This window comes from Platalea leucorodia (genome assembly GCF_965183815.1).
Source record: "Platalea leucorodia genome assembly, chromosome: W".
Lineage (NCBI taxonomy): Eukaryota > Metazoa > Chordata > Aves > Pelecaniformes > Threskiornithidae > Platalea > Platalea leucorodia.
Window position 1 is genome coordinate 12,549,027 of NC_138859.1, and position 122,044 is coordinate 12,671,070.

General features: G+C 40.8%; 4 pseudogenes across 4 annotated transcripts; 1 reads left to right on the top strand and 3 right to left on the bottom strand.

The window, feature by feature from the left end:
* Positions 1–13,591: 13,591 nt before the first annotated feature.
* LOC309601745 (betaine--homocysteine S-methyltransferase 1-like) lies at positions 13,592–26,494 on the bottom strand (annotated as a pseudogene). The gene is made up of 7 exons: positions 26,467–26,494; positions 22,433–22,551; positions 20,229–20,420; positions 19,484–19,630; positions 17,842–18,024; positions 14,079–14,307; positions 13,592–13,798 (listed from the first exon to the last, which is right to left on the bottom strand). The product of its transcript is annotated as a betaine--homocysteine S-methyltransferase 1-like (transcript).
* Positions 26,495–32,877: 6,383 nt separating this feature from the next.
* LOC309601746 (betaine--homocysteine S-methyltransferase 1-like) lies at positions 32,878–50,818 on the bottom strand (annotated as a pseudogene). The gene is made up of 8 exons: positions 50,780–50,818; positions 46,608–46,740; positions 41,696–41,814; positions 39,509–39,700; positions 38,764–38,910; positions 37,121–37,303; positions 33,360–33,588; positions 32,878–33,079 (listed from the first exon to the last, which is right to left on the bottom strand). The product of its transcript is annotated as a betaine--homocysteine S-methyltransferase 1-like (transcript).
* A 16,516-nt stretch (positions 50,819–67,334) lies between these two features.
* On the top strand, positions 67,335–85,275 carry LOC309601747 (betaine--homocysteine S-methyltransferase 1-like; annotated as a pseudogene). Its single transcript has 8 exons — positions 67,335–67,373; positions 71,412–71,544; positions 76,338–76,456; positions 78,451–78,642; positions 79,241–79,387; positions 80,848–81,030; positions 84,562–84,790; positions 85,071–85,275. The product of its transcript is annotated as a betaine--homocysteine S-methyltransferase 1-like (transcript).
* Positions 85,276–100,730: 15,455 nt separating this feature from the next.
* LOC309601748 (betaine--homocysteine S-methyltransferase 1-like) lies at positions 100,731–118,675 on the bottom strand (annotated as a pseudogene). The gene is made up of 8 exons: positions 118,637–118,675; positions 114,465–114,597; positions 109,553–109,671; positions 107,366–107,557; positions 106,621–106,767; positions 104,978–105,160; positions 101,218–101,446; positions 100,731–100,937 (listed from the first exon to the last, which is right to left on the bottom strand). The product of its transcript is annotated as a betaine--homocysteine S-methyltransferase 1-like (transcript).
* Positions 118,676–122,044: the final 3,369 nt, after the last annotated feature.

Here is a 122,044-nt window from a genome sequence, read left to right on the forward strand (position 1 = left end):
AAAGAAACATGGGGGCTTGAGTTCCTGTGTAGAAGCCCAGCCAGACCAACTGCTTTGAACACCAGGGAACAAAGAAAGGTAGAGAGGTCATTTGGTCCTAACAGAGACACAGCAAAATAAACATGAAATAAACTTTCATTAAATGCTTTACTATGAAGGTGGTGAGGCACTGGAACAGGTTGCCCAGAGAAGCTGTGGATGCCCCATCCCTGGAAGTGTTCAAGGCCAGGTTGGATGGGGCTTTGAGCAAGCTGGTCTAGTGAAAGATGCCGCTGCCCATGGCAGGGGGTTGGAACTAGATGACCTTTAAAGGTCCCTTCCAACTCAAACCATTCCGTGATTCTCTGATTCTGTGATTTTCTTATGAAATGAGGTTTTCTTCCCAAGGCAAGGAAGAAAATGCTTAATGAGGGCTAGTTGATGTTTATCCTGTATCCATTCCAGCTCAAATAAAAGTGTAAAAGTTCTTTAAAGAAAACACAGTCAGTAGCACAGTCAATCATGGTAGTTGAAGTTATGCATGGCTCTCAAACTCTAATAGGAACAGCAGCTCAGATTGTCTGATTATCTGATATTCAAAGGCACGTGCCCTGAGAGAAGCTCAGACAGGGAAAAGACAGCCAGGAACTATCAGTGTTTGAGCAGAGGTAGCAGGCTGTAAAACAGTATTGTCTATAAAAGTCAGAAAAGATTAAAGCTAGAAAGGTCTCCAGGTACCCGTCCAAGGACCATGAAATGATTGTGTGGCAAATATAGATCCACTGTGACCCCTCTGGGTCTCCTTTCCTCAGTCCTAAGAAACACCCTGACAAGAGCAGTGCCGAGAGCTTCAGCAAAGGCAGCTGCTGGAAGACAACTTGCATTCCTGCTGTCACACCTTTTCACTTGTGCCCCTTTTCTTCCCCAATGTGTATCTTCTTCTATCTGCTCCTCTTCCTATGCATTTAGCTTATGTCTTAGCTGGCCAGCTCACTCTTTTTGGCAGCATCGATGCAAGTCTAAAACAGGGAGGCAGAGGAAAGCAATGCCTTAAAACAGCTCAATGCTCGCAAAAGCCAAACCTTGGCGTCACCATGCGCTATGCTCAGTCTCCTCTAGCAACAATGTTGTAAATTAAAGTCAGGAGCAAAAAACAGAAGGTGCATTTTCTAACTTGTGGGTTTTTTTCCTTTCCCGTTTTGTGTGCGCTTGTCTTAATTTATCATTGAGGAGGCAAATTCAGGCTTTTCCCACATCAGTAATAACAGCAGTTCTGGCTCATCATCTTAACTTGTTCTTCATCCAAAAAGAGCAGTTATTACCATCTTTAATAGCACCTAAAAGGCTGCAAAATACAACAGTTTCCCTTATGATAAGAAACAAAACAGACAACCGCTACTGCAGCTATGGGAAAGGAAATAAGAGAAGTGGTTAAAATCTCACTTAACCGCTTTCCCTGCTTTTTTCTTTTCTTTGTGGCTAATAAAGGTTTAAACTTCTGCTAATTTTTTTTAAGAGGTGGGTGTTTGTTGAAGTACGTTTGGCTGTCTCTGAATGGTCAGACTTTAACTATTCAGTATTGAACAGTGGGTCATATAAATAAATACCTTTGACCCTCCTGACTCATTTGTTCCAGTAAAACAGGCTTAAAGCTTCTAATACAGGATGTCACTATCCCCCACAGATGACTCTATAAACACTGTGCCGTTTTTTCTTCATTATTTTCTTCTTCCCAGTGCTTTTCCTCTCACTGCTTAGCTGCCCCATCCCTACTAACTTAGGAGCCCCAGCCACCCCTGCTCTCCTCAGCAATGAGCTGTTCTTACCCTGATATCTTTTACTGAACTGAAAGGCAGTCCTTTATGCTGAAACCCAGAGTCTTTACTTACTCTTGGATACATAAACCTGAGAAAACACAATATTTCTGATGATGACGAGGTGAGGCCTGAGTGCCTTTTTATAGTTAAGATCATTCATATAGTTGCCTTCAAGATTCTGGCCTACAATTGCAGTATAATTTGTTCCCCCATTGCAGCTCACCCCTCCCTTCTGGCCTCAGCAGCCACTGCAGCATCTCCGTTTCTTCCCATAGCATCACTCTGCACTGTCTTCTGTATAGCCACTTTCCTTGGAAAGACTCTAAGCATGCCAGGCTTCCAGGCATCCATCCTCTCCCAATTTATTATTCCCTGCTAATATCACGGATTCTAGCCAATATAAAGCCAAAGGACTTCACCCAGAATCGAAACTCCGGAAGGTAAAGAAGTTAGACACAAGGAAACACCTTCCCATCACAAACTAGGCGGTGTAATAGTGCACCTAACAAGACTGAGGCATCTCTGTTGTTGGCCATTTCAGAAAAGAGATGGCAGGGACATCTGGCAGGAACAGGTTACCTGCAGTGGATTACGTTCTGGGAGAATGGGATGTCCTGCCTGATCTGTTGAGGTCCTTCCCAGACATAGGTCCTGATTGTGTAATAAAAGTATGGGAAAAGGCAGGTATAAAAAGGGCAAGCTGCAATGGGACAATAGGTGGTGGCAACATATTTCTTTTGTTAAACAATTACCAAGAGACTGGCTTCAGTGTAATTTGACCACAGTGTTTAAGTGGCCACTTGAACAGAACTCAGGGTAGGCTTATCTGGCTTAGGTGGAGTCAGATATTACTACTTTTTTTACACAATCAGGACCTATGTCTGGGAAGGACCTCAACAGATCAGGCATTCTCCCAGAATGATGAAGAACAAGTTAAGATGAAGAGCCAGAACTGCTGTTATTACTGATGTGGGAAAAGCCTGAATTTGCCTCCTCAATGATAAATTAAGACAAGCGCACACAAAACGGGAAAGGAAAAAAACCCACAAGTTAGAAAATGCACCTTCTGTTTTTTGCTCCTGACTTTAATTTACAACATTGTTGCTAGAGGAGACTGAGCATAGCGCATGGTGACGCCAAGGTTTGGCTTTTGCGAGCATTGAGCTGTTTTAAGGCATTGCTTTCCTCTGCCTCCCTGTTTTAGACTTGCATCGATGCTGCCAAAAAGAGTGAGCTGGCCAGCTAAGACATAAGCTAAATGCATAGGAAGAGGAGCAGATAGAAGAAGATACACATTGGGGAAGAAAAGGGGCACAAGTGAAAAGGTGTGACAGCAGGAATGCAAGTTGTCTTCCAGCAGCTGCCTTTGCTGAAGCTCTCGGCACTGCTCTTGTCAGGGTGTTTCTTAGGACTGAGGAAAGGAGACCCAGAGGGGTCACAGTGGATCTATATTTGCCACACAATCATTTCATGGTTCTTGGACGGGTACCTGGAGACCTTTCTAGCTTTAATCTTTTCTGACTTTTATAGACAATACTGTTTTACAGCCTGCTACCTCTGCTTAAACACTGATAGTTCCTGGCTGTCTTTTCCCTGTCTGAGCTTCTCTCAGGGCACGTGCCTTTGAATATCAGATAATCAGACAATCTGAGCTGCTGTTCCTATTACAGTTTGAGAGCCATGCATAACTTCAACTACCAAATGCATTTTTATGATGATGCATCTCTACACTTGTGAAACACTGAGATCCTTGGGGAGGACACGGTGAGCGTGAAAGACAAGTGAAACAGAAAACCTTTCAGAGCACTGCAGCAAGAGGTAAGCAGTTTGTTTCACTCTTTCCTCCTGTTCGACTTTCCCTGCTTTTGTTTTCTTCCTAATTTGGTTATTGTTTTCCTCTTTCCTCGCTAATTCCATCACTTGTATTCGTGTTGCTTGGCCACCTTTGGGTGCACCAGTTAAAAATCTAGCTACACTTTTGGATTAAAAAAAGGGATTTTTTTCTCTACTACATTTTCCTTAGAAAATGTAATTTGACTTAAAATGTCTTTGGCTTGTGACAAAAATGAACTGAAATTTTGACCCTAAAATATTTTCTAAAATTTCCAAATTGTTTTCTCCCTTGCTCATGAGTATATACATTATAAAGATATTTTATTTTCTTATCTTCTTCCCTCAAAAATCATTAAAATTTAAGTCAAAGCAATAATCTTTGTGCATTTATCGTTGACCAGCTCTTCTCTGCATACTTTTTACTTCCATTTTCTTTCATTTTGCAGTCCGCACTTCCAATTGCAAGGTTATTTGTGATTTCTAGCTACAACTCCCAGTTCCTGTGAGACCTTTTGATTCCGATGTGGAGGCATCTCTGAAAGGGGCATCATTTACAACCTCTTGTAAACTCTTGCAATAACAATAGGGAGAAAAATAATATTCTGAGTATATTCCAGTGTTCAGCAAGTACATAGCTTTGTACCTCAACCAAAGCAGTGTCTGGAGCAGCACAGATGATACCCTGAAATACAATATAATATATGGGTCTGGTTGAATCACTGCATTGTTTCTTCTTTTTAACTTTTTGTTGTTGTTGTTAAAGGAAACAGAGCAAATTGTGTAATTAATTTGTAATATATATGTGGTTATGTGGTATATTTTCTTTTCCAATACAGTGATTTCGTTCAGTAACAACTCGTATTGTTCTCACTAACGCTGTCGGTATGTGCATTCTGTTTGCTTCCTGATAGACAGGCAAGACGAGGAAGGCGCAGGTGAGACTAAGACGTCAGTCTGCATTCTGGAGGTAGCAGTTAGGTTGCTAGAGAGGGCACTAAGGAGGTCTGTTGCCATCAAAACTAAATTCCAACCCAGGTTTTTCTTAGTCAACAGTTTTATATAGACATAAAGTACAGACATGGCATTGTGCAACTTTCATAAATCAAGTAGTTGAAGGCGTTCCTTATTTCAGTTTCAAAAGCATACACCCAAAACACAGAAATTAAACTGGTTGCAGAGACGTTCCAGATAGTCTTCTGATTTCAGATTTTAGTTCCAATTCCTGTACGGCTTCCCAAATTTTCTACCTTAATATTGTTTCTCCGTTTCAGCATGAGTAATGAATCCGTTTGGGAGGAATCTCAGGGGCTATTTCCAGTAAAAGAAGAAACGGAAGATGTAGCTAGGTATTTTTTTAATGCAATCCAGTGCTTTTAGAGAGGCTGTGTATTTCTTTTAGTATATTTGAACTCAAGTAACAGGATCAAGTTTCTCTGTTCTCAGTTCCAAGCCTTTTTCAGCACAGACAGCTCAAAAGCTGCTTTCGTTTTGTTCATGGTAGTGGTCCTGCTGCTGTTTCTCTGGTCACGTCTTGCTTTTTTTTGCTGACTTGTTTGTCTGCATCTGCACAGTTTCTCTTCACTGCACTGTTTGTTAAAAACATGTATACTTATGCATGCCTATACATACACATAATGTTCTGCATTCAAATCAATCCCATACATCTGTGCTACTTCCCATACTCGAGGAGAACCCATGGGACCCTACAGCTCAGCTGTTGCCCCACCCTCAGCGTGGCTTAGTCTCTGTGGGACTGATTTGCTGCAATTTTCGCCATCGCTAAACAAAGGGGTCCCTCTAAATTGTTTCCTCAAATAGGCTGAGTGGAAGATAATTAGCATGCCAGCAACTTCAGCAAAGTGCTGCAATTGCCCACAGATCATAGACTCATTCACTGGGAACTTAGCTGATGGAGAACTACATGATATTTTTATGGCTTTATTGTAGGAAACTGAGTAAACCACAAGGCTTTAGTTCTACTTCTGGTACTGCTCTTCAGTGAGCACTGGATTGTCTGAACGCCACATATTTTAATGCACTAGAAAAGTCGAGCTGAAATTTTTCCTAAAAAATGTCATTAATTTCAAAATTTCAGCTCGACTTTTCTAGTTTTTCTTTTCCCATTGAGTGTCTAGTGAATTTGATCAATATTTTCATTATTTAAGTCTCAAGTTTTTTGTTGAAGGGCAGGCAGATAGTGCCTAAAGATAGAATTTAGGGCCCAGACTGCCAGTGTGTTATTAGTTTCCAGACATATATGGATGGTTATGGTGTGTTGAGACTGAAGTGCATTATCTTGAGATTTGCTACAGGGAGTCCTGCTTTGGCAGACTCTTCCCTTTGCTTAAAGTTTCAAGAGTCCAAAATACCTTTGTTAATTTTTTTCTATTTTGTTCTCTGCTGCAGTTTTAAATTTAGAAGGGACATCTTGTAGGTTCTTTTCTGCTGGATCCCACATTTGCCAGCCTTTATTTGTGACACACATTTGACATGTATATAGGGCGTTTTCCTTCCCTGGCACAGAACAATCCTCACAGCTGGGTTTACCTTTTTCTCTGTGTCCTGGTTTCGGCTAGGATAGAGTTAATTTTTTTTTCCTAGTAGCTGGCATAGTGCTGTGTTTTGGATTTAGTATGAGAATAATGTTGATGAAAACACACTGATGTTTTAGTTGCTGCTAAGTAGTGTTTATACTAGTCAAGGACTTTTCAGCTTCCCATGCTCTGCCAGCAAGAAGCTGGGAGGGGGCATAGCCAGGACAGCTGACCCACACTGGCCAGAGGGCTATTCCGTACCATATGACGTGATGCTCAGTATATAAGCTGGGGGGATTTGGCTGGGGGGGCAGCAATCACTGCTCGGGGACTGGCTGGGCATCAGTCAGCAGATGGTGAGCAATTGCATTGTGCATCACTTGTTTTGTATATTCTTTTATCATTAATGTTATTATTTGCCCTTCCATTTCTGTCCTATTAAACTGTCTTTATCTCAACCCACGAATTTTCCTTTTTTTTTTCTTTTTTTTTTCCAATTCTCTCCCCCATCCCACTGGGGAGAGGGGGGAGTGAGCGAACGGCTGTGTGATGTTTAGCTGCCTGCCGGGTAAAACCACAACACTCCTTTTTGGTGCCCAACGTGGGGTGTGAAGGGTTTGAGATAGCGACAGATCTGACCAGAGCATGTTAAAACAAATTTGTGATAAGCATTCATTATATTAGTTTAGTAATCGCTGGTCACAATGTTGAATTCATTTTCTCTCAGAGTTGCGCTTGTTCTCAGAGTTGTGTTATGTAACATCTTACTTGCTGTATGCACTCCCTGTGGTGCTGTTTATCACCTCTGTGCGTTGGATTACAGTTATCGCTTTGCTGTGCTGCTCTGCTTTGCTCTACTTCTCTGCTGTACTGGCTTATGGTATGATAACATTCTTGGTCCTGAGATTGTACTCAGCATTGCCGTCACCTTCGTACTTCGGGAGCCATCTCTTGGAAACTATTAGTAATTACACTTTTTACCTCTTCTCGGAGAACTAATCTATGGGGGAGACGGGAGGGGGGAACAAACACACACACTTTCCTCTGCTCCTTCACTTTTCCTTTCTCCTTCAGGCTAGTTAAAACAGCTCTTGAGAATTTCGAATATCCTTGGGATGTTCAAACAGGCATGTTCCTATTGCTATGTCTCATGAATGTGGTTAAGGTCTTGTTTATGGTTAAACAACTATTTGAGAATACCACCCATAGATCTTCCCCAGCGATGGGCACTGCATCTACTCCAACACCCACGACAGGCACTGTGGCTACTCAAACCTTGGCAACAGGCACTGTGGCTACTCAAACCCTGGTGACAGGCACTGAAGCCGACCCAGAGAACCAACCCGTGCCGGTATCAGTCGCCCCCTATACACAAGAAGAAATATTGGATGAAAAAGTCAGTTTGTTTAGTAAGCGATGAAGATGAACCAGGGCCATCAAGAGAACAGGAGGAGGAAGAGGCAGAACCCACAAATGAGAGGGTAACCACCTGATCCCTATCCCTGAGTGAGCTGCAAGATATGCAAAAAAGATTTCGGCCATCATCCAGGCGAGCACATCATCACCTGGCTGCTCTGATGCTGGGATAATGGGGCCAGTAGCCTGGAATTAGAGGGTAGGGAAGCCAAGCAGCTGGGATCCCTTTCTAGGGAAGGGGGCTTTGACAAAGCAATTGGAAAAGGGGCACAAGCCCTCAGCCTCTGGAGGTGACTCCTGTCAGGCGTGAAGGAAAGGTATCCCTTCAAGGCAGATGTTCTATGTCACCCAGGCAAGTGGACCACCATGGAGAGAGGTATCCAGTACCTGAGGGAATTGGCCATGCTGGAGGTGATTTATGGTGACTTGGACAACGAGCAGTTATCCAAAGATCCAAACCTACCATTTACTATTTAGCATTTAATAATAACACACAGTGTCTCTTTGCCTCTGTATTACTGTATAGAATGAGCACACAAGTACACAGATTTAAGGATGTCTGGCTAAAATTCTTAACTACTAAGAATTAAACTTTGGAAATTCAGCATTCTAATAATGTCGGGACTTCAGAGTAGTGATAGAGGGGAGGCAAGGAGAAGGTAGTGTTTAGAAATTTTTTCTTTTTTAAAGTCAAGTTTTACATTTGTTAACTACCTTCTAACATAATCTTTTCTCCACTGTCCTTTTTCTTATAAATTAAAATGTCTACATCGTATGCCATATTACATGCTCTAACTTTTTAAAATAAGAGCTGATCTAGCCATATTCAAAGAAAAACTTCAGTCCAGCCCTTTTATTCCGGCAGTAAAATAAGAATGAAATGTTGCACAACTGGAGACGTAATTAGCTTTGACAGTGCTTATAAAGAAAAAACTTCCTTGTTAAGTAACAAATACAGGTGTAATTAAGTCTGTTCTGAAATTAAATAGAAATTAATTGCTCTTCTGATTTCTGTCTGTGTATACAAATTTGAGAAGCCATTTGAGAGTCCACCTTCCTCCATCGTGTAGCCATACAAAGAGTCGCCAGGAGGCAGTATTTGCACAGATTGCTACAAGCCTCTGTATTTAAAGTACAATTTGATGACATTTCTTCCTATAGAAAGTCTGAGCAGAAATTATATGGTGAGAAACAAGATTTTTAAAAAGCTTTTGCCTTAAGAGGACACATCTTTGATTTTTTCTTGACGCTGTAGTACTGTGATACTACTAAGAAATGCCTTTTTACAGAAAGGTTTGTAGGAAGAGCCAGGAGGATCTTCCAGCAGGCCAACTGACATAATTGAAAAGAACGTGCAAGCTTTCTTGCATACAAGCCTTTCCCTTTACAGGAAAAGACTTCCCTTCCTTCCCAATGTGGCAGAAGAACACTGCTGCTTGACCCAAAGAATAGTACGGTGTTTTTATTTTTTTTTTTTCCTTGGGTGGAACTGCCCTACTTTTTTTGTTTGACTAGAAATAAAAATCAAGGGATTTTGCATAGCACCTGCTATAAAGCTTGCTACTCTGTCTGCCAAAAGGCAAAGACCAGCCTACTGGGCTGAACAGGTTCGGTCTCTTTATAGCACTCTCTTGATTTGCAAGCAGGTAAATCGCAAAGCAGGGCTTATTTGCTTTTGACCACTTCCCTCCCGTGTTTTAGTTGCCAGTTGGTCTCTTTCTTCAACGGCACTGAAATAATGACATGCAAATGAATGCTACAAAATGCCCATGCTCTTGAACCACCCATCGATAACTGGTAATGCTTGTAAAGCATCCTTTGATCGATGCGTTTGCTGTTGCTTTGTTAGTCATGAGATGATAGAATCGTGCTTCGTCTCCCTATTCCAAACATACATTTCTTGAATCTGCTTTGAAATCCATTTCTTTGCAACTGTCCTTCACTCTGATTGCATCAAGTCCTGTTACCCAAATTTGCTTTTCTTTTCAGATTTACACCTTTACCGGACACAGAAGCTCTGAGGTGAAGTTGACTAAAATATATGGAAATTCCATCTTCAGATTCCTAAATTTGGGATTTAATTGATTACTGTGTGTCTCAGGAGCTGTGTGTATACAGATGTATACACTGTTGACCAAATTTAGTATCATAATTCCATGTAATTGTATGTAGTGGAGGTTGATAGCTCATATAAAACTTGTCAGATAACATCTCTGTCAATAAAGTGGAACATAAAGAAAAAGTAATACAGAAGAATTTTTGTAGTAAAGCAAGATGCTGAAATAATATACTTTATGATAATATTCTGCCCATCCTATTTCAATGGTATCTATACTTAAAATAATTTAACGCATTGCAGGATGAAATGAGATTAGTTTGTTAGATATTTTTATAAAGTCAATGGCGTAGAACAAGACAGCTATATGAATCCACTTCTTGTAATGTTTAGGTTAAAAATTGTCGCTGAACCTACCACTGCATTCGTGTTGAAAAAGAAGCCTTGCGCTACCAACTGCTTTAGGAAGAAATTTGTGGTACATGGAGATTTCAGATTCGGCAGGACTCCTAGAAAACTCTCTTCTCAAAAGAACAGTGTGATGGGTTGACCTTGGCTGGACACCAGGTGCCCACCAAGCTGCTCTATCACTCCCCCTCCTCAACTGGATGGGGGAGAAAAAAAAAAAAAAAATATGATGAAAGGCTCATGGGTCGAGATAAGGACACTCACTAATTACCATCACAGGCAAACCAGACTCGACTTGGGGAAATTAATTTAATTTATTGCCAATCAACTCAGAGTAGGATAATGAGAAATAAAACCAAATCTTAAACCACCTTTCCCCAACCCCTCCCTTCTTCCCGGGCTTAACTTTACTCCCGATTTCTCTACCTCCTACCCCCAAGCAGCACAGGTGGACTGGGAATGGAGGTTGTGGTCAGTTCATTACACATTGTCTCTGCCGCTCCTTCCTCCTCACTCTCTTGTCCTTACATTCAGCCTTGTGAGTAAAGGTTTATTCTTTAGCTATCAAAGACTTTGGATTTTCTCTTCCGGATCTGAACTTCCAAGGTTCAGATCACTTCACTTTTGCTTCCAGGTTAAAAAAAAAAAAAAAAACAAAAAAACCCAAAAAACTAACACCACCAACAAAAAAAACCCCACAAACATAGAGCTAGGAAGCCCCGAGAAAAGATCTGATGGAGGTGATCTCTGGGTTTATGATGATTCACAGACTCGGAGGACACAGGGAAAGAATGAATGAACAGGGTCTGTTCAATTGAGAGAGAGAAAAACAAGGAATGTATGCAAATCTTCAAATACATAAAAGACTTCAGCAAAGACAAAGGGAATAAATTCTTCGTGTCTGTAATGAGCTGAAAAGAAATAATGGATTTAAATCCCATCAAGGAATAGTCAAATTAGGAAAACTTTGTTAAGAAGAGTGACGTTACCACAGTGCCTGAGGTTGGCACAGAAGCTCCATCATTAGGTGCATAGCCACACAGGTTAAACAAATATCTCCTATGAGTAGCTGATCCTGCCTTAGGGTACTAAATATAGGAGGTGAACTTCTAAAAACCCTTTCACTTCCACTTATCTAAGTTTTCAGGCAAGCTTTGTTAAGGAAACAAATTTCCTAGGATTGCGCTGCCAGCCTGTGTCTTATTTCCTTCACAAGTCATGTAATAAGCCATTAGAAAGCTTTAACAAATCTAACAGTTCCTTTACCCTTCTCCAAAATGTTACACAGAAAGAAATGGGAAATAAAGCTTTGTTGACTTTGCTTCTCAGTCTTGCGTGCTTTGCCTTTTTTTGGTTGCTTTGTGGTTTTTTGTTTTTTTTTTTCCCCAGAGAGTTTGGGGCTTCTGTAGTGATCAATAAAGCACCCTGTCAACTTATTTTCATCCCATTGTCAATTTCTTTCTAAGCCCAGCCTGTGATATGAATCAAATAGGGCTTGTATAGCTCCCCCCTTGTGTCAGCTCTTAGTTTGAATGACTTCAAAACTCCTTTTCAGTGTTTCTCATCATGATTAGTGTCTGTTAAAATTTGGCCCTTTTTAAACTGAGTATCTAAAATTAAGTGCTTAAAATCATATTTTATCATCTTCTTAAATACCATAGTTCTTAAATAGTCTGTTGTGAACTCATTCACTTCAATAGGAATTTTTATATGCTTGGACTGTTTTAAAAAAAAAAAATCAGTCCAGCTGCTTACATATAGTATGATGGTCAAGCTGCATCCTTTGCCACAGGAAGTCTCTAAACTGGTAATGATCGTTCAAAACACTTATGTAGCAATTGTAGCTTGTATTTTAAGCCTCTTTATCATGCATATGTCTTTTGCATGCATGCATTTTGGTGGCGATCAAAGATCTGCCCCTTTTGTTTTGCAGATTTTGCGTTATTCTGCTTTACGCAGGGAGAACTTCCGGAAGGGTTTAGGAAGAAGTTTAATGTAGTGCATATATACTTACATGGATGCTTTCCAAATAATCTACATTTTAAAATATCCACTTTCTTGATTTGTCTACTTTTGGCTTTCAGGCAAAAATTCCAGCTAGTAACTATTTCAATTTGTTATAAGCATGATGAAGGCAGATGGCTTTCTCTAAAAATCTGTCTGCCAATAACAGTCTGAAAAGGATATTTGAAGTTTCCCACTAAAGTGTTGCATGTTTATAAGTTTCCTGAACTGCAGCATATCAACACGGATAGAAATAATGAAATAAGCTTATACATAAAAAGTAGCCCAACAAAAGCTTTCAACACTCTAACTTCAAGAATCATATTTTTCATAAAAGTAGTGGCTTTAATGTAGAATGGGTGGGAATGGGATTCTAGAGAGAAATCTGAAAGTTGTGTGGTAATTCACAAAAATTAACTATGGAAACGTGTCCTTTATGGTTTCCAAGTGTAGTGATATCCTTTGTAAAAAACCGCTTCTCAACAAATTCAGCGTACAGATGTCCTTGGGTTTTCTTAACTTAGGTGGATTAATCTATTTCCTAACAGGGTTTTTCATCTCTTCTTATAGCTAATTTTCTCTAGACTGAATCAATCAGCTTAAACAGAATCATGGAATGTTTTACTACGCTTATATACGGGAGTTATATTTTAGGAAGCTTCAGTTTTAAATGCTATTTTGAGATAACCAAGTGTTTCAAGTGAGATATCCAGAAATCAGCTGGATCATTTGAAAATTACAGTGGTTTACTGGAGATACGTTATTCTGTTTGAGCTCTCATGATTTAAGGTGTGAAGATAATACAATACTATTCCATCATATTACTTTTAATTTATTTGACTTTTCAAAATTTCAGAATAATCTCTTAACCGTTTTAGTCTCCAGAGAAGTAAATCTTGTGTACGTGGTACCCTGAGACAAAAACAGTGAGTTATTTACCTGTCATTTTTCTTTCCTAAAAGTTCTCTGAACCTTTCTCCTGCATGTAAGAAATTCCTGCAAGAGCTCATTCTCATTTTCCTTATCTTTTGATTCCATTTATAAGATGCATTTTTCTAGTTTACTTTTATTCTCTTGAAGTCAAGAAAGTGGCTACAGATAACTGTGTGTCTGAAGCAGCTTGTGTGTCCCTGAAGTAGCCTTCAACAAATCCTGAGGAAATTCCTACATAATCCCAAACTGAAAACAGACTCAGGAGTGGAAGTCCATGGATACTGTATTTATAGATGGCTTTTTCTCTTTTCACAGGTGAGTTGAGTCAATTATTACTTTCCACGTATTTCTGTGTCTACCCAGTTGATGGCACCTAGCTAACAAGAAGCTCAGTTGTTATGAGAATCCAAAACTCCTTCTGACTGTGTCTTCTCTAAACTATTCGTCCAGAGAAAGATTTTATTATCAGTTTGACATATTAATCTGTAATCACATTATTTTTGCATTTTGTCTCTTTCATTAGATGTTAACTGATAAATCAACGGGGCACTCATCTTCACAGATTTTTCTTGTGAAGCATGAGATGGTCTGTAGATAAATCATTCTAACATTTAGACAACTGCAGTGGATTGGAACAACTGTTTCCGAAAGAGCTCTTTCAGCTGTTGTTCACTTGTTGCTTCTTTCTGTTGCATCAGCTCTCTGGTTCCTTTGGTTACCCACCCCCCCCCCCCCCCCAGCCATCTGGCTTTGAGACTGAAGGACAATATGGCCTGCCTGAAGCAGGCCTCAGATTCTCCCAGTATTCTCTTCTTGCCCTAAAGAAAGAAAAGGAAATATTACAAAACTTTCATTACTTTCACATTAATTCAGACCAAATGTTCATTTTGAAGAGGGATGAGAATTTTTGTAGCTCTCCTACTGCCCCTTTGCCCCTTTTACTGCTCCCAGATCAAATTTAATTCTTCAAAATTATTAACACAGAATGTTTACGGTTATATTTAGACCTCCATATTGGTTAAGCTAGTCTGCTGCATGGACCAATGTAAGCCTTTATAAGGAGGGTGCTGGTGTGCTTTCCAGTTCAGATATACATACCTTGCTCTGACCCAGGGTTTGGTATGCATGCTCAGGTTATTGCCCCAGCTGCCATGTTTCTCAGAAGCTTCTCGCAAAAATCCTCTTTCAGGAGCCAGCTCCTCAGCTATTGCTCGGATGTGATATGGCTCAAATCCACAGCAGCCTCCAATGAAATGAATTCCTAAATCATAGGCCTTTCTTGCATATTTTTGAACATCCCATCTAGTTACAATTCTTGGCTCCAGACCTGCAAAGACATTCATATCTTAAATTTTCACCATGCTCCAGTTCACCGCATTTTTTTGTAAGAAATCACATTATTGAGACACTTGCACACTATTTGCAAAACTGGTTGTAGATGTAGATGTTTGAGCTGTCTGAGCTAGAATTAATAATGCAAACTTTCAGGAGTCTAGCTTTTAGATTCTGTTATGCTTTGCTGAGCTATGCTTGTTGTAAGCTGCTTTGGCTTTGAAAAACAGCACCTAATATCTTCTGAGACTGATCAAGCCCTAAGTCACATGCTTGCCATTCTGCCAGAGTTCTTAGCTGAAGTACTGGAGCACTTTCAATGTTATGCCCACAAGTCCAAAGAGTTCTTAATGAACAATCAATATCTGGGAAATCTGATTACAGTACTCTAATCTGTGAAAGGAGAAGGTATCATCAGCCTACCTGCAACAGGAATAAGCCTGCTTGTTATTCCTCAGGAATGCTTACTACACTTTTTTCCATGACCAGCTAATGGCAGGCAGTTGTTTCGCTGACAGCTGGGATCTGTAGCTATTTCTTAGCCCATCCCTTACTTAGTTATAAGCCCATCCATAAGCAGCTTGCTGCCTCAAGCCACTTCCTTGTGGAAAGTTCTGTGTGTAGATGACTTAGGATGGCTAAGATGCAGCCTTTCTTTTGAACCCCTCTTCGTGTTGCAGGTTGTGGTAAGCAGAGCGGAGGGACGCCAGAGCTGAGAGGAAAGACGTGTGGAAGGAAAGGAACAGAAAGTGAGAAGAACAAGGAAAAGCACACCTGAAAGGGAAGGAGGCACAGGAGTTGCAGAACTGGAAAGAAAAGACCAGGGACTGGAGAAGAAACTTGAAGGAATAAAAACACAGGAATAAAGGAATAAAAATCCTCCCACTTCTTTATGCACATCTGCAGGAGATGAATCAGCTTGGTTATGAGGAGAGTGCAGCATGATGTCTGGGCACTGAACATTCCTCTAGGCAAAGAAGCCGTGGTGAGGTAGTAAGGTTCCAGCACCACAGCAGAAGTAGGATTCTTCTTCCTACATCCTGTCCCAGAAATGCCTAATATGCAAGAAGGTGATGCAAAGCAGATCTGCTCAAAGTCCAGTGAGTAGTTAAAGAGACAGATTCAGAAAATAAAAAACAGAAGGGAAAAAAATGAAATGGTCTTAAACAGAAAATTATTGGTCTCAGAGGGAAAGACTGGACAACGGAAAAATAGATGGTCTAATATCAGAAGGAAAACCAGATTAAGCTATCTTAGAAAGCTGTTTAAATAAAAGTTTGTGTACAGTCCTGCAGATGTGAGAGAAAGCATCAGAAGCATCAATTCATGATTTCCTTGTCTCTCATATATCATTAAAAAGCTAATGCAAAATTGATACAAAACGATCAACAGTAAGAATGCAGCATCTTGCACTCAATTTATACCCGTATAAGCAACTAAACTCCAGGAGAACAGTATAGGGTGTTTCCCTGTCTTCTCCGTCACCCACCCTGTCACAATCAGTCCTTGTGTTTCAGGAGCATAAGGACAGCACCAACCTAACAGCTCTGAAGAAACATGGATAGACTCCGCCATAAGAACTGGCCACACATGGTGAAACATGGTGATTGAAAACAAGCAGTATGCTACGAAAAGAAGTTGCCACATAGATCACGTTTTGTGGGGTTTTCTTCCCCCCTCCCAAAAATGACTAACATTCTATTTTCCGTGCCTGTCAATGTACAGTATTTTTCTTGGCTTTATTCAGAATTAAATATCTCTAGCTTAACAGTTTATGTTATCATTTACAGTAAAAAGATATTGAAATTTTCATCAACTTCTGATGAGAAGATTGTAATGTGCGCCTAGATTTAGCCCCTCTGTACGTCTACTCTTGAGATAACTGGGTATGCTTTGACTGACCAGGACTTTTCTGTCTAAAACATTGTCCTTGCTTAACTGGTGACATTTGAGAGCAATTGCAGTAACACAGAAGGGAAAAACACAGAAAACTGGAAAAAGTTCTAAAGATAAATAAATACTGCTGGTATCTAGATGCTGGAGTTTGCCAATACAACATAGCCAATGCTTTTCTAGAAACTGAGATCTTGTTGGCCTGTACAGAGGTTATGTACGCTTCAAATACCTAAATGCCTCTTTGTGCATATTGCCTTCCACAAAAAGCAGAGTCAACTGGGTCAGTTTAACAATGATTTACCAAACTACTTCTCTGCCATCAAGTGATCAGTTGCTCCTTCTGGGTAGTGCAAACATTCACAGAACCAGGCTTCTCCAATTGACTCATGAAATTTCTGAAAACTGACATCTCATACAGTTTGCTTATAACATACAAACCAAGAACCATAACAAACCAAAGAGTGAATCCTTCAATTAACTTGATTACTTACTGCATCTGTTCTATCATTTTTGCTTGCAATCAGAGGAGTTATACGAAGGAATGAATAGGATAAATGAGTTCCTGACACTTTTAAACATCCCAGAGTATTTTCAGAACCCAGACATGTTGTTATTATCTAATGAATGCCTCAGGCTCATGCTTTATTCTTTTTCCTTCATTTACGTAGAGAGGACTTTTAAAATAAAATATCTTCCTGAAAATCACATCCATATCTTTTTTTTTCCTAAAAATTCAAGTTTCAGTTGTTTTAATACCTTATTTTATAGGCTGATCTTGAAAAGAAGAATGTATGATATCTGAAAATGAAGGCATTTTTCTAATCAATTTTAAAATGTTTAGGCTGCTTTTTTCCTCTTATCTTAAGAGGATGTGACCTTCTACATCCCAGGTGGGAATAAGCCCTAAATACACAAGCCTTATATACACATAAAGTGGCTGAATCTTTCGGTCTTTTGGGTAGAATTTCTGCTGAGCATAAGAGTCATGAATCCATCTCCAAACTGCTAATCCATTTGTAAGCAACATCAAAGAACATATTCCCTCTTCTGCTTTCTCTCTAATCTCACTTATCTTAGACAGTTACACTTGCAAGACTGAACCATTATGAGTGCAAGAATCATGCACCTATACTAATGATCCAGCTCCGCATATGCATTATACATTAAATCCCTATGCAGGTAAACATTATAGGGCTCATGGGCTAGACGTCACAACCGAGAATGCTGGGGAGCTCCAGTCCAAAGGCATTTAAAGTCTGGGTTGTTTTTAGTGTATTTGCTCTTGTTAATTTCTTTGGACTATTTTACAGCTGTCCTGAACAAGGTTCTATAGCACAAGAAAAAAAAAACAACATTTTTTTTAATTGATTTAGGTTGTGGCACTTTAACTGTTTTCATCATAATTTCACTTTCAGTCACATGCTGTGATACATGCTGTGATACTGCTGAAATACTCTCATTATCTGGATGATCTTTAACCCAATCCATCTATGCAGAATGCCAGACAGGATAATTGAGACTGATCCTATTGTACAGTAGGATGCCTTGCAGTTTCAGCTTTGCTAAAAGCTAGGGGAAAAAAAGGAACAGACAGTAAATAAATTAAAAAAAAAAAAAGATACCCTTGTCTTACCAAAGGGAAATTCTGGAAGGTCAATAAATCCTTGCTTCCCACAATCAGGTGTATGGAAAGCAAGTGGTTGGGACATCAGGTGAGCTTTCAGTTTAGCAGCGTGCAAGCCCTCTTTCATCAGTCTCACAGTTTCCAGGGAGGTATCTGGGTCAAAATGGCAGTTGACTCCAACAATAGAAGCACCTAGGAGGAGGAAAATAAATAAGTTCAAGTCACATCTCCCTAGGAAGTGGGAGGTGAAAGTTCTTAGCCACAGCACTCCATAAGCAGAGCAGTCCATCTGTACACCAGCACTATGAACACAAGCGTCCTGGTTTCAGCTGGGATAGAGCTAATTTCCTTCCTAGTAGCTGGCATAGTGCTGTGTTTTGGATTTAGGATGAGAATAATGTTGATAACACACTGATGTTTTAGTTGCTGCTAAGTAGTGCTTACACTAGTCAAGGACTTTTCAGCTTCCCATGCTCTGCCAGGTGCACAAGAAGCTGGGAAGGGGCACAGCCAGGACAGCTGACCCACACTGGCCAAAGGGCTATTCCGTACCATATGACGTCATGCTCAGTATATAAGCTGGGGGAGTTGGCCGGGGGGCAGGGATCGCTGCTCGGGGACAGGCTGGGCATTGGTCAGCAGGTGGTGAGCAATTGCATTGTGCATCACTTGTTTTGTATATTCTTTTATGATGATGATGATGATGATTTTCTCTTCCTGCTGTCCTATTAAACTGTCTTTATCTCAACCCACAGGTTTTACTTTTTTTTTCAGTTCTCTCCCCCATCCCACCAGGAAGGGGAGGAGGGTGAGCGAGTGACTGTGTGGTGCTTAGTTGCCGACTGAGGTTAAACCACGACAACAAGGTAGTTGGATTAGAGCCAGCCTCAACTCTCCTGAGGCTGATCATTCCATTTACATCTCAGTTGCACTCCTTACCTTCCTGATGAGGAATCACATCTCCCACCCTCATGCAGTTGCTTTTCTCATCAGTGCTCAATCAGTGAAGACTGATTATGTACAGCCACATATACAAATAGCTAACAGGTTCCTAACACAGGTTCTGCCTTTGGATTTCAACTCTTAACTCCAAAGGAAAAGAGTAGTTCAGAACAGATATAATAAAACCCCTGTATGGTCGGTCCATCATGCCCCTGATTAATTCCTTCTGCCCTTCCCTTTGTCCTGCAGAAAACACAGCATTTGATAGGCAATAAGATTAATTTTTTCATTCTCTTATTCTCTCATCCTGGATTTGAACTGTGCTCCACACATTTCTAAAAACATGAGCAGAGAATCAAAGGCGGCTTTGGATTCTGCTTATGTTTCATAATCCTGAGCCCAGAATTTGGGGCTGGGTCTGTAATCAACTTTGAATAGTTTTAGGATTTTGTTCTACTCAGTATCAGCTGCCTGTGGCTATTGCTCCCAATACCATCCTGGTTAATAAGGATTTTATAGCTGCATTTTCATACTTTTTTTTACAAGACTGCTCTAGTAAAGTACACATAGAAACTCTTCCACAGGCTCAAAACTTTCATCAAGTATAATTGGGAAGCTATCTACTTGAGATACACATCCATTTATCTCAATGATTAAGGACTTAACTTTGTTCCATACTTTTAAAGTGCAGATTAAAACAGATTCTTACCAGCCTTTACCAGTCGGACAGCACATTGTCCGGGGGGCACGCCATGCATGTCTCCTTCTGGACAATGCACATTGTAGCTGCAACTGGCTTCCTAGATTCTTTTAGGACTTCAACAGCCCAGACAGCTTCATCAACATGTTCAAAATACTGAAAGAAATTAAAAGTGGACTACTTTCGTTTCTTGGAGATGAAACATAAACACATTAATCCAGACCCCAAATTCACCAGCAATACAATGACTTGATTCTTTTCTGATTTACACTAACAGAATTCAGTTGAGTTCACTGACCACACAGTTAAAAAAGGATTTTAAAAAGTCAGAAGGAAAACTAAATCCAAAATAAAAAGATACTCATGTTTCAGAATAAGAATGCCCATACAGGGGGTTAATCAGGGATTTATCCCTTAAGAACTATTTTCATCTAGAAAAGTCACCATAGGTTGGTTACTTACGGAGTACAGGAGGAAACAGGAACTAATCAAGATCACATTAATCTATCCTCTTTGTACTGGTACAGAATTTGACTTGACTGAGATGATAGAAATTTAGGGTTCAAGGTCCTATTCTAGGACGCTTGCAGATACTGCTGTGCATTTAGAAAACATCTGATTCTACTGGAATAAAAGTATAACAGAAAATTTTAAAGAAGGAAGCAATATATACTTGTATTCCCTAAAGTAGACTAGACATCTTAAAGTTAACACACTGTGCCAGCTGAAGGCATGTACTTTTTTACAGATTTACCTCTGCAATTAGGAAGTCAACATTCTTCTTCATAAAGCCATCTAGTTGCTTTCGAAAGGCTGCTTTAACCTCTGCTTTATCCTTGCAGCTTAAGTATGATGGTGTTTGACTGAGTCCTCCAGCCACTAAAGCATCACCTTCATTAGCCACTTCTCTTGCAATGTCACAAGCAGCTTCATTCACTTTCTGGCACTATATGAATATAGATTACATCATTTTTACCTGGTCAGAGATATGCATGTAATTTCAGAGCACAAAAAGGACAAAAGAGTCAAAAGCCATAATGACTTCTTCATATTCATTTATAATTTAAATGTATTTTTCTATAATATTGATTAGGAAGATCAGCATTTTTCAAAAAAATAACAAACATTAAGAAACAGATTTCTTGCAACTTATAAGTTATCATATTATCAAACACTAATACAAAAACATATTACCTTTAATACATCTTACACAAATAGTCTATAAAAAAGCAAATATTTGGTGTGAAGCAGAATTTTTTTTTCCTCTTAGAAAATAAGTTAGTTAGTTACACTTAAGTGTCTGCTTCTATTCTGAGATTTTGTGGATGGAAAAAAAAAGTAGTAATTTCAATTGATTTTTCATTCTGTTTCTTAATGTATTATTTTAGTATTTTGATAATTTTCAAAATTTAAGCTATGATATGATATAGAGTCATTTAAGGCACTTTTAAAAGGATGTCATTAATTACCTGATGTTAAAGTTACCAATTTAAGAATAGCAAAGGGAAACTTATCACTATATATGATTAATTAATCACCTAGACTGAAAGACACATTCCCTGTATACCCAAACCAGGATGACTAGAACAGCTTGTGAAAGAGGTTAAGCTGGGAAAAAAAGATTTTTGGAAAAGAATCATTATTTGGGATAGATAACAAGGACTGATTAGAGCAGGTTTCTTTGTGGCCCATGGGCTACTTAGAATCTACATAGGTTTCTCTCAGCTGAAGTTTTCCATGGCTGCCTCAAAACATCCAGATGATTTTTAAGGCTATTGCTGACAGAGTGTCTTCCACTTGCACTTCTGCTCAGGTACGTGTTTGGGAACACCAGGAGCTGGAGCCATAAACCAGTTAGAGCCTGGAGGAAACTGCTTCTAGAACTGGCAGCAAATCAAGCTTGAAAGTTTTGCTGCAATGCATTCCAGTTTCCAGTTGCTTTCCCAACCCCTCTTATCATTTTTCGTTGCAGCATGGCTAGTTCCAGAGGCACTATGTTTCTGGGATATCACTTCAGACATTTCGATGTTGCATCTATTGAATGTAAAGGTACAGCATTTCAGATAAATTTGGTCATATGACATTTTAATGTCTTAACCTCTTAATTAAGCCTCAAGTGTTTCCCTAGTGTCCAGATTGTTCTAGTTTCTGACTTGGGATATCTTCACATAAATATATTCCTTCCTCTCTGCGCCCTGGAGAATCTTCTCTATTTTCCAGAGGCTGAAATAATAGACAATAGGACCAAAGGGGAAAAGATCAGAGAAAACACCCAACGACAAATCTTCTAGTCTCAAAGGAACTATCTAGAAATGTTTGTGCCAGAAGTCCCAGTGGAGATGGGGCCTGCATCTAGTGAAGGCACCCAACATCCTACAACTCCTCTGTGTAGGGGGTAAGAAAACACCAACACAGTACTTCTGTTACTGTACCAGATTACCCTTACACATGAGAAGGGGAATACTGACCACAGTGTATTCCTTGGATTTTTTAGTTGATATTTTATTGAAGACATGGTCCTAAAAAAACATTCAGTTCTTATTAGCAAGTCATTATTCTCCAGGATTCTTCACCATTTTTGCAGTTGATTTGTTTCTCTGGATGCTAAAGCATTTCTTTTTTTACAATTGATTTTGCTCTCTGTGCATTTAGTCCTCCCTATACTTTGTATGAAAACTCCAGTAAACTATCTCCTCAGATGGGAAAAATAAGATGTGGGCATCCTTTTTCCTCTCTTCATCTTTGCCCCATTTTGTTATTTTTTTTTTTTTCTTTCCCCTTTAACCTTGTCTTTCTTACTATTCCAAATTCTGAAATTGCACCATCTCATTCTTTGGTCCTCAAATATAACCAAAACTGTTATGACAAACTGTGAAAATACTTGATAATTCTTTCTATTAAACCTTTTGAAATGAATACACTTATTTCATATCTCCATCAAAATAGTATTTTACTCACACTTATTTCCTCAGCTACATAATTGCCCCTGTTCTCTAGTTTGTCCTCACTGGCATAAAATGTGAATGCCTGCAGAACATTGGGTCCAGCTCTGAGGAATTCCCGGTGAAGCTGACAAACTGCAAAGAATTAAAAGAGACAAAGAAGAGATGTTTGGTACAGTTATTACTATTATTATCCCAAAACTAAATGTTTATTGAATTAATGTTACTGTAAAAGAAGTGATACTGTGTTTACTAGAAGAGCCATTATGAGGGAGTAGAAGCAGTACCCCAGTCTGTGTAGAATTCCTTTCTTCCCACTCTTAGAACATTAGGTAGAAAACTTCCTTCTTAGTTATTCTCTGCTAAGAATGACTGAAGATTTCTATATTTAGTTCATCAGTAGATTCAGATGCTCACGTACCCAAGAGTCGGGCCACTGAAGAACATCAAAACAACCAGCAGGTGGATCGGGCTGCTAAGACTGAAGTGGCTCAGGTGGATCTGGACTGGCAACATGAGGGTGGATTGTTTATAGCTCGGTGGGCCCATGACACCTCAGGCCATCAAGGAAGAGATGCAACAGACAAATGGGCTCGCGATCGAGGGCTGGACCTGACCATGGACGCTATTGCACAGGTTATCCATGAATGCGAAACATGCACTGCAATGTGTACCTCAAGGGGATTTGATTTTGGGTGAAAATAGCCAATGAACAGAATGGTATGATGTTAATTGCTATATAATACTGTATGTCATCACTTCTATGGTGACCTGGTTAGTCAACGGTAGGGGATCTGCCAATCGAGCTGGCCCTGCCCAACCAAGACTTTTACGTACTGTAGAGGGGGATAAAGTCCCTGTAGCGCACCTAAAAAATATGCTGGGGAAGACAGTCTGGGTTACTCCTGCCTCAGGCAGAGGTAAACCCATTCGTGGGCTTGCTTTTGCTCAAGGACCTGGGTGCACTTGGTGGGTGATGCGGGACGATGGGGAAGTCCGATGTGTGCCTCAAGGGGATTTGATTTTGGGTGAGAATAGCCAATGAACTGAATTGTATAATGTTAGTTGCTATATGATACTGGATGTCATCACTTCTATGGTGGCTATATGCTATATCAACAGAATCACAGTAAGAATCACCCAAATTAGTGAAGAATGAACTTTGAGGAAATCGAGCAAAGTGCAGCGGTGACGGAACCAGAACTGGCTTCAGCATGCAACAACCCAACACCACACACCATCTCTCCTGCCCTATAGGACAAATTGAAATAGTTACTAGCTGGAATTTTTGCCTGAAAGCCAAAAGTAGACAAATCAAGAAAGTGGATATTTTAAAATGTAGATTATTTGGAAAGCATTCATGTAAGTATATATGCACTACATTAAACTTCTTCCTAAGCCCTTCCGGAAGTTCTCCCTGCGTAAAGCAGAATAACGCAAAATCTGCAAAACAAAAGGGGCAGATCTTTGATCGCCACCAAAATGCATGCATGCAAAAGACATATGCATGATAAAGAGGCTTAAAATACAAGCTACAATTGCTACATAAGTGTTTTGAACGATCATTACCAGTTTAGAGACTTCCTGTGGCAAAGGATGCAGCTTGACCATCATACTATATGTAAGCAGCTGGACTGATTTTTTTTTTTTTTAAAACAGTCCAAGCATATAAAAATTCCTATTGAAGTGAATGAGTTCACAACAGACTATTTAAGAACTATGGTATTTAAGAAGATGATAAAATATGATTTTAAGCACTTAATTTTAGATACTCAGTTTAAAAAGGGCCAAATTTTAACAGACACTAATCATGATGAGAAACACTGAAAAGGAGTTTTGAAGTCATTCAAACTAAGAGCTGACACAAGGGGGGAGCTATACAAGCCCTATTTGATTCATATCACAGGCTGGGCTTAGAAAGAAATTGACAATGGGATGAAAATAAGTTGACAGGGTGCTTTATTGATCACTACAGAAGCCCCAAACTCTCTGGGGGAAAAAAAAACAAAAAAACCACAAAGCAACCAAAAAAAGCCAAAGCACGCAAGACTGAGAAGCAAAGTCAACAAAGCTTTATTTCCCATTTCTTTCTGTGTAACATTTTGGAGAAGGGTAAAGGAACTGTTAGATTTGTTAAAGCTTTCTAATGGCTTATTACATGACTTGTGAAGGAAATAAGACACGGGCTGGCAGCGCAATCCTAGGAAATTTGTTTCCTTAACAAAGCTTGCCTGAAAACTTAGATAAGTGGAAGTGAAAGGGTTTTTAGAAGTTCACCTCCTATATTTAGTACCCTAAGGCAGGATCAGCTACTCATAGGAGATATTTGTTTAACCTGTGTGGCTATGCACCTAATGATGGAGCTTCTGTGCCAACCTCAGGCACTGTGGTAACGTCACTCTTCTTAACAAAGTTTTCCTAATTTGACTATTCCTTGATGGGATTTAAATCCATTATTTCTTTTCAGCTCATTACAGACACGAAGAATTTATTCCCTTTGTCTTTGCTGAAGTCTTTTATGTATTTGAAGATTTGCATACATTCCTTGTTTCTCTCTCTCAATTGAACAGACCCTGTTCATTTGTTCTTTCCCTGTGGCCTCCGAGTCTGTGAATCATCATAAACCCAGAGATCACCTCCATCAGATCTTTTCTCGGCGCTTCCTAGCTCTATGTTTGTGGGGTTTTTTTGTTGGTGGTGTTGGTTTTTTGGGTTTTTTTTGGTTTTTTTTTTTTTTTTTAACCTGGAAGCAAAAGTGAAGTGATCTGAACCTTGGAAGTTCAGATCCGGAAGAGAAAATCCAAAGTCTTTGATATCTAAAGAATAAACCTTTACTCACAAGGCTGAATGTAAGGACAAGAGAGTGAGGAGGAAGGAGCGGCAGAGACAATGTGTAATGAACTGACCACAACCTCCATTCCCAGTCCACCTGTGCTGCTTGGGGGTAGGAGGTAGAGAAATCGGGAGTAAAGTTAAGCCCGGGAAGAAGGGAGGGGTTGGGGGAAGGTGGTTTAAGATTTGGTTTTATTTCTCATTATCCTACTCTGAGTTGATTGGCAATAAATTAAATTAATTTCCCCAAGTCGAGTCTGGTTTGCCTGTGATGGTAATTAGTGAGTGTCCTTATCTCGACCCATGAGCCTTTCATCATATTTTTTTTTTTTTTTCTCCCCCATCCAGTTGAGGAGGGGGAGTGATAGAGCAGCTTGGTGGGCACCTGGTGTCCAGCCAAGGTCAACCCGTCACACTGTTCTTTTGAGAAGAGAGTTTTCTAGGAGTCCTGCCGAATCTGAAATCTCCATGTACCACAAATTTCTTCCTAAAGCAGTTGGTAGCGCAAGGCTTCTTTTTCAACTCTATACACGAATGCAGTGGTAGGTTCAGCGACAATTTTTAACCTAAACATTACAAGAAGTGGATTCATATAGCTGTCTTGTTCTACGCCATTGACTTTATAAAAATATCTAACAAACTAATCTCATTTCATCCTGCAATGCGTTAAATTATTTTAAGTATAGATACCATTGAAATAGGATGGGCAGAATATTATCATAAAGTATATTATTTCAGCATCTTGCTTTACTACAAAAATTCTTCTGTATTACTTTTTCTTTATGTTCCACTTTATTGACAGAGATGTTATCTGACAAGTTTTATATGAGCTATCAACCTCCACTACATACAATTACATGGAATTATGATACTAAATTTGGTCAACAGTGTATACATCTGTATACACACAGCTCCTGAGACACACAGTAATCAATTAAATCCCAAATTTAGGAATCTGAAGATGGAATTTCCATATATTTTAGTCAACTTCACCTCAGAGCTTCTGTGTCCGGTAAAGGTGTAAATCTGAAAAGAAAAGCAAATTTGGGTAACAGGACTTGATGCAATCAGAGTGAAGGACAGTTGCAAAGAAATGGATTTCAAAGCAGATTCAAGAAATGTATGTTTGGAATAGGGAGACGAAGCACGATTCTATCATCTCATGACTAACAAAGCAACAGCAAACGCATCGATCAAAGGATGCTTTACAAGCATTACCAGTTATCGATGGGTGGTTCAAGAGCATGGGCGTTTTGTAGCATTCATTTGCAAACATTTGCATGTCATTATTTCAGTGCCGTTGAAGAAAGAGACCAACTGGCAACTAAAACACGGGAGGGAAATGGTCAAAAGCAAATAAGCCCTGCTTTGCGATTTACGTGCTTGCAAATCAAGAGAGTGCTATAAAGAGACCGAACCTGTTCAGCCCAGTAGGCTGGTCTTTGCCTTTTGGCAGAGAGAGTAGCAAGCTTTGTAGCAGGTGCTATGCAAAATCCCTTGATTTTTATTTCTAATCAAACAAAAAAGTAGGGCAGTTCCACCCAAGAAAAAAAAAGAATAAAAAGACCGTACTATTCTTTGGGTCAAGCAGCAGTGTTCTTCTGCCACATTGGGAAGGAAGGGAAGTCTTTTCCTGTAAAGGGAAAGGCTTGTATGCAAGAAAGCTTGCACATTTTTTTCAATTATGTCAGTTGGCCTGCTGGAAGATCCTCCTGGCTCTTCCTACAAACCTTTCTGTAAAAAGGCATTTCTTAGTAGTATCACAAAACAAAATCTTTAATTTTTTAAAAAAATCTTGTTTCTCACCATATAATTTCTGCTCAGACTTTCTATAGGAAGAAATGTCATCAAATTGTACTTTAAATACAGAGGCTTGTAGCAATCTGTGCAAATACTGCCTCCTGGCGACTCTTTGTATGGCTACACGATGGAGGAAGGTGGACTCTCAAATGGCTTCTCAAATTTGTATACACAGACAGAAATCAGAAGAGCAATTAATTTCTATTTAATTTCAGAACAGACTTAATTACACCTGTATTTGTTACTTAACAAGGAAGTTTTTTTCTTTATAAGCACTGTCAAAGCTAATTACGTCTCCAGTTGTGCAACATTTCATTCTTATTTTACTGCCGGAATAAAAGGGCTGGACTGAAGTTTTTCTTTGAATATGGCTAGATCAGCTCTTTATTTTAAAAATACCTCTCTCCATGGTGGTCCACTTGCCTGGGTGACATAGAACATCTGCCTTGAAGGGATACCTTTCCTTCATCCTGACAGGAGTCGCCTCCAGAGGCTGAGGGCTTGTGCCCCTTTTCCAATCGCTTTGTCAATGCCCCCTTCCCTAGAAAGGGATCCCAGCTGCTTGGCTTCCCTAGCCTCTAATTCCTAGAGATGGGGGAGAGAATTGAAAAAAAAGGGGAAAAAAAAGGAAAATTCGTGGGTTGAGATAAAGACAGTTTAATAGGACAGAAATGGAAGGGAAAATAATAACATTAATGATAAAAGAATATACAAAACAAGTGATGCACAATGCAATTGCTCACCATCTGCTGACTGATGCCCAGCCAGTCCCCGAGCAGCGATCCCTGCCCCCCGGCCAACTCCCCCCAGCTTATATACTGAGCATGACGTCATATGGTATGGAATAGCCCTTTGGCCAGTCTGGGTCAGCTGTCCTGGCTGGGCCCCTTCCCAGCTTCTTGTGCACCTGGCAGAGCATGGGAAGCTGAAAAGTCCTTGACTAGTGTAAGCACTACTTAGCAGCAACTAAAACATCAGTGTGTTATCATCAACATTATTCTCATCCTAAATCCAAAACACAGCACTATGCCAGCTACTAGGAAAAAAAAATTAACTCTATCCTAGCCGAAACCAGGACACAGAGAAAAAGGTAAACCCAGCTGTGAGGATTGTTCTGTGCCAGGGAAGGAAAACACCCTGTATACATGTCAAATGTGTGTCACAAATAAAGGCTGGCAAATGTGGGATCCAGCAGAAAAGAACCTACAAGATGTCCCTTCTAAATTTAAAACTGCAGCAGAGAACAAAATAGAAAAAAATTAACAAAGGTATTTTGGACTCTTGAAACTTTAAGCAAAGGGAAGAGTCTGCCAAAGCAGGACTCCCTGTAGCAAACCTCAAGATAATGCACTTCAGTCTCAACACACCATAACCATCCATATATGTCTGGAAACTAATAACACACTGGCAGTCTGGGCCCTAAATTCTATCTTTAGGCACTATCTGCCTGCCCTTCAACAAAAAACTTGAGACTTAAATAATGAAAATATTGATCAAATTCACTAGACACTCAATGGGAAAAGAAAAACTAGAAAAGTCGAGCTGAAATTTTGAAATTAATGACATTTTTTTAGGAAAAATTTCAGCTCGACTTTTCTAGTGCATTAAAATATGTGGCGTTCAGACAATCCAGTGCTCACTGAAGAGCAGTACCAGAAGTAGAACTAAAGCCTTGTGGTTTACTCAGTTTCCTACAATAAAGCCATAAAAATATCATGTAGTTCTCCATCAGCTAAGTTCCCAGTGAATGAGTCTATGATCTGTGGGCAATTGCAGCACTTTGCTGAAGTTGCTGGCATGCTAATTATCTTCCACTCAGCCTATTTGAGGAAACAATTTAGAGGGACCCCTTTGTTTAGCGATGGCGAAAATTGCAGCAAATCAGTCCCACAGAGACTAAGCCACGCTGAGGGTGGGGCAACAGCTGAGCTGTAGGGTCCCATGGGTTCTCCTCGAGTATGGGAAGTAGCACAGATGTATGGGATTGATTTGAATGCAGAACATTATGTGTATGTATAGGCATGCATAAGTATACATGTTTTTAACAAACAGTGCAGTGAAGAGAAACTGTGCAGATGCAGACAAACAAGTCAGCAAAAAAAAAAGCAAGACGTGACCAGAGAAACAGCAGCAGGACCACTACCATGAACAAAACGAAAGCAGCTTTTGAGCTGTCTGTGCTGAAAAAGGCTTGGAACTGAGAACAGAGAAACTTGCTCTTGTTACTTGAGTTCAAATATACTAAAAGAAATACACAGCCTCTCTAAAAGCACTGGATTGCATTAAAAAATACCTAGCTACATCTTCCGTTTCTTCTTTTACTGGAAATAGCCCCTGAGATTCCTCCCAAACGGATTCATTATTCATGCTGAAACGGAGAAACAATATTAAGGTAGAAAATTTGGGAAGCCGTACAGGAATTGGAACTAAAATCTGAAATCAGAAGACTATCTGGAACGTCTCTGCAACCAGTTTAATTTCTGTGTTTTGGGTGTATGCTTTTGAAACTGAAAAAAGGAACGCCTTCAACTATCATTAATTTATCATTAAAAGTAGTAATATCTGACTCCACCTAAGCCAGATAAGCCTACCCTGAGTTCTGTTCAAGTGGCCCCTTAAACACTGTGGTCAAATTACACTGAAGCCAGTCTCTTGGTAATTGTTTAACAAAAGAAATATGTTGCCACCACCTATTGTCCCATTGCAGGTTGCCCTTTTTATACCTGCCTTTTCCCATACTTTTATTACACAATCAGGACCTATGTCTGGGAAGGACCTCAACAGATCAGGCAGGACATCCCATTCTCCCAGAACGTAATCCACTGCAGGTAACCTGTTCCTGCCAGATGTCCCTGCCATCTCTTTTCTGAAATGGCCAATAGGGATTTAATCATCACATTCACTTTTGCTTCCAGGTTAAAAAAAAAAAACAACCAAAAAACCCAAAAAACCAACACCACCAACAAAAAAACCCCACAAACATAGAGCTAGGAAGCGCCGAGAAAAGATCTGATGGAGGTGATCTCTGGGTTTATGATGATTCACAGACTCGGAGGCCACAGGGAAAGAACGAATGAACAGGGTCTGTTCAATTGAGAGAGAGAAACAAGGAATGTATGCAAATCTTCAAATACATAAAAGACTTCAGCAAAGACAAAGGGAATAAATTCTTCGTGTCTGTAATGAGCTGAAAAGAAATAATGGATTTAAATCCCATCAAGGAATAGTCAAATTAGGAAAACTTTGTTAAGAAGAGTGACGTTACCACAGTGCCTGAGGTTGGCACAGAAGCTCCATCATTAGGTGCATAGCCACACAGGTTAAACAAATATCTCCTATGAGTAGCTGATCCTGCCTTAGGGTACTAAATATAGGAGGTGAACTTCTAAAAACCCTTTCACTTCCACTTATCTAAGTTTTCAGGCAAGCTTTGTTAAGGAAACAAATTTCCTAGGATTGCGCTGCCAGCCTGTGTCTTATTTCCTTCACAAGTCATGTAATAAGCCATTAGAAAGCTTTAACAAATCTAACAGTTCCTTTACCCTTCTCCAAAATGTTACACAGAAAGAAATGGGAAATAAAGCTTTGTTGACTTTGCTTCTCAGTCTTGCGTGCTTTGCCTTTTTTTGGTTGCTTTGTGGTTTTTTGTTTTTTTTTTCCCCCAGAGAGTTTGGGGCTTCTGTAGTGATCAATAAAGCACCCTGTCAACTTATTTTCATCCCATTGTCAATTTCTTTCTAAGCCCAGCCTGTGATATGAATCAAATAGGGCTTGTATAGCTCCCCCCTTGTGTCAGCTCTTAGTTTGAATGACTTCAAAACTCCTTTTCAGTGTTTCTCATCATGATTAGTGTCTGTTAAAATTTGGCCCTTTTTAAACTGAGTATCTAAAATTAAGTGCTTAAAATCATATTTTATCATCTTCTTAAATACCATAGTTCTTAAATAGTCTGTTGTGAACTCATTCACTTCAATAGGAATTTTTATATGCTTGGACTGTTTTAAAAAAAAAAATCAGTCCAGCTGCTTACATATAGTATGATGGTCAAGCTGCATCCTTTGCCACAGGAAGTCTCTAAACTGGTAATGATCGTTCAAAACACTTATGTAGCAATTGTAGCTTGTATTTTAAGCCTCTTTATCATGCATATGTCTTTTGCATGCATGCATTTTGGTGGCGATCAAAGATCTGCCCCTTTTGTTTTGCAGATTTTGCGTTATTCTGCTTTACGCAGGGAGAACTTCCGGAAGGGTTTAGGAAGAAGTTTAATGTAGTGCATATATACTTACATGGATGCTTTCCAAATAATCTACATTTTAAAATATCCACTTTCTTGATTTGTCTACTTTTGGCTTTCAGGCAAAAATTCCAGCTAGTAACTATTTCAATTTGTTATAAGCATGATGAAGGCAGATGGCTTTCTCTAAAAATCTGTCTGCCAATAACAGTCTGAAAAGGATATTTGAAGTTTCCCACTAAAGTGTTGCATGTTTATAAGTTTCCTGAACTGCAGCATATCAACACGGATAGAAATAATGAAATAAGCTTATACATAAAAAGTAGCCCAACAAAAGCTTTCAACACTCTAACTTCAAGAATCATATTTTTCATAAAAGTAGTGGCTTTAATGTAGAATGGGTGGGAATGGGATTCTAGAGAGAAATCTGAAAGTTGTGTGGTAATTCACAAAAATTAACTATGGAAACGTGTCCTTTATGGTTTCCAAGTGTAGTGATATCCTTTGTAAAAAACCGCTTCTCAACAAATTCAGCGTACAGATGTCCTTGGGTTTTCTTAACTTAGGTGGATTAATCTATTTCCTAACAGGGTTTTTCATCTCTTCTTATAGCTAATTTTCTCTAGACTGAATCAATCAGCTTAAACAGAATCATGGAATGTTTTACTACGCTTATATACGGGAGTTATATTTTAGGAAGCTTCAGTTTTAAATGCTATTTTGAGATAACCAAGTGTTTCAAGTGAGATATCCAGAAATCAGCTGGATCATTTGAAAATTACAGTGGTTTACTGGAGATACGTTATTCTGTTTGAGCTCTCATGATTTAAGGTGTGAAGATAATACAATACTATTCCATCATATTACTTTTAATTTATTTGACTTTTCAAAATTTCAGAATAATCTCTTAACCGTTTTAGTCTCCAGAGAAGTAAATCTTGTGTACGTGGTACCCTGAGACAAAAACAGTGAGTTATTTACCTGTCATTTTTCTTTCCTAAAAGTTCTCTGAACCTTTCTCCTGCATGTAAGAAATTCCTGCAAGAGCTCATTCTCATTTTCCTTATCTTTTGATTCCATTTATAAGATGCATTTTTCTAGTTTACTTTTATTCTCTTGAAGTCAAGAAAGTGGCTACAGATAACTGTGTGTCTGAAGCATTGGCAGCTTGTGTGTCCCTGAAGTAGCCTTCAACAAATCCTGAGGAAATTCCTACATAATCCCAAACTGAAAACAGACTCAGGAGTGGAAGTCCATGGATACTGTATTTATAGATGGCTTTTTCTCTTTTCACAGGTGAGTTGAGTCAATTATTACTTTCCACGTATTTCTGTGTCTACCCAGTTGATGGCACCTAGCTAACAAGAAGCTCAGTTGTTATGAGAATCCAAAACTCCTTCTGACTGTGTCTTCTCTAAACTATTCGTCCAGAGAAAGATTTTATTATCAGTTTGACATATTAATCTGTAATCACATTATTTTTGCATTTTGTCTCTTTCATTAGATGTTAACTGATAAATCAACGGGGCACTCATCTTCACAGATTTTTCTTGTGAAGCATGAGATGGTCTGTAGATAAATCATTCTAACATTTAGACAACTGCAGTGGATTGGAACAACTGTTTCCGAAAGAGCTCTTTCAGCTGTTGTTCACTTGTTGCTTCTTTCTGTTGCATCAGCTCTCTGGTTCCTTTGGTTACCCACCCCCCCCCCCAGCCATCTGGCTTTGAGACTGAAGGACAATATGGCCTGCCTGAAGCAGGCCTCAGATTCTCCCAGTATTCTCTTCTTGCCCTAAAGAAAGAAAAGGAAATATTACAAAACTTTCATTACTTTCACATTAATTCAGACCAAATGTTCATTTTGAAGAGGGATGAGAATTTTTGTAGCTCTCCTACTGCCCCTTTGCCCCTTTTACTGCTCCCAGATCAAATTTAATTCTTCAAAATTATTAACACAGAATGTTTACGGTTATATTTAGACCTCCATATTGGTTAAGCTAGTCTGCTGCATGGACCAATGTAAGCCTTTATAAGGAGGGTGCTGGTGTGCTTTCCAGTTCAGATATACATACCTTGCTCTGACCCAGGGTTTGGTATGCATGCTCAGGTTATTGCCCCAGCTGCCATGTTTCTCAGAAGCTTCTCGCAAAAATCCTCTTTCAGGAGCCAGCTCCTCAGCTATTGCTCGGATGTGATATGGCTCAAATCCACAGCAGCCTCCAATGAAATGAATTCCTAAATCATAGGCCTTTCTTGCATATTTTTGAACATCCCATCTAGTTACAATTCTTGGCTCCAGACCTGCAAAGACATTCATATCTTAAATTTTCACCATGCTCCAGTTCACCGCATTTTTTTGTAAGAAATCACATTATTGAGACACTTGCACACTATTTGCAAAACTGGTTGTAGATGTAGATGTTTGAGCTGTCTGAGCTAGAATTAATAATGCAAACTTTCAGGAGTCTAGCTTTTAGATTCTGTTATGCTTTGCTGAGCTATGCTTGTTGTAAGCTGCTTTGGCTTTGAAAAACAGCACCTAATATCTTCTGAGACTGATCAAGCCCTAAGTCACATGCTTGCCATTCTGCCAGAGTTCTTAGCTGAAGTACTGGAGCACTTTCAATGTTATGCCCACAAGTCCAAAGAGTTCTTAATGAACAATCAATATCTGGGAAATCTGATTACAGTACTCTAATCTGTGAAAGGAGAAGGTATCATCAGCCTACCTGCAACAGGAATAAGCCTGCTTGTTATTCCTCAGGAATGCTTACTACACTTTTTTCCATGACCAGCTAATGGCAGGCAGTTGTTTCGCTGACAGCTGGGATCTGTAGCTATTTCTTAGCCCATCCCTTACTTAGTTATAAGCCCATCCATAAGCAGTTTGCTGCCTCAAGCCACTTCCTTGTGGAAAGTTCTGTGTGTAGATGACTTAGGATGGCTAAGATGCAGCCTTTCTTTTGAACCCCTCTTCGTGTTGCAGGTTGTGGTAAGCAGAGCGGAGGGACGCCAGAGCTGAGAGGAAAGACGTGTGGAAGGAAAGGAACAGAAAGTGAGAAGAACAAGGAAAAGCACACCTGAAAGGGAAGGAGGCACAGGAGTTGCAGAACTGGAAAGAAAAGACCAGGGACTGGAGAAGAAACTTGAAGGAATAAAAATACAGGAATAAAGGAATAAAAATCCTCCCACTTCTTTATGCACATCTGCAGGAGATGAATCAGCTTGGTTATGAGGAGAGTGCAGCATGATGTCTGGGCACTGAACATTCCTCTAGGCAAAGAAGCCGTGGTGAGGTAGTAAGGTTCCAGCACCACAGCAGAAGTAGGATTCTTCTTCCTACATCCTGTCCCAGAAATGCCTAATATGCAAGAAGGTGATGCAAAGCAGATCTGCTCAAAGTCCAGTGAGTAGTTAAAGAGACAGAGTCAGAAAATAAAAAACAGAAGGGAAAAAAATGAAATGGTCTTAAACAGAAAATTATTGGTCTCAGAGGGAAAGACTGGACAACGGAAAAATAGATGGTCTAATATCAGAAGGAAAACCAGATTAAGCTATCTTAGAAAGCTGTTTAAATAAAAGTTTGTGTACAGTCCTGCAGATGTGAGAGAAAGCATCAGAAGCATCAATTCATGATTTCCTTGTCTCTCATATATCATTAAAAAGCTAATGCAAAATTGATACAAAACGATCAACAGTAAGAATGCAGCATCTTGCACTCAATTTATACCCGTATAAGCAACTAAACTCCAGGAGAACAGTATAGGGTGTTTCCCTGTCTTCTCCGTCACCCACCCTGTCACAATCAGTCCTTGTGTTTCAGGAGCATAAGGACAGCACCAACCTAACAGCTCTGAAGAAACATGGATAGACTCCGCCATAAGAACTGGCCACACATGGTGAAACATGGTGATTGAAAACAAGCAGTATGCTACGAAAAGAAGTTGCCACATAGATCACGTTTTGTGGGGTTTTCTTCCCCCCTCCCAAAAATGACTAACATTCTATTTTCCGTGCCTGTCAATGTACAGTATTTTTCTTGGCTTTATTCAGAATTAAATATCTCTAGCTTAACAGTTTATGTTATCATTTACAGTAAAAAGATATTGAAATTTTCATCAACTTCTGATGAGAAGATTGTAATGTGCGCCTAGATTTAGCCCCTCTGTACGTCTACTCTTGAGATAACTGGGTATGCTTTGACTGACCAGGACTTTTCTGTCTAAAACATTGTCCTTGCTTAACTGGTGACATTTGAGAGCAATTGCAGTAACACAGAAGGGAAAAACACAGAAAACTGGAAAAAGTTCTAAAGATAAATAAATACTGCTGGTATCTAGATGCTGGAGTTTGCCAATACAACATAGCCAATGCTTTTCTAGAAACTGAGATCTTGTTGGCCTGTACAGAGGTTATGTACGCTTCAAATACCTAAATGCCTCTTTGTGCATATTGCCTTCCACAAAAAGCAGAGTCAACTGGGTCAGTTTAACAATGATTTACCAAACTACTTCTCTGCCATCAAGTGATCAGTTGCTCCTTCTGGGTAGTGCAAACATTCACAGAACCAGGCTTCTCCAATTGACTCATGAAATTTCTGAAAACTGACATCTCATACAGTTTGCTTATAACATACAAACCAAGAACCATAACAAACCAAAGAGTGAATCCTTCAATTAACTTGATTACTTACTGCATCTGTTCTATCATTTTTGCTTGCAATCAGAGGAGTTATACGAAGGAATGAATAGGATAAATGAGTTCCTGACACTTTTAAACATCCCAGAGTATTTTCAGAACCCAGACATGTTGTTATTATCTAATGAATGCCTCAGGCTCATGCTTTATTCTTTTTCCTTCATTTACGTAGAGAGGACTTTTAAAATAAAATATCTTCCTGAAAATCACATCCATATCTTTTTTTTTTTTCCTAAAAATTCAAGTTTCAGTTGTTTTAATACCTTATTTTATAGGCTGATCTTGAAAAGAAGAATGTATGATATCTGAAAATGAAGGCATTTTTCTAATCAATTTTAAAATGTTTAGGCTGCTTTTTTCCTCTTATCTTAAGAGGATGTGACCTTCTACATCCCAGGTGGGAATAAGCCCTAAATACACAAGCCTTATATACACATAAAGTGGCTGAATCTTTCGGTCTTTTGGGTAGAATTTCTGCTGAGCATAAGAGTGATGAATCCATCTCCAAACTGCTAATCCATTTGTAAGCAACATCAAAGAACATATTCCCTCTTCTGCTTTCTCTCTAATCTCACTTATCTTAGACAGTTACACTTGCAAGACTGAACCATTATGAGTGCAAGAATCATGCACCTATACTAATGATCCAGCTCCGCATATGCATTATACATTAAATCCCTATGCAGGTAAACATTATAGGGCTCATGGGCTAGACGTCACAACCGAGAATGCTGGGGAGCTCCAGTCCAAAGGCATTTAAAGTCTGGGTTGTTTTTAGTGTATTTGCTCTTGTTAATTTCTTTGGACTATTTTACAGCTGTCCTGAACAAGGTTCTATAGCACAAGAAAAAAAAAAAAACAACATTTTTTTTTAATTGATTTAGGTTGTGGCACTTTAACTGTTTTCATCATAATTTCACTTTCAGTCACATGCTGTGATACTGCTGAAATACTCTCATTATCTGGATGATCTTTAACCCAATCCATCTATGCAGAATGCCAGACAGGATAATTGAGACTGATCCTATTGTACAGGAGGATGCCTTGCAGTTTCAGCTTTGCTAAAAGCTAGGGGAAAAAAAGGAACAGACAGTAAATAAATTTAAAAAAAAAAAAAAAGATACCCTTGTCTTACCAAAGGGAAATTCTGGAAGGTCAATAAATCCTTGCTTCCCACAATCAGGTGTATGGAAAGCAAGTGGTTGGGACATCAGGTGAGCTTTCAGTTTAGCAGCGTGCAAGCCCTCTTTCATCAGTCTCACAGTTTCCAGGGAGGTATCTGGGTCAAAATGGCAGTTGACTCCAACAATAGAAGCACCTAGGAGGAGGAAAATAAATAAGTTCAAGTCACATCTCCCTAGGAAGTGGGAGGTGAAAGTTCTTAGCCACAGCACTCCATAAGCAGAGCAGTCCATCTGTACACCAGCACTATGAACACAAGCGTCCTGGTTTCAGCTGGGATAGAGCTAATTTCCTTCCTAGTAGCTGGCATAGTGCTGTGTTTTGGATTTAGGATGAGAATAATGTTGATAACACACTGATGTTTTAGTTGCTGCTAAGTAGGGCTTACACTAGTCAAGGACTTTTCAGCTTCCCATGCTCTGCCAGGTGCACAAGAAGCTGGGAAGGGGCACAGCCAGGACAGCTGACCCACACTGGCCAAAGGGCTATTCCGTACCATATGACGTCATGCTCAGTATATAAGCTGGGGGGAGTTGGCCGGGGGGCAGGGATCGCTGCTCGGGGACAGGCTGGGCATTGGTCAGCAGGTGGTGAGCAATTGCATTGTGCATCACTTGTTTTGTATATTCTTTTATGATGATGATGATGATGATTTTCTCTTCCTGCTGTCCTATTAAACTGTCTTTATCTCAACCCACAGGTTTTACTTTTTTTTTCAGTTCTCTCCCCCATCCCACCAGGAAGGGGAGGAGGGTGAGCGAGTGACTGTGTGGTGCTTAGTTGCCGACTGAGGTTAAACCACGACAACAAGGTAGTTGGATTAGAGCCAGCCTCAACTCTCCTGAGGCTGATCATTCCATTTACATCTCAGTTGCACTCCTTACCTTCCTGATGAGGAATCACATCTCCCACCCTCATGCAGTTGCTTTTCTCATCAGTGCTCAATCAGTGAAGACTGATTATGTACAGCCACATATACAAATAGCTAACAGGTTCCTAACACAGGTTCTGCCTTTGGATTTCAACTCTTAACTCCAAAGGAAAAGAGTAGTTCAGAACAGATATAATAAAACCCCTGTATGGTCGGTCCATCATGCCCCTGATTAATTCCTTCTGCCCTTCCCTTTGTCCTGCAGAAAACACAGCATTTGATAGGCAATAAGATTAATTTTTTCATTCTCTTATTCTCTCATCCTGGATTTGAACTGTGCTCCACACATTTCTAAAAACATGAGCAGAGAATCAAAGGCGGCTTTGGATTCTGCTTATGTTTCATAATCCTGAGCCCAGAATTTGGGGCTGGGTCTGTAATCAACTTTGAATAGTTTTAGGATTTTGTTCTACTCAGTATCAGCTGCCTGTGGCTATTGCTCCCAATACCATCCTGGTTAATAAGGATTTTATAGCTGCATTTTCATACTTTTTTTTACAAGACTGCTCTAGTAAAGTACACATAGAAACTCTTCCACAGGCTCAAAACTTTCATCAAGTATAATTGGGAAGCTATCTACTTGAGATACACATCCATTTATCTCAATGATTAAGGACTTAACTTTGTTCCATACTTTTAAAGTGCAGATTAAAACAGATTCTTACCAGCCTTTACCAGTCGGACAGCACATTGTCCGGGGGGCACGCCATGCATGTCTCCTTCTGGACAATGCACATTGTAGCTGCAACTGGCTTCCTAGATTCTTTTAGGACTTCAACAGCCCAGACAGCTTCTTCAACATGTTCAAAATACTGAAAGAAATTAAAAGTGGACTACTTTCGTTTCTTGGAGATGAAACATAAACACATTAATCCAGACCCCAAATTCACCAGCAATACAATGACTTGATTCTTTTCTGATTTACACTAACAGAATTCAGTTGAGTTCACTGACCACACAGTTAAAAAAGGATTTTAAAAAGTCAGAAGGAAAACTAAATCCAAAATAAAAAGATACTCATGTTTCAGAATAAGAATGCCCATACAGGGGGTTAATCAGGGATTTATCCCTGAAGAACTATTTTCATCTAGAAAAGTCACCATGGGTTGGTTACTTACGGAGTACAGGAGGAAACAGGAACTAATCAAGATCACATTAATCTATCCTCTTTGTACTGGTACAGAATTTGACTTGACTGAGATGATAGAAATTTAGGGTTCAAGGTCCTATTCTAGGACGCTTGCAGATACTGCTGTGCATTTAGAAAACATCTGATTCTACTGGAATAAAAGTATAACAGAAAATTTTAAAGAAGGAAGCAATATATACTTGTATTCCCTAAAGTAGACTAGACATCTTAAAGTTAACACACTGTGCCAGCTGAAGGCATGTACTTTTTTACAGATTTACCTCTGCAATTAGGAAGTCAACATTCTTCTTCATAAAGCCATCTAGTTGCTTTCGAAAGGCTGCTTTAACCTCTGCTTTATCCTTGCAGCTTAAGTATGATGGTGTTTGACTGAGTCCTCCAGCCACTAAAGCATCACCTTCATTAGCCACTTCTCTTGCAATGTCACAAGCAGCTTCATTCACTTTCTGGCACTATATGAATATAGATTACATCATTTTTACCTGGTCAGAGATATGCATGTAATTTCAGAGCACAAAAAGGACAAAAGACTTCTTCATATTCATTTATAATTTAAATGTATTTTTCTATAATATTGATTAGGAAGATCAGCATTTTTCAAAAAAATAACAAACATTAAGAAACAGATTTCTTGCAACTTATAAGTTATCATATTATCAAACACTAATACAAAAACATATTACCTTTAATACATCTTACACAAATAGTCTATAAAAAAGCAAATATTTGGTGTGAAGCAGAATTTTTTTTTCCTCTTAGAAAATAAGTTAGTTAGTTACACTTAAGTGTCTGCTTCTATTCTGAGATTTTGTGGATGGAAAAAAAGAGTAGTAATTTCAATTGATTTTTCATTCTGTTTCTTAATGTATTATTTTAGTATTTTGATAATTTTCAAAATTTAAGCTATGATATGATATAGAGTCATTTAAGGCACTTTTAAAAGGATGTCATTAATTACCTGATGTTAAAGTTACCAATTTAAGAATAGCAAAGGGAAACTTATCACTATATATGATTAATTAATCACCTAGACTGAAAGACACATTCCCTGTATACCCAAACCAGGATGACTAGAACAGCTTGTGAAAGAGGTTAAGCTGGGAAAAAAAGATTTTTGGAAAAGAATCATTATTTGGGATAGATAACAAGGACTGATTAGAGCAGGTTTCTTTGTGGCCCATGGGCTACTTAGAATCTACATAGGTTTCTCTCAGCTGAAGTTTTCCATGGCTGCCTCAAAACATCCAGATGATTTTTAAGGCTATTGCTGACAGAGTGTCTTCCACTTGCACTTCTGCTCAGGTACGTGTTTGGGAACACCAGGAGCTGGAGCCATAAACCAGTTAGAGCCTGGAGGAAACTGCTTCTAGAACTGGCAGCAAATCAAGCTTGAAAGTTTTGCTGCAATGCATTCCAGTTTCCAGTTGCTTTCCCAACCCCTCTTATCATTTTTCGTTGCAGCATGGCTAGTTCCAGAGGCACTATGTTTCTGGGATATCACTTCAGACATTTCGATGTTGCATCTATTGAATGTAAAGGTACAGCATTTCAGATAAATTTGGTCATATGACATTTTAATGTCTTAACCTCTTAATTAAGCCTCAAGTGTTTCCCTAGTGTCCAGATTGTTCTAGTTTCTGACTTGGGATATCTTCACATAAATATATTCCTTCCTCTCTGCGCCCTGGAGAATCTTCTCTATTTTCCAGAGGCTGAAATAATAGACAATAGGACCAAAGGGGAAAAGATCAGAGAAAACACCCAACGACAAATCTTCTAGTCTCAAAGGAACTATCTAGAAATGTTTGTGCCAGAAGTCCCAGTGGAGATGGGGCCTGCATCTAGTGAAGGCACCCAACATCCTACAACTCCTCTGTGTAGGGGGTAAGAAAACACCAACACAGTACTTCTGTTACTGTACCAGATTACCCTTACACATGAGAAGGGGAATACTGACCACAGTGTATACCTTGGATTTTTTAGTTGATATTTTATTGAAGACATGGTCCTAAAAAAACATTCAGTTCTTATTAGCAAGTCATTATTCTCCAGGATTCTTCACCATTTTTGCAGTTGATTTGTTTCTCTGGATGCTAAAGCATTTCTTTTTTTACAATTGATTTTGCTCTCTGTGCATTTAGTCCTCCCTATACTTTGTATGAAAACTCCAGTAAACTATCTCCTCAGATGGGAAAAATAAGATGTGGGCATCCTTTTTCCTCTCTTCATCTTTGCCCCATTTTGTTATTTTTTTTTTTTTCTTTCCCCTTTAACCTTGTCTTTCTTACTATTCCAAATTCTGAAATTGCACCATCTCATTCTTTGGTCCTCAAATATAACCAAAACTGTTATGACAAACTGTGAAAATACTTGATAATTCTTTCTATTAAACCTTTTGAAATGAATACACTTATTTCATATCTCCATCAAAATAGTATTTTACTCACACTTATTTCCTCAGCTACATAATTGCCCCTGTTCTCTAGTTTGTCCTCACTGGCATAAAATGTGAATGCCTGCAGAACATTGGATCCAGCTCTGAGGAATTCCCGGTGAAGCTGACAAACTGCAAAGAATTAAAAGAGACAAAGAAGAGATGTTTGGTACAGTTATTACTATTATTATCCCAAAACTAAATGTTTATTGAATTAATGTTACTGTAAAAGAAGTGATACTGTGTTTACTAGAAGAGCCATTATGAGGGAGTAGAAGCAGTACCCCAGTCTGTGTAGAATTCCTTTCTTCCCACTCTTAGAACATTAGGTAGAAAACTTCCTTCTTAGTTATTCTCTGCTAAGAATGACTGAAGATTTCTATATTTAGTTCATCAGTAGATTCAGATGCTCACGTACCCAAGAGTCGGGCCACTGAAGAACATCAAAACAACCAGCAGGTGGATCGGGCTGCTAAGATTGAAGTGGCTCAGGTGGATCTGGACTGGCAACATGAGGGTGGATTGTTTATAGCTCGGTGGGCCCATGACACCTCAGGCCATCAAGGAAGAGATGCAACAGACAAATGGGCTCGCGATCGAGGGCTGGACCTGACCATGGACGCTATTGCACAGGTTATCCATGAATGCGAAACATGCACTGCAATGTGTACCTCAAGGGGATTTGATTTTGGGTGAAAATAGCCAATGAACTGAATGGTATGATGTTAATTGCTATATAATACTGTATGTCATCACTTCTATGGTGGCTATATGCTATATCAACAGAATCACAGTAAGAATCACCCAGATTAATGAAGAATGAACTTTGATGGAACTGAGCAAAGTGCAGCGGTGATAGAACCATAACTGGCTTCAGCATGCAACAACCCAACACCACACACCATCTCTCCTGCCCTATAGGACTGTTATGAGAGATGAAGCCCAAAGTCATGGACCGAATGAACTCAACGGACATTTTAGAGGGATGGCCCATGGACTAAGGGAATGATATCTGTGTGTACATATCAAAAGACTGGAAAAGTGGTGGTGATTAATTGGAATGTATTGGAAAGGATAGGACCTGGGCATGACATAGATGGTATAGAATAAGGGGTGGATACTGTCCTGGTTTCAGCTGGGATAGAGCTAATTTTCTTCCTAGTAGCTGGCATAGTGCTGTGTTTTGGATTTAGGATGAGAATAATGTTGATAACACACTGATGTTTTAGTTGCTGCTAAGTAGGGCTTACACTAGTCAAGGACTTTTCAGCTTCCCATGCTCTGCCAGGTGCACAAGAAGCTGGGAGGGGGCACAGCCAGGACAGCTGACCCACACTGGCCAAAGGGCTATTCCGTACCATATGATGTCATGCTCAGTATATAAACTGGGGAGAGTTGGCCGGGGGGCAGGGATCGCTGCTCGGGGACTGGCTGGGCATCGGTCAGTGGGTGGTGAGCAGTTGCATCATGCATTACTTGCTTTAATAATAATATTATTATTACTACTATTTTATTTCAGTTATTAAACTGTTCTTATCTCAACCCATGAGTTTTCTCACTTCCACTCTTCCGATTCTCTCCCCCACCCCATCAGGGAGAAGGGAGGGAGCGAGCAGCTGTGTGGTTCTTAGTTGGTGGCTGGGGCTAAACCACAACAACCCACAAAACAATAATTATAATAATTTCTAGAACACTACTTATCATGTAAAACAGAGTTAAAACGCTCAACAGCTTATAGCAAATACAGGAATAATTTATTCCCTAGATATTGTATAGAGACATGAGAACACTGCAGTTTCTATGGCAGATGTTTGGAAAAGCTTTCCTGAAGTCTTGGTTCATCATACCTCATTGTCTACAGACAATCTGTGTCATTAGGGAAACATGTTAATGTGTCACGAGAATAAAATTACTGCCTTCAGCTACAACAAACACAGCATTCTATGCCAGAGAAGCTCAAACGGTAGTCTGAGTTGCTAGAGTCAATCTGCATACACAGCAGCACATCTGCTTTCAGTGAAGGAACAGTGTGGTGTCCCTTGCTTTTCTCTACTAGTACCAGTATTTCATTTCTAATTACAGCCTTGGGTAACCACACTGTGATTTAACACAGCAGTCACAAAGAACTATCCAGGAACATAGATTCTAGCAGAGCTACAATTCAAAGAGTCCCTGGAATTTGCCTGAACTATCGGGATCAAATTTCAGTTTTACAGCCTTTACACAGTCAAAACATTCCTAGTGCAGAGAGTATTCTTTTTCCTACATCATTAAAACAGGCTACTGAGCCCAACTAAAAGGACTGTCTCTGTATGTTTCTAGTGTTCTGTAGTTTGTTTTTCTATTCGCCCCCATGAAAAATCATTGATGAACACTAGTCAGGAAATGTGAAAAGGAAAAAATAATCTACAAATATTTTCACAAATGCTTTATGACATTTCCATAATAAACTAGATTTATTTACCCCCATGGTTAGTGCTCTTTAAATATGGTTCCTGCATTCCTAGAAGAATGTTTGGGATTTGTGTGAATAAGGATGGAGACATTGGTAGGCAAATGAAACATAATCTAACACGTATGAATAAGGAACTTTATATCCCAAACTATCAGGTATGTGAACAGCAGACTCTTGAATGGGTCTGCATTTGGAGGGAAAGAATAGCATTATAAGTAAAGTATCAGCCTGAATCTCATTCAATCCCAGGCAAATCATTTTTACCACTAGAATACACTTAGTATTATCAAGCCCACAGTAGTCTGCATGATGCTATCAAAAACCCAAACCACTCTAATTTACTTCTTGTGTGACTTCTAGCATGTTACTGAAGCTATGTTTTCTTCCACTATTTGAGAAATGAGGTAACAGCCACATATGAGGCTAAACAATTATTAAATTTGATGCATTTTAGGAGTCAGACATACAACACCGAGTTTTCATTTCAATCTACCATGAGTTGGACATTTCACAAAAGACACAGACTTAAGCTAACAGCAGATGGGGGCAGTAAGTGCATATGCATATTGCTCAGTACAGAGCAGTAGCTCAGATACCTGATCTGGCTCAGAAGAAATATTTAGATCTCATTTCTAAACTTGTCAGTCTGGCAAAACTTCTCCTCTCTTGTAACGGAGATAATGGCCTTCAACTCACTTTTTTTTTTTTCTTCTTTCTTTTTTTTTTTTTTTCCCTCCATCATTCCTTGCTGCAATCTCAGAACCTCCCTCATTCCTTACAAAGACAAGAAGGGCCGGTAGTTGTATGGTTTTTTACACCAGCTGGCTCAGACAGTTGGTCCTTCTGTTCTTTACACCTGCTTTCAAAATAACATGACCCTTGAGCATGCAGGAGCAAAGAGCAATAACAGAGGGGAGGCAGCACACTGCACTGAAAGAAATGAACACATTTCCAGTTAAGGGTGTATTTATAAATAGCCTACAAAGGGCTTATAAAAGTGTTATGTTACAGGCATGAGCAATATGTTCTAGCAAATCAGTAGGGGGCTAACCTATGACTACTGATCACTTGTTTAAAACAAATCTGTGTGCCAATTTAGCCTATTTAAGCCATCTGCAACTGCCTCTATGTAAGGTAATGTCTTGCATTCCCCATGGACCGAGACCTACGCTTCCTGAGAAGGCATGTGGAGAGGGTCAAAGACTTTTGTGGTACAAAAGAAATAAGCAAAGGGGAAACAAAGAGCATGGTATAAGCGCTACGATTTGTAAGATGGAATGCGCAGGGGCAGAAAAAGGTACAGGTGGAGAGAAAGAGAGAGGTGATAGGATGTATTTTTGGGAGATGAGGTTCAACAAATTAGGTCATCACCCTTTAAACCTTTGCTGGAGCACTGCATTATCTAAGGCTGTCCATGACCCTAAGTTAGGCATGCTACACAAAGTAACACTTGAAGGCTGAGAAGGATTAGGGGAAAAAATAGGTAAGGTGTACAAAGCAATGTAATAGAGAGGGCTAAGATCTCTATTTCTCCTTCTCCTCTTCTTCCTTCTTCCCCCTTTATAGAGGAAAAAGACTAATTTGGAAGGACATACACTTAAGACAGAACAAAGAAAATTTTTTTCCCAGGACATTCTGAATTAGCTTGTGGGATTAACTGCACATGATATTACTAGGGCAAATGCTTTATTGTAATGAAGCATACATAAATAGATAATAGCACCTGCTTTTGCACTATTTATGCTAAACACTATAATCTTTATGCTGTAAGGCATAGAATGATTGCTCATTTTGCCCCCCTCCACTGTAGACAGTCACTCCATTAAATGGGATAGGCAGAAGTTGAGTTAACACCCTTGGCACAGCAACTGATGCAATTTTATTGCAATTCTTAGGTTCTTATGAGGTTTATCAATCCTCATTTCACAGTGGAGCCAGATACATTAAATACTCCTCTTCCATTCCATTGTTTATTAAAAGCTGCCGTTTTCCTGAAGGAATTAATAAACAAACTGTATTCATTTATAATGGTCAGAACACAACAAAACAGATAGTTAACTGCAGAATTTTTTGTCACAAGATGTTGTGAAGGATAAACTTGATATCAGCTCAAGGACAGACTGGACATGTCCATGAGAGAGAAATCACTGAATGTTATTAAATACAAAGATACCATATCTGTGTCAAAAAGTCCCTGGGTTACAAATTACTGAAGACTGGGAAAGCATTCTGGAGAGGTATCACTATATGTTTGCACTACTCATATTCTTTCCCAACCAACTGGCTTTTGACCAGTGTTAGAGCAAGAATAAGGGGTACGATGATTAGGGGGTCTATAGATTCTTAGACTATTCTTAACAGTGTGTAATTCTACATTGTCAAGCAACCCACTACAGGTTCCTATATATTTATTATTTATCCAACCATGTTTACCTTCACTATAGAATCACCATTTCCCAGTAAAACTGACCTGCTTCTGGGTGTTCTACCGTTGCTTCGGGAGTCCAAGGCCTAGCTTTTACATACCCCCTCTTTTCAAGAGCAAAGACGAATCCTCCATCTCCAATCACAAATTCTCCAGCATCTAAACGCTCTAGAATACCCTGCAGAAAGCAGGAAGAAAGGTTAATAATTACAGTTCTTCAGTTTTGTGGGCTTCCTTTGTTGACATTTCCTGTATTTGCAAAGCAGATATAATTATTTGTGGGCTACCAGAAACATCTTTGCCATAATAATAAGAAGTAATCCATTTCCTTCTTGAAATTCTCTTTAAAGAATAGTAGGTGATCTGTTTTACAACATAAGGCGTTAATATATGCATATATATTACATAAGACTTTTAATTATTCAGTTTATTGTATTCCAGAGATATAGTCCCCAGAACTAGAAGTCAATGGTCTAATTCCATTCCTATGAAAGTAAAACACAGTCTCAAATTCTCCTGTAAAATATATGTGAAACTTTTTAAAATGAAACACTAGTATCACTGACCTCTTCATTAGCTCATTTGCTCTTTAGCTACAAATGCCATCATGACAGAGCCTCAGCACAAGTAGCTTGTGACACAAGATGGCACAACAAGCATCAAAAAAAGTAAGCATGTAACATTTTCCTAGCAAATAAGACACATCTCAGAATGCTGGCCTCCATTTTCTGACAGACTTTTCACTGGCCTGGGTTTCCTTACCTAGACTTACAAAATGAAAGAAAATCCTGCTTCTTTTGCACAGCCCAGAAATGTTTTAAGATGCCAAATTACAAACCTTACAGCACCCTGTGATTAACCTTGCTTCTGCCTTGAACTCTACACTAACACAAGGAAAGTGGTAATTATTTTTTTTTGTAAAATGAAAAACATGAATACAAAATATATTGATTGCACCTAATACATATTATTTTTTGTATTCCTTTCATTGCTTCATTGGATTGTTCAAATTTTCAAAAAAGTACCTTGCTGTTATACTAAATAGTACTAAATTCTGCCAGTAGATTACAAACATAATTCTATTTGACTTTAAAAAGTGGATTAATGCAGACCCATTACATTAACAAAGGTAGTGGGTACAGAAAAAGATTTTAAAAAATCAAAGGTAAGACTGAAATTGCTGTCCATAGTTATCTTTTCCTGATGGCCTACTAGCGTTTCAGTAGATGAAATTTGAGGGAGTAGGGGAAAAAAAAGCACCTTGCGGACATAGAGTTGAGTGTGTTTTTTTGTGTTGAGAGGAAGGGTTTTTTAACAATTAGCCTCCAACCTTTAGTAGATTATCTTTCTTGATAATTTCTCCTTCATTCATTCAATTATCTCACACCATACATCCAGGAAAGAAAAACACTTATAACATCTCAGCACTGCCCTTTAGGCAGCATGAGAGTATGCCTTTCCAACAAGAAGGTGCACTGTGCCAACTATGCCAGTTCCAGTACCAAGCATAGCAGTGTAAGGCTACTTGGAGGCCACAAAGCCTGGCTGAGAGGGTCGGCGTTTTTGGCCCAGGCACTGACATAGCAGCAAGGTGATGGGGCTTCTCTGCACAGTGTTGCTGTGCAGATATATGAGCTAGGCCAAGTGTTGGCTTGCAGATGTCTGCATCACATTCCATTGCACATTCTGAACTTTCCAAAATATTGACGTAATTAACTTTACAACGTTAAGAAAAAGTGCAAGCTTTTATCTTTATTTCAGCAGGACCAGGGCAAAACTCAATCTACAATACTCAGTCTCCAAAACTCAGTAATTTTCAATAAGTCTACAAGTCGTGCCTGTCTATTAGGGCAATTCTGTTGTAAGTGTAAATGTCAGGAGGCTTTGTAAAGATTGTGTTTGCAATTAACTAATTTGCAGTTGTAACAGAATGCCTCAAATGGGGCCAGAGAAAGGCACCCAAGGGATCACTGGTTGAGTCCCTGCTTCCTCTGCCTGCCAAGGAATCTTTTACAGACAGAGCCTGCTTCAGAAGTTTAATATGCAGAGAACAGGAGTGCAGAGGGGAAAACAAAAAAAAAAAAATCTTAAATGTATAAGCAACCTCAGTTGTTGCTTGTTAACTGAAGATTACATTACAATAGATACATGTTGACACAATATATAGATATATTTAAATGCACTACAATCAACAGGTTTTTTTTTTCAAGTCCCTTCTAGGATTTAACAGCAGTTTCCCTTCACAGTTCTAGCTTTTTTAAACTGCACTTTAAAATAATCTTCACTTTTGACACACAGAAGCAACATAAGCCATGACTGAATAGATTGTGGTATCTTAATATATAATATATTGTGATATATTAAACCTAGCATCAGGGCATCTAATAGCAGGTGACATAACTATAAAGCACAAAGTGCTTAAACTTACTTTGTCAGTTCAGATTGGCTCAAAATGGAAATAACTTTTTTGCAGACTTTATTATAGGTCTGATATCATCTCTTCACACCATTTTTACTTTATCTATACTGGATAAAATACCATTGGTTCAAACAGCATATAGCTAGCATGAGTTCAGCATCAACATTGTTTTGTTCTGCCCCAGAGAACTACAACTGTGTGCTCATGCCCAATCCAGATCAAAATTGTACTGTCAAGTGATCCAGTAGTACACAGATCTGGTATTAAATAACAAGAAATAGTATCTGTAAAAAGCTAACCAGGGCTTTTTTGAGCCATCTTTTCACTGCTTCACTTTTGCTACCATGAACAAAGTTGCACCACAGTCCATACATCTATCCACGGAAGGAGTGCAAATGACTGTATGAAGATATTCCCCCAACCAACTTTAAGAATGTAACCGAACCATATAAGTGAAAAGCCTGCTTGGTCTACCTATATCCTATCTTTCCATCGGTGGAGAGAAAAAAAGCATCTCAAAATAACTATTCAGATCTTAAGTGAGCCCTCAAGAAAGGCTTATCTCTGTCCATTGCCTGTAGGAGAACCTAGGGCAATTGCCTTCTGCTAGGTGTCTGAAGTTAGGTGGCATGTGCCAAAAAATAAGCAGCAGAACAAATACCTCCTCACCTCCTTCCTTTATAACTGAGCTACCTGAAAGGCATAGAGTTCATAGACTTCTTCCCATATCCTTCTGTTCTCTTACTCTAGACTTATATGCTACATATAAAACCAAATAAAAACAGTTCTGAGTAAGAAGTGTCCAGTGTCCTACTAATAATACTGTCCTTCCAAACAGAAGGTAGAATACATGATTCCACTGACCCTCCCAAGCAGCACTGCAGGGTAGCAGTACTGGTATATGTCAGAGAGTCTGATTTAGATATTGCTCAAATGTTTATCTTGATGGCCAGAATGGCTGATGCCTGAATAACCTTTTATACTGGCTTATTTCTTTAGCTAAATGAGAGTGCGAAGGGCATGCATATATTGGAGACTGCGCTCCTATTACAAACACTGTTGGTATTCAGTCATATAAATAAAGGGAAGAGCAATTTGGGGCTTTTAGAGTTGTCAGGACGCTGGAGACAGGAATCCCATCCAATGAAGGTTTATGCTTACAATATTTACAATTTTAATGTGTTGTGAGCACTGCTTAGTTTGCATATCAAATAATATTAAGCAAAATGGTTTTGAACTTTGGTGGCTTCAATCTATGTGTTGAGAGAAATCAAGATTCTGTGAGCTGTTACAGCATTAAGTTGAATCTAATCTATCTATCTCATAACAGTGTCCAAATGTCTTTAATGGTTTGATACTGAATAGGTATAGTTATTATTACGTCTTTACTTTAGCTTTTCACAATATGCCCTTACCCGCAGAAATACCGAGTACCTTACTTGGAGGTTAAGTGCGGTTTGCGGGTTGTGCCAGTTTTGCAGCAGCTCCCCAGGAAAGCCTCCGGGCAGGACCCCGAGGGGGCGGGAGAGGCGGCCGGGTACAGCGGAGCCCCAGCCCGACCCAGAGTCGAGCTCTGCCCTGTGCCGCTGGGAAGCTCCCGCCGCTCCCCGCCTGCGCGCCTCGCAGCACCGGCGCGAGGCTGCCTCTGCCCTACCGCGTGGTCCCGCTAGGGCAGCGCCCGCACCGCGGCAGGGGCACCCCTCCCAGCGCCCGCCGCTGCCCCCACGCCGGACAGGGGAACGGGCCCGCCGAGAGCAGGGGACCGGGGCCGAGCAGGGGAGGGAGGTGGGGGAATTATCCTTTTGCCCTGTTTCGTGGTCTTCCTGATCGGCAGCATTTTCCTCGCCAAAGGACGCTGGCTACCTGAGACTACCCAGACGACTCGGCACGAAGCAGAAGATAACCCGAGCGCTCAGCCCGCACTTTTATAACGCGGGGAGGAGGCGGGCCGCGGTGAGCAGCGCTGCGAGCGACACCCCCGGCCGGCCCGGCCCCTGCCTCCGCGGGGCGCCCTGGCACGGCCCGGGACTGACCCGCCCCCTCCCGCCACCGCCCCCGCCTGGCTCGGGGACGAGCACTGGGGGTGGGGATCGGGAGGCGCCCGGTAGCTCCTCCGGGCTGCCCCCTCGGCCAAGGGGCTGGCCAGCGCTCTCCATCCCTGCTGCGGGCGGGCTGCGCGCGGGATGAGCGCGGTGCTGCGGAGAGCCCTGCGACGGCTGCGACCTCCCGCCGCGGCGGCCGGCCCGACCCCCCCCCGCCGCCGCCGCGGCTGCCCTGCGGCCCCTCGGCGGCGGCGCGGGCACGCGCGGGCCGGGCCGGGCTGGGCGCGGGGGCGGTGAGGAGCTCCGGGCGGGATGCGGTGGGGAGGCGCTGGCAGAGGAGCTGTTAACGGTCACGGCTCTCAGCGCGTGGCCTCCGCGCGGGCGGTGCTGCCCCAGGGCGCGGCCCCAGAAGTGTAAAGCTATCTGGCGGGGGGCGGGGGGGGGAAGGTAAGGGGAATACAGCTCCTTCTGCCGGCCTGCAGTGCTCCACCAGGTGCCGGTCAGGGTCACCGGGCCGCGAAGGCCTCTCCTTGTGGGCAGGAGGTGCATTTCCCACCCCCCCCTCCCCCCGTGCCTCGCATTTCTCTGTCAAAGACCAGACTCAGCCCGGGGTAAGTAGCTGACCTGGTATAGAGAGATCCCTCCTGTTGTGTTCTGGGCCATAGCGATGAGCACAAAATGACCTATTTTACCTGGCACGAGCAAACATCTGGGTGAACCGCGTAGTTCACAGGAAAGGTGCTCCCCGGATTCTTACCAGGCTCCTGCGTTTGAAAGAAAACGTTTGAAAAGAGCTGAAAGTCATGTGATCTGATCTGATCTGAATTCTCTCAGTGCCAGGAGGCACACAAGGCGCGAACATCGTTCTTCCACTTCGATCGGTCTGCGGCTGCGTGCTCTGGAGTCCCAAGGGCCACAGCGCAGTCTTCTGTTGGTTTTTTCCTCAAGACACGACCGATCCAGTTCCATCTCCTCCTCCTCACTTCATTACTGATTTTCTCCATCTCCGAGTTGATGCTCGTCGTTTCTGCAGCTTTTTTTTTTTTTTTTTTTTTCTTCTTCTTCTTCCGGGAGGAGGTAGTTGGCCTCCTGCCCAACCCCCATGACTTGGAGGGCCAGTGGTTTTTCTGTCAGGGTGGCCTTCCCTTAGGCTGCGCTGGTTCGCGGCACCTTCTTCAATTTTATCCGGTGCACCCTCCAGAGAGGGATCCCCTATCCACCACCCAGGGGACGCGCCTTCTAGCCGTGCAGCCCCAGCCGAAGGGAAAGTCATGTGAGGAAGTCTCAAATTCAAAGCATAAAAGAAGCATGAGAAAACCACGCTTGACCTTGATTAACTATCCTCATAAAATTTGATAGAGGAGCTGGGGTAAGTGTCTCGCATCTGGCTAGTAAACAGGTTACTGTTAACTTGCAAAAATGAATATGTAATCTCAAAAAAGAACACGTAGAAGTGTGTATGGGTCAAATACAGAAAACCTGTGGTGTCCAGTGCTCCCATTTATTTTCCTTTTCATTCGTTGCCGCATGGTGCATATTCCTCCTGCATTTGCATTTAACATGTCATATTATTTTAAAAGATCTTCATTCATAATACATGCAACTAATAGCTTTGATTTCTGAATGGAGGATGGGTGGAAGACTAGTTACACGTTAGACAGCCTTTTGCCAGAGGCGTTGCAAAAGCAAATGTACAAGGAGGGGGAGATAAAAATTGAGTATCGATTAAGTGTCCTGAAGGGAAAGATGATACTGTGGTTTCACAGTAGTTTGTACTGCTGCTGTACTAAGAGGTCCTACCTTGTCTTACATCCAAAAACATGGCTTTTTAAAATTTGGATAAATTTCCTGATCTGGCTTGCTGTCTGTGGGAGGGGCAGTAGAGAGGAGGATCAGACAAGACAGTGAGAATGGGGCTGCCTATGGCAGCAGTCCTGGTTTATGCTGGCTTAAAGGGGTTGTGAAACTGTAGCGTAGTGTAGTAGCAGGTGTGAGCCATTGACAAAACCCTGTTTCTATAGTGTTTTGACTCGAGCAAAGTAGAACATGTCAAAATAGACGGGATGTGAAAATATATATTCAGTTTTATTGTTCGTGAACACGTAGACTGATGTAGTCTGCTGACATTTGGCTTTAGAAATATTTTAAGGAGCTTTACTAAGCAGACATTTTTTTAAAGACTTTCTCTTTGTGTCGCATATACTATAGCACTTTTGAAATGCCAGGTTTTGACACTGTCATTTCAGGGGTACAGTTTCTCATTGAGAACTAGGTTCTACGCATAAGGGTATATTGGACAAATAACAAAGATTTAAAGTTGTGAGTGGAAGCAACCTTGCGTTGCTTTTTGTATTACTACTGTTTATGTATATGACCCTTTAAGAACATTTACTTTAAAAGAAGATAAGAATGACCAGGTTAGGTCTTAAGTGAGGTGTGTCACTTAGACTGCCAAGCAGGGACCAAGTTATATTATGATTGGAGCTATAAACAAAAGTGCAACTGTCTTTTTGTAACTGTCTGTAATTTTTTTTCCCGGGAGCGAAACCCCATCTCCTTTCTTGGGGAAAGACAGAGCAGACAGTGATCACTGGAAATGGTTGTGTTGGTGTGAGTCTAGCCTATCACTTGGCTAAGGCTGGCTTGAAGGATGTCATTCTGCTGGAAAAATTGGAGCTCACTGCAGGATCTATTTGGCATGCAGTAAGAAATGTTTTGTTAATCTCTCAGATTAACAGCAGTTTGTATATCTAACCGTGGTAGAAGTTTCATTACCCTTTATATTCCCTGGCTTTCCGGAGATTAACTATCATCATCTTGGTTATTTTATAGATCCAAACTTTAGCACCGAGTTCTGTATAGCTTTGCTGTATGAGTTTTGAAAAGTTGGTTCAGCTATCCATACTACACTTTTCTCATTTGTAAAAACTGGGACAAATACTGTATTTTGAAATTACTGTAAGGTAACTGTTAATATTATACATTTTTGGCAGTTAACTGGATTTAGACTTTAAACTTTAGTTTAACTTGAACTTTTTAAACTTAAGGTTTCATTTCTAAAGTAATATCTAGTTTATACGGTAGACTTTATCATTGGAAGTGGTTGCACTGGCATGCATAAACCAGAAATGTGAATTTTTGCATTATTGTATATGCAATTGTTTCTTTATATATGTGCCATCTTGAAAGAGAGGTGATCAAGAAGCAACGGTGGATGAATTGGCTGGCCAACTCCGACAATACGAAGAAAGTCTCTCTTCCTCCCTACGGGCCTGCATCTCGGCTGTGGAGAAACTGCCCGACGTGCTAGCTGAGCAATTGTCCCGGGAGTTCCAGCGATTCAAAGAGGACATGTCCTACTCCTCACCTGTACAGACCAGTATCTCAGCCAGTAGGAGTAAGCGTCCCTCTCTTCAAGGGAGACGATATAGTGGATATACACCACGGGCCACCCTGTGGTTTTAGCTGCGTGACCACGGCGAGGACATGAGGAAGTGGGATGGAAAAATCTACCTCGACCCGAGAGGCACGAGTATGTGAGTTGCAAGGAAAAACAATAACACAAGAGGGTTCTTCCAGGAAAATTGCTGCTCCAGTTTCCAGTGAGCAGCTCCCCAGACAGAGCAGAAGGGCTGATTTTGCTTCCGATCTTAATAAAGGGACTTTTGATTCGCATTGACAAGAAGTGAGTAACGAGTGCTGTGACCAGGACTAGAGGGGCCCTGCCTCCAGCCAGGTGGAGGAAAGGGACAACCGGGTGTACTGGACCGTGTGGATTCGATGGCCTGGCACATCAGACCCACAGGAGTAGAAGGCTCTAGTGGACGCGGGTGCACAGTGTACCCTCATGCCATCAAGCTATGAAGGGGCAGAACCCATCTGTATTTCTGGAGTGACAGGGGGATCCTAACAGCTGACTGTATTGGAGGCTGAAGCGAGCCTAGGCGGGAACGAGTGGCAGAAGCACCCCATTGTGACTGCCCCAGAGGCTCCGTGCATCCTTGGCATAGACTACCTCAGCAGAGGGTATTTCAAAGACCCAAAAGGGTACCGGTGGGCTTTTGGCATAGCTGCCTTGGAGACGGAGGAAATTAAACAGCTGTCTACCCTGCCCGGTCTCTCGAAGGACCCTTCTATTGTGGGGTTGCTGAGGGTCAAAGAACAACAGGTGCCAATCGCTACCACAACGGTGCACCGGCAGCAATATCGCACCAACAGAGACTCCCTGATTCCCATCCATAAGCTGATTCGTCAACCGGAGAGCCAAGGAGTGAGCAGCAAGACTCGCTCACCTTTTCACAGTCCCATATGGCCAGTGCGAAAGTCTAATGGAGAGTGGAGACTAGCAGTAGACTATCGGGGCCTGAAGGAAGTCTCGCTGCCGCTGAGCGCTGCCGTGCCGGACATGCTAGAACTTCAATACGAACTGCAGTCAAAGGCAGCCAAGTGGTATGCCACCATTGACATCGCGAATGCGTTTTTCTCAATCCCTTCGGTGGCAGAGTGCAGGCCACAGTTTGCTTTCACTTGGAGGGGCGTCCAGTACACCTGGAATCGACTGCCCCAGGGGTGGAAACACAGCCCCACCATTTGCCATGGACTGATCCAGACTGCTTTGGAACAGGGTGGGGCTCCGGAACACCTGCAGTACATTGATGACATCATTGTGTGGGGCAACACAGCAGCAGAAGAGGTTTTTGAGAAAGGGAAGCAAATAGTCCAAATCCTTCTGGAGGCCGGCTTTGCCGTAAAACCAAGTAAGGTCAAGGGACCTGCACAGGAGATCCAGTTTTTAGGCATAAAATGGCAAGATGGGTGTCATCAGAGCCCAATGGATGCGATCAACAAAATAACAGCCATGTCCCCACCAACCAGCAAAAAGGAAACGCAAGCTTCCTTGGGCGTCGTGGGTTTTTGGAGAATGCGTATTCCAAATTACAGTTTGATCGTAAGCCCTCTCTATCAAGTGACCCGGAAGAAGAACGATTTCAAATGGGGCCCTGAGCAACGAGAAGCCTTTGAACAAATTAAACGGGAGATAGTCCACGCAGTTGCCCTTGGGCCAGTCCGGGCAGGACAAGATGTAAAAAAATGTGCTCTACACCGCAGCCGGGGAGAATGGCCCTACCTGGAGCCTCTGGCAGAAAGCACCGGGGGAGACTCGAGGTCGACCCCTAGGAGTCGGGGATACAGAGGATCCGAGGCTGGCTATACTCCAACTGAAAAAACGATATGAGCAGCATATGAAGGGGTTCGAGCCGCTTCGGAAGTGGTCGGCACTGAAGCACAGCTCCTCCTGGTCCCCTCTACACATCATGCAACTGATGCTACGTGGAGTAAGTGGGTCGCACTGATCACACAACGGGCCCGAATAGGAATCCCCAGTTGCCCAGGAATCTTGGAAGTGATCATGGACTGGCCAGAAGGCAAGGATTTCGGAATATCGCCAGAGGTGACGCGTGCTGAGGAGGCCCCACCGTATAATAAACTGCCAGAAAATGAGAAGCACTATGCCCTGTTCACTGATGGGTCCTGTCGTCTTGCGGAGAAGCATCGGAGGTGGAAAGCTGCTGTATGGAGTCCTGTACGACAAGTTGCAGAAACTGCTGAAGGAGAAGGTGAATCGAGTCACTTTGCTGGTCAATGTCCGACTTAAGCCAAATTTGGAAGAAACTAACATATGCAATCGGTATGTAAATTTGACTATGAGTCAATCATCTTATCCCCATAAATAGTGAGCAGCCCAAGAGCCCTTTAAGCTCTCCTGCACGGCAGCGAGCTGCACGCCAGGATCTCCCCTTGAGTAGGGACACCTCTCAAGGTTCCTCCTTGAGGTTGAGAGATTCCTTGCCACGACAGATCCTCGGTAAGTGACTAATAGCATGCTAAACTTAGCGGGCTGCACCAGACTCTCCCTCTGAGTGGGACGTCTCTCAGAGCTGCGAACTCTTAAGTTTGCATGAGCTGATCTCCGGCACTCCTTGCTCCTCGAGGTTCAACTTTCGCCCATTGAGACAGTCATTTAAAGTGAGTATTTCACTAAACCCAGCGGGGAATTTTTATTGGTGCCTTTAACTGCGCATATTTCAATAGGCACCTTTAACTGCGCATATAATGAGTATTTAGGCCTATTGTGTGTGTGTGTGAATCGATTCAAATTATTATAGTAAACCTCATTTAATCACTTTGTAGATGCTAGTTTAATTAATGATTAGTTATTGCTAAATTTTTGTGATTCTCTCCTTGCTGCAAACAAACCTTAAACTGCTGCTAAACATATAATCCCTAGACATAAACCGTTGACCAAGTCTGAGACTAGGATTGGATCCAGCCGCACCTAGGCTCCTCTCTGAGAAGGACTTTAGAAAGCAAGGGGGCCCATTCTGAACCTCGTGACTCAATGGGAGGGCTCCCCTTTTCCTCCTCCGTGTATTTTCTTCGGGCTCGATTTCCTCTTTCTTTCAATTTTTATATATATATTCCATTCATTTAATAAGTAATAGAGCGAACCTTGCCATCGAACGCTGTTAAATCACACTTTTATAAATTTCTATTAAAATCACTATTTGCAAATATCTTTGATGGTGATTTTTAAGCGGCCTAACCACTCATCCGTGACAATAGTATAGCTGAAATAGCAGGGAAATTACATACAGGCTGGATATACACTAGTTTCTGTGGCGAGGCTAGCAAGTGACTCAAAATGCACTGGGTATCCTTGAGACTGAGCAAATAATAAAGATAATCAATAAGTATCCATGGGCTTCCGTGATCTGTATGAAAGAAGGGCAGAATGACAAACATCAGAATATTTTGGTGAAAAAAAAAAAAAATTTATGACAGTGTTCTTGTGCTTTTTAAAATCACTGTCGTGGATGGAGTGAGAGTGCACTTGTAAGAGCAATATGTTTATTGATAACAAAGTTTGATAGTAAATGCGACAGTGGTTTAACAAGATTTGATGGCAAGATATACTTGATTATTTACTGCATGGGGACAGGGTCAGACAAGACTGTCAGGGAGACCCTCCCATTGAGTCATGAGGTTCAGAGAGGACTCCCTTGCTTTCTAAACTCCTTCTCAGAGAGAAGTCTAGGTGCGGCTGGATCCAATCCTAGTCCCAGACTTGGTCAACGGTTTATGTCTAAAGGATTATATATGTGCAATAAATCCTTTATATCACTTAGCTAAGACTTCAAAAGTTTAGCATGCTATTAGTCACTTACCGAGGATCTGTCGTGGCAAGGAATCTCTCAACCTCAAGGAGGAACCTTGAGAGGTGTCCCTACTCAAGGGGAGATCCTGGCGTGCAGCTCGCTGCCGTGCAGGAGAGCTTAAAGGGCTCTTGGGCTGCTCACTATTTATGGGGATAAGATGATTGACTCATAGTCATATTTACATACCGATTGCATATGTTAGTTTCTTCCAAATTTGGCTTAAGTCGGACATTGACCAGCACTGTGGTTAGGTGGACACATTGCCATAAATTAGCCCTTGGCTATTGCATTGTTATCTGTCTCCCCCGAATCCACTTTGAGCTGGATGCATCCATCATGACTGCCACTGGTGATTATTGCTTGAGCAGGGTTACGGGAAAAGGTCAAGTGGGGGGGGGGGGTGTGTCAGGGGAAGCACACCGCCACAATCACAGATACTTAATTTGATAATTGATCATGCTTAGAATCTTCAGCAATACAGGAAAAGCAATGAGGATTAATTGGACAGCAAAAGACAAATTTCCTGACACTCTCCTAAGGTGTTGTCTTGATTGGAAATCAAATTCCTTGCCTGGTAAGACAGCTTTGGAAGTCACAAACAAATCCTGACGTTTTCTTGGCTCAGTGCAGATTTTTGTCACCTTAATATTTATCAGACTCAAGCTAAGACCTCTTGAGCATTGGCTAGACATGGTATGTTTACCCCTTAATCACATAACTGAGTAATTTAGGTCCGTTACTCAATCTATTCTTAGCCTTTCAGAGAATGTATTTAGAAATTTTACCATCCAAAGTGTGACCCGAGGACAGCGTTGGCTCTGCTTACAATAGTCTGTTATGCTCATCTCAGCCAGCATATAATACAATGACACAAGCCCTGCAGAATCTTGCAGGTGTCAGATGGCCTGGAAACATACTGGAAATATGAGTGATTCATCCAGCGTTCAAAGTTTTTCTCCCTCAGGCCAAAGGAACAACAGCTTACATGTTTATGGGAAATGCCAGGATTGCACACTAAAAAGCTAAGTGGTCTTCAATCCATTCTTTTCACCCAAAATATATTTCACCCAGATATCCTCAGATAAATCTTTTTCCATACATTCAAATTATTTTAGTATAGGCCTGGTGTGATCTTGCAGACAGACCAGGACTGTCAGCCTATCGATCTCTCCATTGGTATATCAGGGATAGAGAGGATGGAACCTCTAAGGCTACTTAAAAACATCTGAATTGTTTTCTTGTCATACGTTCCACTGATTAATCAGAAGGCAGACTGTATTCACTACCACAGGAACTATAATTTCCATTTTTTAGATTCATGTAGGTATTTTGTCTGTTATAACTGAATGTGTTTGTGGCTTCCCCTGTCTAGTTACAAATGTTCTTGATTGACTGAGCTGAAGTGTGGATGTGGCTAAACATATTGCTTCCTCTTTCCTTGAATAACATCTTCCAATGCTCCACTATAGTCTTGATATTGCTGCACAGCTCAGTACACTGTATTCAGAGCCAAGTAGGCATTTCCTTTATAAATCTATTTTGAGGAATCTCAAAATATTATGACTTGACGTTTTCACTCTTGTCCTCAAAGAAAATATGATTTTTGGGGAACTGCTTAATAAAATTATCTTTGTTTAATTATGAGATATTAAGCATGACAAAAAAAAAATATTAAAGTTAGAAATATTGCTTGCATTTTTGCACTTAACGCAAAAATCAAATACTTTTAAAAACCTCTTAATTTCTCACAGCTACAAATTGTTCTTTCTGTCACCAGGATAATTTTCCCTATCCCCATGTACTTGGGTGGAGCACCTTAGAATATGGTTTCTGTAACCAAACAAATTGAAGAATTGCTTTGTAAACAACTAGAGAGCTGCAAGCACCATCATTCCTAACTCATCCAGCCTGCAAGACAGGACTGCTCCAATTGTCTCTCATGTTGCAAACTGTTTTTTATCTCCCACAGAGACTACTGATTACTTTCATAAAATTTTGTAAAATTATTATTACTTAAACTTAGAATTTTCTCACTACAATGTCACGTTTAAATTGGAAACTTAGGTTTTGTATCATCTGAGCTTTCAAAGAGGGATTCTTGAGTATTACCAACATAATTTTTCTCCATTAAGTTCATTCTGCCTTTCACGTAATCAGACAAACTAACTTTGTCGGTGTATTTGTTTGCCCAAAAGGGAGAAGATTAACTTTTATGAATGATTCCTTTCAAAGAAAGATTGATTTATATTTAAAATACTGGGTCCCCTCAGCAGTAAGTGAGAGATTACATTACATGTACAGTTTATCACACATTTGTAAAGCTTACCACATAGTAATAACTCCTGGTTTCAGCTGGGATGGAGCTAATTTTCTTCCTAGTAGCTGGCATAGTGCTCTGTTTTGGATTTAGGATGAGAATAATGTTGATAACACACTGATGTTTTAGTTGTTGCTAAGTAGGGCTTACACTAGTCAAGGACTTTTCAGCTTCCCATGCTCTGCCAGGTGCACAAGAAGCTGGGAGGGGGCCCAGCCAGGACAGCTGACCCAGACTGGCCAAAGGGCTATTCCGTACCGTATGACGTCATGCTCAGTATATAAACTGGAGGGAGTTGGCTGGGGGACAGTGATCGCTGCTCAGGGATGGGCTGGGCATCAGCCAGCAGGTGGTGAGCAATTGCATTGCACTTGTAAGAGCAATATGTTTATTGATAACAAAGTTTGATAGTAAATGCGACAGTGGTTTAACAAGATTTGATGGCAAGATATACTTGATTATTTACTGCATGGGGACAGGGTCAGACAAGACTGTCAGGGAGACCCTCCCATTGAGTCATGAGGTTCAGAGAGGACTCCCTTGCTTTCTAAACTCCTTCTCAGAGAGAAGTCTAGGTGCGGCTGGATCCAATCCTAGTCCCAGACTTGGTCAACGGTTTATGTCTAAAGGATTATATATGCGCAATAAATCCTTTATATCACTTAGCTAAGACTTCAAAAGTTTAGCATGCTATTAGTCACTTACCGAGGATCTGTCGTGGCAAGGAATCTCTCAACCTCAAGGAGGAACCTTGAGAGGTGTCCCTACTCAAGGGGAGATCCTGGCGTGCAGCTCGCTGCCGTGCAGGAGAGCTTAAAGGGCTCTTGGGCTGCTCACTATTTATGGGGATAAGATGATTGACTCATAGTCAAATTTACATACCGATTGCATATGTTAGTTTCTTCCAAATTTGGCTTAAGTCGGACATTGACCAGCAAAGTGACTCGATTCACCTTCTCCTTCAGCAGTTTCTGCAACTTGTCGTACAGGACTCCATACAGCAGCTTTCCACCTCCGATGCTTCTCCGCAAGACGACAGGACCCATCAGTGAACAGGGCATAGTGCTTCTCATTTTCTGGCAGTTTATTATACGGTGGGGCCTCCTCAGCACGCGTCACCTCTGGCGATATTCCGAAATCCTTGCCTTCTGGCCAGTCCATGATCACTTCCAAGATTCCTGGGCGACTGGGGATTCCTATTCGGGCCCGTTGTGTGATCAGTGCGACCCACTTACTCCACGTAGCATCAGTTGCATGACGTGTAGAGGGGACCAGGAGGAGCTGTGCTTCAGTGCCGACCACTTCCGAAGCGGCTCGAACCCCTTCATATGCTGCTCATATCGTTTTTTCAGTTGGAGTATAGCCAGCCTCGAATCCTCTGTATCCCCGACTCCTAGGGGTCGACCTCGAGTCTCCCCCGGTGCTTTCTGCCAGAGGCTCCAGGTAGGGCCGTTCTCCCCGGCTGCGGTGTAGAGCACATTTTTTTTACATCTTGTCCTGCCCGGACTGGCCCAAGGGCTACTGCGTGGACTATCTCCCGTTTAATTTGTTCAAAGGCTTCTCGTTGCTCAGGGCCCCATTTGAAATCGTTCTTCTTCCGGGTCACTTGATAGAGAGGGCTTACGATCAAACTGTAATTTGGAATACGCATTCTCCAAAAACCCACGACGCCCAAGGAAGCTTGCGTTTCCTTTTTGCTGGTTGGTGGGGACATGGCTGTTATTTTGTTGATCGCATCCATTGGGCTCTGATGACACCCATCTTGCCATTTTATGCCTAAAAACTGGATCTCCTGTGCAGGTCCCTTGACCTTACTTGGTTTTATGGCAAAGCCGGCCTCCAGAAGGATTTGGACTATTTGCTTCCCTTTCTCAAAAACCTCTTCTGCTGCTGTGTTGCCCCACACAATGATGTCATCAATGTACTGCAGGTGTTCCGGAGCCCCACCCTGTTCCAAAGCAGTCTGGATCAGTCCATGGCAAATGGTGGGGCTGTGTTTCCACCCCTGGGGCAGTCGATTCCAGGTGTACTGGACGCCCCTCCAAGTGAAAGCAAACTGTGGCCTGCACTCTGCCACCGAAGGGATTGAGAAAAACGCATTCGCGATGTCAATGGTGGCATACCACTTGGCTGCCTTTGACTGCAGTTCGTATTGAAGTTCTAGCATGTCCGGCACGGCAGCGCTCAGCGGCAGCGAGACTTCCTTCAGGCCCCGATAGTCTACTGCTAGTCTCCACTCTCCATTAGACTTTCGCACTGGCCATATGGGACTGTGAAAAGGTGAGCGAGTCTTGCTGCTCACTCCTTGGCTCTCCGGTTGACGAATCAGCTTATGGATGGGAATCAGGGAGTCTCTGTTGGTGCGATATTGCTGCCGGTGCACCGTTGTGGTAGCGATTGGCACCTGTTGTTCTTTGACCCTCAGCAACCCCACAATAGAAGGGTCCTTCGAGAGACCGGGCAGGGTAGACAGCTGTTTAATTTCCTCCGTCTCCAAGGCAGCTATGCCAAAAGCCCACCGGTACCCTTTTGGGTCTTTGAAATACCCTCTGCTGAGGTAGTCTATGCCAAGGATGCACGGAGCCTCTGGGGCAGTCACAATGGGGTGCTTCTGCCACTCGTTCCCGCCTAGGCTCGCTTCAGCCTCCAATACAGTCAGCTGTTAGGATCCCCCTGTCACTCCAGAAATACAGATGGGTTCTGCCCCTTCATAGCTTGATGGCATGAGGGTACACTGTGCACCCGTGTCCACTAGAGCCTTCTACTCCTGTGGGTCTGATGTGCCAGGCCATCGAATCCACACGGTCCAGTACACCCGGTTGTCCCTTTCCTCCACCTGGCTGGAGGCAGGGCCCCTCTAGTCCTGGTCACAGCACTCGTTACTCACTTCTTGTCAATGCGAATCAAAAGTCCCTTTATTAAGATCGGAAGCAAAATCAGCCCTTCTGCTCTGTCTGGGGAGCTGCTCACTGGAAACTGGAGCAGCAATTTTCCTGGAAGAACCCTCTTGTGTTATTGTTTTTCCTTGCAACTCACATACTCGTGCCTCTCGGGTCGAGGTAGATTTTTCCATCCCACTTCCTCATGTCCTCGCCGTGGTCACGCAGCTAAAACCACAGGGTGGCCCGTGGTGTATATCCACTATATCGTCTCCCTTGAAGAGAGGGACGCTTACTCCTACTGGCTGAGATACTGGTCTGTACAGGTGAGGAGTAGGACATGTCCTCTTTGAATCGCTGGAACTCCCGGGACAATTGCTCAGCTAGCACGTCGGGCAGTTTCTCCACAGCCGAGATGCAGGCCCGTAGGGAGGAAGAGAGACTTTCTTCGTATTGTCGGAGTTGGCCAGCCAATTCATCCACCGTTGCTTCTTGATCACCTCTCTTTCAAGATGGCACATATATAAAGAAACAATTGCATATACAATAATGCAAAAATTCACATTTCTGGTTTATGCATGCCAGTGCAACCACTTCCAATGATAAAGTCTACCGTATAAACTAGATATTACTTTAGAAATGAAACCTTAAGTTTAAAAAGTTCAAGTTAAACTAAAGTTTAAAGTCTAAATCCAGTTAACTGCCAAAAATGTATAATATTAACAGTTACCTTACAGTAATTTCAAAATACAGTATTTGTCCCAGTTTTTACAAATGAGAAAAGTGTAGTATGGATAGCTGAACCAACTTTTCAAAACTCATACAGCAAAGCTATACAGAACTCGGTGCTAAAGTTTGGATCTATAAAATAACCAAGATGATGATAGTTAATCTCCGGAAAGCCAGGGAATATAAAGGGTAATGAAACTTCTACCACGGTTAGATATACAAACTGCTGTTAATCTGAGAGATTAACAAAACATTTCTTACTGCATGCCAAATAGATCCTGCAGTGAGCTCCAATTTTTCCAGCAGAATGACATCCTTCAAGCCAGCCTTAGCCAAGTGATAGGCTAGACTCACACCAACACAACCATTTCCAGTGATCACTGTCTGCTCTGTCTTTCCCCAAGAAAGGAGATGGGGTTTCGCTCCCGGGAAAAAAAATTACAGACAGTTACAAAAAGACAGTTGCACTTTTGTTTATAGCTCCAATCATAATATAACTTGGTCCCTGCTTGGCAGTCTAAGTGACACACCTCACTTAAGACCTAACCTGGTCATTCTTATCTTCTTTTAAAGTAAATGTTCTTAAAGGGTCATATACATAAACAGTAGTAATACAAAAAGCAACGCAAGGTTGCTTCCACTCACAACTTTAAATCTTTGTTATTTGTCCAATATACCCTTATGCGTAGAACCTAGTTCTCAATGAGAAACTGTACCCCTGAAATGACAGTGTCAAAACCTGGCATTTCAAAAGTGCTATAGTATATGCGACACAAAGAGAAAGTCTTTAAAAAAATGTCTGCTTAGTAAAGCTCCTTAAAATATTTCTAAAGCCAAATGTCAGCAGACTACATCAGTCTACGTGTTCACGAACAATAAAACTGAATATATATTTTCACATCCCGTCTATTTTGACATGTTCTACTTTGCTCGAGTCAAAACACTATAGAAACAGGGTTTTGTCAATGGCTCACACCTGCTACTACACTACGCTACAGTTTCACAACCCCTTTAAGCCAGCATAAACCAGGACTGCTGCCATAGGCAGCCCCATTCTCACTGTCTTGTCTGATCCTCCTCTCTACTGCCCCTCCCACAGACAGCAAGCCAGATCAGGAAATTTATCCAAATTTTAAAAAGCCATGTTTTTGGATGTAAGACAAGGTAGGACCTCTTAGTACAGCAGCAGTACAAACTACTGTGAAACCACAGTATCATCTTTCCCTTCAGGACACTTAATCGATACTCAATTTTTATCTCCCCCTCCTTGTACATTTGCTTTTGCAACGCCTCTGGCAAAAGGCTGTCTAACGTGTAACTAGTCTTCCACCCATCCTCCATTCAGAAATCAAAGCTATTAGTTGCATGTATTATGAATGAAGATCTTTTAAAATAATATGACATGTTAAATGCAAATGCAGGAGGAATATGCACCATGCGGCAACGAATGAAAAGGAAAATAAATGGGAGCACTGGACACCACAGGTTTTCTGTATTTGACCCATACACACTTCTACGTGTTCTTTTTTGAGATTACATATTCATTTTTGCAAGTTAACAGTAACCTGTTTACTAGCCAGATGCGAGACACTTACCCCAGCTCCTCTATCAAATTTTATGAGGATAGTTAATCAAGGTCAAGCGTGGTTTTCTCATGCTTCTTTTATGCTTTGAATTTGAGACTTCCTCACATGACTTTCCCTTCGGCTGGGGCTGCACGGCTAGAAGGCGCGTCCCCTGGGTGGTGGATAGGGGATCCCTCTCTGGAGGGTGCACCGGATAAAATTGAAGAAGGTGCCGCGAACCAGCGCAGCCTAAGGGAAGGCCACCCTGACAGAAAAACCACTGGCCCTCCAAGTCATGGGGGTTGGGCAGGAGGCCAACTACCTCCTCCCGGAAGAAGAAGAAGAAAAAAAAAAAAAAAAAAAAAGCTGCAGAAACGACGAGCATCAACTCGGAGATGGAGAAAATCAGTAATGAAGTGAGGAGGAGGAGATGGAACTGGATCGGTCGTGTCTTGAGGAAAAAACCAACAGAAGACTGCGCTGTGGCCCTTGGGACTCCAGAGCACGCAGCCGCAGACCGATCGAAGTGGAAGAACGATGTTCGCGCCTTGTGTGCCTCCTGGCACTGAGAGAATTCAGATCAGATCAGATCACATGACTTTCAGCTCTTTTCAAACGTTTTCTTTCAAACGCAGGAGCCTGGTAAGAATCCGGGGAGCACCTTTCCTGTGAACTACGCGGTTCACCCAGATGTTTGCTCGTGCCAGGTAAAATAGGTCATTTTGTGCTCATCGCTATGGCCCAGAACACAACAGGAGGGATCTCTCTATACCAGGTCAGCTACTTACCCCGGGCTGAGTCTGGTCTTTGACAGAGAAATGCGAGGCACGGGGGGAGGGGGGGGTGGGAAATGCACCTCCTGCCCACAAGGAGAGGCCTTCGCGGCCCGGTGACCCTGACCGGCACCTGGTGGAGCACTGCAGGCCGGCAGAAGGAGCTGTATTCCCCTTACCTTCCCCCCCCCGCCCCCCGCCAGATAGCTTTACACTTCTGGGGCCGCGCCCTGGGGCAGCACCGCCCGCGCGGAGGCCACGCGCTGAGAGCCGTGACCGTTAACAGCTCCTCTGCCAGCGCCTCCCCACCGCATCCCGCCCGGAGCTCCTCACCGCCCCCGCGCCCAGCCCGGCCCGGCCCGCGCGTGCCCGCGCCGCCGCCGAGGGGCCGCAGGGCAGCCGCGGCGGCGGCGGGGGGGGGTCGGGCCGGCCGCCGCGGCGGGAGGTCGCAGCCGTCGCAGGGCTCTCCGCAGCACCGCGCTCATCCCGCGCGCAGCCCGCCCGCAGCAGGGATGGAGAGCGCTGGCCAGCCCCTTGGCCGAGGGGGCAGCCCGGAGGAGCTACCGGGCGCCTCCCGATCCCCACCCCCAGTGCTCGTCCCCGAGCCAGGCGGGGGCGGTGGCGGGAGGGGGCGGGTCAGTCCCGGGCCGTGCCAGGGCGCCCCGCGGAGGCAGGGGCCGGGCCGGCCGGGGGTGTCGCTCGCAGCGCTGCTCACCGCGGCCCGCCTCCTCCCCGCGTTATAAAAGTGCGGGCTGAGCGCTCGGGTTATCTTCTGCTTCGTGCCGAGTCGTCTGGGTAGTCTCAGGTAGCCAGCGTCCTTTGGCGAGGAAAATGCTGCCGATCAGGAAGACCACGAAACAGGGCAAAAGGATAATTCCCCCACCTCCCTCCCCTGCTCGGCCCCGGTCCCCTGCTCTCGGCGGGCCCGTTCCCCTGTCCGGCGTGGGGGCAGCGGCGGGCGCTGGGAGGGGTGCCCCTGCCGCGGTGCGGGCGCTGCCCTAGCGGGACCACGCGGTAGGGCAGAGGCAGCCTCGCGCCGGTGCTGCGAGGCGCGCAGGCGGGGAGCGGCGGGAGCTTCCCAGCGGCACAGGGCAGAGCTCGACTCTGGGTCGGGCTGGGGCTCCGCTGTACCCGGCCGCCTCTCCCGCCCCCTCGGGGTCCTGCCCGGAGGCTTTCCTGGGGAGCTGCTGCAAAACTGGCACAACCCGCAAACCGCACTTAACCTCCAAGTAAGGTACTCGGTATTTCTGCGGGTAAGGGCATATTGTGAAAAGCTAAAGTAAAGACGTAATAATAACTATACCTATTCAGCATCAAACCATTAAAGACATTTGGACACTGTTATGAGATAGATAGATTAGATTCAACTTAATGCTGTAACAGCTCACAGAATCTTGATTTCTCTCAACACATAGACTGAAGCCACCAAAGTTCAAAACCATTTTGCTTAATATTATTTGATATGCAAACTAAGCAGTGCTCACAACACATTAAAATTGTAAATATTGTAAGCATAAACCTTCATTGGATGGGATTCCTGTCTCCAGCGTCCTGACAACTCTAAAAGCCCCAAATTGCTCTTCCCTTTATTTATATGACTGAATACCAACAGTGTTTGTAATAGGAGCGCAGTCTCCAATATATGCATGCCCTTCGCACTCTCATTTAGCTAAAGAAATAAGCCAGTATAAAAGGTTATTCAGGCATCAGCCATTCTGGCCATCAAGATAAACATTTGAGCAATATCTAAATCAGACTCTCTGACATATACCAGTACTGCTACCCTGCAGTGCTGCTTGGGAGGGTCAGTGGAATCATGTATTCTACCTTCTGTTTGGAAGGACAGTATTATTAGTAGGACACTGGACACTTCTTACTCAGAACTGTTTTTATTTGGTTTTATATGTAGCATATAAGTCTAGAGTAAGAGAACAGAAGGATATGGGAAGAAGTCTATGAACTCTATGCCTTTCAGGTAGCTCAGTTATAAAGGAAGGAGGTGAGGAGGTATTTGTTCTGCTGCTTATTTTTTGGCACATGCCACCTAACTTCAGACACCTAGCAGAAGGCAATTGCCCTAGGTTCTCCTACAGGCAATGGACAGAGATAAGCCTTTCTTGAGGGCTCACTTAAGATCTGAATAGTTATTTTGAGATGCTTTTTTCTCTCCACCGATGGAAAGATAGGATATAGGTAGACCAAGCAGGCTTTTCACTTATATGGTTCGGTTACATTCTTAAAGTTGGTTGGGGGAATATCTTCATACAGTCATTTGCACTCCTTCCGTGGATAGATGTATGGACTGTGGTGCAACTTTGTTCATGGTAGCAAAAGTGAAGCAGTGAAAAGATGGCTCAAAAAAGCCCTGGTTAGCTTTTTACAGATACTATTTCTTGTTATTTAATACCAGATCTGTGTACTACTGGATCACTTGACAGTACAATTTTGATCTGGATTGGGCATGAGCACACAGTTGTAGTTCTCTGGGGCAGAACAAAACAATGTTGATGCTGAACTCATGCTAGCTATATGCTGTTTGAACCAATGGTATTTTATCCAGTATAGATAAAGTAAAAATGGTGTGAAGAGATGATATCAGACCTATAATAAAGTCTGCAAAAAAGTTATTTCCATTTTGAGCCAATCTGAACTGACAAAGTAAGTTTAAGCACTTTGTGCTTTATAGTTATGTCACCTGCTATTAGATGCCCTGATGCTAGGTTTAATATATCACAATATATTATATATTAAGATACCACAATCTATTCAGTCATGGCTTATGTTGCTTCTGTGTGTCAAAAGTGAAGATTATTTTAAAGTGCAGTTTAAAAAAGCTAGAACTGTGAAGGGAAACTGCTGTTAAATCCTAGAAGGGACTTGAAAAAAAAAACCTGTTGATTGTAGTGCATTTAAATATATCTATATATTGTGTCAACATGTATCTATTGTAATGTAATCTTCAGTTAACAAGCAATAACTGAGGTTGCTTATACATTTAAGATTTTTTTTTTTTTGTTTTCCCCTCTGCACTCCTGTTCTCTGCATATTAAACTTCTGAAGCAGGCTCTGTCTGTAAAAGATTCCTTGGCAGGCAGAGGAAGCAGGGACTCAACCAGTGATCCCTTGGGTGCCTTTCTCTGGCCCCATTTGAGGCATTCTGTTACAACTGCAAATTAGTTAATTGCAAACACAATCTTTACAAAGCCTCCTGACATTTACACTTACAACAGAATTGCCCTAATAGACAGGCACGACTTGTAGACTTATTGAAAATTACTGAGTTTTGGAGACTGAGTATTGTAGATTGAGTTTTGCCCTGGTCCTGCTGAAATAAAGATAAAAGCTTGCACTTTTTCTTAACGTTGTAAAGTTAATTACGTCAATATTTTGGAAAGTCCAGAATGTGCAATGGAATGTGATGCAGACATCTGCAAGCCAACACTTGGCCTAGCTCATATATCTGCACAGCAACACTGTGCAGAGAAGCCCCATCACCTTGCTGCTATGTCAGTGCCTGGGCCAAAAACGCCGACCCTCTCAGCCAGGCTTTGTGGCCTCCAAGTAGCCTTACACTGCTATGCTTGGTACTGGAACTGGCATAGTTGGCACAGTGCACCTTCTTGTTGGAAAGGCATACTCTCATGCTGCCTAAAGGGCAGTGCTGAGATGTTATAAGTGTTTTTCTTTCCTGGATGTATGGTGTGAGATAATTGAATGAATGAAGGAGAAATTATCAAGAAAGATAATCTACTAAAGGTTGGAGGCTAATTGTTAAAAAACCCTTCCTCTCAACACAAAAAAACACACTCAACTCTATGTCCGCAAGGTGCTTTTTTTTCCCCTACTCCCTCAAATTTCATCTACTGAAACGCTAGTAGGCCATCAGGAAAAGATAACTATGGACAGCAATTTCAGTCTTACCTTTGATTTTTTAAAATCTTTTTCTGTACCCACTACCTTTGTTAATGTAATGGGTCTGCATTAATCCACTTTTTAAAGTCAAATAGAATTATGTTTGTAATCTACTGGCAGAATTTAGTACTATTTAGTATAACAGCAAGGTACTTTTTTGAAAATTTGAACAATCCAATGAAGCAATGAAAGGAATACAAAAAATAATATGTATTAGGTGCAATCAATATATTTTGTATTCATGTTTTTCATTTTACAAAAAAAAATAATTACCACTTTCCTTGTGTTAGTGTAGAGTTCAAGGCAGAAGCAAGGTTAATCACAGGGTGCTGTAAGGTTTGTAATTTGGCATCTTAAAACATTTCTGGGCTGTGCAAAAGAAGCAGGATTTTCTTTCATTTTGTAAGTCTAGGTAAGGAAACCCAGGCCAGTGAAAAGTCTGTCAGAAAATGGAGGCCAGCATTCTGAGATGTGTCTTATTTGCTAGGAAAATGTTACATGCTTACTTTTTTTGATGCTTGTTGTGCCATCTTGTGTCACAAGCTACTTGTGCTGAGGCTCTGTCATGATGGCATTTGTAGCTAAAGAGCAAATGAGCTAATGAAGAGGTCAGTGATACTAGTGTTTCATTTTAAAAAGTTTCACATATATTTTACAGGAGAATTTGAGACTGTGTTTTACTTTCATAGGAATGGAATTAGACCATTGACTTCTAGTTCTGGGGACTATATCTCTGGAATACAATAAACTGAATAATTAAAAGTCTTATGTAATATATATGCATATATTAACGCCTTATGTTGTAAAACAGATCACCTACTATTCTTTAAAGAGAATTTCAAGAAGGAAATGGATTACTTCTTATTATTATGGCAAAGATGTTTCTGGTAGCCCACAAATAATTATATCTGCTTTGCAAATACAGGAAATGTCAACAAAGGAAGCCCACAAAACTGAAGAACTGTAATTATTAACCTTTCTTCCTGCTTTCTGCAGGGTATTCTAGAGCGTTTAGATGCTGGAGAATTTGTGATTGGAGATGGAGGATTCGTCTTTGCTCTTGAAAAGAGGGGGTATGTAAAAGCTAGGCCTTGGACTCCCGAAGCAACGGTAGAACACCCAGAAGCAGGTCAGTTTTACTGGGAAATGGTGATTCTATAGTGAAGGTAAACATGGTTGGATAAATAATAAATATATAGGAACCTGTAGTGGGTTGCTTGACAATGTAGAATTACACACTGTTAAGAATAGTCTAAGAATCTATAGACCCCCTAATCATCGTACCCCTTATTCTTGCTCTAACACTGGTCAAAAGCCAGTTGGTTGGGAAAGAATATGAGTAGTGCAAACATATAGTGATACCTCTCCAGAATGCTTTCCCAGTCTTCAGTAATTTGTAACCCAGGGACTTTTTGACACAGATATGGTATCTTTGTATTTAATAACATTCAGTGATTTCTCTCTCATGGACATGTCCAGTCTGTCCTTGAGCTGATATCAAGTTTATCCTTCACAACATCTTGTGACAAAAAATTCTGCAGTTAACTATCTGTTTTGTTGTGTTCTGACCATTATAAATGAATACAGTTTGTTTATTAATTCCTTCAGGAAAACGGCAGCTTTTAATAAACAATGGAATGGAAGAGGAGTATTTAATGTATCTGGCTCCACTGTGAAATGAGGATTGATAAACCTCATAAGAACCTAAGAATTGCAATAAAATTGCATCAGTTGCTGTGCCAAGGGTGTTAACTCAACTTCTGCCTATCCCATTTAATGGAGTGACTGTCTACAGTGGAGGGGGGCAAAATGAGCAATCATTCTATGCCTTACAGCATAAAGATTATAGTGTTTAGCATAAATAGTGCAAAAGCAGGTGCTATTATCTATTTATGTATGCTTCATTACAATAAAGCATTTGCCCTAGTAATATCATGTGCAGTTAATCCCACAAGCTAATTCAGAATGTCCTGGGAAAAAAATTTTCTTTGTTCTGTCTTAAGTGTATGTCCTTCCAAATTAGTCTTTTTCCTCTATAAAGGGGGAAGAAGGAAGAAGAGGAGAAGGAGAAATAGAGATCTTAGCCCTCTCTATTACATTGCTTTGTACACCTTACCTATTTTTTCCCCTAATCCTTCTCAGCCTTCAAGTGTTACTTTGTGTAGCATGCCTAACTTAGGGTCATGGACAGCCTTAGATAATGCAGTGCTCCAGCAAAGGTTTAAAGGGTGATGACCTAATTTGTTGAACCTCATCTCCCAAAAATACATCCTATCACCTCTCTCTTTCTCTCCACCTGTACCTTTTTCTGCCCCTGCGCATTCCATCTTACAAATCGTAGCGCTTATACCATGCTCTTTGTTTCCCCTTTGCTTATTTCTTTTGTACCACAAAAGTCTTTGACCCTCTCCACATGCCTTCTCAGGAAGTGTAGGTCTCGGTCCATGGGGAATGCAAGACATTACCTTACATAGAGGCAGTTGCAGATGGCTTAAATAGGCTAAATTGGCACACAGATTTGTTTTAAACAAGTGATCAGTAGTCATAGGTTAGCCCCCTACTGATTTGCTAGAACATATTGCTCATGCCTGTAACATAACACTTTTATAAGCCCTTTGTAGGCTATTTATAAATACACCCTTAACTGGAAATGTGTTCATTTCTTTCAGTGCAGTGTGCTGCCTCCCCTCTGTTATTGCTCTTTGCTCCTGCATGCTCAAGGGTCATGTTATTTTGAAAGCAGGTGTAAAGAACAGAAGGACCAACTGTCTGAGCCAGCTGGTGTAAAAAACCATACAACTACCGGCCCTTCTTGTCTTTGTAAGGAATGAGGGAGGTTCTGAGATTGCAGCAAGGAATGATGGAGGGAAAAAAAAAAAAAAAGAAAGAAGAAAAAAAAAAAAGTGAGTTGAAGGCCATTATCTCCGTTACAAGAGAGGAGAAGTTTTGCCAGACTGACAAGTTTAGAAATGAGATCTAAATATTTCTTCTGAGCCAGATCAGGTATCTGAGCTACTGCTCTGTACTGAGCAATATGCATATGCACTTACTGCCCCCATCTGCTGTTAGCTTAAGTCTGTGTCTTTTGTGAAATGTCCAACTCATGGTAGATTGAAATGAAAACTCGGTGTTGTATGTCTGACTCCTAAAATGCATCAAATTTAATAATTGTTTAGCCTCATATGTGGCTGTTACCTCATTTCTCAAATAGTGGAAGAAAACATAGCTTCAGTAACATGCTAGAAGTCACACAAGAAGTAAATTAGAGTGGTTTGGGTTTTTGATAGCATCATGCAGACTACTGTGGGCTTGATAATACTAAGTGTATTCTAGTGGTAAAAATGATTTGCCTGGGATTGAATGAGATTCAGGCTGATACTTTACTTATAATGCTATTCTTTCCCTCCAAATGCAGACCCATTCAAGAGTCTGCTGTTCACATACCTGATAGTTTGGGATATAAAGTTCCTTATTCATACGTGTTAGATTATGTTTCATTTGCCTACCAATGTCTCCATCCTTATTCACACAAATCCCAAACATTCTTCTAGGAATGCAGGAACCATATTTAAAGAGCACTAACCATGGGGGTAAATAAATCTAGTTTATTATGGAAATGTCATAAAGCATTTGTGAAAATATTTGTAGATTATTTTTTCCTTTTCACATTTCCTGACTAGTGTTCATCAATGATTTTTCATGGGGGCGAATAGAAAAACAAACTACAGAACACTAGAAACATACAGAGACAGTCCTTTTAGTTGGGCTCAGTAGCCTGTTTTAATGATGTAGGAAAAAGAATACTCTCTGCACTAGGAATGTTTTGACTGTGTAAAGGCTGTAAAACTGAAATTTGATCCCGATAGTTCAGGCAAATTCCAGGGACTCTTTGAATTGTAGCTCTGCTAGAATCTATGTTCCTGGATAGTTCTTTGTGACTGCTGTGTTAAATCACAGTGTGGTTACCCAAGGCTGTAATTAGAAATGAAATACTGGTACTAGTAGAGAAAAGCAAGGGACACCACACTGTTCCTTCACTGAAAGCAGATGTGCTGCTGTGTATGCAGATTGACTCTAGCAACTCAGACTACCGTTTGAGCTTCTCTGGCATAGAATGCTGTGTTTGTTGTAGCTGAAGGCAGTAATTTTATTCTCGTGACACATTAACATGTTTCCCTAATGACACAGATTGTCTGTAGACAATGAGGTATGATGAACCAAGACTTCAGGAAAGCTTTTCCAAACATCTGCCATAGAAACTGCAGTGTTCTCATGTCTCTATACAATATCTAGGGAATAAATTATTCCTGTATTTGCTATAAGCTGTTGAGCGTTTTAACTCTGTTTTACATGATAAGTAGTGTTCTAGAAATTATTATAATTATTGTTTTGTGGGTTGTTGTGGTTTAGCCCCAGCCACCAACTAAGAACCACACAGCTGCTCGCTCCCTCCCTTCTCCCTGATGGGGTGGGGGAGAGAATCGGAAGAGTGGAAGTGAGAAAACTCATGGGTTGAGATAAGAACAGTTTAATAACTGAAATAAAATAGTAGTAATAATAATATTATTATTAAAGCAAGTAATGCATGATGCAACTGCTCACCACCCACTGACCGATGCCCAGCCAGTCCCCGAGCAGCGATCCCTGCCCCCCGGCCAACTCTCCCCAGTTTATATACTGAGCATGACATCATATGGTACGGAATAGCCCTTTGGCCAGTGTGGGTCAGCTGTCCTGGCTGTGCCCCCTCCCAGCTTCTTGTGCACCTGGCAGAGCATGGGAAGCTGAAAAGTCCTTGACTAGTGTAAGCCCTACTTAGCAGCAACTAAAACATCAGTGTGTTATCAACATTATTCTCATCCTAAATCCAAAACACAGCACTATGCCAGCTACTAGGAAGAAAATTAGCTCTATCCCAGCTGAAACCAGGACAGTATCCACCCCTTATTCTATACCATCTATGTCATGCCCAGGTCCTATCCTTTCCAATACATTCCAATTAATCACCACCACTTTTCCAGTCTTTTGATATGTACACACAGATATCATTCCCTTAGTCCATGGGCCATCCCTCTAAAATGTCCGTTGAGTTCATTCGGTCCATGACTTTGGGCTTCATCTCTCATAACAGTCCTATAGGGCAGGAGAGATGGTGTGTGGTGTTGGGTTGTTGCATGCTGAAGCCAGTTATGGTTCTATCACCGCTGCACTTTGCTCGGTTCCATCAAAGTTCATTCTTCATTAATCTGGGTGATTCTTACTGTGATTCTGTTGATATAGCATATAGCCACCATAGAAGTGATGACATACAGTATTATATAGCAATTAACATCATACCATTCAGTTCATTGGCTATTTTCACCCAAAATCAAATCCCCTTGAGGTACACATTGCAGTGCATGTTTCGCATTCATGGATAACCTGTGCAATAGCGTCCATGGTCAGGTCCAGCCCTCGATCGCGAGCCCATTTGTCTGTTGCATCTCTTCCTTGATGGCCTGAGGTGTCATGGGCCCACCGAGCTATAAACAATCCACCCTCATGTTGCCAGTCCAGATCCACCTGAGCCACTTCAATCTTAGCAGCCCGATCCACCTGCTGGTTGTTTTGATGTTCTTCAGTGGCCCGACTCTTGGGTACGTGAGCATCTGAATCTACTGATGAACTAAATATAGAAATCTTCAGTCATTCTTAGCAGAGAATAACTAAGAAGGAAGTTTTCTACCTAATGTTCTAAGAGTGGGAAGAAAGGAATTCTACACAGACTGGGGTACTGCTTCTACTCCCTCATAATGGCTCTTCTAGTAAACACAGTATCACTTCTTTTACAGTAACATTAATTCAATAAACATTTAGTTTTGGGATAATAATAGTAATAACTGTACCAAACATCTCTTCTTTGTCTCTTTTAATTCTTTGCAGTTTGTCAGCTTCACCGGGAATTCCTCAGAGCTGGATCCAATGTTCTGCAGGCATTCACATTTTATGCCAGTGAGGACAAACTAGAGAACAGGGGCAATTATGTAGCTGAGGAAATAAGTGTGAGTAAAATACTATTTTGATGGAGATATGAAATAAGTGTATTCATTTCAAAAGGTTTAATAGAAAGAATTATCAAGTATTTTCACAGTTTGTCATAACAGTTTTGGTTATATTTGAGGACCAAAGAATGAGATGGTGCAATTTCAGAATTTGGAATAGTAAGAAAGACAAGGTTAAAGGGGAAAGAAAAAAAAAAAATAACAAAATGGGGCAAAGATGAAGAGAGGAAAAAGGATGCCCACATCTTATTTTTCCCATCTGAGGAGATAGTTTACTGGAGTTTTCATACAAAGTATAGGGAGGACTAAATGCACAGAGAGCAAAATCAATTGTAAAAAAAGAAATGCTTTAGCATCCAGAGAAACAAATCAACTGCAAAAATGGTGAAGAATCCTGGAGAATAATGACTTGCTAATAAGAACTGAATGTTTTTTTAGGACCATGTCTTCAATAAAATATCAACTAAAAAATCCAAGGTATACACTGTGGTCAGTATTCCCCTTCTCATGTGTAAGGGTAATCTGGTACAGTAACAGAAGTACTGTGTTGGTGTTTTCTTACCCCCTACACAGAGGAGTTGTAGGATGTTGGGTGCCTTCACTAGATGCAGGCCCCATCTCCACTGGGACTTCTGGCACAAACATTTCTAGATAGTTCCTTTGAGACTAGAAGATTTGTCGTTGGGTGTTTTCTCTGATCTTTTCCCCTTTGGTCCTATTGTCTATTATTTCAGCCTCTGGAAAATAGAGAAGATTCTCCAGGGCGCAGAGAGGAAGGAATATATTTATGTGAAGATATCCCAAGTCAGAAACTAGAACAATCTGGACACTAGGGAAACACTTGAGGCTTAATTAAGAGGTTAAGACATTAAAATGTCATATGACCAAATTTATCTGAAATGCTGTACCTTTACATTCAATAGATGCAACATCGAAATGTCTGAAGTGATATCCCAGAAACATAGTGCCTCTGGAACTAGCCATGCTGCAACGAAAAATGATAAGAGGGGTTGGGAAAGCAACTGGAAACTGGAATGCATTGCAGCAAAACTTTCAAGCTTGATTTGCTGCCAGTTCTAGAAGCAGTTTCCTCCAGGCTCTAACTGGTTTATGGCTCCAGCTCCTGGTGTTCCCAAACACGTACCTGAGCAGAAGTGCAAGTGGAAGACACTCTGTCAGCAATAGCCTTAAAAATCATCTGGATGTTTTGAGGCAGCCATGGAAAACTTCAGCTGAGAGAAACCTATGTAGATTCTAAGTAGCCCATGGGCCACAAAGAAACCTGCTCTAATCAGTCCTTGTTATCTATCCCAAATAATGATTCTTTTCCAAAAATCTTTTTTTCCCAGCTTAACCTCTTTCACAAGCTGTTCTAGTCATCCTGGTTTGGGTATACAGGGAATGTGTCTTTCAGTCTAGGTGATTAATTAATCATATATAGTGATAAGTTTCCCTTTGCTATTCTTAAATTGGTAACTTTAACATCAGGTAATTAATGACATCCTTTTAAAAGTGCCTTAAATGACTCTATATCATATCATAGCTTAAATTTTGAAAATTATCAAAATACTAAAATAATACATTAAGAAACAGAATGAAAAATCAATTGAAATTACTACTTTTTTTTTCCATCCACAAAATCTCAGAATAGAAGCAGACACTTAAGTGTAACTAACTAACTTATTTTCTAAGAGGAAAAAAAAATTCTGCTTCACACCAAATATTTGCTTTTTTATAGACTATTTGTGTAAGATGTATTAAAGGTAATATGTTTTTGTATTAGTGTTTGATAATATGATAACTTATAAGTTGCAAGAAATCTGTTTCTTAATGTTTGTTATTTTTTTGAAAAATGCTGATCTTCCTAATCAATATTATAGAAAAATACATTTAAATTATAAATGAATATGAAGAACTCTTTTGTCCTTTTTGTGCTCTGAAATTACATGCATATCTCTGACCAGGTAAAAATGATGTAATCTATATTCATATAGTGCCAGAAAGTGAATGAAGCTGCTTGTGACATTGCAAGAGAAGTGGCTAATGAAGGTGATGCTTTAGTGGCTGGAGGACTCAGTCAAACACCATCATACTTAAGCTGCAAGGATAAAGCAGAGGTTAAAGCAGCCTTTCGAAAGCAACTAGATGGCTTTATGAAGAAGAATGTTGACTTCCTAATTGCAGAGGTAAATCTGTAAAAAAGTACATGCCTTCAGCTGGCACAGTGTGTTAACTTTAAGATGTCTAGTCTACTTTAGGGAATACAAGTATATATTGCTTCCTTCTTTAAAATTTTCTGTTATACTTTTATTCCAGTAGAATCAGATGTTTTCTAAATGCACAGCAGTATCTGCAAGCGTCCTAGAATAGGACCTTGAACCCTAAATTTCTATCATCTCAGTCAAGTCAAATTCTGTACCAGTACAAAGAGGATAGATTAATGTGATCTTGATTAGTTCCTGTTTCCTCCTGTACTCCGTAAGTAACCAACCCATGGTGACTTTTCTAGATGAAAATAGTTCTTCAGGGATAAATCCCTGATTAACCCCCTGTATGGGCATTCTTATTCTGAAACATGAGTATCTTTTTATTTTGGATTTAGTTTTCCTTCTGACTTTTTAAAATCCTTTTTTAACTGTGTGGTCAGTGAACTCAACTGAATTCTGTTAGTGTAAATCAGAAAAGAATCAAGTCATTGTATTGCTGGTGAATTTGGGGTCTGGATTAATGTGTTTATGTTTCATCTCCAAGAAACGAAAGTAGTCCACTTTTAATTTCTTTCAGTATTTTGAACATGTTGAAGAAGCTGTCTGGGCTGTTGAAGTCCTAAAAGAATCTAGGAAGCCAGTTGCAGCTACAATGTGCATTGTCCAGAAGGAGACATGCATGGCGTGCCCCCCGGACAATGTGCTGTCCGACTGGTAAAGGCTGGTAAGAATCTGTTTTAATCTGCACTTTAAAAGTATGGAACAAAGTTAAGTCCTTAATCATTGAGATAAATGGATGTGTATCTCAAGTAGATAGCTTCCCAATTATACTTGATGAAAGTTTTGAGCCTGTGGAAGAGTTTCTATGTGTACTTTACTAGAGCAGTCTTGTAAAAAAAAGTATGAAAATGCAGCTATAAAATCCTTATTAACCAGGATGGTATTGGGAGCAATAGCCACAGGCAGCTGATACTGAGTAGAACAAAATCCTAAAACTATTCAAAGTTGATTACAGACCCAGCCCCAAATTCTGGGCTCAGGATTATGAAACATAAGCAGAATCCAAAGCCGCCTTTGATTCTCTGCTCATGTTTTTAGAAATGTGTGGAGCACAGTTCAAATCCAGGATGAGAGAATAAGAGAATGAAAAAATTAATCTTATTGCCTATCAAATGCTGTGTTTTCTGCAGGACAAAGGGAAGGGCAGAAGGAATTAATCAGGGGCATGATGGACCGACCATACAGGGGTTTTATTATATCTGTTCTGAACTACTCTTTTCCTTTGGAGTTAAGAGTTGAAATCCAAAGGCAGAACCTGTGTTAGGAACCTGTTAGCTATTTGTATATGTGGCTGTACATAATCAGTCTTCACTGATTGAGCACTGATGAGAAAAGCAACTGCATGAGGGTGGGAGATGTGATTCCTCATCAGGAAGGTAAGGAGTGCAACTGAGATGTAAATGGAATGATCAGCCTCAGGAGAGTTGAGGCTGGCTCTAATCCAACTACCTTGTTGTCGTGGTTTAACCTCAGTCGGCAACTAAGCACCACACAGTCACTCGCTCACCCTCCTCCCCTTCCTGGTGGGATGGGGGAGAGAACTGAAAAAAAAAGTAAAACCTGTGGGTTGAGATAAAGACAGTTTAATAGGACAGCAGGAAGAGAAAATCATCATCATCATCATCATAAAAGAATATACAAAACAAGTGATGCACAATGCAATTGCTCACCACCTGCTGACCAATGCCCAGCCTGTCCCCGAGCAGCGATCCCTGCCCCCCGGCCAACTCCCCCCAGCTTATATACTGAGCATGACGTCATATGGTACGGAATAGCCCTTTGGCCAGTGTGGGTCAGCTGTCCTGGCTGTGCCCCTTCCCAGCTTCTTGTGCACCTGGCAGAGCATGGGAAGCTGAAAAGTCCTTGACTAGTGTAAGCACTACTTAGCAGCAACTAAAACATCAGTGTGTTATCAACATTATTCTCATCCTAAATCCAAAACACAGCACTATGCCAGCTACTAGGAAGGAAATTAGCTCTATCCCAGCTGAAACCAGGACGCTTGTGTTCATAGTGCTGGTGTACAGATGGACTGCTCTGCTTATGGAGTGCTGTGGCTAAGAACTTTCACCTCCCACTTCCTAGGGAGATGTGACTTGAACTTATTTATTTTCCTCCTCCTAGGTGCTTCTATTGTTGGAGTCAACTGCCATTTTGACCCAGATACCTCCCTGGAAACTGTGAGACTGATGAAAGAGGGCTTGCACGCTGCTAAACTGAAAGCTCACCTGATGTCCCAACCACTTGCTTTCCATACACCTGATTGTGGGAAGCAAGGATTTATTGACCTTCCAGAATTTCCCTTTGGTAAGACAAGGGTATCTTTTTTTTTTTTTTTAAATTTATTTACTGTCTGTTCCTTTTTTTCCCCTAGCTTTTAGCAAAGCTGAAACTGCAAGGCATCCTCCTGTACAATAGGATCAGTCTCAATTATCCTGTCTGGCATTCTGCATAGATGGATTGGGTTAAAGATCATCCAGATAATGAGAGTATTTCAGCAGTATCACAGCATGTGACTGAAAGTGAAATTATGATGAAAACAGTTAAAGTGCCACAACCTAAATCAATTAAAAAAAAATGTTGTTTTTTTTTTTTCTTGTGCTATAGAACCTTGTTCAGGACAGCTGTAAAATAGTCCAAAGAAATTAACAAGAGCAAATACACTAAAAACAACCCAGACTTTAAATGCCTTTGGACTGGAGCTCCCCAGCATTCTCGGTTGTGACGTCTAGCCCATGAGCCCTATAATGTTTACCTGCATAGGGATTTAATGTATAATGCATATGCGGAGCTGGATCATTAGTATAGGTGCATGATTCTTGCACTCATAATGGTTCAGTCTTGCAAGTGTAACTGTCTAAGATAAGTGAGATTAGAGAGAAAGCAGAAGAGGGAATATGTTCTTTGATGTTGCTTACAAATGGATTAGCAGTTTGGAGATGGATTCATCACTCTTATGCTCAGCAGAAATTCTACCCAAAAGACCGAAAGATTCAGCCACTTTATGTGTATATAAGGCTTGTGTATTTAGGGCTTATTCCCACCTGGGATGTAGAAGGTCACATCCTCTTAAGATAAGAGGAAAAAAGCAGCCTAAACATTTTAAAATTGATTAGAAAAATGCCTTCATTTTCAGATATCATACATTCTTCTTTTCAAGATCAGCCTATAAAATAAGGTATTAAAACAACTGAAACTTGAATTTTTAGGAAAAAAAAAAAAGATATGGATGTGATTTTCAGGAAGATATTTTATTTTAAAAGTCCTCTCTACGTAAATGAAGGAAAAAGAATAAAGCATGAGCCTGAGGCATTCATTAGATAATAACAACATGTCTGGGTTCTGAAAATACTCTGGGATGTTTAAAAGTGTCAGGAACTCATTTATCCTATTCATTCCTTCGTATAACTCCTCTGATTGCAAGCAAAAATGATAGAACAGATGCAGTAAGTAATCAAGTTAATTGAAGGATTCACTCTTTGGTTTGTTATGGTTCTTGGTTTGTATGTTATAAGTAAACTGTATGAGATGTCAGTTTTCAGAAATTTCATGAGTCAATTGGAGAAGCCTGGTTCTGTGAATGTTTGCACTACCCAGAAGGAGCAACTGATCACTTGATGGCAGAGAAGTAGTTTGGTAAATCATTGTTAAACTGACCCAGTTGACTCTGCTTTTTGTGGAAGGCAATATGCACAAAGAGGCATTTAGGTATTTGAAGCGTACATAACCTCTGTACAGGCCAACAAGATCTCAGTTTCTAGAAAAGCATTGGCTATGTTGTATTGGCAAACTCCAGCATCTAGATACCAGCAGTATTTATTTATCTTTAGAACTTTTTCCAGTTTTCTGTGTTTTTCCCTTCTGTGTTACTGCAATTGCTCTCAAATGTCACCAGTTAAGCAAGGACAATGTTTTAGACAGAAAAGTCCTGGTCAGTCAAAGCATACCCAGTTATCTCAAGAGTAGACGTACAGAGGGGCTAAATCTAGGCGCACATTACAATCTTCTCATCAGAAGTTGATGAAAATTTCAATATCTTTTTACTGTAAATGATAACATAAACTGTTAAGCTAGAGATATTTAATTCTGAATAAAGCCAAGAAAAATACTGTACATTGACAGGCACGGAAAATAGAATGTTAGTCATTTTTGGGAGGGGGGAAGAAAACCCCACAAAACGTGATCTATGTGGCAACTTCTTTTCGTAGCATACTGCTTGTTTTCAATCACCATGTTTCACCATGTGTGGCCAGTTCTTATGGCGGAGTCTATCCATGTTTCTTCAGAGCTGTTAGGTTGGTGCTGTCCTTATGCTCCTGAAACACAAGGACTGATTGTGACAGGGTGGGTGACGGAGAAGACAGGGAAACACCCTATACTGTTCTCCTGGAGTTTAGTTGCTTATACGGGTATAAATTGAGTGCAAGATGCTGCATTCTTACTGTTGATCGTTTTGTATCAATTTTGCATTAGCTTTTTAATGATATATGAGAGACAAGGAAATCATGAATTGATGCTTCTGATGCTTTCTCTCACATCTGCAGGACTGTACACAAACTTTTATTTAAACAGCTTTCTAAGATAGCTTAATCTGGTTTTCCTTCTGATATTAGACCATCTATTTTTCCGTTGTCCAGTCTTTCCCTCTGAGACCAATAATTTTCTGTTTAAGACCATTTCATTTTTTTCCCTTCTGTTTTTTATTTTCTGAATCTGTCTCTTTAACTACTCACTGGACTTTGAGCAGATCTGCTTTGCATCACCTTCTTGCATATTAGGCATTTCTGGGACAGGATGTAGGAAGAAGAATCCTACTTCTGCTGTGGTGCTGGAACCTTACTACCTCACCACGGCTTCTTTGCCTAGAGGAATGTTCAGTGCCCAGACATCATGCTGCACTCTCCTCATAACCAAGCTGATTCATCTCCTGCAGATGTGCATAAAGAAGTGGGAGGATTTTTATTCCTTTATTCCTGTATTTTTATTCCTTCAAGTTTCTTCTCCAGTCCCTGGTCTTTTCTTTCCAGTTCTGCAACTCCTGTGCCTCCTTCCCTTTCAGGTGTGCTTTTCCTTGTTCTTCTCACTTTCTGTTCCTTTCCTTCCACACGTCTTTCCTCTCAGCTCTGGCGTCCCTCCGCTCTGCTTACCACAACCTGCAACACGAAGAGGGGTTCAAAAGAAAGGCTGCATCTTAGCCATCCTAAGTCATCTACACACAGAACTTTCCACAAGGAAGTGGCTTGAGGCAGCAAACTGCTTATGGATGGGCTTATAACTAAGTAAGGGATGGGCTAAGAAATAGCTACAGATCCCAGCTGTCAGCGAAACAACTGCCTGCCATTAGCTGGTCATGGAAAAAAGTGTAGTAAGCATTCCTGAGGAATAACAAGCAGGCTTATTCCTGTTGCAGGTAGGCTGATGATACCTTCTCCTTTCACAGATTAGAGTACTGTAATCAGATTTCCCAGATATTGATTGTTCATTAAGAACTCTTTGGACTTGTGGGCATAACATTGAAAGTGCTCCAGTACTTCAGCTAAGAACTCTGGCAGAATGGCAAGCATGTGACTTAGGGCTTGATCAGTCTCAGAAGATATTAGGTGCTGTTTTTCAAAGCCAAAGCAGCTTACAACAAGCATAGCTCAGCAAAGCATAACAGAATCTAAAAGCTAGACTCCTGAAAGTTTGCATTATTAATTCTAGCTCAGACAGCTCAAACATCTACATCTACAACCAGTTTTGCAAATAGTGTGCAAGTGTCTCAATAATGTGATTTCTTACAAAAAAATGCGGTGAACTGGAGCATGGTGAAAATTTAAGATATGAATGTCTTTGCAGGTCTGGAGCCAAGAATTGTAACTAGATGGGATGTTCAAAAATATGCAAGAAAGGCCTATGATTTAGGAATTCATTTCATTGGAGGCTGCTGTGGATTTGAGCCATATCACATCCGAGCAATAGCTGAGGAGCTGGCTCCTGAAAGAGGATTTTTGCGAGAAGCTTCTGAGAAACATGGCAGCTGGGGCAATAACCTGAGCATGCATACCAAACCCTGGGTCAGAGCAAGGTATGTATATCTGAACTGGAAAGCACACCAGCACCCTCCTTATAAAGGCTTATATTGGTCCATGCAGCAGACTAGCTTAACCAATATGGAGGTCTAAATATAACCGTAAACATTCTGTGTTAATAATTTTGAAGAATTAAATTTGATCTGGGAGCAGTAAAAGGGGCAAAGGGGCAGTAGGAGAGCTACAAAAATTCTCATCCCTCTTCAAAATGAACATTTGGTCTGAATTAATGTGAAAGTAATGAAAGTTTTGTAATATTTCCTTTTCTTTCTTTAGGGCAAGAAGAGAATACTGGGAGAATCTGAGGCCTGCTTCAGGCAGGCCATATTGTCCTTCAGTCTCAAAGCCAGATGGCTGGGGGGGGGGGGGGTGGGTAACCAAAGGAACCAGAGAGCTGATGCAACAGAAAGAAGCAACAAGTGAACAACAGCTGAAAGAGCTCTTTCGGAAACAGTTGTTCCAATCCACTGCAGTTGTCTAAATGTTAGAATGATTTATCTACAGACCATCTCATGCTTCACAAGAAAAATCTGTGAAGATGAGTGCCCCGTTGATTTATCAGTTAACATCTAATGAAAGAGACAAAATGCAAAAATAATGTGATTACAGATTAATATGTCAAACTGATAATAAAATCTTTCTCTGGACGAATAGTTTAGAGAAGACACAGTCAGAAGGAGTTTTGGATTCTCATAACAACTGAGCTTCTTGTTAGCTAGGTGCCATCAACTGGGTAGACACAGAAATACGTGGAAAGTAATAATTGACTCAACTCACCTGTGAAAAGAGAAAAAGCCATCTATAAATACAGTATCCATGGACTTCCACTCCTGAGTCTGTTTTCAGTTTGGGATTATGTAGGAATTTCCTCAGGATTTGTTGAAGGCTACTTCAGGGACACACAAGCTGCCAATGCTTCAGACACACAGTTATCTGTAGCCACTTTCTTGACTTCAAGAGAATAAAAGTGAACTAGAAAAATGCATCTTATAAATGGAATCAAAAGATAAGGAAAATGAGAATGAGCTCTTGCAGGAATTTCTTACATGCAGGAGAAAGGTTCAGAGAACTTTTAGGAAAGAAAAATGACAGGTAAATAACTCACTGTTTTTGTCTCAGGGTACCACGTACACAAGATTTACTTCTCTGGAGACTAAAACGGTTAAGAGATTATTCTGAAATTTTGAAAAGTCAAATAAATTAAAAGTAATATGATGGAATAGTATTGTATTATCTTCACACCTTAAATCATGAGAGCTCAAACAGAATAACGTATCTCCAGTAAACCACTGTAATTTTCAAATGATCCAGCTGATTTCTGGATATCTCACTTGAAACATTTGGTTATCTCAAAATAGCATTTAAAACTGAAGCTTCCTAAAATATAACTCCCGTATATAAGCGTAGTAAAACATTCCATGATTCTGTTTAAGCTGATTGATTCAGTCTAGAGAAAATTAGCTATAAGAAGAGATGAAAAACCCTGTTAGGAAATAGATTAATCCACCTAAGTTAAGAAAACCCAAGGACATCTGTACGCTGAATTTGTTGAGAAGCGTTTTCTTACAAAGGATATCACTACACTTGGAAACCATAAAGGACACGTTTCCATAGTTAATTTTTGTGAATTACCACACAACTTTCAGATTTCTCTCTAGAATCCCATTCCCACCCATTCTACATTAAAGCCACTACTTTTATGAAAAATATGATTCTTGAAGTTAGAGTGTTGAAAGCTTTTGTTGGGCTACTTTTTATGTATAAGCTTATTTCATTATTTCTATCCGTGTTGATATGCTGCAGTTCAGGAAACTTATAAACATGCAACACTTTAGTGGGAAACTTCAAATATCCTTTTCAGACTGTTATTGGCAGACAGATTTTTAGAGAAAGCCATCTGCCTTCATCATGCTTATAACAAATTGAAATAGTTACTAGCTGGAATTTTTGCCTGAAAGCCAAAAGTAGACAAATCAAGAAAGTGGATATTTTAAAATGTAGATTATTTGGAAAGCATCCATGTAAGTATATATGCACTACATTAAACTTCTTCCTAAACCCTTCCGGAAGTTCTCCCTGCGTAAACAGAATAACGCAAAATCTGCAAAACAAAAGGGGCAGATCTTTGATCGCCACCAAAATGCATGCATGCAAAAGACATATGCATGATAAAGAGGCTTAAAATACAAGCTACAATTGCTACATAAGTGTTTTGAATGATCATTACCAGTTTAGAGACTTCCTGTGGCAAAGGATGCAGCTTGACCATCATACTATATGTAAGCAGCTGGACTGATTTTTTTTTTTAAAACAGTCCAAGCATATAAAAATTCCTATTGAAGTGAATGAGTTCACAACAGACTATTTAAGAACTATGGTATTTAAGAAGATGATAAAATATGATTTTAAGCACTTAATTTTAGATACTCAGTTTAAAAAGGGCCAAATTTTAACAGACACTAATCATGATGAGAAACACTGAAAAGGAGTTTTGAAGTCATTCAAACTAAGAGCTGACACAAGGGGGGAGCTATACAAGCCCTATTTGATTCATATCACAGGCTGGGCTTAGAAAGAAATTGACAATGGGATGAAAATAAGTTGACAGGGTGCTTTATTGATCACTACAGAAGCCCCAAACTCTCTGGGGAAAAAAAAAAAACAAAAAACCACAAAGCAACCAAAAAAAGCCAAAGCACGCAAGACTGAGAAGCAAAGTCAACAAAGCTTTATTTCCCATTTCTTTCTGTGTAACATTTTGGAGAAGGGTAAAGGAACTGTTAGATTTGTTAAAGCTTTCTAATGGCTTATTACATGACTTGTGAAGGAAATAAGACACAGGCTGGCAGCGCAATCCTAGGAAATTTGTTTCCTTAACAAAGCTTGCCTGAAAACTTAGATAAGTGGAAGTGAAAGGGTTTTTAGAAGTTCACCTCCTATATTTAGTACCCTAAGGCAGGATCAGCTACTCATAGGAGATAGTTGTTTAACCTGTGTGGCTATGCACCTAATGATGGAGCTTCTGTGCCAACCTCAGGCACTGTGGTAACGTCACTCTTCTTAACAAATTTTTCCTAATTTGACTATTCCTTGATGGGATTTAAATCCATTATTTCTTTTCAGCTCATTACAGACACGAAGAATTTATTCCCTTTGTCTTTGCTGAAGTCTTTTATGTATTTGAAGATTTGCATACATTCCTTGTTTCTCTCTCTCAATTGAACAGACCCTGTTCATTCGTTCTTTCCCTGTGGCCTCCGAGTCTGTGAATCATCATAAACCCAGAGATCACCTCCATCAGATCTTTTCTCGGCGCTTCCTAGCTCTATGTTTGTGGGGTTTTTTTGTTGGTGGTGTTGGTTTTTTGGGTTTTTTTTGGTTGTTTTTTTTTTTTTTTTAACCTGGAAGCAAAAGTGAAGTGATCTGAACCTTGGAAGTTCAGATCTGGAAGAGAAAATCCAAAGTCTTTGATATCTAAAGAATAAACCTTTACTCACAAGGCTGAATGTAAGGACAAGAGAGTGAGGAGGAAGGAGCGGCAGAGACAATGTGTAATGAACTGACCACAACCTCCATTCCCAGTCCACCTGTGCTGCTTGGGGGTAGGAGGTAGAGAAATCGGGAGTAAAGTTAAGCCTGGGAAGAAGGGAGGGGTTGGGGGAAGGTGGTTTAAGATTTGGTTTTATTTCTCATTATCCTACTCTGAGTTGATTGGCAATAAATTAAATTAATTTCCCCAAGTCGAGTCTGGTTTGCCTGTGATGGTAATTAGTGAGTGTCCTTATCTCGACCCATGAGCCTTTCATCATATTTTTTTTTTCTCCCCCATCCAGTTGAGGAGGGGGAGTGATAGAGCAGCTTGGTGGGCACCTGGTGTCCAGCCAAGGTCAACCCGTCACACTGTTCTTTTGAGAAGAGAGTTTTCTAGGAGTCCTGCCGAATCTGAAATCTCCATGTACCACAAATTTCTTCCTAAAGCAGTTGGTAGCGCAAGGCTTCTTTTTCAACTCTATACACGAATGCAGTGGTAGGTTCAGCGACAATTTTTAACCTAAACATTACAAGAAGTGGATTCATGTAGCTGTCTTGTTCTACGCCATTGACTTTATAAAATATCTAACAAACTAATCTCATTTCATCCTGCAATGTGTTAAATTATTTTAAGTATAGATACCATTGAAATAGGATGGGCAGAATATTATCATAAAGTATATTATTTCAGCATCTTGCTTTACTACAAAAATTCTTCTGTATTACTTTTTCTTTATGTTCCACTTTATTGACAGAGATGTTATCTGACAAGTTTTATATGAGCTATCAACCTCCACTACATACAATTACATGGAATTATGATACTAAATTTGGTCAACAGTGTATACATCTGTATACACACAGCTCCTGAGACACACAGTAATCAATTAAATCCCAAATTTAGGAATCTGAAGATGGAATTTCCATATATTTTAGTCAACTTCACCTCAGAGCTTCTGTGTCCGGTAAAGGTGTAAATCTGAAAAGAAAAGCAAATTTGGGTAACAGGACTTGATGCAATCAGAGTGAAGGACAGTTGCAAAGAAATGGATTTCAAAGCAGATTCAAGAAATGTATGTTTGGAATAGGGAGACGAAGCACGATTCTATCATCTCATGACTAACAAAGCAACAGCAAACGCATCGATCAAAGGATGCTTTACAAGCATTACCAGTTATCGATGGGTGGTTCAAGAGCATGGGCGTTTTGTAGCATTCATTTGCATGTCATTATTTCAGTGCCGTTGAAGAAAGAGACCAACTGGCAACTAAAACACGGGAGGGAAATGGTCAAAAGCAAATAAGCCCTGCTTTGCGATTTACCTGCTTGCAAATCAAGAGAGTGCTATAAAGAGACCGAACCTGTTCAGCCCAGTAGGCTGGTCTTTGCCTTTTGGCAGAGAGAGTAGCAAGCTTTGTAGCAGGTGCTATGCAAAATCCTTTGATTTTTATTTCTAATCAAACAAAAAAGTAGGGCAGTTCCACCCAAGGAAAAAAAAAATAAAAACACCGTACTATTCTTTGGGTCAAGCAGCAGTGTTCTTCTGCCACATTGGGAAGGAAGGGAAGTCTTTTCCTGTAAAGGGAAAGGCTTGTATGCAAGAAAGCTTGCACGTTCTTTTCAATTATGTCAGTTGGCCTGCTGGAAGATCCTCCTGGCTCTTCCTACAAACCTTTCTGTAAAAAGGCATTTCTTAGTAGTATCACAGTACTACAGCGTCAAGAAAAATCAAAGATGTGTCCTCTTAAGGCAAAAGCTCTAAAAATCTTTAATTTTTTAAAAAAAATCTTGTTCCTCACCATATAATTTCTGCTCAGACTTTCTATAGGAAGAAATGTCATCAAATTGTACTTTAAATACAGAGGCTTGTAGCAATCTGTGCAAATACTGCCTCCTGGCGACTCTTTGTATGGCTACACGATGGAGGAAGGTGGACTCTCAAATGGCTTCTCAAATTTGTATACACAGACAGAAATCAGAAGAGCAATTAATTTCTATTTAATTTCAGAACAGACTTAATTACACCTGTATTTGTTACTTAACAAGGAAGTTTTTTTCTTTATAAGCACTGTCAAAGCTAATTACGTCTCCAGTTGTGCAACATTTCATTCTTATTTTACTGCCGGAATAAAAGGGCTGGACTGAAGTTTTTCTTTGAATATGGCTAGATCAGCTCTTATTTTAAAAATACCTCTCTCCATGGTGGTCCACTTGCCTGGGTGACATAGAACATCTGCCTTGAAGGGATACCTTTCCTTCATCCTGACAGGAGTCGCCTCCAGAGGCTGAGGGCTTGTGCCCCTTTTCCAATCGCTTTGTCAATGCCCCCTTCCCTAGAAAGGGATCCCAGCTGCTTGGCTTCCCTAGCCTCTAATTCCAGGCTACGGGATGGGGGAGAGAATTGGAAAAAAAAGGGGAAAAAAAAAGGAAAATTCGTGGGTTGAGATAAAGACAGTTTAATAGGACAGAAATGGAAGGGAAAATAATAACATTAATGATAAAAGAATATACAAAACAAGTGATGAACAATGCAATTGCTCACCACCTGCTGACTGATGCCCAGCCAGTCCCCGAGCAGTGATTGCTGCTCCCCCAGCCAAATCCCCCCAGCTTAAATACTGAGCATCATGTCATATGGTACGGAATAGCCCTCTGGCCAGTGTGGGTCAGCTGTCCTGGCTGTGCCCCTTCCCAGCTTCTTGTGCACCTGGCAGAGCATGGGAAGCTGAAAAGTCCTTGACTAGTGTAAGCCCTACTTAGCAGCAACTAAAACATCAGTGTGTTATCATCAACGTTATTCTCATCCTAAATCCAAAACACAGCACTATGCCAGCTACTAGGAAAAAAAAAATTAACTCCATCCTAGCCGAAACCAGGACACAGAGAAAAAGGTAAACCCAGCTGTGAGGATTGTTCTGTGCCAGGGAAGGAAAACACCCTGTATACATGTCAAATGTGTGTCACAAATAAAGGCTGGCAAATGTGGGATCCAGCAGAAAAGAACCTACAAGATGTCCCTTCTAAATTTAAAACTGCAGCAGAGAACAAAATAGAAAAAAAATTAACAAAGGTATTTTGGACTCTTGAAACTTTAAGCAAAGGGAAGAGTCTGCCAAAGCAGGACTCCCTGTAGCAAACGTCAAGATAATGCACTTCAGTCTCAACACACCATAACCATCTATATATGTCTGGAAACTAATAACACACTGGCAGTCTGGGCCCTAAATTCTATCTTTAGGCACTATCTGCCTGCCCTTCAACAAAAAACTTGAGACTTAAATAATGAAAATATTGATCAAATTCACTAGACACTCAATGGGAAAAGAAAAACTAGAAAAGTCGAGCTGAAATTTTGAAATTAATGACATTTTTTTAGGAAAAATTTCAGCTCGACTTTTCTAGTGCATTAAAATATGTGGCGTTCAGACAATCCAGTGCTCACTGAAGAGCAGTACCAGAAGTAGAACTAAAGCCTTGTGGTTTACTCAGTTTCCTACAATAAAGCCATAAAAATATCATGTAGTTCTCCATCAGCTAAGTTCCCAGTGAATGAGTCTATGATCTGTGGGCAATTGCAGCACTTTGCTGAAGTTGCTGGCATGCTAATTATCTTCCACTCAGCCTATTTGAGGAAACAATTTAGAGGGACCCCTTTGTTTAGCGATGGCGAAAATTGCAGCAAATCAGTCCCACAGAGACTAAGCCATGCTGAGGGTGGGGCAACAGCTGAGCTGTAGGGTCCCATGGGTTCTCCTCGAGTATGGGAAGTAGCACAGATGTATGGGATTGATTTGAATGCAGAACATTATGTGTATGTATAGGCATGCATAAGCATACATGTTTTTAACAAACAGTGCAGTGAAGAGAAACTGTGCAGATGCAGACAAACAAGTCAGCAAAAAAAAAGCAAGACGTGACCAGAGAAACAGCAGCAGGACCACTACCATGAACAAAACTAAAGCAGCTTTTGAGCTGTCTGTGCTGAAAAAGGCTTGGAACTGAGAACAGAGAAACTTGCTCCTGTTACTTGAGTTCAAATATACTAAAAGAAATACACAGCCTCTCTAAAAGCACTGGATTGCATTAAAAAAATACCTAGCTACATCTTCCGTTTCTTCTTTTACTGGAAATAGCCCCTGAGATTCCTCCCAAACGGATTCATTATTCATGCTGAAACGGAAAACAATATTAAGGTAGAAAATTTGGGAAGCCGTACAGGAATTGGAACTAAAATCTGAAATCAGAAGACTATATCTGGAACGTCTCTGCAACCAGTTTAATTTCTGTGTTTTGGGTGTATGCTTTTGAAACTGAAAAAAGGAATGCCTTCAACTATCATTAATTTATCATTAAAAGTAGTAATATCTGACTCCACCTAAGCCAGATAAGCCTACCCTGAGTTCTGTTCAAGTGGCCCCTTAAACACTGTGGTCAAATTACACTGAAGCCAGTCTCTTGGTAATTGTTTAACAAAAGAAATATGTTGCCACCACCTATTGTCCCATTGCAGGTTGCCCTTTTTATACCTGCCTTTTCCCATACTTTTATTACACAATCAGGACCTATGTCTGGGAAGGACCTCAACAGATCAGGCAGGACATCCCATTCTCCCAGAACGTAATCCACTGCAGGTAACCTGTTCCTGCCAGATGTCCCTGCCATCTCTTTTCTGAAATGGCCAACAACAGAGATGCCTCAGTCTTGTTAGGTGCACTATTACACCGCCTAGTTTGTGATGGGAAGGTGTTTCCTTGTGTCTAACTTCTTTACCTTCCGGAGTTTCGATTCTGGGTGAAGTCCTTTGGCTTTATATTGGCTAGAATCCGTGATATTAGCAGGGAATAATAAATTGGGAGAGGATGGATGCCTGGAAGCCTGGCATGCTTAGAGTCTTTCCAAGGAAAGTGGCTATACAGAAGACAGTGCAGAGTGATGCTATGGGAAGAAACGGAGATGCTGCAGTGGCTGCTGAGGCCAGAAGGGAGGGGTGAGCTGCAATGGGGGAACAAATTATACTGCAATTGTAGGCCAGAATCTTGAAGGCAACTATATGAATGATCTTAACTATAAAAAGGCACTCAGGCCTCACCTCGTCATCATCAGAAATATTGTGTTTTCTCAGGTTTATGTATCCAAGAGTAAGTAAAGACTCTGGGTTTCAGCATAAAGGACTGCCTTTCAGTTCAGTAAAAGATATCAGGGTAAGAACAGCTCATTGCTGAGGAGAGCAGGGGTGGCTGGGGCTCCTAAGTTAGTAGGGATGGGGCAGCTAAGCAGTGAGAGGAAAAGCACTGGGAAGAAGAAAATAATGAAGAAAAAACGGCACAGTGTTTATAGAGTCATCTGTGGGGGATAGTGACATCCTGTATTAGAAGCTTTAAGCCTGTTTTACTGGAACAAATGAGTCAGGAGGGTCAAAGGTATTTATTTATATGACCCACTGTTCAATACTGAATAGTTAAAGTCTGACCATTCAGAGACAGCCAAACGTACTTCAACAAACACCCACCTCTTAAAAAAAATTAGCAGAAGTTTAAACCTTTATTAGCCACAAAGAAAAGAAAAAAGCAGGGAAAGCGGTTAAGTGAGATTTTAACCACTTCTCTTATTTCCTTTCCCATAGCTGCAGTAGCGGTTGTCTGTTTTGTTTCTTATCATAAGGGAAACTGTTGTATTTTGCAGCCTTTTAGGTGCTATTAAAGATGGTAATAACTGCTCTTTTTGGATGAAGAACAAGTTAAGATGATGAGCCAGAACTGCTGTTATTACTGATGTGGGAAAAGCCTGAATTTGCCTCCTCAATGATAAATTAAGACAAGCGCACACAAAACGGGAAAGGAAAAAAACCCCACAAGTTAGAAAATGCACCTTCTGTTTTTTGCTCCTGACTTTAATTTACAACATTGTTGCTAGAGGAGACTGAGCATAGCGCATGGTGACGCCAAGGTTTGGCTTTTGCGAGCATTGAGCTGTTTTAAGGCATTGCTTTCCTCTGCCTCCCTGTTTTAGACTTGCATCGATGCTGCCAAAAAGAGTGAGCTGGCCAGCTAAGACATAAGCTAAATGCATAGGAAGAGGAGCAGATAGAAGAAGATACACATTGGGGAAGAAAAGGGGCACAAGTGAAAAGGTGTGACAGCAGGAATGCAAGTTGTCTTCCAGCAGCTGCCTTTGCTGAAGCTCTCGGCACTGCTCTTGTCAGGGTGTTTCTTAGGACTGAGGAAAGGAGACCCAGAGGGGTCACAGTGGATCTATATTTGCCACACAATCATTTCATGGTCCTTGGACGGGTACCTGGAGACCTTTCTAGCTTTAATCTTTTCTGACTTTTATAGACAATACTGTTTTACAGCCTGCTACCTCTGCTCAAACACTGATAGTTCCTGGCTGTCTTTTCCCTGTCTGAGCTTCTCTCAGGGCACGTGCCTTTGAATATCAGATAATCAGACAATCTGAGCTGCTGTTCCTATTACAGTTTGAGAGCCAAGCATAACTTCAACTACCATGATTGACTGTGCTACTGACTGTGTTTTCTTTAAAGAACTTTTACACTTTTATTTGAGCTGGAATGGATACAGGATAAACATCAACTAGCCCTCATTAAGCATTTTCTTCCTTGCCTTGGGAAGAAAACCTCATTTCATAAGAAAATCACAGAATCAGAGAATCACGGAATGGTTTGAGTTGGAAGGGACCTTTAAAGGTCATCTAGTTCCAACCCCCTGCCATGGGCAGCGGCATCTTTCACTAGACCAGCTTGCTCAAAGCCCCATCCAACCTGGCCTTGAACACTTCCAGGGATGGGGCATCCACAGCTTCTCTGGGCAACCTGTTCCAGTGCCTCACCACCTTCATAGTAAAGCATTTAATGAAAGTTTATTTCATGTTTATTTTGCTGTGTCTCTGTTAGGACCAAATGACCTCTCTACCTTTCTTTGTTCCCTGGTGTTCAAAGCAGTTGGTCTGGCTGGGCTTCTACACAGGAACTCAAGCCCCCATGTTTCTTTTCATCCAGCAGCAAATGTTCTCTTAACCTACATTTAATTACATATCCCATCCTACAGTCTACTTAGTTCCCATCTTTACCGTACAATTTTGGATTAACCGCATAACTTGTTCATACCGACTGAGCTGGACTTTTGTACTTTGGACAACTCGGGACATAAGTTTCTGCCCCGCAGCCCAGGGCCTCGGTGGGAGGCCAAGCCCCTTCACTCCGTTGGGCTTGTAGGCAAAAACCAGCCGATTTTGTATGAAAATATTTGAAGAAAACCAAAGACTTTTTTTTGTTTTATTCAAATTTCTTCTTCACTTTGACTGGAAATAAAAACTGTTTCAGTGGCGTTAGATGGAAATGTAAACAAAATTATTTTATGTTTTGCATTTCCTTCTCAAAGGTCAGAGGAAAGCATTTTTATTTCATTACGAAAATGAAATTTTGTGACTCTTTAAAATAATATAAACATTGTCCTTGTGAAATACTGACCAGTTTCAAATTTATTTTGCTGGAATACTGTGGCTTGTAAAGGGCAAAGAAGCAATGGGAGCTATTGTGCCTTCGACCTATGAGACAAAAAGGTTTTGGGGCCCAGGAAGAATTAATTGGTGCCCGAGTAAAGGCTAAGGACTGTTTTGTAATTAGATCTCCCACTGCCTTTAAAGAAGCAGTTTCTCCAGTTTAGCCACACGAATACATTTTACCACCTACGAACTCTATCAATGAGAGGCGCTGTAGCCTGGAAGGAAATGGAAGGTGCAGCTGTAGAGGGGCAGGAAACTGCTGGGTGGGAATCTGCAGTGATGAGTGTGTTGCAGACAGACTGATGGATCAGAAATACATTCTAAATAATTTTAATGGACTGTAGTCAATGATGGAGGTGCGAAGCAAGTCAAGAAAAAGGAAGGTTAAAAAAAATGTAGGATGTGCTGTGATGCAAATGCATTTTTATGATGATGCATCTCTACACTTGTGAAACACTGAGATCCTTGGGGAGGACACGGTGAGCGTGAAAGACAAGTGAAACAGAAAACCTTTCAGAGCACTGCAGCAAGAGGTAAGCAGTTTGTTTCACTCTTTCCTCCTGTTCGACTTTCCCTGCTTTTGTTTTCTTCCTAATTTGGTTATTGTTTTCCTCTTTCCTCGCTAATTCCATCACTTGTATTCTTGTTGCTTGGCCACCTTTGGGTGCACCAGTTAAAAATCTAGCTACACTTTTGGATTAAAAAAAGGGATTTTTCTCTACTACATTTTCCTTAGAAAATGTAATTTGACTTAAAATGTCTTTGGCTTGTGACAAAAATGAACTGAAATTTTGACCCTAAAATATTTTCTAAAATATCCAAATTGTTTTCTCCCTTGCTCATGAGTATATACATTATAAAGATATTTTATTTTCTTATCTTCTTCCCTCAAAAATCATTAAAATTTAAGTCAAAGCAATAATCTTTGTGCATTTATCGTTGACCAGCTCTTCTCTGCATACTTTTTACTTCCATTCTCTTTCATTTTGCAGTTGGCACTTCCAATTGCAAGGTTATTTGTGATTTCTAGCTACAACTCCCAGTTCCTGTGAGACCTTTTGATTCCGATGTGGAGGCATCTCTGAAAGGGGCATCATTTACAACCTCTTGTAAACTCTTGCAATAACAATAGGGAGAAAAATAATATTCTGAGTATATTCCAGTGTTCAGCAAGTACATAGGTTTGTACCTCAACCAAAGCAGTGTCTGGAGCAGCACAGATGATACCCTGAAATACAATATAATATATGGGTCTGGTTGAATCACTGCATTGTTTCTTCTTTTTAACTTTTTGTTGTTGTTGTTAAAGGAAACAGAGCAAATTGTGTAATTAATTTGTAATATATATGTGGTTATGTGGTATATTTTCTTTTCCAATACAGTGATTTCGTTCAGTAACAACTCGTACTGTTCTCACTAACGCTGTCGGTATGTGCATTCTGTTTGCTTCCTGATAGACAGGCAAGACGAGGAAGGCGCAGGTGAGACTAAGACGTCAGTCTGCATTCTGGAGGTAGCAGTTAGGTTGCTAGAGCGAGCACTAAAAAAAAAATATGATGAAAGGCTCATGGGTCGAGATAAGGACACTCACTAATTACCATCACAGGCAAACCAGACTCGACTTGGGGAAATTAATTTAATTTATTGCCAATCAACTCAGAGTAGGATAATGAGAAATAAAACCAAATCTTAAACCACCTTCCCCCAACCCCTCCCTTCTTCCCGGGCTTAACTTTACTCCCGATTTCTCTACCTCCTACCCCCAAGCAGCACAGGTGGACTGGGAATGGAGGTTGTGGTCAGTTCATTACACATTGTCTCTGCCGCTCCTTCCTCTTCACTCTCTTGTCCTTACATTCAGCCTTGTGAGTAAAGGTTTATTCTTTAGCTATCAAAGACTTTGGATTTTCTCTTCCGGATCTGAACTTCCAAGGTTCAGATCACTTCACTTTTGCTTCCAGGTTAAAAAAAAAAAAAAAAACACCAAAAAAAACCCAAAAAACCAACACCACCAACAAAAAAAAACCCCACAAACATAGAGCTAGGAAGCGCCGAGAAAAGATCTGATGGAGGTGATCTCTGGGTTTATGATGATTCACAGACTCGGAGGCCACAGGGAAAGAATGAATGAACAGGGTCTGTTCAATTGAGAGAGAGAAACAAGGAATGTATGCAAATCTTCAAATACATAAAAGACTTCAGCAAAGACAAAGGGAATAAATTCTTCGTGTCTGTAATGAGCTGAAAAGAAATAATGGATTTAAATCCCATCAAGGAATAGTCAAATTAGGAAAACTTTGTTAAGAAGAGTGACGTTACCACAGTGCCTGAGGTTGGCACAGAAGCTCCATCATTAGGTGCATAGCCACACAGGTTAAACAACTATCTCCTATGAGTAGCTGATCCTGCCTTAGGGTACTAAATATAGGAGGTGAACTTCTAAAAACCCTTTCACTTCCACTTATCTAAGTTTTCAGGCAAGCTTTGTTAAGGAAACAAATTTCCTAGGATTGCGCTGCCAGCCCGTGTCTTATTTCCTTCACAAGTCATGTAATAAGCCATTAAAAAGCTTTAACAAATCTAACAGTTCCTTTACCCTTCTCCAAAATGTTACACAGAAAGAAATGGGAAATAAAGCTTTGTTGACTTTGCTTCTCAGTCTTGCGTGCTTTGGCTTTTTTTGGTTGCTTTGTGGTTTTTTTGTTTTTTTTTTTCCCCAGAGAGTTTGGGGCTTCTGTAGTGATCAATAAAGCACCCTGTCAACTTATTTTCATCCCATTGTCAATTTCTTTCTAAGCCCAGCCTGTGATATGAATCAAATAGGGCTTGTATAGCTCCCCCCTTGTGTCAGCTCTTAGTTTGAATGACTTCAAAACTCCTTTTCAGTGTTTCTCATCATGATTAGTGTCTGTTAAAATTTGGCCCTTTTTAAACTGAGTATCTAAAATTAAGTGCTTAAAATCATATTTTATCATCTTCTTAAATACCATAGTTCTTAAATAGTCTGTTGTGAACTCATTCACTTCAATAGGAATTTTTATATGCTTGGACTGTTTTAAAAAAAAAAATCAGTCCAGCTGCTTACATATAGTATGATGGTCAAGCTGCATCCTTTGCCACAGGAAGTCTCTAAACTGGTAATGATCGTTCAAAACACTTATGTAGCAATTGTAGCTTGTATTTTAAGCCTCTTTATCATGCATATGTCTTTTGCATGCATGCATTTTGGTGGCGATCAAAGATCTGCCCCTTTTGTTTTGCAGATTTTGCGTTATTCTGCTTTACGCAGGGAGAACTTCCGGAAGGGTTTAGGAAGAAGTTTAATGTAGTGCATATATACTTACATGGATGCTTTCCAAATAATCTACATTTTAAAATATCCACTTTCTTGATTTGTCTACTTTTGGCTTTCAGGCAAAAATTCCAGCTAGTAACTATTTCAATTTGTTATAAGCATGATGAAGGCAGATGGCTTTCTCTAAAAATCTGTCTGCCAATAACAGTCTGAAAAGGATATTTGAAGTTTCCCACTAAAGTGTTGCATGTTTATAAGTTTCCTGAACTGCAGCATATCAACACGGATAGAAATAATGAAATAAGCTTATACATAAAAAGTAGCCCAACAAAAGCTTTCAACACTCTAACTTCAAGAATCATATTTTTCATAAAAGTAGTGGCTTTAATGTAGAATGGGTGGGAATGGGATTCTAGAGAGAAATCTGAAAGTTGTGTGGTAATTCACAAAAATTAACTATGGAAACGTGTCCTTTATGGTTTCCAAGTGTAGTGATATCCTTTGTAAGAAAACGCTTCTCAACAAATTCAGCGTACAGATGTCCTTGGGTTTTCTTAACTTAGGTGGATTAATCTATTTCCTAACAGGGTTTTTCATCTCTTCTTATAGCTAATTTTCTCTAGACTGAATCAATCAGCTTAAACAGAATCATGGAATGTTTTACTACGCTTATATACAGGAGTTATATTTTAGGAAGCTTCAGTTTTAAATGCTATTTTGAGATAACCAAGTGTTTCAAGTGAGATATCCAGAAATCAGCTGGATCATTTGAAAATTACAGTGGTTTACTGGAGATACGTTATTCTGTTTGAGCTCTCATGATTTAAGGTGTGAAGATAATACAATACTATTCCATCATATTACTTTTAATTTATTTGACTTTTCAAAATTTCAGAATAATCTCTTAACCGTTTTAGTCTCCAGAGAAGTAAATCTTGTGTACGTGGTACCCTGAGACAAAAACAGTGAGTTATTTACCTGTCATTTTTCTTTCCTAAAAGTTCTCTGAACCTTTCTCCTGCATGTAAGAAATTCCTGCAAGAGCTCATTCTCATTTTCCTTATCTTTTGATTCCATTTATAAGATGCATTTTTCTAGTTCACTTTTATTCTCTTGAAGTCAAGAAAGTGGCTACAGATAACTGTGTGTCTGAAGCATTGGCAGCTTGTGTGTCCCTGAAGTAGCCTTCAACAAATCCTGAGGAAATTCCTACATAATCCCAAACTGAAAACAGACTCAGGAGTGGAAGTCCATGGATACTGTATTTATAGATGGCTTTTTCTCTTTTCACAGGTGAGTTGAGTCAATTATTACTTTCCACGTATTTCTGTGTCTACCCAGTTGATGGCACCTAGCTAACAAGAAGCTCAGTTGTTATGAGAATCCAAAACTCCTTCTGACTGTGTCTTCTCTAAACTATTCGTCCAGAGAAAGATTTTATTATCAGTTTGACATATTAATCTGTAATCACATTATTTTTGCATTTTGTCTCTTTCATTAGATGTTAACTGATAAATCAACGGGGCACTCATCTTCACAGATTTTTCTTGTGAAGCATGAGATGGTCTGTAGATAAATCATTCTAACATTTAGACAACTGCAGTGGATTGGAACAACTGTTTCCGAAAGAGCTCTTTCAGCTGTTGTTCACTTGTTGCTTCTTTCTGTTGCATCAGCTCTCTGGTTCCTTTGGTTACCCACCCCCCCCCCCCCCCCAGCCATCTGGCTTTGAGACTGAAGGACAATATGGCCTGCCTGAAGCAGGCCTCAGATTCTCCCAGTATTCTCTTCTTGCCCTAAAGAAAGAAAAGGAAATATTACAAAACTTTCATTACTTTCACATTAATTCAGACCAAATGTTCATTTTGAAGAGGGATGAGAATTTTTGTAGCTCTCCTACTGCCCCTTTGCCCCTTTTACTGCTCCCAGATCAAATTTAATTCTTCAAAATTATTAACACAGAATGTTTACGGTTATATTTAGACCTCCATATTGGTTAAGCTAGTCTGCTGCATGGACCAATGTAAGCCTTTATAAGGAGGGTGCTGGTGTGCTTTCCAGTTCAGATATACATACCTTGCTCTGACCCAGGGTTTGGTATGCATGCTCAGGTTATTGCCCCAGCTGCCATGTTTCTCAGAAGCTTCTCGCAAAAATCCTCTTTCAGGAGCCAGCTCCTCAGCTATTGCTCGGATGTGATATGGCTCAAATCCACAGCAGCCTCCAATGAAATGAATTCCTAAATCATAGGCCTTTCTTGCATATTTTTGAACATCCCATCTAGTTACAATTCTTGGCTCCAGACCTGCAAAGACATTCATATCTTAAATTTTCACCATGCTCCAGTTCACCGCATTTTTTTGTAAGAAATCACATTATTGAGACACTTGCACACTATTTGCAAAACTGGTTGTAGATGTAGATGTTTGAGCTGTCTGAGCTAGAATTAATAATGCAAACTTTCAGGAGTCTAGCTTTTAGATTCTGTTATGCTTTGCTGAGCTATGCTTGTTGTAAGCTGCTTTGGCTTTGAAAAACAGCACCTAATATCTTCTGAGACTGATCAAGCCCTAAGTCACATGCTTGCCATTCTGCCAGAGTTCTTAGCTGAAGTACTGGAGCACTTTCAATGTTATGCCCACAAGTCCAAAGAGTTCTTAATGAACAATCAATATCTGGGAAATCTGATTACAGTACTCTAATCTGTGAAAGGAGAAGGTATCATCAGCCTACCTGCAACAGGAATAAGCCTGCTTGTTATTCCTCAGGAATGCTTACTACACTTTTTTCCATGACCAGCTAATGGCAGGCAGTTGTTTCGCTGACAGCTGGGATCTGTAGCTATTTCTTAGCCCATCCCTTACTTAGTTATAAGCCCATCCATAAGCAGTTTGCTGCCTCAAGCCACTTCCTTGTGGAAAGTTCTGTGTGTAGATGACTTAGGATGGCTAAGATGCAGCCTTTCTTTTGAACCCCTCTTCGTGTTGCAGGTTGTGGTAAGCAGAGCGGAGGGACGCCAGAGCTGAGAGGAAAGACGTGTGGAAGGAAAGGAACAGAAAGTGAGAAGAACAAGGAAAAGCACACCTGAAAGGGAAGGAGGCACAGGAGTTGCAGAACTGGAAAGAAAAGACCAGGGACTGGAGAAGAAACTTGAAGGAATAAAAATACAGGAATAAAGGAATAAAAATCCTCCCACTTCTTTATGCACATCTGCAGGAGATGAATCAGCTTGGTTATGAGGAGAGTGCAGCATGATGTCTGGGCACTGAACATTCCTCTAGGCAAAGAAGCCGTGGTGAGGTAGTAAGGTTCCAGCACCACAGCAGAAGTAGGATTCTTCTTCCTACATCCTGTCCCAGAAATGCCTAATATGCAAGAAGGTGATGCAAAGCAGATCTGCTCAAAGTCCAGTGAGTAGTTAAAGAGACAGAGTCAGAAAATAAAAAACAGAAGGGAAAAAAATGAAATGGTCTTAAACAGAAAATTATTGGTCTCAGAGGGAAAGACTGGACAACGGAAAAATAGATGGTCTAATATCAGAAGGAAAACCAGATTAAGCTATCTTAGAAAGCTGTTTAAATAAAAGTTTGTGTACAGTCCTGCAGATGTGAGAGAAAGCATCAGAAGCATCAATTCATGATTTCCTTGTCTCTCATATATCATTAAAAAGCTAATGCAAAATTGATACAAAACGATCAACAGTAAGAATGCAGCATCTTGCACTCAATTTATACCCGTATAAGCAACTAAACTCCAGGAGAACAGTATAGGGTGTTTCCCTGTCTTCTCCGTCACCCACCCTGTCACAATCAGTCCTTGTGTTTCAGGAGCATAAGGACAGCACCAACCTAACAGCTCTGAAGAAACATGGATAGACTCCGCCATAAGAACTGGCCACACATGGTGAAACATGGTGATTGAAAACAAGCAGTATGCTACGAAAAGAAGTTGCCACATAGATCACGTTTTGTGGGGTTTTCTTCCCCCCTCCCAAAAATGACTAACATTCTATTTTCCGTGCCTGTCAATGTACAGTATTTTTCTTGGCTTTATTCAGAATTAAATATCTCTAGCTTAACAGTTTATGTTATCATTTACAGTAAAAAGATATTGAAATTTTCATCAACTTCTGATGAGAAGATTGTAATGTGCGCCTAGATTTAGCCCCTCTGTACGTCTACTCTTGAGATAACTGGGTATGCTTTGACTGACCAGGACTTTTCTGTCTAAAACATTGTCCTTGCTTAACTGGTGACATTTGAGAGCAATTGCAGTAACACAGAAGGGAAAAACACAGAAAACTGGAAAAAGTTCTAAAGATAAATAAATACTGCTGGTATCTAGATGCTGGAGTTTGCCAATACAACATAGCCAATGCTTTTCTAGAAACTGAGATCTTGTTGGCCTGTACAGAGGTTATGTACACTTCAAATACCTAAATGCCTCTTTGTGCATATTGCCTTCCACAAAAAGCAGAGTCAACTGGGTCAGTTTAACAATGATTTACCAAACTACTTCTCTGCCATCAAGTGATCAGTTGCTCCTTCTGGGTAGTGCAAACATTCACAGAACCAGGCTTCTCCAATTGACTCATGAAATTTCTGAAAACTGACATCTCATACAGTTTGCTTATAACATACAAACCAAGAACCATAACAAACCAAAGAGTGAATCCTTCAATTAACTTGATTACTTACTGCATCTGTTCTATCATTTTTGCTTGCAATCAGAGGAGTTATACGAAGGAATGAATAGGATAAATGAGTTCCTGACACTTTTAAACATCCCAGAGTATTTTCAGAACCCAGACATGTTGTTATTATCTAATGAATGCCTCAGGCTCATGCTTTATTCTTTTTCCTTCATTTACGTAGAGAGGACTTTTAAAATAAAATATCTTCCTGAAAATCACATCCATATCTTTTTTTTTTTTCCTAAAAATTCAAGTTTCAGTTGTTTTAATACCTTATTTTATAGGCTGATCTTGAAAAGAAGAATGTATGATATCTGAAAATGAAGGCATTTTTCTAATCAATTTTAAAATGTTTAGGCTGCTTTTTTCCTCTTATCTTAAGAGGATGTGACCTTCTACATCCCAGGTGGGAATAAGCCCTAAATACACAAGCCTTATATACACATAAAGTGGCTGAATCTTTCGGTCTTTTGGGTAGAATTTCTGCTGAGCATAAGAGTGATGAATCCATCTCCAAACTGCTAATCCATTTGTAAGCAACATCAAAGAACATATTCCCTCTTCTGCTTTCTCTCTAATCTCACTTATCTTAGACAGTTACACTTGCAAGACTGAACCATTATGAGTGCAAGAATCATGCACCTATACTAATGATCCAGCTCCGCATATGCATTATACATTAAATCCCTATGCAGGTAAACATTATAGGGCTCATGGGCTAGACGTCACAACCGAGAATGCTGGGGAGCTCCAGTCCAAAGGCATTTAAAGTCTGGGTTGTTTTTAGTGTATTTGCTCTTGTTAATTTCTTTGGACTATTTTACAGCTGTCCTGAACAAGGTTCTATAGCACAAGAAAAAAAAAAAACAACATTTTTTTTTAATTGATTTAGGTTGTGGCACTTTAACTGTTTTCATCATAATTTCACTTTCAGTCACATGCTGTGATACTGCTGAAATACTCTCATTATCTGGATGATCTTTAACCCAATCCATCTATGCAGAATGCCAGACAGGATAATTGAGACTGATCCTATTGTACAGGAGGATGCCTTGCAGTTTCAGCTTTGCTAAAAGCTAGGGGAAAAAAAGGAACAGACAGTAAATAAATTTAAAAAAAAAAAAAAAGATACCCTTGTCTTACCAAAGGGAAATTCTGGAAGGTCAATAAATCCTTGCTTCCCACAATCAGGTGTATGGAAAGCAAGTGGTTGGGACATCAGGTGAGCTTTCAGTTTAGCAGCGTGCAAGCCCTCTTTCATCAGTCTCACAGTTTCCAGGGAGGTATCTGGGTCAAAATGGCAGTTGACTCCAACAATAGAAGCACCTAGGAGGAGGAAAATAAATAAGTTCAAGTCACATCTCCCTAGGAAGTGGGAGGTGAAAGTTCTTAGCCACAGCACTCCATAAGCAGAGCAGTCCATCTGTACACCAGCACTATGAACACAAGCGTCCTGGTTTCAGCTGGGATAGAGCTAATTTCCTTCCTAGTAGCTGGCATAGTGCTGTGTTTTGGATTTAGGATGAGAATAATGTTGATAACACACTGATGTTTTAGTTGCTGCTAAGTAGTGCTTACACTAGTCAAGGACTTTTCAGCTTCCCATGCTCTGCCAGGTGCACAAGAAGCTGGGAAGGGGCACAGCCAGGACAGCTGACCCACACTGGCCAAAGGGCTATTCCGTACCATATGACGTCATGCTCAGTATATAAGCTGGGGGGAGTTGGCCGGGGGGCAGGGATCGCTGCTCGGGGACAGGCTGGGCATTGGTCAGCAGGTGGTGAGCAATTGCATTGTGCATCACTTGTTTTGTATATTCTTTTATGATGATGATGATGATTATTTTCTCTTCCTGCTGTCCTATTAAACTGTCTTTATCTCAACCCACAGGTTTTACTTTTTTTTTCAGTTCTCTCCCCCATCCCACCAGGAAGGGGAGGAGGGTGAGCGAGTGACTGTGTGGTGCTTAGTTGCCGACTGAGGTTAAACCACGACAACAAGGTAGTTGGATTAGAGCCAGCCTCAACTCTCCTGAGGCTGATCATTCCATTTACATCTCAGTTGCACTCCTTACCTTCCTGATGAGGAATCACATCTCCCACCCTCATGCAGTTGCTTTTCTCATCAGTGCTCAATCAGTGAAGACTGATTATGTACAGCCACATATACAAATAGCTAACAGGTTCCTAACACAGGTTCTGCCTTTGGATTTCAACTCTTAACTCCAAAGGAAAAGAGTAGTTCAGAACAGATATAATAAAACCCCTGTATGGTCGGTCCATCATGCCCCTGATTAATTCCTTCTGCCCTTCCCTTTGTCCTGCAGAAAACACAGCATTTGATAGGCAATAAGATTAATTTTTTCATTCTCTTATTCTCTCATCCTGGATTTGAACTGTGCTCCACACATTTCTAAAAACATGAGCAGAGAATCAAAGGCGGCTTTGGATTCTGCTTATGTTTCATAATCCTGAGCCCAGAATTTGGGGCTGGGTCTGTAATCAACTTTGAATAGTTTTAGGATTTTGTTCTACTCAGTATCAGCTGCCTGTGGCTATTGCTCCCAATACCATCCTGGTTAATAAGGATTTTATAGCTGCATTTTCATACTTTTTTTTACAAGACTGCTCTAGTAAAGTACACATAGAAACTCTTCCACAGGCTCAAAACTTTCATCAAGTATAATTGGGAAGCTATCTACTTGAGATACACATCCATTTATCTCAATGATTAAGGACTTAACTTTGTTCCATACTTTTAAAGTGCAGATTAAAACAGATTCTTACCAGCCTTTACCAGTCGGACAGCACATTGTCCGGGGGGCACGCCATGCATGTCTCCTTCTGGACAATGCACATTGTAGCTGCAACTGGCTTCCTAGATTCTTTTAGGACTTCAACAGCCCAGACAGCTTCTTCAACATGTTCAAAATACTGAAAGAAATTAAAAGTGGACTACTTTCGTTTCTTGGAGATGAAACATAAACACATTAATCCAGACCCCAAATTCACCAGCAATACAATGACTTGATTCTTTTCTGATTTACACTAACAGAATTCAGTTGAGTTCACTGACCACACAGTTAAAAAAGGATTTTAAAAAGTCAGAAGGAAAACTAAATCCAAAATAAAAAGATACTCATGTTTCAGAATAAGAATGCCCATACAGGGGGTTAATCAGGGATTTATCCCTGAAGAACTATTTTCATCTAGAAAAGTCACCATGGCTTGGTTACTTACGGAGTACAGGAGGAAACAGGAACTAATCAAGATCACATTAATCTATCCTCTTTGTACTGGTACAGAATTTGACTTGACTGAGATGATAGAAATTTAGGGTTCAAGGTCCTATTCTAGGACGCTTGCAGATACTGCTGTGCATTTAGAAAACATCTGATTCTACTGGAATAAAAGTATAACAGAAAATTTTAAAGAAGGAAGCAATATATACTTGTATTCCCTAAAGTAGACTAGACATCTTAAAGTTAACACACTGTGCCAGCTGAAGGCATGTACTTTTTTACAGATTTACCTCTGCAATTAGGAAGTCAACATTCTTCTTCATAAAGCCATCTAGTTGCTTTCGAAAGGCTGCTTTAACCTCTGCTTTATCCTTGCAGCTTAAGTATGATGGTGTTTGACTGAGTCCTCCAGCCACTAAAGCATCACCTTCATTAGCCACTTCTCTTGCAATGTCACAAGCAGCTTCATTCACTTTCTGGCACTATATGAATATAGATTACATCATTTTTACCTGGTCAGAGATATGCATGTAATTTCAGAGCACAAAAAGGACAAAAGACTTCTTCATATTCATTTATAATTTAAATGTATTTTTCTATAATATTGATTAGGAAGATCAGCATTTTTCAAAAAAATAACAAACATTAAGAAACAGATTTCTTGCAACTTATAAGTTATCATATTATCAAACACTAATACAAAAACATATTACCTTTAATACATCTTACACAAATAGTCTATAAAAAAGCAAATATTTGGTGTGAAGCAGAATTTTTTTTTCCTCTTAGAAAATAAGTTAGTTAGTTACACTTAAGTGTCTGCTTCTATTCTGAGATTTTGTGGATGGAAAAAAAGAGTAGTAATTTCAATTGATTTTTCATTCTGTTTCTTAATGTATTATTTTAGTATTTTGATAATTTTCAAAATTTAAGCTATGATATGATATAGAGTCATTTAAGGCACTTTTAAAAGGATGTCATTAATTACCTGATGTTAAAGTTACCAATTTAAGAATAGCAAAGGGAAACTTATCACTATATATGATTAATTAATCACCTAGACTGAAAGACACATTCCCTGTATACCCAAACCAGGATGACTAGAACAGCTTGTGAAAGAGGTTAAGCTGGGAAAAAAAGATTTTTGGAAAAGAATCATTATTTGGGATAGATAACAAGGACTGATTAGAGCAGGTTTCTTTGTGGCCCATGGGCTACTTAGAATCTACATAGGTTTCTCTCAGCTGAAGTTTTCCATGGCTGCCTCAAAACATCCAGATGATTTTTAAGGCTATTGCTGACAGAGTGTCTTCCACTTGCACTTCTGCTCAGGTACGTGTTTGGGAACACCAGGAGCTGGAGCCATAAACCAGTTAGAGCCTGGAGGAAACTGCTTCTAGAACTGGCAGCAAATCAAGCTTGAAAGTTTTGCTGCAATGCATTCCAGTTTCCAGTTGCTTTCCCAACCCCTCTTATCATTTTTCGTTGCAGCATGGCTAGTTCCAGAGGCACTATGTTTCTGGGATATCACTTCAGACATTTCGATGTTGCATCTATTGAATGTAAAGGTACAGCATTTCAGATAAATTTGGTCATATGACATTTTAATGTCTTAACCTCTTAATTAAGCCTCAAGTGTTTCCCTAGTGTCCAGATTGTTCTAGTTTCTGACTTGGGATATCTTCACATAAATATATTCCTTCCTCTCTGCGCCCTGGAGAATCTTCTCTATTTTCCAGAGGCTGAAATAATAGACAATAGGACCAAAGGGGAAAAGATCAGAGAAAACACCCAACGACAAATCTTCTAGTCTCAAAGGAACTATCTAGAAATGTTTGTGCCAGAAGTCCCAGTGGAGATGGGGCCTGCATCTAGTGAAGGCACCCAACATCCTACAACTCCTCTGTGTAGGGGGTAAGAAAACACCAACACAGTACTTCTGTTACTGTACCAGATTACCCTTACACATGAGAAGGGGAATACTGACCACAGTGTATACCTTGGATTTTTTAGTTGATATTTTATTGAAGACATGGTCCTAAAAAAACATTCAGTTCTTATTAGCAAGTCATTATTCTCCAGGATTCTTCACCATTTTTGCAGTTGATTTGTTTCTCTGGATGCTAAAGCATTTCTTTTTTTACAATTGATTTTGCTCTCTGTGCATTTAGTCCTCCCTATACTTTGTATGAAAACTCCAGTAAACTATCTCCTCAGATGGGAAAAATAAGATGTGGGCATCCTTTTTCCTCTCTTCATCTTTGCCCCATTTTGTTATTTTTTTTTTTTTCTTTCCCCTTTAACCTTGTCTTTCTTACTATTCCAAATTCTGAAATTGCACCATCTCATTCTTTGGTCCTCAAATATAACCAAAACTGTTATGACAAACTGTGAAAATACTTGATAATTCTTTCTATTAAACCTTTTGAAATGAATACACTTATTTCATATCTCCATCAAAATAGTATTTTACTCACACTTATTTCCTCAGCTACATAATTGCCCCTGTTCTCTAGTTTGTCCTCACTGGCATAAAATGTGAATGCCTGCAGAACATTGGATCCAGCTCTGAGGAATTCCCGGTGAAGCTGACAAACTGCAAAGAATTAAAAGAGACAAAGAAGAGATGTTTGGTACAGTTATTACTATTATTATCCCAAAACTAAATGTTTATTGAATTAATGTTACTGTAAAAGAAGTGATACTGTGTTTACTAGAAGAGCCATTATGAGGGAGTAGAAGCAGTACCCCAGTCTGTGTAGAATTCCTTTCTTCCCACTCTTAGAACATTAGGTAGAAAACTTCCTTCTTAGTTATTCTCTGCTAAGAATGACTGAAGATTTCTATATTTAGTTCATCAGTAGATTCAGATGCTCACGTACCCAAGAGTCGGGCCACTGAAGAACATCAAAACAACCAGCAGGTGGATCGGGCTGCTAAGATTGAAGTGGCTCAGGTGGATCTGGACTGGCAACATGAGGGTGGATTGTTTATAGCTCGGTGGGCCCATGACACCTCAGGCCATCAAGGAAGAGATGCAACAGACAAATGGGCTCGCGATCGAGGGCTGGACCTGACCATGGACGCTATTGCACAGGTTATCCATGAATGCGAAACATGCACTGCAATGTGTACCTCAAGGGGATTTGATTTTGGGTGAAAATAGCCAATGAACTGAATGGTATGATGTTAATTGCTATATAATACTGTATGTCATCACTTCTATGGTGGCTATATGCTATATCAACAGAATCACAGTAAGAATCACCCAGATTAATGAAGAATGAACTTTGATGGAACTGAGCAAAGTGCAGCGGTGATAGAACCATAACTGGCTTCAGCATGCAACAACCCAACACCACACACCATCTCTCCTGCCCTATAGGACTGTTATGAGAGATGAAGCCCAAAGTCATGGACCGAATGAACTCAACGGACATTTTAGAGGGATGGCCCATGGACTAAGGGAATGATATCTGTGTGTACATATCAAAAGACTGGAAAAGTGGTGGTGATTAATTGGAATGTATTGGAAAGGATAGGACCTGGGCATGACATAGATGGTATAGAATAAGGGGTGGATACTGTCCTGGTTTCAGCTGGGATAGAGCTAATTTTCTTCCTAGTAGCTGGCATAGTGCTGTGTTTTGGATTTAGGATGAGAATAATGTTGATAACACACTGATGTTTTAGTTGCTGCTAAGTAGGGCTTACACTAGTCAAGGACTTTTCAGCTTCCCATGCTCTGCCAGGTGCACAAGAAGCTGGGAGGGGGCACAGCCAGGACAGCTGACCCACACTGGCCAAAGGGCTATTCCGTACCATATGATGTCATGCTCAGTATATAAACTGGGGAGAGTTGGCCGGGGGGCAGGGATCGCTGCTCGGGGACTGGCTGGGCATCGGTCAGTGGGTGGTGAGCAGTTGCATCATGCATTACTTGCTTTAATAATAATATTATTATTACTACTATTTTATTTCAGTTATTAAACTGTTCTTATCTCAACCCATGAGTTTTCTCACTTCCACTCTTCCGATTCTCTCCCCCACCCCATCAGGGAGAAGGGAGGGAGCGAGCAGCTGTGTGGTTCTTAGTTGGTGGCTGGGGCTAAACCACAACAACCCACAAAACAATAATTATAATAATTTCTAGAACACTACTTATCATGTAAAACAGAGTTAAAACGCTCAACAGCTTATAGCAAATACAGGAATAATTTATTCCCTAGATATTGTATAGAGACATGAGAACACTGCAGTTTCTATGGCAGATGTTTGGAAAAGCTTTCCTGAAGTCTTGGTTCATCATACCTCATTGTCTACAGACAATCTGTGTCATTAGGGAAACATGTTAATGTGTCACGAGAATAAAATTACTGCCTTCAGCTACAACAAACACAGCATTCTATGCCAGAGAAGCTCAAACGGTAGTCTGAGTTGCTAGAGTCAATCTGCATACACAGCAGCACATCTGCTTTCAGTGAAGGAACAGTGTGGTGTCCCTTGCTTTTCTCTACTAGTACCAGTATTTCATTTCTAATTACAGCCTTGGGTAACCACACTGTGATTTAACACAGCAGTCACAAAGAACTATCCAGGAACATAGATTCTAGCAGAGCTACAATTCAAAGAGTCCCTGGAATTTGCCTGAACTATCGGGATCAAATTTCAGTTTTACAGCCTTTACACAGTCAAAACATTCCTAGTGCAGAGAGTATTCTTTTTCCTACATCATTAAAACAGGCTACTGAGCCCAACTAAAAGGACTGTCTCTGTATGTTTCTAGTGTTCTGTAGTTTGTTTTTCTATTCGCCCCCATGAAAAATCATTGATGAACACTAGTCAGGAAATGTGAAAAGGAAAAAATAATCTACAAATATTTTCACAAATGCTTTATGACATTTCCATAATAAACTAGATTTATTTACCCCCATGGTTAGTGCTCTTTAAATATGGTTCCTGCATTCCTAGAAGAATGTTTGGGATTTGTGTGAATAAGGATGGAGACATTGGTAGGCAAATGAAACATAATCTAACACGTATGAATAAGGAACTTTATATCCCAAACTATCAGGTATGTGAACAGCAGACTCTTGAATGGGTCTGCATTTGGAGGGAAAGAATAGCATTATAAGTAAAGTATCAGCCTGAATCTCATTCAATCCCAGGCAAATCATTTTTACCACTAGAATACACTTAGTATTATCAAGCCCACAGTAGTCTGCATGATGCTATCAAAAACCCAAACCACTCTAATTTACTTCTTGTGTGACTTCTAGCATGTTACTGAAGCTATGTTTTCTTCCACTATTTGAGAAATGAGGTAACAGCCACATATGAGGCTAAACAATTATTAAATTTGATGCATTTTAGGAGTCAGACATACAACACTGAGTTTTCATTTCAATCTACCATGAGTTGGACATTTCACAAAAGACACAGACTTAAGCTAACAGCAGATGGGGGCAGTAAGTGCATATGCATATTGCTCAGTACAGAGCAGTAGCTCAGATACCTGATCTGGCTCAGAAGAAATATTTAGATCTCATTTCTAAACTTGTCAGTCTGGCAAAACTTCTCCTCTCTTGTAACGGAGATAATGGCCTTCAACTCACTTTTTTTTTTTTCTTCTTTCTTTTTTTTTTTTTTTCCCTCCATCATTCCTTGCTGCAATCTCAGAACCTCCCTCATTCCTTACAAAGACAAGAAGGGCCGGTAGTTGTATGGTTTTTTACACCAGCTGGCTCAGACAGTTGGTCCTTCTGTTCTTTACACCTGCTTTCAAAATAACATGACCCTTGAGCATGCAGGAGCAAAGAGCAATAACAGAGGGGAGGCAGCACACTGCACTGAAAGAAATGAACACATTTCCAGTTAAGGGTGTATTTATAAATAGCCTACAAAGGGCTTATAAAAGTGTTATGTTACAGGCATGAGCAATATGTTCTAGCAAATCAGTAGGGGGCTAACCTATGACTACTGATCACTTGTTTAAAACAAATCTGTGTGCCAATTTAGCCTATTTAAGCCATCTGCAACTGCCTCTATGTAAGGTAATGTCTTGCATTCCCCATGGACCGAGACCTACGCTTCCTGAGAAGGCATGTGGAGAGGGTCAAAGACTTTTGTGGTACAAAAGAAATAAGCAAAGGGGAAACAAAGAGCATGGTATAAGCGCTACGATTTGTAAGATGGAATGCGCAGGGGCAGAAAAAGGTACAGGTGGAGAGAAAGAGAGAGGTGATAGGATGTATTTTTGGGAGATGAGGTTCAACAAATTAGGTCATCACCCTTTAAACCTTTGCTGGAGCACTGCATTATCTAAGGCTGTCCATGACCCTAAGTTAGGCATGCTACACAAAGTAACACTTGAAGGCTGAGAAGGATTAGGGGAAAAAATAGGTAAGGTGTACAAAGCAATGTAATAGAGAGGGCTAAGATCTCTATTTCTCCTTCTCCTCTTCTTCCTTCTTCCCCCTTTATAGAGGAAAAAGACTAATTTGGAAGGACATACACTTAAGACAGAACAAAGAAAATTTTTTTCCCAGGACATTCTGAATTAGCTTGTGGGATTAACTGCACATGATATTACTAGGGCAAATGCTTTATTGTAATGAAGCATACATAAATAGATAATAGCACCTGCTTTTGCACTATTTATGCTAAACACTATAATCTTTATGCTGTAAGGCATAGAATGATTGCTCATTTTGCCCCCCTCCACTGTAGACAGTCACTCCATTAAATGGGATAGGCAGAAGTTGAGTTAACACCCTTGGCACAGCAACTGATGCAATTTTATTGCAATTCTTAGGTTCTTATGAGGTTTATCAATCCTCATTTCACAGTGGAGCCAGATACATTAAATACTCCTCTTCCATTCCATTGTTTATTAAAAGCTGCCGTTTTCCTGAAGGAATTAATAAACAAACTGTATTCATTTATAATGGTCAGAACACAACAAAACAGATAGTTAACTGCAGAATTTTTTGTCACAAGATGTTGTGAAGGATAAACTTGATATCAGCTCAAGGACAGACTGGACATGTCCATGAGAGAGAAATCACTGAATGTTATTAAATACAAAGATACCATATCTGTGTCAAAAAGTCCCTGGGTTACAAATTACTGAAGACTGGGAAAGCATTCTGGAGAGGTATCACTATATGTTTGCACTACTCATATTCTTTCCCAACCAACTGGCTTTTGACCAGTGTTAGAGCAAGAATAAGGGGTACGATGATTAGGGGGTCTATAGATTCTTAGACTATTCTTAACAGTGTGTAATTCTACATTGTCAAGCAACCCACTACAGGTTCCTATATATTTATTATTTATCCAACCATGTTTACCTTCACTATAGAATCACCATTTCCCAGTAAAACTGACCTGCTTCTGGGTGTTCTACCGTTGCTTCGGGAGTCCAAGGCCTAGCTTTTACATACCCCCTCTTTTCAAGAGCAAAGACGAATCCTCCATCTCCAATCACAAATTCTCCAGCATCTAAACGCTCTAGAATACCCTGCAGAAAGCAGGAAGAAAGGTTAATAATTACAGTTCTTCAGTTTTGTGGGCTTCCTTTGTTGACATTTCCTGTATTTGCAAAGCAGATATAATTATTTGTGGGCTACCAGAAACATCTTTGCCATAATAATAAGAAGTAATCCATTTCCTTCTTGAAATTCTCTTTAAAGAATAGTAGGTGATCTGTTTTACAACATAAGGCGTTAATATATGCATATATATTACATAAGACTTTTAATTATTCAGTTTATTGTATTCCAGAGATATAGTCCCCAGAACTAGAAGTCAATGGTCTAATTCCATTCCTATGAAAGTAAAACACAGTCTCAAATTCTCCTGTAAAATATATGTGAAACTTTTTAAAATGAAACACTAGTATCACTGACCTCTTCATTAGCTCATTTGCTCTTTAGCTACAAATGCCATCATGACAGAGCCTCAGCACAAGTAGCTTGTGACACAAGATGGCACAACAAGCATCAAAAAAAGTAAGCATGTAACATTTTCCTAGCAAATAAGACACATCTCAGAATGCTGGCCTCCATTTTCTGACAGACTTTTCACTGGCCTGGGTTTCCTTACCTAGACTTACAAAATGAAAGAAAATCCTGCTTCTTTTGCACAGCCCAGAAATGTTTTAAGATGCCAAATTACAAACCTTACAGCACCCTGTGATTAACCTTGCTTCTGCCTTGAACTCTACACTAACACAAGGAAAGTGGTAATTATTTTTTTTTGTAAAATGAAAAACATGAATACAAAATATATTGATTGCACCTAATACATATTATTTTTTGTATTCCTTTCATTGCTTCATTGGATTGTTCAAATTTTCAAAAAAGTACCTTGCTGTTATACTAAATAGTACTAAATTCTGCCAGTAGATTACAAACATAATTCTATTTGACTTTAAAAAGTGGATTAATGCAGACCCATTACATTAACAAAGGTAGTGGGTACAGAAAAAGATTTTAAAAAATCAAAGGTAAGACTGAAATTGCTGTCCATAGTTATCTTTTCCTGATGGCCTACTAGCGTTTCAGTAGATGAAATTTGAGGGAGTAGGGGAAAAAAAAGCACCTTGCGGACATAGAGTTGAGTGTGTTTTTTTGTGTTGAGAGGAAGGGTTTTTTAACAATTAGCCTCCAACCTTTAGTAGATTATCTTTCTTGATAATTTCTCCTTCATTCATTCAATTATCTCACACCATACATCCAGGAAAGAAAAACACTTATAACATCTCAGCACTGCCCTTTAGGCAGCATGAGAGTATGCCTTTCCAACAAGAAGGTGCACTGTGCCAACTATGCCAGTTCCAGTACCAAGCATAGCAGTGTAAGGCTACTTGGAGGCCACAAAGCCTGGCTGAGAGGGTCGGCGTTTTTGGCCCAGGCACTGACATAGCAGCAAGGTGATGGGGCTTCTCTGCACAGTGTTGCTGTGCAGATATATGAGCTAGGCCAAGTGTTGGCTTGCAGATGTCTGCATCACATTCCATTGCACATTCTGGACTTTCCAAAATATTGACGTAATTAACTTTACAACGTTAAGAAAAAGTGCAAGCTTTTATCTTTATTTCAGCAGGACCAGGGCAAAACTCAATCTACAATACTCAGTCTCCAAAACTCAGTAATTTTCAATAAGTCTACAAGTCGTGCCTGTCTATTAGGGCAATTCTGTTGTAAGTGTAAATGTCAGGAGGCTTTGTAAAGATTGTGTTTGCAATTAACTAATTTGCAGTTGTAACAGAATGCCTCAAATGGGGCCAGAGAAAGGCACCCAAGGGATCACTGGTTGAGTCCCTGCTTCCTCTGCCTGCCAAGGAATCTTTTACAGACAGAGCCTGCTTCAGAAGTTTAATATGCAGAGAACAGGAGTGCAGAGGGGAAAACAAAAAAAAAAAAATCTTAAATGTATAAGCAACCTCAGTTGTTGCTTGTTAACTGAAGATTACATTACAATAGATACATGTTGACACAATATATAGATATATTTAAATGCACTACAATCAACAGGTTTTTTTTTTCAAGTCCCTTCTAGGATTTAACAGCAGTTTCCCTTCACAGTTCTAGCTTTTTTAAACTGCACTTTAAAATAATCTTCACTTTTGACACACAGAAGCAACATAAGCCATGACTGAATAGATTGTGGTATCTTAATATATAATATATTGTGATATATTAAACCTAGCATCAGGGCATCTAATAGCAGGTGACATAACTATAAAGCACAAAGTGCTTAAACTTACTTTGTCAGTTCAGATTGGCTCAAAATGGAAATAACTTTTTTGCAGACTTTATTATAGGTCTGATATCATCTCTTCACACCATTTTTACTTTATCTATACTGGATAAAATACCATTGGTTCAAACAGCATATAGCTAGCATGAGTTCAGCATCAACATTGTTTTGTTCTGCCCCAGAGAACTACAACTGTGTGCTCATGCCCAATCCAGATCAAAATTGTACTGTCAAGTGATCCAGTAGTACACAGATCTGGTATTAAATAACAAGAAATAGTATCTGTAAAAAGCTAACCAGGGCTTTTTTGAGCCATCTTTTCACTGCTTCACTTTTGCTACCATGAACAAAGTTGCACCACAGTCCATACATCTATCCACGGAAGGAGTGCAAATGACTGTATGAAGATATTCCCCCAACCAACTTTAAGAATGTAACCGAACCATATAAGTGAAAAGCCTGCTTGGTCTACCTATATCCTATCTTTCCATCGGTGGAGAGAAAAAAAGCATCTCAAAATAACTATTCAGATCTTAAGTGAGCCCTCAAGAAAGGCTTATCTCTGTCCATTGCCTGTAGGAGAACCTAGGGCAATTGCCTTCTGCTAGGTGTCTGAAGTTAGGTGGCATGTGCCAAAAAATAAGCAGCAGAACAAATACCTCCTCACCTCCTTCCTTTATAACTGAGCTACCTGAAAGGCATAGAGTTCATAGACTTCTTCCCATATCCTTCTGTTCTCTTACTCTAGACTTATATGCTACATATAAAACCAAATAAAAACAGTTCTGAGTAAGAAGTGTCCAGTGTCCTACTAATAATACTGTCCTTCCAAACAGAAGGTAGAATACATGATTCCACTGACCCTCCCAAGCAGCACTGCAGGGTAGCAGTACTGGTATATGTCAGAGAGTCTGATTTAGATATTGCTCAAATGTTTATCTTGATGGCCAGAATGGCTGATGCCTGAATAACCTTTTATACTGGCTTATTTCTTTAGCTAAATGAGAGTGCGAAGGGCATGCATATATTGGAGACTGCGCTCCTATTACAAACACTGTTGGTATTCAGTCATATAAATAAAGGGAAGAGCAATTTGGGGCTTTTAGAGTTGTCAGGACGCTGGAGACAGGAATCCCATCCAATGAAGGTTTATGCTTACAATATTTACAATTTTAATGTGTTGTGAGCACTGCTTAGTTTGCATATCAAATAATATTAAGCAAAATGGTTTTGAACTTTGGTGGCTTCAATCTATGTGTTGAGAGAAATCAAGATTCTGTGAGCTGTTACAGCATTAAGTTGAATCTAATCTATCTATCTCATAACAGTGTCCAAATGTCTTTAATGGTTTGATGCTGAATAGGTATAGTTATTATTACGTCTTTACTTTAGCTTTTCACAATATGCCCTTACCCGCAGAAATACCGAGTACCTTACTTGGAGGTTAAGTGCGGTTTGCGGGTTGTGCCAGTTTTGCAGCAGCTCCCCAGGAAAGCCTCCGGGCAGGACCCCGAGGGGGCGGGAGAGGCGGCCGGGTACAGCGGAGCCCCAGCCCGACCCAGAGTCGAGCTCTGCCCTGTGCCGCTGGGAAGCTCCCGCCGCTCCCCGCCTGCGCGCCTCGCAGCACCGGCGCGAGGCTGCCTCTGCCCTACCGCGTGGTCCCGCTAGGGCAGCGCCCGCACCGCGGCAGGGGCACCCCTCCCAGCGCCCGCCGCTGCCCCCACGCCGGACAGGGGAACGGGCCCGCCGAGAGCAGGGGACCGGGGCCGAGCAGGGGAGGGAGGTGGGGGAATTATCCTTTTGCCCTGTTTCGTGGTCTTCCTGATCGGCAGCATTTTCCTCGCCAAAGGACGCTGGCTACCTGAGACTACCCAGACGACTCGGCACGAAGCAGAAGATAACCCGAGCGCTCAGCCCGCACTTTTATAACGCGGGGAGGAGGCGGGCCGCGGTGAGCAGCGCTGCGAGCGACACCCCCGGCCGGCCCGGCCCCTGCCTCCGCGGGGCGCCCTGGCACGGCCCGGAACTGACCCGCCCCCTCCCGCCACCGCCCCCGCCTGGCTCGGGGACGAGCACTGGGGGTGGGGATCGGGAGGCGCCCGGTAGCTCCTCCGGGCTGCCCCCTCGGCCAAGGGGCTGGCCAGCGCTCTCCATCCCTGCTGCGGGCGGGCTGCGCGCGGGATGAGCGCGGTGCTGCGGAGAGCCCTGCGACGGCTGCGACCTCCCGCCGCGGCGGCCGGCCCGACCCCCCCCCGCCGCCGCCGCGGCTGCCCTGCGGCCCCTCGGCGGCGGCGCGGGCACGCGCGGGCCGGGCCGGGCTGGGCGCGGGGGCGGTGAGGAGCTCCGGGCGGGATGCGGTGGGGAGGCGCTGGCAGAGGAGCTGTTAACGGTCACGGCTCTCAGCGCGTGGCCTCCGCGCGGGCGGTGCTGCCCCAGGGCGCGGCCCCAGAAGTGTAAAGCTATCTGGCGGGGGGCGGGGAGGGGAAGGTAAGGGGAATACAGCTCCTTCTGCCGGCCTGCAGTGCTCCACCAGGTGCCGGTCAGGGTCACCGGGCCGCGAAGGCCTCTCCTTGTGGGCAGGAGGTGCATTTCCCACCCCCCCCTCCCCCCGTGCCTCGCATTTCTCTGTCAAAGACCAGACTCAGCCCGGGGTAAGTAGCTGACCTGGTATAGAGAGATCCCTCCTGTTGTGTTCTGGGCCATAGCGATGAGCACAAAATGACCTATTTTACCTGGCACGAGCAAACATCTGGGTGAACCGCGTAGTTCACAGGAAAGGTGCTCCCCGGATTCTTACCAGGCTCCTGCGTTTGAAAGAAAACGTTTGAAAAGAGCTGAAAGTCATGTGATCTGATCTGATCTGAATTCTCTCAGTGCCAGGAGGCACACAAGGCGCGAACATCGTTCTTCCACTTCGATCGGTCTGCGGCTGCGTGCTCTGGAGTCCCAAGGGCCACAGCGCAGTCTTCTGTTGGTTTTTTCCTCAAGACACGACCGATCCAGTTCCATCTCCTCCTCCTCACTTCATTACTGATTTTCTCCATCTCCGAGTTGATGCTCGTCGTTTCTGCAGCTTTTTTTTTTTTTTTTTTTTTTCTTCTTCTTCTTCCGGGAGGAGGTAGTTGGCCTCCTGCCCAACCCCCATGACTTGGAGGGCCAGTGGTTTTTCTGTCAGGGTGGCCTTCCCTTAGGCTGCGCTGGTTCGCGGCACCTTCTTCAATTTTATCCGGTGCACCCTCCAGAGAGGGATCCCCTATCCACCACCCAGGGGACGCGCCTTCTAGCCGTGCAGCCCCAGCCGAAGGGAAAGTCATGTGAGGAAGTCTCAAATTCAAAGCATAAAAGAAGCACGAGAAAACCACGCTTGACCTTGATTAACTATCCTCATAAAATTTGATAGAGGAGCTGGGGTAAGTGTCTCGCATCTGGCTAGTAAACAGGTTACTGTTAACTTGCAAAAATGAATATGTAATCTCAAAAAAGAACACGTAGAAGTGTGTATGGGTCAAATACAGAAAACCTGTGGTGTCCAGTGCTCCCATTTATTTTCCTTTTCATTCGTTGCCGCATGGTGCATATTCCTCCTGCATTTGCATTTATCATGTCATATTATTTTAAAAGATCTTCATTCATAATACATGCAACTAATAGCTTTGATTTCTGAATGGAGGATGGGTGGAAGACTAGTTACACGTTAGACAGCCTTTTGCCAGAGGCGTTGCAAAAGCAAATGTACAAGGAGGGGGAGATAAAAATTGAGTATCGATTAAGTGTCCTGAAGGGAAAGATGATACTGTGGTTTCACAGTAGTTTGTACTGCTGCTGTACTAAGAGGTCCTACCTTGTCTTACATCCAAAAACATGGCTTTTTAAAATTTGGATAAATTTCCTGATCTGGCTTGCTGTCTGTGGGAGGGGCAGTAGAGAGGAGGATCAGACAAGACAGTGAGAATGGGGCTGCCTATGGCAGCAGTCCTGGTTTATGCTGGCTTAAAGGGGTTGTGAAACTGTAGCGTAGTGTAGTAGCAGGTGTGAGCCATTGACAAAACCCTGTTTCTATAGTGTTTTGACTCGAGCAAAGTAGAACATGTCAAAATAGACGGGATGTGAAAATATATATTCAGTTTTATTGTTCGTGAACACGTAGACTGATGTAGTCTGCTGACATTTGGCTTTAGAAATATTTTAAGGAGCTTTACTAAGCAGACATTTTTTTAAAGACTTTCTCTTTGTGTCGCATATACTATAGCACTTTTGAAATGCCAGGTTTTGACACTGTCATTTCAGGGGTACAGTTTCTCATTGAGAACTAGGTTCTACGCATAAGGGTATATTGGACAAATAACAAAGATTTAAAGTTGTGAGTGGAAGCAACCTTGCGTTGCTTTTTGTATTACTACTGTTTATGTATATGACCCTTTAAGAACATTTACTTTAAAAGAAGATAAGAATGACCAGGTTAGGTCTTAAGTGAGGTGTGTCACTTAGACTGCCAAGCAGGGACCAAGTTATATTATGATTGGAGCTATAAACAAAAGTGCAACTGTCTTTTTGTAACTGTCTGTAATTTTTTTTCCCGGGAGCGAAACCCCATCTCCTTTCTTGGGGAAAGACAGAGCAGACAGTGATCACTGGAAATGGTTGTGTTGGTGTGAGTCTAGCCTATCACTTGGCTAAGGCTGGCTTGAAGGATGTCATTCTGCTGGAAAAATTGGAGCTCACTGCAGGATCTATTTGGCATGCAGTAAGAAATGTTTTGTTAATCTCTCAGATTAACAGCAGTTTGTATATCTAACCGTGGTAGAAGTTTCATTACCCTTTATATTCCCTGGCTTTCCGGAGATTAACTATCATCATCTTGGTTATTTTATAGATCCAAACTTTAGCACCGAGTTCTGTATAGCTTTGCTGTATGAGTTTTGAAAAGTTGGTTCAGCTATCCATACTACACTTTTCTCATTTGTAAAAACTGGGACAAATACTGTATTTTGAAATTACTGTAAGGTAACTGTTAATATTATACATTTTTGGCAGTTAACTGGATTTAGACTTTAAACTTTAGTTTAACTTGAACTTTTTAAACTTAAGGTTTCATTTCTAAAGTAATATCTAGTTTATACGGTAGACTTTATCATTGGAAGTGGTTGCACTGGCATGCATAAACCAGAAATGTGAATTTTTGCATTATTGTATATGCAATTGTT